This window comes from Hemiscyllium ocellatum, chromosome 37 (assembly GCF_020745735.1).
Source record: "Hemiscyllium ocellatum isolate sHemOce1 chromosome 37, sHemOce1.pat.X.cur, whole genome shotgun sequence".
Lineage (NCBI taxonomy): Eukaryota > Metazoa > Chordata > Chondrichthyes > Orectolobiformes > Hemiscylliidae > Hemiscyllium > Hemiscyllium ocellatum.
The window spans coordinates 21,862,548-22,006,726 of NC_083437.1; the positions used below are offsets into that span (position 1 = coordinate 21,862,548).

Consider the following 144,179-nt stretch of genomic DNA (forward strand, 5'->3'; position numbering starts at 1 on the left):
TTAAATAACAACATTGCAAGGGTAAACAATGCATGTCCTCAATGGTAGGTGAAGATGACATTGTCTGGGTGGTGGATTTCAAACATTTCCTTTCTCTCATTTCCTTCTGTAAAAGCTATTGACTCTCACAAAGAGATTTCCAAGGGCAGGCAGGTTGTGACTGTAAATGTTATGCATGCTAAGTGTGTGTGTGTCTGTGTTAGGGTGGGAGGGAGGGGTGGTGCAGGTGCCTTGATCCTGTTTAGACAAGGTTTGTAGCAAACTGCTGGTTCAGGTACACCTGGCGGCTGGGGACATTTAGCAAGGGACGGTGAGCTTGGGTGGCGAATGGCACCGGTTTCTGGTAGTGCCTTCTGTCTGCAATGAGTGAAATATGGAAACAAGAGAATGCTCCCACACTGGGAGCAGAAGAAAGGATCCTCCTGCAGCCAAAGCCACAGAGACCTTGGTCCAAAACCAGGAAGAACATGACAGGTTAGTAAGACTAGCCTGCAGACTAACTTCTTAGCTTTACAATTATTTCTGGCTTTGTCAGTCGGTATTAAAATTGATGAATGTGTGGCATAGTAGAATTTTAAATATTTACAGAACGTATAAATCTCCCTTACTCCATGGACTTATAATAATTTGTTACATGTGGTATGTCTTTAAACTTGGGGAATAAGCTCAGTTAGCAAGCATGGAGCATCACTGGCTCTTACTGCTGGTAAAATGATCTGGTCTACTTATGGAAGCAACACATGCAATTCCCAACAGTGTCTCATTGTGTTTATAATTCCTAAACCGGTTCTAAGTTTATGTTCTATTGTCATCCAGATATATACCGAGGCACTAATGTCACGAATGTTACTGTGTGACTGCTGGAACAGTGATTGTTCAACTCACTGGAAGAACCTGGAGTAGTAAAACAGGTGTACTTAAATTCATTGCATCAATATTTGTAGAAAGAGAAATAATCTTCTTTCTTGTTCTGGATATGGAGGGAGTGACAGAAAAATTTACCAGACTGATTGTGGGATGGCAGGACTGACGTACGAAGAGTAACTGGATTGATTTGGACTATACTCACTGGAGATTAAAAAATGAAGGGGAGTCTTGTCGGAACCGATATAATTCTAACAGGGCTAGACAGGGAGTAAAGATGTTTCCAATGACCAGAGAGTCCAGAACCAGGAACTAAGGATATGAAGTAGGTTATTTAGGACTGAGATGAGGGGAGATTTCTTCACTCAAAAGGTGGTGAGCCTATGGAATTTTTTTGTCAAAGAATATAGTTCAGAGCAAAACATTGAATGTTTTCAAGAAGGAAATATATATAACTTTTAGGACTAAAGGAAGCCAAAGGGTATGGGATGAAAATGGGAACAGGGTACTGAGGTGGATGATCAGCAATAATCATAACGAATGGCAGAGCAAGCTCGAAGGGCTTAATCCTGCTCCTGTTTCTATGTTTCACATAGTCTTTTTTTCACTTCATGGTGTTGTAAGAAGTGCACCTTGGGTTATTTAAATTGAGTAAGTATTTCATTAGTACCTTAATTTTCCCTAGAGGAACAGGAAATCTTAATGAAATATCCTTAATTGTTAAAGGATACTAACTACCTGTTGGTCATTATACCACAATAAGCATATTATATTTATGCTTGTTGTCTTTGTGTTGATTGGACAATTCTTGTTGTCTTTGTGTGATTGGCCAATTTAAAATTGAAAAGTTTTATTTTTGTATTAATGTATGATCACATCTCAAAATATTTCACATGCTCCGAATTACTCGAGATGCAGTTACTGTGCAACTGATTAGATTAGATTAGATTAGATTCCCTACAGAATGGAAAGAGGCCCTTCGGCCCAACAAGTCCACACCGACCCTTCGAAGAGTAACCCATTCTCCTACCCTATATTTATCCCTGACTAATGCACCTAACACGACGGGCCATGTGTCTAGCTTCAGCCTCACAGTCAATCTGTGTTTTGGGTGATGGCCTTTTGTGTGTAGAAATGTGTCAGTTATTTTGCTACTAACTTATGCTTGTTGTCTTTTTCTAATTTAAATATTGTGGCATCTTGGAAATGAATGGTTTCTTTGTGTGTGCTGTGGTTTGCAACTTAATGGAATGATGAGGATTATTTGGGATATTGATGAATTCTTCTAATTCTGCTTCTGTGTGAGTCCAACTATGTCATACGTCAACATTAATACAGAAGGTAATATATCTATGTGACATCAACATTTAGTAAAGTAGTAAGGATGGAAAAGGAGCACCTACAAACCAAAAATTAACACCCAAAACATTGCAAATTAGCCTAGAGAGCATTTTAAGAGGAACTCTTAAAAAAAAGAAATTATTTTGACCTTGTTGTAACACCAGGGAAATGAAGCATGAATTAATCCGATTTGAGTATAAATAATGCAGAATATGTAAAGAAATGTTCTGCAAAATAACTTGCTCCAGGGATCTCTTACAGTTTTGAAGTATCTAACATATTAACAAAGGAAACAAGGTGTTAAATGCTCAGATACTCCCATTGCCAGAGTCAGAATATGCAACAATAATCTGGTAGAGATTGTTCAGCACGGTGGCTCAGTGGTTAGCACTGCTGCCTCACAGCACTGGGAACTTGGGTTTGATTCCACCCTTGGGTGACTGCCTGCGTGGAGTTTGCACATTCTCCCCATATCTGTGCAGGTTACCTCTGGGTGCTTCGGTTTCTTCCCACAGTTCAAAGATGTGCAGGTTAGGTGGATTGGCCATGCTGAATTGTCTGCAGTGTTCAGGGATGTGCAGGTGGGTCAGCTATGGGAAATGCAGGGTTACAGAGATAGGCTGGGGGGGGGATGGGTCTATGTGCGGTGCTCTTTGGAAGGTGGGTGTGAACTGGTTGGACCAAATGGCCTGTTTCCATACTGTAGAGATTCCATGAAATCTTCTAACAGGCTCTGTGCATTTTGCATGAAAGTGTATTCTGCGCAAAGTACATAACTTCCCAGGGGAGGTTAATGACCAGATTGAAATTTCCAAACAAATAAAGTGAAACGGCCCTTGAGCTCAAACGTAATTGAGCCAGCTCTGTAGGATATAGATCTAACATTAGAACCTACGTTACTGAGCCATGACCAATTACATTCCTCAGATAACATTTCCATGATTGCAATGCTATGAGATACACTCGTTGTGCAATGTGTAATATTCCCTATGCCTAGAACTGTTAAGGAGCAGAAGATACAGCATTTATTGTGCCACTGTACTACTGGTCAACTCTTTAATTTGATGCAAATGTTGTATTCGTGTGCTATGTATGGAACTTCGTACGATGGAAAAATACAAAATTACTTTACCTCAAGCAAGATGTGAGATTGGAAGCAATTCTCATGTATGTTTAAAAAAAAATTCCAGTAATTTCAAGTTAATTAAGAAATTTTCATCGGACATTTCTTTATAGGATGCAAACTGGGAAATGAAAGTTAGGAATAACTCATACAATTTGCAGAGATGGTACATTTGTGAAGTTTGGTTGTATGAATAGCGTCACCTATCTGGCCAAGTTTTCTCCAGTTTTTCTCTTAATGGAATTGATTAACTTCAATGTATGATTCTGCAACCATTGATTGACCTGCTGTGACTCACACAAATAGAGATGCCCAAATATTTAATGTTGGTAGAAGCTTTGATCACATGAAATGATGGTTCTAGTTCTGGGATTCTTCTCACCCAAAGTTGACATGTTTAACATTTTTCTTGAAGACCACTCCTCATACATTGTGGTCATTGCTGGAGGTGGGACTGGGTAAGTCTTTAAAGCAGTCTGTTGCCACCAATCCTTCTCTGCTTTTGCTTTGTTTTGGGTCTATCTTGTGATTAGTGGTGGAGAATACACCATCATTGAATATCTATGGAAGTGACATTGTTCTGTAGTATCAAGAATATTTATTGCAAAACAGCAGCAATTAGAACTACATATAGAATCATAGAGATGTACAGCATGGAAATATACCCTTCGGTCCAACCCGTCCATGCCGCCCAACCCAATCTAGTCCCACCTGCCAGCGCCCGACCCATATCCCTCCAAACCCTTCCTATTCATATACCCATCCAAATGCCTCTTAAATGTTGCAATTGTAACAGCCTCCACCACTTCCTCTGGCAGCGGGTCATGTACAATTACTAGAATCTTTGGGAGCTGGTAATCTGATACATCTGCTCACTATGGAACCTCGAATATAACTCCTCATTTCCATCCACAGATGTGTGGAATACCACTGGTCATGGATCTCCAGTAAGAAAGGTACCCCTCCACAATTACATTTTGTCGTCTATAACCAAGCCAATTTTGTATCCAAATTCTCAATTCACCATGGATCCCATGTGTCTTAATCTTCTGGACCAGCCTAACATGAGGGACCTTGTCAAATTGCCTAGCAATGTCCAGGTAGACAACATCCACCATCTCACCCTCATCAATCATCTTTGGTACTTACTATGAAAATTCAATCACATTTGTGAGACAAGACCTCCCCCTATTAAATCCACTCTTCTCTAAATGTGATTAAATCCTGTTCCTAAGAATCCATCTCCAATAATTTCCCTACCACTGATGTAAGTCTCACCAGTCTATAATACCCTGGCATATCACTGTTGCCCTTCTTAAAGAAAGAAACAACATTGGATATTCTCCAGTCTTCTGGGACTTCATCTGTGGCTAAAGAAGATACAAAGGTCTCTGTCAAGGCTTCTGCAATTTGCTCCCTTTCCTCCCTCAGTATCCTGGGATAGATCCCATCATGCCCTGGGGACTTATCCATCCTAATGTTTCTCAAGACACCCAATACCTTCTTGTTTTTAATACTGACATGCCCTAGAATAGCAAAATACACCTTCCCCCCCTTATCTTACCATCATCCATGTTTATTCCTTAGAGAATATTGATGTGAAGTACTCATTAAGGATCTCCCCCACTTTTTCCGGCTCCATGCATGAATGGCACTTCACCTGACAAAGGGGCAATGCTCCAAAAGCTTGTAATTTCAAATAAAACACTTGGACTATGACCTGGTGTCATCTGACTTCTGACCTAGTCCACCCCAGTCCAACCTCCACATCATGTGTCTTCTTACAGTTGCAACATTCTTCAAGTAGTAAGTTAACTTGCTTGAAAAGTTTTTTTACTTCTGAGTTTTTGGGATTTCTCTTCCTCCTGATAGGGGACGAATCTGCATCACTGTTATACTGCTTGTATTTTCTCAGATAAGTGCTTCTGGTACCTTGTGGCATCTGTCACCTTGGTCAGTGTGTGGTACTGGCTAAGAGTTATTGCAGTGGATAACTACCACCACTTGTCCTTTGTCTCAGGCCTAATCAGTGATTTTTGGCATAGGCCACATCATGGCAAAATATCTACAAAAGAGGCAGTATTCCTGGATAATACGAATGTTTGTTGCATAATGGCAATAGGTAAAAAAGTAAGTTAACTGAGTCTAACTATATTTGATCAGTCCTAATTTTTCAGACCTTCAGGAGCTGGCAGAGATATATCTGCTCCCTCCATTAGCCACAATAGGACTCCTTGTCTCTACCTCAGACTATGGTAATACCAATAGAGTGGTTAGAGCCAATACAACATGAACATTAACCCCTTCAGAGCTATTACCTATACAGCAGCATGCATTTAGTTTTTCCATCAGGGATCACTGAAAAGATAAATTTGCAATAATGGGAAAATTGGTGGACTCTTCCATTCCCCAGCTCGGGTCAGCATCATGGATAAGGATCTTCAGATCTTTTAAGGCTCAGTTACTTAATGCTTCTACTCGATGAGCTGTCAGGCAGCTCTTAATCTGCTTAGCAATGAACAAATGTCATCCATTATTCATTAAACTTTCATTAAAATCACCAACAATGTTTTAAAAGTAAGAGTGACATTCCAGACTGGTTAGTGAACAGTTTTGGTCCCAGAGAGGCTGTCCAGAATTATTAAGTCACATTGTTAATTTCAATGGATATGCCTTCTAGAGTCATAGGGTCATAGAGATATGCAGCACAGAAGCAGACCCTGCGGTCCAACTCATCGTGCTGACCAGATATCCTAAATTGATCTAGTCCCATTTGCCAGTATTTGGCACATATTCCTCTAAACCCTTCCTATTCATGTGCCAATCCAGATGCCTTATTGTATTAGCTCCATCACTTCCTCTGGCAGCACATTCCATATACACACTAACCTCTGCATGAAAACATTGCCCCTTATGTCCCTTTTAAATCTTTCCCCGTCACCTTAAACCTATGCCTTCTAGTTTTGGACTCGCCTACCCTGGGGAAAAGACCTTGGCTATTCACCTTATCCATGCCCCTCATGATTTTATAAACGTTTATAAGGTCATCCCACAGCCTCCGACACTCCAGGGAAAACAGCTCCAGCCTATTCAGCCTCTCCCTATATTCTAAAAACTCCAATACTGGCAACATCCTTGTAAATGTTTTCTGAACCCTTTCAACTTTCACAGCATCTTTCATATAGGAGGGAGACCAGAATTTTATTGAATAGAATATATATCTAGCAGTTAACTATAGTGATTTCATTTGTTTTCATGCTGTATATGACAGCAACTTACCAGTGCAATTAAACATGCTAAGAAGCAAGGCAAAGTTGACAGTTACTTTCTATATTCCTTGTTAAGCTGCACACATATGGATTCCAGACATGGCTGTCTGATTTATGTTATAATAAGAGTGAGAATTGATACTGCCACTATTACTATTACCACAAAATCCAGGCTAATGATAAACCTACCAGTCTGTACATTGGCAGTCTCTTGTACAAAGTTACTAACAATCCTCATCATGTTTCATTTTTTGTGCAGGATGTTTGGGTTTCATCAAACGCCAGCTCTTCCGGATAGGAGACGACTGGTATTTTCTCTTCATTCTTGGTGTGTTGATGGCTCTCATTAGTTTTGCACTGGACTTCACAGTGGTCAAACTTCTCAAAGGTAAGCAGAGACAAGTATTTGGGTTCTTAGTTTTGCTGTGCCCTTATTTGCAATGCTATGTTGTTCCATCCACCATGTGGCGGCAAAGCAGTAAATTATCCTATTTGTTGGTCAACAACATGCTGTTATACAAGAGTGAGACAATCAGCCATCCTTTTTTAAAAGGTAATTCTCACCTGGCTGTGAGTTCACAGAATATGATAGATGTTCCTGGAGCATGTTCTGACCACTGAAAACTATGGATCCCACATAAGTGACCCATTACAAGATGGACAATTTCCTTTGGCTTTCTTATACTATACACAGATAAATATGACAACTACTAGTGGTTTACAATCAAGTTCTGGAGGAAGGTACTGGCCCCAGTTATCTTTTCATTATTGATAGCTACGTTTTGTGTTGCATTTTTAGTTTGTCCGATTTTCCCAGGACTGTTGTGAAGATAGTGTGCAGATATTCTGCAGAATTCACATTCCTCTCTAGTGATCTTGCCCAACAGAAATTTCTGGTTAACCACATGGTTAGCCGTAATGATTCACAGCACAGTTAGGAATGTAATTCCAGGATTTTGATCCAACCACTGTGAAGGAACAGCAGTATAATTCCAAGTCAGGATCAAGTATGACACACATACGATCATGTGTATTTGTGGTGATGTTCCTGTGCATCTGCAACAAATGCCTGAGTCACTTCAAGGCGGGAAACCTGCTAGAGGCTCATCAAAAATATGCAAAACAGAAAAAGACCAGGAGATTTGAAAAAATACATTCATCAGATACATAGCTACAGTGACATCACAATGTTATATCAAGTTATAGTCATAGAGTCATAGAGATGCACAGCACGGATACAGACCCTGCAGTCCAACTTGTCCATGCTGACCAGATATCCTAAACTAAGTAGTCCCACCTGCTAGCACCTGACCCATATCCCTTCAAACCCTTCCTATTCATATATCCATCCTTTAAATGTTGCAATTGTACTAGCCTCCACCACCACAAGCTTTTAGAACACTGCTCCTCCATCAAGTTTCACCAAATAAATCTGTTGGACTATAAAATGTTGTCGTGTGACTTCTGACTTTGTCCATACCGGTCCAACACCGGCACCTCCACATCACAATGTAAAAATGCCAGAGATCCACGCTTTTTGCAGCACTGGCACCCACTTCCAGTCAGAAATTTTCATGTTAACCAAGGTATTTGGTGTAAAAGGCATCACAGTTAAGTTCAATATTCTTTACCCATCATTAAATCATGTATGCTGGCCAGCAGCAGTCCCCAGTGATCAGGGCTGAATGGATGTATTTCTCTTTCTCTACACCAGGGAGAACATGAGCAACTGGGACGTCTCCTCCTTGAGATGAATTGGCAGCACAGATTGTGGTTTGAGCCTTCAGCTTTTCCCATGTGCATAGTTATGCCTTTAACCACCAAAGAGGATATTTCATAGAGTCAAGCAGCACAGAAACAGACTGTTCAGTCCAACCAATCCATGCCGACCATTATCCTAAACTAAACTAGTCCCACCTGCTTACGCTTGGCCCATGTCCCTCCAAACCTTTTGTAACTAAACATAAGAGCAAGGAACGCTTCTAATAAGTCCTTATTTAAAGAGTACAATTGATTTAGATCACCTGCCCGCTAAGTGAAGAGTCCAAGAGCCCGTGAGTTGACAATTTCTATTACATCCATTAAAGCTGAAAATTATTAAGAGGTAATGCCCTAGTGGCATTATTGCTCGACTATTAATCCAGACACTTAGGTAATGGTGTGAGGACCAGGGTTCGAATCCTGCCAATTATCCAGAGGGATGGGTTGATTGGTTTGTGATTTTAGCTCCCAGAGTGGTGCAACAGGAGTGTATGCTGAGCCAAAGATCAACGGATTGAAACCAACCTTTGCTATTTACAATTTCACTAACACCACATCTTAGTGTTCCCAGCTCTGATCCATCTGCTTTAGAGGTGTATCATAACATCTCTGAACAGAAAAGAATAATTGACAATAATTGTGTATCCCTTGTCGTATAGTGGTAGTGTCCCTGTCCGTGATCCAGGAGACCTGGGTTCAAATCCCAACTGCTCCAGAGGTGTATGATAACATCTCTGAACAGATTGATTGAAAAGTGTTTGAAGGTGGTACCGACAAGAGGAATATTATATTTTAAAATCCTCATATTGAGTCGTTTCTAATCGAGTAAAATCAAACAAGATTGTTGCATTGGTTATAATGGGTGTCAGTGTTCGTAAATAATTAAAACTATGTATTCCTTTCTTTCACTTTCTGCCCTTGTCTTGTCTTTGCAACTCTTAACATCAGTTACTGCTGGCTATTTCCTGAAGTAACTGAGTGCTGCAGCAGTTTATCAGTTTCAGACCAGATGAATTTCAACAGACTGAGTTTTAACAGATTCAGTTAGACTATAAGACTGATTGTGTAATGGCAAATAGTCATTTGTCCAAATTGTTTGTTGAAACCAGATATTGCTATGTCTTGACATGAGCAGTGGAAACAATTTTAGCATGTAAATTAACAAAGTAGTTTGAGCATGTGATCGAATTGAATGTGACCATGGTGCAGAACCAGCCTGTTTGTTCATTGTGAATTTGCTTGTTTGTCATGCTCTGTTTATCTCCACAGCTCATCGGTGGCTTTTTGAGCAGTTGGAAGGCAGCAGTCTTCTCCAGTACATCTCTTGGACTGTGTATCCTATTGTAATGACCACATTCTCCACCGGCTTCTCTCAATGTGTGTCACCACAGTCAGGAGGTATGTCTGTCACTGCCAGTGTATTTATAGAGTAAACAGTATTTGTATGCTTCCATTTCCCATCAGCAATGAGGACATATCTCAAAATACAACTGCTTAATCTCAGCTTCCCATGTCAAGGTGAACTAAAATGCAGAGTAGGACACTCAAAGTCCATCCATAAATTCAATTCGTAGAGTTGGAATTTTAAACTAGAGGAAATGGTAGTTAAGTGAAGAAGTCAATAGCAAAGGTCTTCAGAGAGATTAGGTCAATTCATTGCTCTTCTGTTTCCAGCTGGCCTTAGTGTTCAATTGGATTTGAGTTGATAGAGCTAAATAGTGTGGCGCTGATTCTCTGACCTTTGAGCACAGCACCCATTGGTAGCACTGATAGATGAGTTTGGCTCTCTATAGAGTCATAAAGATGTACAGCACAGAAACAGACCCTTCGGTCCAACTCGTCCAAGCTGACCAGATATCCTAAATTAGTCTAGTCCCACTTGTCAGCATTTGGCCCATATCTCTCTAAACCCCTCCTATTCATATACCCATCCAAATGCATTTTAAATGTTGTAATTTTACCAGCCTCCATCACCTCTTAGACTGAACTCCAAGGTCCAGAGATGCTTGTCAGCTGGAGAATGTTGAAGATATAAATGTCAGTCAGCTGTGAATTTCCAGCCTTTTCAATTCCCTATGTGGACTTTTGCTCTCTCTTTTCTCTCATTTCAAAGTATCGATGTTTTGATCTTTTTTTCAAAATTCCAAAACAAAGCAACAGCATATAAAACAGTAACTACTGCTCCAGGAAATAGAGAAAATCAGTTCCAGCACTGAAAAAGAAACCTCAACAAAAAAGGAGCAGCTCTTACAAGCATAATTTTCTCTCCTCCACCATTTTGGAATCTCCTTTTGTGGCCAATTTACTAAATCAGGAAGTAAGTTCCCTGGTCCAATTCTCAGTCTGATAATTGCGTGTCTTAGCTGGGCCAATGGTTGACTAATGACCATTGACAGTACAATGGTGTCAGGGGATACAGTGATGAGCCATATGAATACTAATCAGGCTTCAGATCCAAACTCTGCCACAGACATCACACTCTTGCCACTGACTCCATCCTCCTCTCTGACCACTCGCTCAGGCTGAACTGAAATATTTACTGTTGTATAAGATTATGGTTCTGAAAGAATTAATGTTGAAATTACATTGAGCTCCACCCAATCTGAAGATGCTGCAGAAGGTTTGGATGAAGAATTGGGCAGGATAGCACAAGGTCCAACTGGGGACAGGTACGCCACCTTTAGTTGCTGATAGTCTTCAGTAGTTATGCCAAACTAGTCAATGTAACTTGTACCTCTTACTATTGTGCAATAAACTACTTTTTGTAGCATAAGACCAATGCTTCTTCTTGCTAAGGCTCACTGATGGTCTATCTGCCATCACTGATAATCAGACAGGCCCTGAAACTCAGTGTAGAAAGGAGGATTGTTGACAACAAAGCCCCACCTAACCACAAGTTGCCAATGGTTAGTAACTTACACCTGAAATGATATTTATAACCTCAGTATTTTGCTCATTCCAGAACCCAGCTGTGAAACGTATATCCAATCCATTTCTAAAACTCCATATGTTGACCTCAGCAATACTATCTGCTGTACAATTTTATCACCTCCATGACCACTCACTTTAAAATCTACTTTGATGTCCGCTGATCCTTCATGAGTTCCAACTGGTTCAAAATTCATGAAGCCCCAATTATCTAAATCTTTGCTAATCTAATTTGCATCCAAGGCCATCAATTTATCAAATTTAAATTCTTTGGCTTCATCTTCAAGTCCTTTTGAGAACTTGCCCCACCTTTATATCTTAAACAGTCTCCAGCTCTAGTTTAATTCTCAATTTTCCAACTTGGGCTTTTCGCCACACTGATGTGAACCTAACCTCCCTCCCTAAACCCACTGCCTCTTCTCTTCTGTCTCTACTTTCCAAAAAGCATTGAAGAACCATCTTCTTGACTAAACTTTCAGTCACTTGCACTTGACTTGTTTGTTTTAATATTATTTGTTTTCCTCTCACCCTCCGTAAAGTAACATGGGTCATTTTCTACATTAAAAGCACTGCATAAATGCAAGTTGTTCTTACAGTGTAGGATTACAATTTGAAAATTAGGTGAAGTGATGATAAACTTAGCCATGACAATACATGATGTAGGTGAAGGAATTAAATGTAAAAATCTCCAAGCTTGCACAAAGCAGGGTGAGCCGTGAGGAGGATGCAGAGGTTTTGCAATGTAATTTGGACAAGTTGAGTGAGTGGGTAAATGCATGGCAGTTGAAATGTGAGTGGATAAATATAAGGTTATTCATGTTGATATCAGAAACAGGAAGGCAGAATATTATTGGAACTGGTGATAGATTGGGAAAGGTGAGGTGCAATGAGACTGGGGCGTCCTTATTCACCGGTCACTGGAAGTAAGTTAACAGGTACAGCAGGCAGTGAAGAAGGCAAATGGTATGTAGTGAGATGATTTGAATAAAGAGCAGGGATGTCTAGATGCAATTGAACAGCACTTGGTGAGATTACATCTGGTGTATTGTATGCAGTTTTGGTCTCCTTATCTGAAGAGGGATGTCAGGTTATGGAGGGAGTGCAACAAGGTTTACCAGACTGATTCCTGGAATGGCAGAAATGATAAAACAGAAATTGTTGGAGAAACTAAGCATCTGTGGAGAGAAAGCAGTGTTAATGTTTCAGGTCCAGTGACCCTTCTTCAGAACTGACAGTTTTCAAGAAAAGGTAGTTTTAATGTGATGATGGAGGGTGGGGGTGAAGGAGTGAGCAGATAGGCAGAACAAGAAGAAGGATTGGAACAGAAACCCTGTCAAAGAGAGGAGCAGTACTTCTTCAAGGTGGGCAGACCTAAAAGAGATGTTGCAGGACTGACATATGAAGAGAGACTGGATTGATTCAGGCAATATTCATAGGAGTGAATGAGGAGGGATCTAACAGAAACCTCTCAAATTTTTCCAGACCAGGCAGGGTAAATGCAGGAAAGATATTCCCGATGACTAGGCAAATTAGAACCAAAGGGATCTCAGTCTAAGGATATAGATAGGTCATTTAAGACTGTGGTCAGGAGAAATTTCTACGCCCAGAATATCATGAGCCTCGGGATTCTCTGCCACAGAAAGCAGTTGAAGCCAAAATGTTGAATATTTTCAAGGTGATTCTAATTCTTAGGCCTAAAGGGATCAAAAGGCCTGGGGCGAAAGCAGGGACAACAGACTGAGTTGGATGATCAGCCATGATCATATTGAATGGTGGAGCAGGATTGATGGGCTGAAAGTTCCTGTTTTCTATACCTACATTTCTATTCCCTCAACCGACTTCCTGACAATTATTTTTACTGAATATTTGAAAACCTGTTTTCTTAGCATGCTGGCAGTCAATGCGTTATATCACCAACATGCTGTAGGAGTTACAATACTGACTTACATAGTTCAATGCATTGCTTGCCCTGACTGATTTAATGTTTGGAATACTGCCAACCTTGTCAGGGTTACTTGGTTTATAAAGTGCTGTGGTATGTGAATAGAGTTCCCCCAACAGATTTTATACAGTACTGCAACAAATTTGTTGTGCAGTCAGGAACTACAAAACAAACTAACAGGCAGCATTGAATTTTTAAAACTAATATTTAAACAATATGTTTTACAATAAAAGAAAATAATAAAATAAATTGCAATAAATTTATATTGTGTCTTTCATGACTTCAGGTTATCTCAAAGCCAATGGGCATTGGTAAAGTGTTACTGCTGTTTCATCACAGGGAAATATTTCTAAGACAAAATGTGTTTTTCATTAACCTTGCCTTCTGCATTTCTTATACATAGAATCATAGATGTGTACAGCATGGAAACAGATCCTTTGGTCCAACTTGTCCATGCTAACCAGATATCCTAAATAAATCTTGTTCTATTTGCCACCTCTTGGCCTATATCCCTCTAAACCCTTCCTATTCATGTACCCATCCAGATGCCTATTAAACGTTATTGTTGTACCAGTCTCCACCGCTTCCTCTGGCAGCTCATTTCATACACACACCACCCTCTGCATGAAAAAATTGCCCCCATTTTAAATCTTTCCCCTCTCACCTCAAACCTATGCCCTCTCGTTTTGGAATCCCCTACCCAAGGGAGAAAGACCTTGTCTATTTATCCTGATCCATGCCCCCTCATGATTTTGTAAACCTCTTTAAACAATATGTTTTACAACCCCTCAACCTCCGCCGCTCCAGGGAAAACAGCCCCAGCCTATTCAGCCTCTCCCTATAGCACAAACCCTCCAACCCTGGCAATGACCGATGTTAAGCTGGTGCAAGGCTACTGGATTAAAAGAAATTCTAGCAACATTCATTAAATTCTATGATAAATGAGACCATCAGTATAATTTCACTAGTAATCTCAGCACTGAGTCTGTAGCTCCCTTACTTTGTTCACTGCTAGCTGATAAATTGGATGATCTCTGCTGGGATAGCAAGAGAAGCAGAACAAAGGGACTCAGTAACAAAGACAGAAATTACTGGAGAAACTCAGCAGGTCTGGCAGCATCTGTGGAGAGAAGCACAGAGTTAACGTTTTGAATCCAGTTCTGATGAAGGGTCACTGGACTCAAAATGTTGACTCTGTTTTCCTCTAGTAAAAAGTGAGGTCTGCAGATGCTGGAGATCAGAGCTGAAAATGTGTTGCTGGTTAAAGCACAGCAGGTTAGGCAGCATCCAAGGAACAGGAAATTCGACATTTCGGGCCAGAGCCCTTCATCAGGAATGGGCCCGAAACGTCGAATTTCCTGTTCCTTGGATGCTGCCTAACCTGCTGTGCTTTAACCAGCAACACATTTTCAGCTCTGTTTTCCTCTCCACAGATGCTGCCAGTTCTGCTGAGTTTCTCCAGCAATTTCTGCATTTGTTTCAGATTTCCAACATCCGGAGTCCTTTGCTTTATTTTAATGGGCCTCAGTAACTCTTTTGGAGGGAAAAAAAATGAAGGAGAATATCAGAAGAAGGGGGTTTGGTCAAAACTATAAATGTTTTGGAAAGGATGATGAAGTTTGGTTTATTATGTGTTAGTCCACATGCCATGTAACACAGAGTCAGGTTCTTTTTGAGTTAAATACCTGAAGGTTATTTGCAATACTAACTATTAATAAGACTATGCTATCCAAGATTTCTACATGTACTCTAGGTGCTCTGCTTGTTGATATCACTGTCCATGAACTGACTGGTTAACCACATTGACTCCCTTATGCAGAGAGAGTGGCTGAAGGTGAGGAGGCTATGTTTATATGAGATCTTTATATCTCAATGTCATGTAATTTTTACAAAGGTCTGGGCCTGTCCTGTCAGGAATGTATGCCGTAAACAACAGAAGTGTTGATGTATCACAGCCACAGTAGCAGAGGACAGACAATGTTTGTAACTTTGGTTGGGAACTGTAAGTGTTTCATTGCTGGTCAGAGAGACTCGGAATGAAACAAAAAGACTCATAGAGACAGAACACAGCAACAACTTAAATTTGTGGAACCCTTTTGTCAAAATAAAACATCCCAAGACAAGAGCATCATCAAACAAAAGATACCGCAGAGCCACACAAGGAGATATTAATCTCAGGAAAAGGAGTTTTTAAATGGACTGAGAGAGGATGTAGGGAGGAGGGGGAAGGAGTGAACAGATAGGTGGAACAAGAAGAAAGATTGGAACAACAATCCTATCAGAGGGAGGAACGGATGTTCTTCAAGGTAGGCAAAGCTGGAAGAAATAAGGCAGGACTGGGACATGAAGAGAAACTGGATTGGTTCAGATTGTACTCCCTGGAGCTTAGAAGAATGAGGAAGGTTATAACAATAACCTATGAAATTCTTACAGGACTAGGGAGGGTAAATGCAGGAAGGATGTTCCCAAACTAGGGGGTTACAGGATATAGGCTAGGCCATTTAGGACTGAAATGAGGAGAAATTTCTTCACCAGAGACTGGTGGAAAGTCAGGGAGACAGGCAGTGAGGTATGAGGGGGTGCAATTCCAGGGTTTGGGCTTAGGAGCTGAAGGTGAAGTCATCAATGATGGAGCAATTAATTGATATTAGAGTAAACGATGAAAGATTGTTTAGGTTTCCAAATAACTGATATTTCACAACCTCCGTTTGCCTTATCTGGGCCAGGACGTTCAGATCAAGTGTTTCTCTTTGTGCTGCTTCAAAAATGCATCCAAATGGACTTGTCCTTTGCATCTAGGTTCAGGCATTCCAGAACTGAAGACCATTCTGACTGGAGTACTTTTGGAGGAGTATCTGACGATGAAAAACTTTAGTGCAAAGGTGGTCGGTTTGACATGTTCACTGGCTGCAGGAAGTACAATATTCTTGGGGAAAGTGGTAAGTTAAGGCTCAGTTGTACAACATAAGAGAGATGGGAAGAGGGTAGCGTGCTAGGAACTAAAGAGATAGAACATAGAACATAGAAAAATACAGCGCAGTACAGGCCCTTCAGCCCTCGATGTTGCGCCGACCGAAGCCTACCTAACCTACATTAGCCCAATAACCTCCATATGCTTATCCAATGCCCGCTTAAATGACCATAAAGAGGGAGAGTCCACCACTGATACTGGCAGGGCATTCCATGAACTCACAACCCGCTGAGTAAAGAATCTACCCCTAACATCTGTCCTATACCAACCTCCCCTTAATTTAAAGCTGTGTCCCCTAGTGACAGCTGACTCCATTAGGGGAAAAAGGTTCTCACTGTCAACCCTATCTAAACCCCTAATCATCTTGTACACCTCTATCAAATCTCCCCTAAACCTTCTTTTCTCCAATGGGAACAGCCCCAAGTGCCTCAGCCTTTCCTCATACGATCTTCCTACCATGCCAGGCAACATCCTGGTAAACCTCCTCTGCACCCGTTCCAATGCCTCCACATCCTTCCTATAGTATGGCGACCAAAACTGCACACAATACTCCAGATGAGGCTGCACCAGAGTCTTATACAACTGCAACATGACCTCAGGACTCCAGAACTCAATTCCTCTACCAATAAAGCCCAGTACGCTATATGCCTTCTTCACAGCACTATTTACCTGGGTGGCAACTTTCAGAGATCTGTGTACATGGACACCAAGATCCCTCTGCTCATCCACACTACCAAGTAGCCTACCATTAGCCCAGTAATCCATCTTCTTGTTACTCCTACCAATGTGAATGACTTCACACTTAGCTACATTGAACTCCATTTGCCACCTTTCTGCCCAGCTCTGCAACTTATCTATATCCCGCTGTAACCTGCCACATCCTTCTTCGCTTTCCACAACTCCACCGACTTTCGTATCATCCGCAAACTTGCTCACCCAGCCTTCAAGCCCCTCCTCCAGGTCATTTATAAAAATGACAAACAGCAATGGACCCAAAACAGATCCTTGTGGAACACCACTAGTAACTGCACTCCAAGATGAACCTATACCATCAACTACTACCCTCTGTCTCCTTCCAGCCAGCCAATTCCTAATCCAAACCTCTAATGCACCCTCAATGCCATACCTCCGTAATTTTTGCAGTAGCCTCCCATGGGGTACCTTATCAAACGCCTTGCTAAAATCCAAATACACTACATCTACTGCTTTACCCTCGTCCACTTCCTTGGTCACCTTCTCAAAGATGGGAGGAGAAAGGAGAGCCAGTGGGATACAGAATGAAGAATGGAGAGAAATTATGAAAGGATGGATGGACCCAGGCCGGGTGATAAAGACATCTTGGAGGTGGCACTCATTAACACTTGAGGTTTGAGCGTATGGATATCTAAGAGCAAGTGAGCACTGCAGATGCTGGAGATCACAGTCAAAACATGTGGAACTGGAAAAGCACAGCCAGTCAGGCAGCATCTGAGGAGCAGGAAAGTCAACGTTTCACCCATAAGCTCTTCAGGAATGAGGGGATAGCCCAAGAGGGCTGAGGGAAAAATGGGAGTGGTGGGGCTTGGGGGAAGGTAGCTATGAATGTGATAAGTAGATAGTGTTGGGGGCGGGGGGGGTGATGGTGATAGGTCGGAGTGGAGGGTGGAGTGGATAAGTGGGAAGGAAGATGGACAGGTAGGACAGGTCAAGAGGGCGGTGCCGAGTTGAAAGGTTGGATCTGGGATAAGATGAGGGAAGGGGAGATGAGGAATCTGGAGAAATAAACATTGATCCTGTGTGGTTGAAGCCAACTTGCGGAATGTTTAGAGAACATATCTGGGACACACGCACTAAACAACCCAACGGTCTTGTGGCAGAACACTTTAACTCCCTACCCCATTCCTCCAAGGACATGCAGGTCCTAGGCCTCTTCCACCGCCAGATTCTAGCCACCTGACGTCTGGAGGAAGAATGTGTCATCTTCCACCTTGGACCCTCCAACCATACAGATCAATGTTAATTTCACCAGTTTCCTCACTTCCTCTCTCCCCCCACCCCCCACTCCCCCCCCCCCCCCCCCCCCCACCCATCCCAGATCCAATCTTCGGCACCACCCTCTTGAACTGTCTGACTTGTCCATTTTTCTCCCCACCTATCCGCTCCGCCCTCCTCTCCTTTCAGCATCACCCCCCCCCCCACCTCCATCTACCTATCACATTCCCAGCTATCTACACACCCAGCCCCACCCCCGCACCCCATTTATGTCTCAGCCTCCTTGGGCCACCCCCTCATTCCTGATGAACAGCTTATGCTCGAAATGTCGACTCTCCTGCTCCTTGGATGCTGCCTGACCAGCTGTCCTTTTCCAGCACCACATTTTTTGATGGATGGATATGTGTATGTTCTTGAGCAAAAAAGAATTAATGCCAAACATAGAAGATTGAATGAGGAAAATGAAAATTATTAAACAATTTTTTTCTTGCCTGAACCTCAGGGTCCCTTTGTTCACATCTCCAGCATGATTGCCACTTATTTGGGAAGAATTCGAACCACAGTTACTAGAGATTATGAGGTAAGCAAGGACATTGAAGTGAAATTCACAACTCATTAATCCCTAAATAACGTCATTGTTACTGTGGACACAGTGGAAGCCTGGCTTATTTTGTTCAGTAAATTGTAGTGCACAATCTCTCTCTCTCTCTCTGAGTATCAATGGGGATCCCTGTGAGCCATGCAAATCAAGAAGGATTGATCTTCTGTCTGTTAGCTGATCTCTCTGGAGTGCTGATGGAGTCAATATAATCAGTCTCAGCAACCCCTGACTAAAGTCAGCCAGGGTTCTTACTGCTCTTTTCAGACCAGTAATACTTATGGAAAGCATGTTCATATGTGTGCTAGATGAGAATAGAGTGGGACTTGGCTGTGATGATTCATTGCAGGAATGTACTTAATTTCATACAACTCTAATAAGCAAATTACACCACTATTCAAATTGGATAAAATGAACATCAAATCAGTTTCTTCCAATGCTGTATTGTGTTGTACATTGAGGTTCCTCACTACGCTTACAGTTAATACAGGTACACAACTCTTTATTGAAAATGTTCAGCACTAGCTAGTTTTCAAAATGTAGAATTTTTCAAATTTTAGAAGAAGTGATAGTTTTGATGGTGAAATTTTTAAATGTCTTATCGAAGGAGCAGACTCACTGAGTAAAACAGGCCTTGAGACAGAATTGAGGCCTGCCAGTGCTGGGCCACAACCCCCCCCACCTCCTCCCCACAACGTCGCATCTGAATGACACGCATCGAGTGGGTGTCAACTTGGGTTAACTGCACGCCAAACAACCTTGTTGATGAGAAAAAAACTTCACAAAAAAAACCTTCGGACTTTGGAGCTTTTTAGGGTTTCGGATAAAGGGTTGTCTACCTGTACCTAAAGTATTCATTTCATGTCAAACATACACTTCAAGGGCTAGTTTCCAGCCACTTGCTCTATTAGGTTGTCCGTTTGCTCACTGAGCTGGTGGTTTGGTCTCAGATGTTTCATCACCATGCTGGGTGACATCATCAGTGAGCCTCCAGTGAAGCATTGGTGCTCTGTCCCACTTGCTATTCATGTGTCTTGGTTTGTTGTGGAGGGTGATATAATTTCTGGTTCTAGTTCTGAGAGGTTAGTAAATGGAGTCCAAATCTATCTGTTTGTTAATGGAGTTCCAGTTTGAATGCCAATTCTCTAGAAATTCCCGTGCATGCCTTTGTTTAGCCTGTCCCAGGATGGATGCATTGTCCCAGTCGAACTGATGCCCCTCTTTGTCTGTGTGTGCATATACCAGTGATAGTTGGTCATGTCCTTTGGTGGTTAGTTGGTGCTCATGTATCCTGATGCCTAGTTTCCTGCCTGTCTATCCAATGTAATGTTTGTTGCATTCCTTGCAGGATATTTTGTATCCGACACTCATTCTGCTGGTTATCGGTACGGGGTCCTTTAAATTCAACAGGAGCTGTTTCAGTGTGGTGCTAGGCTTGTGGGCTACCGTGATGCCTAGGGGCCAGAGTAGTCTGGTCACCATCTCTAAGGCATCTTTGATGTATGGCTGGGTGGCTAGAGTCTCTGGGCATGTTGTGTATTCCTGTTTGGGTTTTTTGTGCAGGAATCGGCGGACTGGCTTATCGGGTACCCATCGTTCCTGAATACATTGTCTAGGTGTTTTTCCTTGGCTTCTCGTGGTTCCTGGGTACTGCAGTGTGTTGTAACCTGTTGTACAATGTATCGTACACTGAACAGATACTCAACTACAGCAGCAACCACTCCTACACCCACAAACGGAGCCACATCAGGACATTATCTAAACATACCACAACATACTGCAGCACCCAACAACTATGAGAAGCTGAGGAAAAACAACTATACAATATATTCAGGAACAATGGGTACCCGATAAGCGCAGTCTGCCGATTCCTGCACAACAGACCTAAACAAGAAGACGCAACATGCCCAGAGACTCTAGCTAACCTGATGACCAGACTACTCCAGCCCATAGGCATCACGGTAGCCCACAAACCAACCACCATACTGAAACAGCTCCTGATTAATTAAAAGGACCCTGGACCCGCAGCAAGCAGAAGAAGTGTCATATACAAAATATCCTGCAAGGAATGCAGCAAACATTATATTGGACAGACAGACAGGAAACTAGGCATCAGGAAACAAGAGCACCAACTGACCACCAAAGGACATGACCAACTATCACTGGTATCCAATGACAGAGGGACATCAGTTCGACTGGAACAATGCGTCCATCCTAGGACAGGCTAAACAAAGCACGTGTTGGAATTCTAGAGGCCTGGCATTCAAACCGGAACTCCATTAACAAACTAATAGACTAGACTCCATTTACCAAACCCTCAGAAACAGAACCGGAAATGATGTCACCCACCACATCAAACCAAGACACATAAATAGCAAGCAGAACAGAACACCAATGCTTCACCGGAGGCTTATTGATGATGTTACTCAGCATGGTGACGAAACATCTAAGAACAAACCCACCAGCTCAGTGAGCAAACTTATGACCTGATCCACAACCTGAGCGACAAATCTTCTCCAAAATCTTAGACTTGCTGTACTATTGTAGCAGGGCATTAGAAAATGATCTTTTCACAAATGACACTTTTGCAGCAACAACTCGTCATGTTATGTCTCACGGTCAGTGACATAATACTTTAAGTATTACCTTTAACAGACATGCTCATGGTATCAGTCTATCCAAGGATGTGACCCGATGGTGTAATGGTATAAGACTCTATCTTACCTCAGATCATGTGATGTCTTTGTGTGATTTCAAATCAACATGTGTCATCTCATAAATAACTGCATTTCCACAGAGTCAAGCTCATCCAGCCTGTGATATGTTCCTTTTCTACAGAATAAGAACAAACGGTATGAGATGCTTGTGGCGGCAGCAGCAGTAGGAGTTGCAAGTTGCTTTGGTGCGCCCATCAGTGGTAAGAATCTGGTCAGAAACTAGTCTCTGCATTGAGGCAGATTGAAAAAGGAACCCTCCTGGTGGAGGACATGCATGGTGTCATTCACGGTGTCATAATATCCACAAACTAGAAAGCAATAGGTATATTTATCAAAAGGTAGATGAAAGTGAGGACTGCAGATGCTGGAGATTAGAGTTGAGAGTGTGATGCTGGAAAAGCACAGCCGGTCAGGCAACATCCGAGGAGCAGGAGAATCGCCGTTTTGGGCAAAAGCCTTTCATCAGGAGTGAGGCTGGGAGCCTCGGGGGTGGAGAGATAAGTGGGAGTGGAGTGGGGCTGGGGGAAAGGTAGCTGAGAGTGCAATAGGTGGATGAAGGTGGGGGGTAATGGTGATAGGTCAGAAGGGAGGGTGGAGCGGATAGGTGTGAAGGAAGATGGACAGTTGGGACAGGTCATGAGGATGGTGCCAAGTTGGAAGGCTGGAACTCGGGTAAGATGGGGGGAGGGGAGATGAGGAAACTGGTAAAACCTACACTGATGCCATGGGTTAGAGGGCCCTGAGGTGGAAGATGAGGCATTCTTTCTCCAGGTGTCAGATGGTTAGGGGGGTGGCAATGAAGAAAGCCCAGGACTGCATGTTCTTGGTCGAATGGGAGGGGGAGTTGAAGTGTTCGGCCACAGGGTGGTGGGGTTGATTGGTGCGGGTGTACGGGAGTGTTCTCTGAAGTGCTCTGCGAGTAGGTGTCCTGTCTCCCCAATGTGGAGGAGACTGCATCGGGAGCGATGGATACAGTAAATGACGTGTGGAAGTGCAGGTGAAACTTTGATGGATGTGGAAGGCTCCATTGGGGGTTTGGACAGAGGTGAGGGGGAAGGTGTGGGCACAGGTTCTGCAATTCCTGCAGTGACAGGGGAAGGTGCCAGGAGGGGAGGGTGGGTTGGTGGGGCCATGGGCATGACGAGGGAGTCACAGAGGGAAGGGTCTTTACGGAAGGTGGATTGCAGTGGGGAGGAAAATATATCTCTGGTGGTGGGGTCCGTTTGTAGGTGGCAGAAATGGTGGAGGATGATGCAATGTATATGGAGGTTGGTAGGGTGGAAACTGAGTACCAGGGGGTTCTGCCCTTGTTGTGGTTGGAGGGGTGAGGTTTGAGGGCAGAGGTGCGGCAAATGGATGAGATACGCTGGAGGGCATCATTAACCACGTGGGAGAGGAACTTGCAGTCTCTCCTCTGACCTATCACCATTTCCCCCACCTCCATCCACCTATCGTACTGTTAACTACATTCCCTCCAGCCCATCCCCTCCCATTTATCTCTCCACCCCCTCAGCTCACAGCCTCATTCCTGATGAAAGGCTTTTGCCTGAAACGTCGATTCTCCTGCTCCTCAGATGCTGCCTGACCTTTTCCAGCACCACACTCTTTGTCAAAAGGCAGTGTGTTCTTTTGGTTATCTCCATGTTAATTATGTGCAGCTAACTCTGATGAGTTGGCTTGAGTTGATGTTTTCTTTTATCATGAAAGTTGCTGCCTTCCTCTTCTGTGGAGGAGGTCCGGGGTACGAATTCCATTCCTGGAGGAAGAATGTGTCTCTCATTGTCCCACAATAAAGCTGTGCAAACTGGAAAGCCAGCACACTGATTTTGGGTGTTTCTGCAAATTAATCTGCTGACATTACAGCACAAGTTTGGGGGAACTCCCGTGCACTACCACCCCCTGCACCCCACCCCCTGCACCCCCCCCCCAACCCCCACCCTGGCTTGTTCTTTGAAACCATTACACATCTCTGCTGACTCTTTCTGATCTCTCCTTGCCATCGGACCCTGTCATTCTTTACTGATCTGGAAATGATCAGACTGAACAGTGACCTCCAGCACAGGGAATGGAGTTGGGATAGAATTGCATCCCACTTTTAAAAACCTCCAGAATAAACTAAATTTGACCAGAACATTATCCGTGGAGTGTTTACGGCACAGGAGGAGGCTATTTAGCCCATCAACTCCATACAATCCAGTCAGTATCATTACCTCACTGTATCCCTGTAACTCTGCAAGTTTATCTCCCTCCTGTTCCCAACCACTTTTCCTTTTTAAATCATTGATTTCTCCTCCCCACACCTCCCCCCCACCAACATAGACTAAAATTTCAAGATTACTATCATTTGTTGACATGAAAAAAGTACTTCCTCATTTCCTCACTCGCTCTCTTGGCCAAAGCCTTACCTGTGTACCCCCCAAGTTCTCATTCCATCACCTTATATTTCTCTAATGTATCTAATTTTCAATTATCTTGAACATATTTATCGAATCCCACTCACCACTCGCCCCCTTCAATGCTTTTTGTTCCAAGGAAGAAAAACACAGTTTCTCCACCCGAACTGCAGTCTCTCATCTTCATAACCATTCTGGTTCAAAACACAGAGTATATCACCTGGTTTTTAACGTCAGATGTTATCTTAGGCCTGAGAGGAGCTACTATGACAGAGGAACAAGTGCTTCTATTACACCTACAAGAAAATCACAGCATCTCTTGCTCCATCCAGCTGCCATTTCTATCCATTTTGACCATGTCGCAGACTGCCAGTATGCAGATAAAACATTGGGCTTAAAATACCCTGGTCTCCACCTTAAGACTGCAAGTACGTTTCTGTTGTACTCATGCTATCTCTGCCCACCTGAGACCTTGTACGGTAACTTTTTCATGCAGAGGGTGGTGCATGTATGGAATGAGCTGCCAGAGGAAGTGGTGGAGGCTGATACAATACAGCATTTAAAAGGCATCTGGATGGGTATATGAATAGGAAGAGTTTAGAGGGATACGGGCCAAGTGCTGGCAAATCGAGCTAGATTAATTTAGGATATCTGGTTGGCCTGGATGGGTCGGACCAAAGGATCTGTTTCTATGCTGTATATGCCTATGATCTATGATTCAAAATAGGAGTTGTGGCACATCCGCTATTTGGTGTTAGAATGAAAAGACATATGTACTGATGGAAATTATGACTGCAGTTTTAACTTGCTCTGTATAGTCACTCATTGTAAAATAAAGCAGTTTAACAATTTTGAATCTGCAGTCTTTGTTTTTCTCAGTTTCCCTTTGTGAATTTTGGAAAATCTCATGTGTAGAGGTATGAAAACCCAGTTCAGTTCACAAGGGGAACCTTGTTGTTACGTCTTGAGTTCCAACATTGTGTGGTTAAGTATTGGTTAGTGTGGTACTCCCCGAGCACAAAATGTTGTATGTAAGAGTCACCACTCATTAGAGAGACACAAATGGTGGTGGTTTAACCTGAGGGTCACCACAACTCAAGCAAGGGGAGAGGTTGAGAAGGAGGTTCTTTCATTGTAACTTCAGCCAGTGCTGGAATCTATAGAATCCCTAGAAGACGACTCGGCCCATCAAGCCCACACTAACATTCCGAAGAGCATCCCATCCAGACCCAGTCTCTCAACCCTATAACCCTGTATTTCTTATAGCTAATCCACTTAGCCTGCAAATCCCTGGACAATTTAGTATGGCCAATCCATCTCACTCGCACATCTTCAGACAGTGGGAAGTAAACCAGAGCACCTGGAGGAAACCTGCAGGACATGGGGAGAATGTGCAAACTCTATACAGACAGTCACTCAAGAGTGGAATCGAACTTGGCTCCCTGATGCTGTGCTAATCGTTCAGCTACCATGCCACCCCAAATGAAACCTTTGGCATTACACTACATTGCAAGTGTGCTATCCAGCCAATTAAGCTAATGCACTCGCATTCATATGATCAGGAATAATCCACTCGATTGAGAGAATATTGAAGGTAATATCTGTTGTAGTTGACAGCTGCTCAGTTACTGTCTTGGGCTCATACACCAACTTCCACAGGGAGCCACATGTGGAAATTAGAGCCAATGGAAAGACAAACTCTTATTAACTGTTGGACTATACTATTTCTGTTAGCTGGTAATTGTAGCTGTACTAATCTAATTCCCAAGAAGAAAGAATCAGAAAAATGTCAGTATTTTAAACAACAAATGTGACATTCATTTAAACTGTTCTTGGAGTGCATTTTGGAGGGCATTGCTGGGGGGGGGTTAACTCATTCACTGGATTGAAAATCAGTCCCCGTAATGCTCAAGGTATAAATGTCAATGAGCAGCCTAGGCATTTGACAATGACCGTTTTACTGTCACTGATCCTTACTGAGTGGCAGCGTGGTTAAAAAAACACTTCTGTCCTGAGGTTGAAATGTGATCTGTGCTTGTTTTCCTTAGGTGTGCTGTTCAGTGTGGAGGTGATGTCCTCCCATTTTGCGGTGCGTAACTATTGGCGAGGCTTCTTTGCTGCTACCTGTGGGGCATTCATGTTTCGACTCCTTGCTGTGTTCAACAGTGAACAAGGTAAAAACAAACACCACACACTGGCACCTCTGGGACAGCTGAAACTCTTTACCATGCATCCACTTGGTTTCTTTAGTTTGCAATATTGGTGGTAGATTCTGAAAAACATGATGGTTCCAGAATTGGAAACACTCTTCAGTCTGCAAGTGAGACAATATTTATCCAAATGTAAAATAGTACAGGAGTAGCAATGTATTAGACTCATGCATCCATATCCCATGAACAAGTTAAGAAAAACATTCTACATGTAGCAGGGCTAATTTTGATTTTTACTGATGACAGTGGATCAATCATTCCTGTGATATTTCTCCCAAAGTACTGTCCATTGACAATATTAAATGCAATCAGTTCTTACTAACAGAGAGTCTCCTAAAGGTATACTGACAGACTGACCTAGAGGCAGAACACAGCAGGGCTGGGTTCCAGCTTTGGGTTTTTATTGCTGAGTGATGGCACGATTAGTTTGACTATGGTGTCATAGAGTCATAGAGATGTACAGCATGGAAACAGACCTTTCGGTCCAACCTGTCCATGCCGACCAGATATCCCAATCCAATCTAGTCCCACCTGCCAGCACCCTGCCCATATCCCTTCAAACCCTTCCTATTCATATACCCATCCAAATGCCTCTTAAATGTTGAAATTGATCCAGCCTCCACCACATCCTCTGGCAGCTCATTCCATTCACATACCACCCTCTGCATGAAAACATTGCCCCTTAGGTCTCTTTTATATCTTTCCCCTCTCACCCTAAACCTATGCCCTCTAGTTCTGGACTCCCTGACCCCAGGGAAAAGACTTTGTCTATTTATCCTATCCATGCCCCTCATAATTTTGTAAACCTCTCCCTGCCAGCACCCACTGCCAATGTTTACATTGTAAATAGCCTTGCAGATAATGTTAAAGATAATCCATAAATGTTCTACAAATATATTAAGGGCAAGACAGTAACTAGAGAGAGTAGGGCCCCTTAAAGCATAACAAGGTCATCTTTGTGTTGAACCTCAGGAGGTGGGAGAGATATTAAGTGAATATTTCAGACCAGTTTTTGCTTGGAGGAAGAAATAGAGGCTAGAGAACCCAGGGAAATAAATATTGATGTTTTGAAAACAGGTCACATTACAGAAGAGGAAGTGCTGGAGGTATTTGGAAACATAAAGGTAGATAAATCTCCAGGATCTAATTGGGTATATTCCAGGATGTTGTGGGAAGTTAGGGAGGAAATTGCAGAATCCATACCAAAAATATTTGTATAATCTATAAACACAGGTGAAGTACTGGAGGACTGGAGAGTGGCTAATGTTGTAGGTAAAAACAATGACTGCAGATGCTGGAAACCAGATTCTGGATCAGTGGTGCTGGAAGAGCACAGCAGTTCAGGCAGCATCCAATAAGCAAAGAAATCGACGTTTCGGGCAAAAGCCTTTCATAAGGAATACTCTAATGTTGTGCCATTGTTTAAGAAAGGCTGTAAGGAGAAGTCCGGGAACTATAGACCTGTGAGTCTGAAATCAGTGGTGGGTAAGTTGTTGGAGGTGATTTTGAAAGATAGGATTTACATGCATTTGGAAAGGCAAGGAATGCTTAGGGATGGTCAGCATGGTTTTGTGTGAGGAAAATCATGTCTCACAAACTTGATTGAGTTTTTTTTAAAGAAGTAAACAAAACAATTGATGAGGGCAGAGCGGTAGTCATTGATTACTTGAACTTTAGAAAAGCCTTTGACATGGTTCTGCATGGTAGACTAATTAGTAAAGTTAGATCATAAGGGATTCAGGGTAAGCTTGGATACAGAATTGACTTAACAGTAGGAGACAGAGAGTAGTGATGGAGGCAAAAACAGAAATTGTTGGAAAAGCTCAGCGGGTCTGGCAGCATCCGTGAAGAGAAATCAGAGTTAATGTTTCCAGTCTGATGAACCCTGCTCAGAATCATTCTGAGGAAGACTCACCGGACCCAAAATGTTAACTCTGAATTCACAGTTGCTGCCAGACCTGCTGAGCTTTTCCAGCAATTTCTGTTTTTGTTTCTGATTTACAGCATCTACAGTTCTTTCGGTTTTTATTTAGTAATGGTGGAGCAATTGGATAATTCTGTATCCAATCGGCAAGCTTACCCTGAATCCCTTATGATCTAACTTTACTAATTAGTCTACCATGCAGAGCCATGTCAAAGGCTTTACTAAAGTCCAAGTAATTAATGACTACCACTCTGCCCTCATCAATTGTTTTGGTTACTTCATTAAAAAAACTCAATCAAGTTTGTTTATTAGACTGTAGGCCTGTGACCAGCAATGTTCCACAGAGAGCGATATTGGGTCCACTTTTGTTTGTCATTTATATAAATGATTTGGACGAGAATATAGGAGACATGGTTAATACATTTAGACATGACACCAAAATTAATGATATAGTGGACAGTGTAGAAGGTTGTCTAAATGATATGGTGATTTTGATCTATTGGGTCAATGGGCTGAGGGATGTCAGATGGAGTTTAATTTGGACATGTGTGAGGTATTGCATTTTAATAATACAAGCAAGAACAGGACTTATACAATTAATGGTAGGGCCCTGGGAAGTGTTGTAGAACAGAGACACCTAGAAGTTCAGGTACATAATTCCTAGAAATTTGCATCACAGGCAGACAGGATGGTTAAGAAGGTTTTTAACATGCTTGCCTCCATTGCTCTGACCTTTGAATATAGGAATTGGGACGTCACATTGAGGTTGTGCAGGAAGTTGAGGGCCTCTTCTGGAGTACCGTTTGCAGTTCTGGTTGCCCTGTATAAGAAGGATATTATTAAAGTGGAGATGGCTCAGAAAGGATTTACCAGGATGTTTCCAGGAATGGAAGGTTTGAGATATAAAAATAGACTGGAAAGACAGGGATTTTTTCACTGGAGCCCCCATAGAAGGCTGAGGGGTGACCTTATTGAGATTTATAATGAGGGACATAGATACGGTAAATGACAAGGATCTTTTCCCTAGGGTAAGGGAGTACAAAATTAGGGGCATATTTTTAAGGTGAGAGGAGAAAGATTTAAAAAGAACATGAGGGGCAACTTTTTTTTACACAGAGGGTGATTTGTGTTTGGAATGAAGTGCCAGAGGAAGTGGTGGGTATGGATACAGTTACATCTAAAAGGCATTTGGATAAGTACATGAATAGGAAAGGTTTGGAGAGTTATGGGCCAAGCTCAGGCAGGTGGGACTAGTTTAGTTTAGGATCATGATTGACATGGACTGGTTGGACCAAAGGGTTTGTTTCATTGCTGTATGACTCTATGAATAATATCTACTTCAATGATGTGGAATTGTCTCCGTGAAAGTATCAGTCTCTGCAGGAAGGGGAGGAAATCAGGAAAATTGGAAATAAGGAAAATTGTAAATCCAAGAAAGTCTCCCGGTTGCATGGAAAGCAGATCGGATAATTGCCTACTCCAGTTTTTTGCTTTAAGCTGCATTCCTAATATTTTTTCTTATTTTCTTTTTCTTTCAGAAACTATCATTGCTCTTTTCAAGACAAAATTCAGCATTGACTTCCCATTTGATTTACCTGAAACATTAATCTTTATCATCTTGGGGTGAGGTGTATTTGCAGATTTATCTGTTGTCTAGCTATTTATAAAGATAGGATGACAATAGCACCAATGGCAGCTACAGCGTCTGTTGCAACAGTGTTTGAGTGGGACGCAAGCTATTGCATGCGTTACTCAGGATAGCCTTCACCAAGTAGTGTTATATAGGGAACTAGGAAATCTACCTGTTTCTACAGATAGACAATAGACAATAGGTGCAGGAGTAGGCCATTCAGGCCTTCGAGCCTGCACCGCCATTCAATATGATCATGGCTGATCATTCCTAATTAGTATCCTCTTCCTGCCTTATCTCCATAACCCTTGATTCCACTATCTTTGAGAGCTCTATCCAACTCTTTCTTAAATGAATCCAGAGACTGGGCCTCCACTGTTCTCTGGGGCAGAGCATTCCACACAGCCACCATTCTCTGGGTGAAGAAGTTTCTCCTCATCTCTGTCCTAAATGGTCTACCCAGTATTTTTAAGCTGTGTCCTCTGGTTCGGCACTCACCCATCAGCAGAAACATGTTTCCTGCTGCCAGAGTGTCCAATCCTTTCATAATCTTATATGTCTCAATTAGATCCCCTCAGAGTGGCACAGGAAAACATATTGCCAATGTTGTGCAATATTGAACATTGGGTAGGTGATAAATTAAAACTTAGCACTTTTAAAAGGCTGCACTAGACCCAGAGAAATTAAATCATTCACTATTTTCATACTTTTGTGAAGAGATCTGTGACAACTTTGTAAACACTGGATCATGCCGTTAAAATGTGTTGATAACATAATTTTATCACGTGTGCATAACATTACTGAGCATTATTCTTCCAGTGAAAACAAAACAAAATGACAAGTATGTCCAGAGTAATGCCAGCACAAACGTGGAACAACACTTCCGAGTCACTGATTTTGACATACCATATAAGAGGCCCTGACATCTCACAACTGCTCCTTTTTTCTTTTGTTGCTTCTTATTCCTATTTGTTGGGTCATTATCAGCTTTTCAAGGTGAATTACAATGGTGCTGGAAATAAAAACTTTGCTGTTTCTAACTCAGGTAATGACTGACAAAATTATACTTGGGCCAAGAATATTAATATCAGTTTCAGACAGGATCCCATACAGTTCAGGAATGAACAAAGTCAGGTACTGTCAAAATTATTGTCTGAATTAATGGCACAATCAGATAGCAACAGTTTCACACCGAGGATGGGTGTGACCTATTCAGATACTTGCTACCCCCATTCACAGCAGTGGGAGACGCTGACAATATCAAGTCCTTGAGTTATTGATCACATTGAGATTGACAGTGTTACTGATAGAGTATTAGGTCCCATTAAGAATGTAACCACTTTGGAAATATTGGTTCCTGCAACTGGCATGTTATCTGAATGAAAATATCTGACGATGTTTCTGGATCTGAAATATTATTTTCACTTTAAATAGAAAGCAAAAAACCGCAGATGTTAGACATCTGAATTAAGAGCAGAAAATGCTGGAGAAACTCAATAGGTCTTGCAGCATCCGTGGAGAGAGAAATAAAGTAATGTTTTGAGTCCAGCAGTGCACACTGATCCAAAGCAAAAGTCCAGAAGCAGTGTCTTTGGACTCAAAACATTAACTCTATTTCTCTCTCCACAGATGCTGCAAGACCTGTTGAGTTTATCCAGTGTTTTCTGTTCTTATTTTGTACTGCTTGATTGATCTGCTCTTTGTTATTATCTTTGCTCCCTCATCAGGATTATCTGTGGGATACTGAGCTGTGTCTATCTGTGCTGTCAGCGCTGGGTGGTAGGATACATCAGGAGAAATGCTTTCATCCTGAAGCTTGTGGCAGCAGAGTAAGATTGCAATATTATTTTTTTTACAAATTGCTGCTTGGTGCATCAGAAATTGAATCTGGTTGAAATTGGAGACATATTGCCAAATCTTTTTGTCTTTCATCCAAATACATGAACATCAAACTTCAAATTGTATCACAGACAAGCAACCGTTTGGTTGGACAGTCAATTCTGGCCAAGGCATTAACCCATTGCTTTCTCCACAGCAATGCTTCATTCTCCTTGTGTTCTTCCTTTTCAAGTAATCACCTAAGACTCTTTAAAAAACCATGAATGCTACTTGAGCACTGTATGTAACAGGGACTTATACATACAAATCACCTTCTGCATAAAAAAAGGGCTAACCTATCTCTATTGATTTCTGTGAATACCTCAGGCTTTTTCTTGTCAGATCATCAATCAGTGGAAAGAATCTATCACTATTTATCTTCCCATAACCATTAAAGAGTCTAATATTCATTTCTTGATGTTCTGAGCTCCAATAGAAATACACAAATTTCTTGAGTCTCGTGCTTAACTGTAAACCTTTATCCCTTGGTTACATCCTGTTGAATTAAACCAGCATAGTTTTCATTCTTTTCTATAGTGGGCTTTTCAAAACCATACCCTACAGTACTCCAGTTGCAACTTAAGCAAGGTTGTGCATAAGTTCAATGTTGCTCTGTTTTTGATCAGCAACTTTCAAACTGTGGTCCATGGATTAACAGTCCATGGTCCAAGATGCACGCCATTGATCCACTAGGCCACAGCCAAAGTCATGTGACAGGACAGGCCAGACCCTTCATGGCCACTACCCATTGAGTCACAGTCATACAGCACAGAAGAGGCCTCTACTGTGACATCACAGAGTTAGGCCCATTCCCTCCTGCACAGCATAGTGGTCATAAGTACAACAACAACAACAACAACAACATTGTTTTAGAAGTCATCTTCCTGTTGATTTTATTTGACTAGGATGTTTCAAACAAACATGTTCCCTTGTAATATTACTGCTTGTGACATGAAAGAATTTGTAGAATTATATCTGGCATGAATAATTTACTTATAATATTTAACTAAAACACATTTAGTACATTAGTTAATGAAAAAAAGCAGAAAAATGTTTATAGTTTCCATAAGATTATGTTAGTGTCCTAGGCTCAACCATCTTCAGCTGCTTCATCAATAACCTTCTCTCGATCATTAGGCCACAAGTGGGGATGTTCGCTGATAATTGCACAATGTTCAACATCATTCGTGACTTCTCAAATACTGAAGCAGTCCATGTTCAAATGCAACAAGATCTGGACAATATCAGGGTTTGGGCTGACAGGTGGCAAGTAACATTCGTGTCACACAAATGCCAGGTTGTGACCATCATCAAAAGAGACAATCTAACCATCGCCCCTTGACATTCAATTGTGTTACCACCACTGAATCCCCCACTATCAAAATTCTGGGTGTTATCATTGACCAGAAACTCAACTGAACTCACCACATAAGCACAGTGGCTACAAGAGCAAGTCAGAGGCTAGGAATATTGCAGCAAGTAACTCACTTCCTGACTTCCCAGAGCCTGTCCACTATCCACAACACAAAAATCAGGAATGTGTTGGAATACTTCCCACTTGCCTGGATGACACAGCCTGATTGATTGGCACCACGTCCACTCCCTCCACCACTGACGCTCAGTAATGGCAGTGTTTACTACCTAAAAGAAGCCCTGCAGAAATTCACCAAAGATCATCAGCTAGCTCCTTCCAAAACCATAACCACATTCACTTAGAAAGACAAGGGCAGCAGATATATGATAACACCACCACCTTCAAATATCCCTCCAATCCAGTCAACATCCTTACTTGGAAATCATCGCTGTTTCTTCACTGTCACTGAGTCAAAATTCTGGAATTCCCTCCCTAATAACATTGTGAGTTAATACACAGCAGGTGGACTGCAGTGGTTCAAGAAGGCAGCTCACCATCACCCTTCTCAAGGGCAACTAGGGATGGGCAATACATACAGGCCAGCCAGCGACAGCTACACTCCACAAATGAATAAATTTTAAAAATATAGTTTCAATCATTTTGGAAAGAAATTAACACATTTCAGCACAGAGTATGGGGAATGTGACAAACTCCCTATCTCTAAGAAGGAAGAGAATCCTTTGGATTTCTGAGCTAGCTCAGCTGGTACGCTATATTGACTTACTTGTATTACGCTGAAACTTGAAATGTTTCCAAACAAATCGATGGTGCGAATCAGACTGTTGTCTTTCAGTGTTCATTAATTGGCAGCTGCAGTGAGAGTAAAAGGTTCATTACATAACAATACAGTGATGTCAAAATGTTCATTAACATGCAACAATATACTGTGAAAAATAATTCACTGACAGATCATTAATTCCTTTCTGTTTACTTGCACCATTCTCAGGAAAGTGACTGAATTGGTGTTTGGTTGAGCTAAGTTATCATATAATTGTTCAAATCTTTTTGGATTAACGAATAAAGCATTAGCTAATATCTGAAAACTGTTCTATCAATAGAAAGGCAGTGTACTCTGGACTTGTCACCTTACTGTTGGCATCTATCACCTTCCCTGGCAGTCTGGGCCAGTTCATGGCATGCAGAGTAAGTATTTCTGAACACAAAGCATTTTCCAGAATTTTCCTTTTATTTATTTCAAAGTATACTACATTTGTAAAAATTATCTTCCCATATATACACACATGCACATAGTCACGCAGTAGCATATCAAGGAAACAAACACTGGAGTTTGACCCTGTCCAAACAAACCAAAGGCCTCTCTCATTTGAACCAGAATATATTTATATGCATTTGAGGCACTGGAAGGGTCTGATAACTGAACAGACCCCCATTTAACTTCAGCGGATAGGCCTCAGACAGTGGTCTTTCCCCACTGCACCTTGGCAGCAGCTGCCCCAACCTTTACTGCATCCCTCAGCATGTAGTCCTGGACCTTGGAATGTGCCAATCTGCAGCACTCAGTTGAGGTCAACGTCCTTGGTCTGAAAGGCCAACAGGTTTCAGGCAGATCAAAGAGCGTCTTTCAACCTTGTAATCAGGCTTCATGTCACATCCAAGTGACGTAACAGCACAGCTACTGACCTTTTTGTTTCTTCAGCCAACAAAGACTCTGAGGGTGACTTTACACGAACTAGATTAGGTAAAGACTTAGGGAAACACATATTGCTGGTCAGTTACAGAATACTGAAACTTACTTTCTACCTGACTCATTGTAGATTCTGCCCTTCTACCATATATAGACATTCCTCTGCCCATTGGACCAGATGCTATGTTATTGAAACCAAACTGCCTTTAATCTGTAACTCCAAACACACAAGATGCCTGCTTCCCACTCTCACCATCTTGTTAGCATAACAATACTGGAATAACAATGGTGTTGAACCTATGGACATAGAAAGGGGTCTGGTATTAATAGAAGCAGTTTAGTCATAAAGTTTGAATCATTGATTCACCAAAGCAGTAATGTTCTGCCTTGTTGGAGATTGTCCACTCTTCAACCACAGGTTTCCCTTCTTCTCAGTGTTACAGGTGCTGTCTTGGTGAGGATGTGAATGTGGTTGTTAACAGAATATGTATGGGTTACATGCAGAGTAGGGAGATTGCGATGCAAGTCAGCCCACTCCATGGATTTTGTTAAAGATATTCAGGGATATGGGCCAAAGGCAGGTATATGGAGTTAAGCCACAGATCAGCCATGGTCTCATTGAATGGTAGAACAGGTTTGAGGGGCTGAATGGCCTACTCCTGTTCCTGTGTTCCCATTTAGCTGGAGTGGCTCTACTTGTGACCTCAAGCTTCTGACCTTCTTTAACCTTGTGGAGCTGAATGTGCACAGAAGGCAGGAGAGGCACACAGCGTTATTCACAAAGGGATCATCAAATACTTTCAGATGAGCCTCTTTGTGAGGATGTAGGTGCTATGTAACATCAGCACGTCACGATTCTCTTGCACTCTGTGATCGATAGTGGAAGTGCATGCATGTGAACTGCAGGGATACAGTTGTTATATTCTCCATATAATTGGAGGTAGTTAATTAAGATCCTCATATGATTGATGTTTTGGGAGTGGTACATGAGAGGCAGTAGCACCTGGAACCAAACTTCAGTGAAGGTGTCAATGGGACAAAGTTCTCAGGGAAGGAAACTGAAGCAACAAGTAAACAACATATCAGATGGAATGACCTAACTTCCCCACAACAATTCTAACAAAGGGAAATGAATGAATGACTCTGGTATAGAAGAGGTGATCTCTGACTGTGTGTTGTTTCCCTTGATGTAGCTCACTATGAAGGAGCTTCTCTCTTCACTCTTCGATCACCGGTCCTGGGGTGTGCTGTCCCAGAATGCAACACTTGACATCCAGGCAAGAGTAGACCCAGACAATCTCTGGATTGAATGGTGCCACCCAACCTTCACTTTTTTTGGCACGCTTCTCTTCTTCCTCTTCATGAAGGTAAGGCCCAGCCTTAAAATAAGCCATTAATCGCTGACCACAATGAGTTGCAGTAATTTAATGTCCGGGGCCACCACATTGTGTGCAGTTATGAATAGTCTCACATAGCCATGTGTATAATACAGGAAACAGCACCATGTTCAAGGATTCATGCTAGATTGACTTTGCATTGTTTCCCCTTTACCTCTAGTTTTGGATGCTGATCCTTGCGACCACCATGCCAATGCCTGCTGGATACTTTATGCCTGTTCTTATATATGGTAAGCTCAGGAAATAAATTTTCATGTTCAGTACAAACAACAGAGCAGGGCTCTAAAATCAAATCTTTAAAATTTAAAAGCAGTTGAAAATTTAAAACCATTGAATCAGAACCTGAACTTATCTTTAATAAACAGCTAATGCATTTACAATTCAAACACACAGAAAATTCATGGCATGGGGGAGGGGATGGCCTAGGATGGACTATTAATCCAGAGACCTGATGATGTCCTGGGGACACGGGTTCAAAAACCACCATCGCAGATGGTGGAATTTCAATTAATTTGTTTTTTAAATTTGGAGTTAAGAGTCCAATGATGACCATGAATCCACAGTTGAAAAACTCATCTGGTTCACTAATGTCCTTTAGAGAAGGAACCTGCCATTCTTACCTGCATGTGACTCCAGGCCCACAGTAATGTCCTTTAAGTTATTAGGGATGGTCAGTATATGCCAGCCCAGCCAGTGAAGGCCACATTTCATGAACATAGGAAAAAAACTACAAGGAAGCAGTGGAGACCTTTGGTCCATTGTCTCCATGCCTGGCTAAGAGACAGCATTCCAGCCAAGCTCACCACTCTACCTCTCCTCCTGCAAGGGGCTGATGGAATATGCCCCACTTGCCTGGATTCGTACAGCTCCAAGAACATTCAAGAAGCTCAAGCTCTAGGACAGAGTAGCCTGCTTGATGGCTCCCCTATCCACATGCATTCACTTCCTCCAGCACTGGCCCTGAGTAGCAGAAATGTGTACCTGTCAGAATGCACTGTAGCAACTCACCAAGACTCCTTTGACAGTACCTTCCTAACCCGTGAGCACTACCATCTAGAAGGACAAGGGCACCTCCATCTACAACTTCACCTGCAGGCCTCTCACCATCCTGACTCAGAAATATGTTGCCATTCCATCAGTGTCATTATGGCAAATCCCAGGAACTCCTGCCTAATCTCATACTTACACCAAATGGACTGCAGCAGTTCAACAAGGCAATCCCACACCCTTCGGAAGGGCAATGAGGGATAGGCAATAAATGCTGAACCATTCAGCATTGCCCACATCCCATGAATAAAATATAACTTTTTTTAAAGCCTTGTATAAGCAAATAGTTTCTTTAAAAATATGTTTTGTGTGTTTCTGCCTCTGCTACCCTCTCAGGCAGTGAGTCCCAGTGAGAGAGAGCCCCAGGCCACACTGAGTGAACAATTCTCTCTGATTCCTCTTTAATCCTTTTGTCAATTATTTTAAAACTAGGCTTTCTGGTTATTAATTTCATTTCTGAGGGAACTAGGTCTTTCCTAACCATCCTGTCTAGGTCCCTCATCATTTTGTTCAATTCGATTAAATCTCCCCTCAGCCTCCTCTGTTCCAAAGAATACAATTTATGCAACCTTTTACTTACAGCCAAAATTCTCCAGGTCTGGTAGTATTCTTTAAATCTTCTCTGTTTGCTCATCAGTTTGATCACATCCTTCCTATAATGCAGTGACCAGCACTATGAGCAATACCCTAGCTATGGCTGAATCAGTGTTTTATACAATTCTAGCTTCACCTCCTGCAAGTGGAATGAATCAGTTCAGTTTATTTATTTGTACTCAAGACATTATCCTGCATTGTGATGGACATTGTTTCAACCCAGGGCTTCAGGATCCCAAATGGGATCTCGAGCTCTGAGGCTGTTATGGAGCTCTGATTAAGTTATTGCAGCTGTGTCCTGAGGGGGCAACGTTTTCACACAGAGCGTGGAGCATGTATGGAATGAGTTGCCAGAGGAAGGGGTAGAGGCCGGATAGAAGTACAATTTTTAAAAGACATTCTGACAGGTACATGAGATTTAGAGGGATATGGACCAAACGCAGGCAGATGGGACTAGTTCAGTTTAGGGTACCTGATCAGCATGGATGAGTTAGGCTGAAGGGTCTGTTTCTGTAGCTGTATGACTCTATGACAGTCCCCACTCTCACAGGCTCTCCCTTCCTTACACACCTGCAGCCCCAGCTCTTGCACACTTTCCCAGCACCTGATATCACAGACTCTCCCCATTATTGCCATCCCCTCAATGTCTCACCCCACATCTTCACGGTTCTCACTGAAGGTCAGGATAATTTTGAAGCCTCAAAATAGTGTCACAGTAGGAAAATAGATTTGGAAAGAACTCCTTTAACCCTTTCAAGTTTCTTCAACCCTTCAGGATTCGCAGAGGATTTAAAATTTGGAAACGTTGTAAATTGTGAGGTGGGCGGTGTAAAACTCAAAAAGGATATAGGCAAGTTGGTGGGAAAAGCAGATAAGTGACGGTTAAGTTTGATGCAGAGAAGTATAAGGTGGTACATTTTAGTAGGAAGCACATGAACAAACAAGGCAAAAGAGGGAATACAATACTCAGGGGGTAGAGGAGCAGAGGGACCTGGTGCTTATATGTGCACATCATTGAAGGTGGCAGGACATATAGAGAGAATTTCATAAAGTAACCAGTATCCTGAGTTTTATGAATGGGGCATAGAGTACAAAAGCCAATGGGATGGTGATGAACTTAAACAAGCTACTTGCTAGATCTCAGCTGGAACACAGTGTATGGTTCTGCGTGTCACATTATAGGAAAGATGTGAACACATTGGAGAGATTGCAGAAGGAATTTACAAGAATGGTTCAGGGATGAGAAACTTCAGTGATGAGGACAGACTGGAGAAGTTGGGACTGTTCACCTTGGAGAGAAGAAGACTAAGGAGGGATCTGATAGACCCTTTCAGAATCAAGAGGAGTCTGGGGTAGATGGGGACAAATAACTCGCTCTCATGAATGGATTGAGAATGAGGGAGCATGGATTTATTTGCAAATGGAGCACAAGATCAACTGAAGCATTCGAGAGGCCATTGGATGATCATTTGAACAGAAACATTGTGCATGGGGAAGAGGCAGGACAGTGGCAATATGTCATAACCTTCATTGAATAGTCAGTGTAGGATGTGTCATAGAATCCCTACAGTGTGAAAGCAGGCCATTCAGCCCATCAAATCCACACCAACTCTCCAAAGAGCACCCCACTCCCCTACCCATGCCTGTCACCCTGCATTTCTAATGGTTAATCCACTTAGCCTGCACATCCATGGACAATTTGGCAAGGCAGTCCACCTAACACACACATCTTTGGACTGTGGGGGTGAAACCAGAATGCCCAGAGGAAACCTACACAGACATTGGGAGAGTACACATACTCTATACATCCAGTCACCTGAGACTGGAATCAAACCTGGGTCCCTGGAGCTGTGAGGCAGCAATGCTGACGCTGAGGCACTGTGCCACCCACATGTGATATGGGACTTGTGAGACCTCAGCTGGAGTTCTGCACACCACATTATAGAGTAACGCAGTAACAGACCATAGGCTGCTCTCTCATGAGAGAAAGAGAGAGAGAGAGAGACATGCACACAGTTGGTGCGTGGTTTAACCTGAGGGTCACCAAGCCTCGCTATGAGGGGCAAGGTTGAGAAGGAGAGTCTATCCTTGTGACCTCAGCTGATGCAGGAATTGAACTGTGATGTTGGTATCATTCGCCATTGTAAGCCAGCTGTCCAGTTTACTGAGCTAACCAAACCCAATAGATCAGGTGGTCTCCATCTGCACTGTAATACTTTTGTAATTCTGTAATGTGGCATCAGCCTGGATTGAGTGTCTCCACCTCGCACGTAGTCTGGAGTGAAATCGTTATGTCATTTCAGGAATTACTTGCGCTGTGAAAAACATCAGTGATGAACAGATGGCTGTTTAGTTTATAGAAAGGGAGGGTTTGTAATCTGTCCCTAGTTGACTATAATCAAATGGATGGAGAGTCTGATCTTGAGGTTAATTGTAGATGGGGCGATGCGCAGCTTCCCTCCTGAGAGATTACAGATGGAGCACATGGGCCCTACTCCAGGATGGTTGCACATGGGGACCACATAAAAACTGGCTCGGGAGAACTTTAAATCTGTGATTTATTTTTTTCTATAAACAATGCGTTATAAAGCCCTGACATTTATCTTCTGCATTTTGTACTCTTTAGGGGCTGTTATTGGTCGCTTAGCTGGAGAAGTTATGGCTCTTATATTTCCTAATGGCATCAAATCTGAAGGAGTCCTGAACCCAATAATTCCTGGGGGGTATGCCCTTGCAGGCAAGTATGTGCTGGTCACACATTTCCTAAATATGCTTCTATATTGTCAGCTTGTCTTACATGTCTCACCAGGTATAATAGTACTGCGCCTATCTCTGGGCTAGAAGGTCCTGGTTCAAGACCCAACAACTCCTGGACTTTAGGTTAATTAAAAATACAAGTCTCATGATGTATTCTGGGCTGAAAATGTGTTGCTGGTTAAAGCGCTGCAGGTCAGGCAGCATCCAAGGAACAGGAAATTCGACGTTTCGAGCATAAGCCCTTTATCAGGAATGAGGAAAGTGTGTCCAGCATGCTAAGATAAAAGGTAGGGAGGAGGGACTTGGGGGAGGGGCGATGGAGATTGGACACACTTTCCTCATTCCTGCGCTTTAACCAGCAACACATTTTCAGCTCTGATCTCCAGCATCTGCAGACCTCACTTTTTACTCATGATGTATTCTGCAGGGCTCATGCAGTTATTTGTGTACAGCTACCTCCAGCCATGATTGAATGGTGGAGCAGATTGGATGGGCTGAATGGCCTAACTCCTATGTCCAGTGGTCTTATTGCAGTAAACTTTCCCAATGCATTGCTGTGTTGCAACTGCTCAGTCAGAGGACTCTGCTGCCCTACCAAACTGCTGAATAATAATTCCCTTGGATGAGTTAGAATTAGGTTTTATTGTCATGTGCACTCAAGTACAAAAGTACAGGAGTCCAGTGGAAAGTATAAAAGTCACCACACACTGTGCCAACTTAGGTACCAAGGTCGAGAGTGTGTTGCTGGAAAAGCAAGTCAGGTCAGGCAGCATCCAAGGAGCAGGAAAATCGATGTCCGGGCAAAAGACCTTCATCAGGAATTTTGCCCGAAACATCGATTTTCTTGCTCCTCGGATGCTGCCTGTCCTGACATGCTTTTCCAGCATAACACTCCCCCGACTCTAATCTCCAGCATCTGCAGTCCTCACTTTCACCTTAGGTACAAAGATACCTAGTTATAAATCTAGGATAGGTTAGGTACAAAAATAGCAAAGTAAAGAAAAAAGCTAAAAGGCTTGCATTATAGTTCTTCATCATATAAATTAGGAAAATAGAAAGATAAACATTGCAGTACTTCTACTCTGGACTGTAGCATCCCTCCCTCAATATGCTTCCTAACACATACCATCTTCCTGTTGCAATATCTTATAACAAAGAATATCATTATGGCACCCAAGTGATACTTTGCTCACATCTTAGGTATATCTTTTCAGACAATGAATGTTCTGTTTTGAGCTATTGTAACCTACGGGCTATTGAAACCTTCCTCCACTGTAAGCTCAAGGAATGTGAGGTCTTCCTTTTTGTCTTGGCAGGAGCAGCAGCGTTTTCTGGAGCTGTGACTCATACGCTGTCCACAGCGCTGTTGGTCTTTGAGCTGACTGGGCAGATGGAACATTTCTTACCCGTTCTATTGGCTGTACTTGTAGCGAACGCCATAGCGCAGAAATTCCAACCTTCCTTCTATGACGGGACCATCATTGTGAAGAAGCTGCCATATTTACCCAGAATCCGGAGCAGTGTGACTGGGTTGGTATCACCCCTAATGCCAGCAGGTTGGTGAAGGGGGCCATCTGACGGGGGTAGTGGTTTGTGGTGGCAACATGCTTGAAGGGTCTCGATATTTCAGAGTATCCCATTGCAACCCCAGTTTGTTGTCTAAAAGTCACTGGCTACACACCCAGACCTGTAAGCATGGCAGGAGAGAAGGGGGAGCCTGTGAGAGGGACAGATACAGTGGCAAGGAATATGGGACTGTGTGATGGAAGGTTGAAGGGGGTAGGGGAGGAGATGCGGGACTGGGGAGCCGTTTAACCCACTTTGTTTATGACCTATCCTTTCTCATAATTTTTCTTGGCCTTTCGGATCAGGCAATCAGGTGATGAAATGATAAAAAGAACCGTGAACTTTAAAGGTATTTAAATGTATTAAATGTCTTAAACTTAAAGGGACTGTGTAATCGTTAGCACTCAGAGAGTGGGACATCTACAGTAGCTATTGCTGCTTCTGAGTTTGTGACCCCACTCCCCAGTTGGGGAGGCCCTGCTGTATTTTCTGGGATGGCTTTTGTGAACCCAGTGGCCGGGGAGGGGTTGAGCTGGAAGTTTCAGAACCTGACGCACCATTCAGCTGTTTTTTCAAGCTCTGCATCTCTTCTTGAGCATGTTTCCTGATCAATCTGACTGACGTGTTTGACTCCCGGACAAATAGGGAATACTCTGGAATGGGCCACGGCTAGAATCAGGTCATGGGCCTGCAGTTTGGCGAGTGATAGTGGGACACTGGTGTATGGAATCTGGATCTTGACAGGATTGGAGATGGTTGCTGACTCCAGGCTGTGGATTGAGGGAGGGTTGGAACGGAGTCATTCGATCTCCAATTCCAAGTGTGTTCAAGGAAGAAGGTGGACTGAGAGGAATTTTTACTGCTCCTCCTAGCCCACAAGTAGTGCTGTCAAGACACTTACATTTTTCTCAAAGCCATTATTATATCCACGTTCTCAGTAGGTTTCCTGAGGCGAAACTAGATTAATTATCAGAATACAGACACATTATAGTACTTATATAGCCAGTTGTCACAAAGCTGTTTTTTATTTCCTAAAAGCTGTTCCTTTTCTCAAGGACACTATGTCCTTGGATTATTTTCAAAGGGATTGTAAGTGCTCCCATTTCTGATTAGACTGATTTGGTACAGAGATTAAAGGGTATTGAGAGGCCTGTTTGTTTATATGTAAATAGATGAGACTTCAGGCCAAAATTGTCATGTTTTAGAAGTGACCTGTATAATGAAAGGAGAGTGGTCAGCTCTCTAGCTGAGCAGTTCAGTCCAGAGCTAGTTAGAACTTCAGCAGTGGACTGTGTGAACAGGCTCTCTCTCTCTCCTTCTGCCCTTCTAAATTCAACCTGTAAGCATCTGTTCCATCTTATTTTACCGTGTTTTAAGAAGGTTTGCTTATTGAAACTGTTGTGTATATTCAGAACACCATAATTAAGTCTAGTTTGGATAGACTGAGTTCTGTAGAGGTTCTTTAATCTGTTCTTTATGTTTCCTTGTGTAATTTTGTGAATAAATTTGTGTCTGTTTTAAAACCTGGTAGTCAACCTAGCTACCTCACTCCGGGTAATTTTAACTGTACACTTACTGAAACAAATTGCAAAGCTATGGTCAGGATTGCCTGCTCAAGAATGTTTTGAGTGGTCTGGCCTGGTCCATAACACAATCCATTTCCTGGGCGCAGGTTGGTCGGTGATCCTCCCTCCCAGACTGGCTAAATATAGATGTGGGTGGATTTGAGAAGTGATGGGTTCCAGTTTAAGATGGTTTAAATTTTAACATCCCACCCAACACAAACCCACTTTTCTGGGGGGCGCTAAATTACCCTCAAATTTCAAACCCAACGCATTATTTTTCTGCCGTAGTCTTGTGGCTCGATAGGTAGTGCCCCTGCTTTCTTCAGCAGTTCAAGTCCCACTGTTGGCCACCCAAGGAACATTCATGATTTGCTTCAACAGTTTGAGAATGAGCCAACTTTTCCTGCCAACGCTTCTCCACTATTCCCCAAAGTGAAAGAAAAATATGTGATGATATAAAGCAAAAGATCTGATTGAAGATTTGTAGCTCGGGTATCCGTTGTTGTGGTTCTGTTCGCCGAGCTGGAAGTTTTTGCTGCAAACGTTTCGTTCCCTGGCTAGGGAACATCATCAGTGCTGTTGGAGCCTCCTGTGAAGCGCTGCTTTGATGTTTCTTCCGGTATTTATATTGGTTTGTTCTTGCCGCTTCCGGGTGTCAGTTTCAGCTGCAGTGATTTGTATGTGGGGTCCAGGTTGATGTGTCTGTTGATGGATGTTCTTGCCGTACTATCTCTAGTAGCCATACACTCAGACAACCAGCAACATGAATTTGACTGGGAAAACACCACTATCATAGGACAAGCCAGACAGAGAACAGCCAGAGAATTCCTAGAAGCATGGCATTCATCCCCAAACTCCATCAACAGACACATTGACCTGGACACCATATACAAATCACTACAGCTGAAACTGACACCCGGAAACGGCAAGAACATCCATCAACAGACACATCAACCTGGACCCCACATACAAATCACTGCAGCTGAAACTGACACCCGGAAGCAGCAAGAACAAACCAATATAAATACCGGAAGAAACATCAAAGCAGCGCTTCACAGGAGGCTCCAACAGCACTGATGATGTTCCCTAGCCAGGGAACGAAACGTTTGCAGCAAAAACTTCCAGCTCGGCGAGCAGAACCACAACAATAAAGCAAAAGAATTGAGTCTAAATCAAACATTTCTGAGATACTTGCCTTAACAATTTCTATAGACCTCTGAGCATACATTATTTTACAGCTTTACCTTGTTTCCTTTAACGGGGCACCCTCCGACTGAATCTTGCCGTTCTGTTTATTTGGTATTGAACTGTTTTTCAGAGCCTATGATGTGACAGTGGAAGAGTTCATGAACACCAATATCACATGTTTGAACAAAAGTTTCAGCTACACTGATATCCTGCGACTGGTGACCTCGCGTTCTGATGATGTATATCCTGTTGTAGAGAGTGCAGGTACTTACCTCAAGAATTATGCAAAATGTCCCTTATCATAAACATTCACCTAAACTGCCTTTGGCTAATTTTCATGGTGGATTTCATGGTGGTTTGAACTTGGCGCCAGTATCATTTGTATTAGACGACTCTGGTGCTGATTTCTGATAACTTCCATTTAAGATTGAACAAAGTAGTTAACTGTATCAATTGGCATGCCCTAGACCATATCCAACTGAGAGGTGACTAATGACATGTGTGCCACTCAAGTGCCAAGCAATGATCATTAATGGCATCACTGAATCCCCCACTATCAACATTCTTGGGTTCACATTGACTATAAACTGAATAGGATGAGCCATATACAGAGGAAGCTCAATTATCTGACATTCAATTAACTGAATTTCAGATTATCCGAACAAGATCGCAAGGTCCTGATGCTTGGCTGACTATGTTATCCGGCATCGATTATCTGGCATTCGATTAACTGAATGAAATATTCCCTGCCTATGTCATTCGGATAAATGAGGTTCCTCTGTACATACTTTAACTACAACAACACTGACTATGAGTTGTGAGGCAAGTGACTCACTTCCTGTTTCCCCAAAACCTGTCCATCCATCCACAGGGCTCAAGTGAAGAATGTGATGGAATACTCTCTACTTGCCTGCATGAGTGAAATTCCAGCAACACCCAATAGATTCAAGACCATCCAAGGAAAAACAGCCTACTTAATTGATACACCATCTAGCACCTTCAACAACCACACCCTTCCACAACTACAAAGTGGCACAGTGTGTACCTTTTACAAGATGCACTGCTGGAATTCACCAAAGCTAACCGCACCATCCAAACCTGTGACCTAGAAGGACAAGGTCAGCAGATGCATGGGTGGCACGGTGGCACAGTGGTTAGCACTGTTGCCTCACAGCGCCAGAGACCTGGGTTCAATTCCTGACTCGGGCGGCTGACTGTGTGGAGTTTGCACGTTATCAGGAATCAGCACCAGAGTCGTCTAATGGGTTTACTCCGGGTGCTCCGGTTTCCTCCCACAGTCCAAAGATGTGCAGGTCAGGTGAATTGGCCATGCTAAATTGTCCATAGTGTTAGGTAAAGGGATAAATGTAGGGGAATAGGTGGGTTGGTGTGGACTTGTTGGGCCGAAGGGCCTGTTTCCACACTGTAAGTAATCTAATCTAAAACAAAACTTCAAGTTTAATTGCTAATGAAATATGTCCCCCTTCCTTCACTGCCAGAGAGTCAAAATCCTTTAACTCCCTTCCCACAGAGCACTGTGGGTATGCCCACACTCCAAGGACTGCAATAATACAAGAAAGCAGCTCACCACCACCTTTGGGAGGGCATTTAGGAATGAGCAATAAATGGTGGCCTAGCAAGCAGTGTCTACAGCCCATGATTTTTTTTAAATCACCCTGCAATCTTGATGCAGTTGAAAGCTTCTAGCTGTACAACCTAAGAAGATATATTGATGCTGTATAAGGTGTTAGATGCCTAATACAACACTGTGTTCAGAGCTGTTTATCTAATCATAGAAATAACATTACTAAGTTTTAAGGACAACAGGAGTGATGAGAAAAAAGGTGGCTTCCAGGTTTCAGGAATTTAACTTGCGAGGAGTGTTTGATTTCTTTGGAAAAGAAGAGATTGTAGGAGATCTACTTGATTTTTATTCTGGTGAATAATTCAAATATCAGTGTTATTTACAGATGAGAAAATTCAAATGTAAGGCATCCATCCAGCACAAGCTTTCACTAGTTTGGCATTGACTGTTAAATAATTCCTATCATTGTATGATGATTCAATATCATTCTGCCAAGATATTCATTCCATTCATTGATCCCTCTGATTGAAGAAACATGATGGACAGATTTTTTTTGTCTCTTGAGGAATCAAAGAAGATGGAAAATGGGCAGGAAAGTGGCAGAAGATAATCTTATTGAATAAAGAGAGATTTGAGGGGCAAAATGGTCCATTTGTCCTCAAATTTCTTATTGTTTATGTCAGTCCATATCCCCTTGTCCTTCTCCTGCAATTTAAATTCAAGTGGAATTTGTTTTTCCATATCAAATAGCTATTTGATAGTACAGAGCTTGAATAATGCAGAAAAAAATACTTTTTTTTCAAATCTTCTTATTTTGCCCTCATCAGGACAATTTAAGGGAAATATCAATATAAAAGGAAAATAACATTTATACGATATGAACGGAGAGTGCTGATTGGTTTGCAGATTAGGAGAGCATTTAGATGATGGCTGATAATTAATTACCAAGCATTGTTTATATTTTATCCTGTCAAATTGATTCTTACTACTCAAGGCATATGATTCCTGATCAGTTTTATTACAACTCTCACACCATCAACTCTGACACTGCTGATTACCTGTCCCCCATATATATGTAAGCTCTGACACAATTACCCTCAATTCATATTTATCCATTGCCTGTTCCTATTCTGTTTGGGCTCAGGAATTCCAGCTAAATTAATTGTGAAAACTGGCCGGCATGGACAAGTCGGGCTGAAGAGCCTGTTGCCATGCTGTAACCCTCTATGAATCTATAAACCGTACTATATAATAACATATTAGGTTTTTGAGAAGATACTCTAGTTTATTCCAGATTCCTTTATTCCACATGAAATCAAAGAAGACTGAATTTTAGAACATAATTAAGAGGGCAAAGATTGAGTATTGTACAGGCTCAGTTTCATGGGTGTACTGAACTTTTTCTTGTCTGAACCTTTTGGTGCTGTTGAACTAAGAATCTAGAACTGACAGTCTCCCATCTTATTTAGAAAACAGAAGTTTTTACATTTTTAATAATTACTTTAATATTACTTTAACATTCCCATGTGGAAGCTTACAGAGAACATTTTTTTAACTGTCATGGTACATGAATGTATTTTGTCCTCACATACCATCAGAGGTTCTCTCTCTGTTAACAGAATCCATGGTGCTAGTGGGGTCAGTCCAAAGGAATGAAGTTGTCAAACTACTTCAGGCTCACAGGGAAGAGGAGGTCCAAAGGGAAAAAACACATCAGGTGAGCAAACTACTGATCGCAAGCACAACGGGCCAGAAGACCTCAAAGACCCTTTCAAACAAAAGAATTTGGAGCAGGCGAAAAACATTTGTTCCCCCCTTGTTTGTTCTGCCATTCCATCTGGTCATGGCTGACTTGATGCTGCGCCCAGCTCCACAATCCTACTTATCCCTCAAAACCTTTGATTCTTAATTTTTAGTGAAGAATTTGTCCAACTCTGCCTTAAGAACAATCATTGACTCCCCCCTGCCCCTGCTCTCTGGGGAAGAGAGTTCCAAAGACCCATGGCCCTCTTTGGTGATGCATTATTTATCATTCTGTAACAATGCACTCTATCGTAAAATAGTATATTTTGTGCCTAATCATGGTTCAGCAAGGGTCAGCAATATCTTTGAAAGACCTCAGCACTTGGGTAGATTAAAAGGAAGGTTTGAATGTGTTAGTATTTCAGACTTAAATTCTAAAAATAAACATTATTAAGCATACCGACTGCCCAGCAGGTCAATGATTTATTTGTTTGAAATGGAAAGCACTTGGGTCTAAAATGTAGTTTTTATAATGTTCACTATTCTTTATTCCAAAGATCTAAACTCTGTGCTGCAACTGATTCTGGCTGTGTTTTCACTCTGTTTGTATACTACACACTCTGAAATAAACCTGAATAGATAATATTATTGAGACCTGTTTGTACATTAACTGAAGGTTCCCTTACACATTTTTATGATGCACATTTATAATTAATTTAATCCTTAAATCTAGAAATGCCAAGCCAATTGGCATGTGCTAAAATAACCTAGAAAGAAAAATAAAGGCTCATATTTATGATGCACTCTATCATGTCACCCAGAAACATCTTGAAATACTTTACACACAATAAATTACTTCTGAATTGCAGTGAATGTGTACGTGAACAGGCTAAGAAACTAACCTGATTCCTATAGGAACAGAATGAGGCCTGGATCTGTGCACTGCTGATACTGAAGATTTAATGAAGCTAAAGAGAAGATAGCAATATTTGATTATTATCCCTTCAGTCATGCTCACAACACCAAAGATATACTTTGCTGGAAGCTCTTTTTGTAAAATCATGATTTTAAAACATTGAATGAACTGAACTAAGTTTTTAAAAACTCACGCTTAACATAAGCATAATATTTCAACAATTTGTTCAATTTTCCCTGCTTCGAAGTTCAAAGAACCAAAACCAAACCCATTTCAACCAATCATCGTCAAGAATTTAATTGGATTTTAGAGTGGGGGTTTATGGAAGAAGGATTTGAACAGAATGTTCTGAATGATTTATTGATTGATGTAGAATTAGTGAAATAGGAAAATCTCTGAGTGAAGAAAGGACCATTTAGCTAACATAGTCTGTTCAATCCATCTGCCATGTAAAATGGTTTGATCAGAGACTCCTCTCCCAAGCCACAATTAGTCATCCTTTTCTTCATTCTTCAGATATGGCCGTCATGGCAACAGCATCATTTATGACTCACCCTAATTGTCATTGAGTAGCTGACAATGGCCTGCTGGGCAGTTTCAGAATGCAGTTAGAGATTAACCATTGCTGAAGGTCAGGAGTCACATGTAGGCCAGTCTGGGTAAAGAGCAAATTTCCTCCCCTGAAGGATTTTATTCACAGCTTTATTAATTGAATGTAAATTCCTCCAGTTCCCAGGGTGAGATTTGAACTCCTGTCTCCACAGCATTTGCCTGTGCCTCATCCAACAACATTGTCATTATGATCCCATTCCCTTAAGAGATACATGAGGGCAGTTTTGTTTTTACATCTGGGTTTATTGAATTTCCTTTGTGCAATTCACACTGTACATTGAAAATTCATACTGCACACTGAAAATTCATACTGCACACTGAAAATTCATACTGCACACTGAAAATTAAGCTGTGCAATTGACCCTCTTTGATTTTCCATCCAGTTAAATTAACTCACTCAGGCTCCTTCATGGGGATGTGCTCCTCTTAATCTGATTTTTCTCCATGAACCACAGTCAGACAAGATTAGATACAGGGAAATAGAAATCTGTCCTATTCACATTCTTCACCCAAATTCCCAGTTCTCTATAGGATATCCTTGGTCTAAATTATAAATGTTTTTCTTTTATAGAAAGAAGTGGATATAAATATTTGGGAAAAGTGCCACATTGATCCAGTAACTTTCCAGTTGTCTCCCAGTACGTCGTTACACCAGGTAAATGCACATTGGAATATGGAATGCTCAGCTGATAATACTTACAATGCTCTGAATAGTTACAATCTGAACACGTTCACATTTTAATTATATTCACTTTGGTCGGGATTAGTTAGAAAAATGAAAGACAGATTCACTTAGTGCCTGATCAAATATCTCACCAATAGATCTTAAAGTCCTTTTTATGTAAACATGCCTGGCCACGGTGAATACAATAAGTAGCAATTCAACACACTAACATCTATTTTGGGTAGCATGAGACAATGGAGGAATATTGGCCTGGAGAGTTTTGTCCCTTCTCCACACAATACAATGGGGGTTTTATTATCCCACTTGAGCAGTTGGACAGGAATAGCCCACTTCAGAAGTTTACAGGAGTCATGTGTGGTGAGGAATATTACAAAATACAATTATAGAGGGTCAAATCCAGCCATACACCTGTGCTCTATGTGGTTCTTCACAATGCGAAAAGCAAGTCATTGTCACAGATTCATTGTCATAGAGATGTACAGCATGGAAACAGACCCTTCGGTCCAACCCGTCCATGCCGACCAGATATCCCAACCCAATCTAGTCCCACCTGCCAGCACCCGGCCCATATCCCTCCAAAACCTTCCTATTCATATACCCATCCAAATGCCTCTTAAATGTTGCAATTGTCCAGCCTCCACCACTTCCTCTGGCAGCTCATTCCATACACGTACCACCCTCTGCGTGGAAAAGTTGCCCCTTAGGTTTCTTTTATATCTTTCCCCTCTCACCCTAAACCTATGCCCTCTAGTTCTGGATTCCCCCATCACAGGGAAAAGACTTTGTCTATTTAACCTCATGATTTTGTAAACCTCTATAAGGTCACCCCTCAGCTTCCAACGCTCCAGGGAAAACAGCCCAAGCCTGTTCAGCCTCTCCCTATAGCTCAAATCCTCCAACCCTAGCAACATCCTTGTAAATCGTTTCTGAACCCTTTATAGATAAGATTAGATTAAATTACTTACAGGGTGGAAACAGGCCCTTCAGCCCAACAAATCCACACCGACCCGCCGAAGTGCAACCCACCCATACCCCTACATTTACCCCTTACCTAACACTACGGGTAATTTAGCATGGTCAATTCACCTGACCCGCACATCTTTGTGACTGTGGGAGGAAACCGGAGCACTCGGAGAAAACCCACGCAGACACGGGGAGAACGTGCAAACTCCACACAGTCAGTCGCCTGAGGTGGAAATTGAACCCGGGTTTCTGGCGCTGTGAGGCAGCAGTGCTAACCACTGTGCCATCGTGCCGCCCACACCCTCCCCACCCCTATCAGTGTTCTGGAGAGACGACTCCCTCCGTGACTCCCTCGTCAGGTCCATACCCCCCACCAATCCAACCTCCACTCCCGGCACTTTCTCCTGCAACCGCAAAAGATCCCTGAAAGTTGCCACCCAGTTTGACAGGGTTGTTAAGAAGGCATACAGTGTTTTGGCCTTTATTAATAGAGGGATTGAGTTCCGGAACCAGGAGCTTATGCTGCAGCTGTACAAATCTCTGGTACAGCTGAAAATGTGTTGCTGGTTAAAGCACAGCAGGTTAGGCAGCATCTCAGGAATAGGGAATTCGACGTTTCGAGCATAAGCCCTTCATCAGGAATGAGAGAGAGTAGCCAAGCAGGCTAAGATAAAAGGTAGGGAGGAGGGACTTGGGGGAGGGGCGATGGAGGTGGGATAGGTGGAAGGAGGTCAAGGTGAGGGTGATAGGCCGGAGTGGGGTGGGGGCGGAGAGGTCAGGAAGAGGATTGCAGGTTAGGAAGGCGGTGCTGAGTTGAGGGAACCGACTGAGACAAGGTGGGAGGAGGGGAAATGAGGAAACTGGAGAAATCTGAATTCATACCTTGTGGTTGGAGGGTTCCCAGGCAGAACTCAGCACCGCCCCCACCCCACTCCGGCCTATCACCCTCACCTTGACCTCCTTCCACCTATCCCACCTCCATCACCCCTCCCCCAAGTCCCTCCTCCCTACCTTTTATCTTAGCCTGCTTGGCTACTCTCTCTCATTCCTGATGAAGGGCTTATGCTTGAAACGTCGAATTCCCTATTCCTGAGATGCTGCCTAACCTGCTGTGCTTTAACCAGCAACACATTTGCAGCTGTGATCTCCAGCATCTGCAGACCTCATTTTTTACTCGAAAATCTCTGGTACAGCCACACTTGGAGTATTGTGTACAGTTCTGGTCACCGCATTATAAGAAGGATGTGGAAGCTTTGGAAAGGGTGCAGAGGAGATTTACTAGGATGTTGCCTGGTATGGAAAGAATGTCAAACGAGGAAAGGCTGAGGGCCTTGCGGCTGTTCTCGTTATAGAGAAGAAGGTTGAGAGATGACTTAATAGAGACATACAAGATAATCAGCGGGTTAAATTGGGTGGACAGGGAGAGCCTTTTTCCAAGTATGGGAATGGCAAACACGAGGGGACACAACTTTAAAGTGAGGGGAGATAGGTATAAGACAGATGTCAGAGGTAGTTTCTTTACTCAGAGAGTAGTAAGGGTATGGAATGTTTTGCCTGCAGCGGTAATAGATTCGCCAAGTTTAAGTGCATTTAAGTCGTCATTGGACAGGCATACGGACGTACATGGAATAGTGTAGGTGGGATGGGCTTCAGATTGGTATGATAGGGCGGCGCAACATCGAGAGCCGAAGGGCCTGTACTATGTCCTATGTTCTATATTCTAATGTTAGTTGAGTATATTATTAATCGATTCTTAGTGCCTGAATTTTCAGTTCTCACTAGGGGTCACCGGCAATGTGATCAGGTCAGCTATACAGGAAAAATCAACTTCCAATCTGGGTCAGTGTTACTCACTGCTTAAAAATAAGTTCTGGCTGATGGGTGGATCCTCAAAGGATCGGAATTTGAGTGCCAGCAGCTGACACTAAAATCCAGGGAAGTACAGACTGCTGCATGGAGTTGGAAGCACAAATTGCAATTGCTGTGACCTGGTCCACTGTTTAAACACAGCAGCTCTGAGCAAAGGGTTTGCATACCAGGGCACTCTCACACAATGAGTGTGTAGTCTCTTGAGAGATCAAACTGTCAAGCAGTACCAATAGGCAAGAACTGGAAGCCCGGAACTCCTAACGTGGGATGGTATGGTGGCTCAGTGGTTAGCACTGTTACCTCACAACACCAGGGTCCCAGGTTCAATTGCAGCCTTGGAGGACTCTCTGTGTGGAGTTTGTACATTCTCGCAGTATCTACATGGGTTTCCTTCCTGTGTAGGTCAGGTGAATTGGCCATGCTAAGTTGCCCATAGTGTTAGCTGCATTAGTCAGAGGGAAATGGGTCTGGGTGGGTTACTCTTCAGTGGGTTAGTGTGGACTTGCTGGGCTGAAGGGCCTGTTTCCCCACTGGAAGGCATCTAATCTAAGTTTCAATTCAGCAGACAATGAGTAATCTGGTCATTTTAAAACACTGCTGATACATATGCAAATCATCTTTATAAATGGGACTATGATGACTGGTAGGAAAGATTGGAGATTAAAAAGCAGATTTTGTAAAAATCTATTTATTTTGACGATTGAAGTCACGAGCCTTCAGAGTACAGAACGGTTATTTAGCGAGTAACCTGGTGGTGGAAAGGAATCAATGCTTGTTCTGCACTGATTTAAGTCATTTCATCCAGGGAAATGACAATGGTGTTAAAAGTATTTAGCATGGGCACATTGAGCCAAAAGGCCACTTCCTGTGCCTTAATTACTGTGTAACTCCAACCAGTCTCTGGACTCCCTAGAGTGAAAGATTCAGGCAGAGTTCATCATTGGGAGTTCAGTGGCTACTCCTCAGTGCACCTATAGGTGGGGACAGATCACAAGCTGAGATATAGCTCGAAAAGCCCATCCACATTCATTAAGTAAGCTCCCACGAAGATGGCCTCACCTGGGGAAAGAACTGGATGGATGCCAGCAATCTTGGAACTGTACTCCCGACGAACTGAAAGCTTACAGCTTTGATAGAGTCAATCCCATGCCCGGACTTATAGCCAGATATTGTCTGTGACCATACGATCGGTTTGGGAAATTGTGTGATGAATGTTTGCGGGCAATTCCTTTGCCATTTTTTGTGTTTATTAACGGAGTCTGGATTGTGGAATCACTCCTGATGAGTTGTGAATCTTGTTAGTTCTGTACTAGACTGGGCAGTTCCCTGTTCTTTGCTGGATATAAATGAGAGCTGTTTGTGGATTCTAAATTAGACTGTATGGACTGAGCTTTCAGACTCCACTGAGACCAGGGTTAGACACAATTCAGGATGAAAATTAACCTGACCAGCTGGTGCCCTTGTTTCCTGGCTGTGGGCTATTTTATTAGAGACAAGTGGTATTATCACTAAACCAGAAAGCCAGGCAATGTTCTGAATCCTGGGTTCAAATCCTGCCAGGGAAGATGATGGAAATTTGAATTCAATAAAAAAATCAGGGATAACCATTGTTGGGGAAAACCCATCAGGTTCACTAATGTCTTTTAGGAAAGGAAATCTGCCATCCTAACCTGGTCTGGCCTACATGTGAAGGACTTATGCCTGAAACATTGACTCTCCTGCACCTCAGACGTTGCCTGACCTGCTGTGCTTTTTCAGCACCACACTTTTCAACTCTGATCTGCAGTCCTCACTTTCTCCTGGGACTATGTGACTGCATACCCAGAGCGATGTGTTTGACTGACAATTGCCCTCTGTACAATTAGGGATGGGCAATAAATACCCAGAGATGTTCATGTCTACTGAGTGAATGAGGAAACGTTCCAAGCGGGCCTAGAATCTACCACTACATGGGTGCAGGAGCAGCCAGAACCTGTCGGAAAACATCGCCCCCACCAATACTACCACATCACTGTGATCCTTGAAGTGACCTAGCTACCAAACTTAATTTTAAAAGGTTGGAGTGAAGGTGCTGCAATCTATAAACATCCTCTTAATCGTTTACTGACAATGGCAACTTGCTGCTATTCTCAAACTGAAACTCGCTCTTGCTCATTAATTGACTGCCTCAGGGAAAAGTGAAGGAAGACTTTGCCCCCTCCCAGAGTAGTTTCAGGAACCAGAACAGTCCTGGCCTCTGTTCCAGGAATCTCCAGCTGAGTGTCTCAGAGCCAGTCGGTCTCACATAGTTTGTTTGGCCCAACACCGAGAGTCAGGCGATGGATTTCTATACAATTGGTCTGAGATTCTCAACTAAATAGTGCAGTGGTTTGCTGTTTCTTTCTGCAGCATGGCTGACTGGGAAACTCGTCTGCACTTAATGTCTGTCATCAGATCCTTTGGAAGGATCCACAGGTTAATGATCAAACAATTGGCCACGCTACTAATGCACCTTCCACAGTCAACAATTTCTTGAGTATCAAGGAGTGGTCTGATAGAGGTCTTCAATATATTTACAGGAAAAGACATGGTAGCTAAAGATAAACTATTTCTACTAGTTGGGGATTCTAGAACTGGGGATATAGTCTGAGAATTAGAGCCAGACCGTTCCTACAGCCATAAAATCCCTACAGTGTGGAAGCAGACCATTTGGCCCATCGAGTCCACAGCAACGCTCCAAAGGCCATCCCATCCAGACCCATCCTCAAACCCTATCCCACTAACCTTGCATTTCCCACAGCTAACCTACCTAGCCTGCACACCTTTGGACACTCTGGACAATTTAGCATGGCTAGTCCACCTAACCTTCACATCTTTAGACTGTGGGTGGAAACCGGAGCACCCAGAGGAAACCCACGCAGTCTCAGGGAGAATGTGCAAACTCCACACAGTTAGTCGCCCGAGGGTGGCATCAAACTGGGATCCCTGGCGCTGTGAAAGGACTGTAGATGTTTGGAACTCCCTTAGAGTCATAGAGTCATAGAGATGTACAGCATGGAAACAGACCTTTCGGTCCAACCTGTCCATGGCGACCAGATATCCCAACCCAATCTAGTCCCACCTGCCAGCACCCGGCCCATATCCCTCCAAACTCTTCCTATTCATATACCCATCCAAATGCCTCTTAAATGTTGTAATTGTACCAGCCTCCACCACTTCCTCTGGCAGCTCATTCCATACATGTACCGCCCTCTGTGTGAAAAAGTTGCCCCTTAGGTCTCTTTTATATCTTTCCCATCTCACCCTAAACCTATGCCCTCTCGTTCTGGACTCCCCCACCCCAGAGAAAAGACTTTGTCTATTTACCCTATCCATGCCCCTCAAAAAATTGTAAACCTCTATAAGGTCACCCCTCAGCCTCTGACACTCCAGGAAAAACAGCCTCAGCCTGTTCAGCCTCTCCCTGTAGCTCAAATCTTCCAACCCTGGCAACATCCTTGTAAATTGTTTCTGAACCCTTTCAAGTTTCACAACATATTTCCGATAGCAAGGAGACCAGAATTGCACACAATATTCCAACAGTGACCTAACCAATGTCCTGTATGCTGGATCAGTTGTTCATTTTTAATCTGAACTAAATAATTCTTTGTTAAGTAGAGCTATTAAGGAATATGGGCCAGTATTTAGATCAGCCATTGAATGGTGGAATAGGCTCAATGGGCTGAATGGCCTACTCCTGTTCCTGTGTTCTGATAATTTCTTGTCTGGGACTTAATCCTGGAGCTTCAGTCCCAGTGGTAGGGACCAAGGTTCCCTCTAAGCTGCGTGGCCACTGGGAAACTCTGCGTATGCCAATCAGCTATTTATTGCAAGCAGATTGTTTTTAACCAATGGAAGATGGCTTTTTCTTAATAATCAACAATGGTTTGGTCAATAGACTCTTCATATCAGATTTTTATTAAATTCAAATTCCACCAACTGCTGTGGCAAGATTGGAACCTGAGTCCCCAGAACATTACCTGGGTCTCTTGATTTATAATAAAACCATTACCTCCCCTACATGCAATGTATTCTTTAGCAATTTGGGTAAAAAGGTTCCCTTCTCAGTAGATCATTAACACAACCAGAAATTGTTGGAAAAGCTCGGCAAGTCTGGCAGCATCTGTGGAGAGAAATCTGAGTTAGCATTTTGGGTCCTGAGGAAGGGTCACTGGACTTGAAATATTAACTCTGATTTCTCTCCGCAGTTGCTGCCAGACCTGCTGAGCTTTTCCAGCAATTTCTGTTTTTGTTTCTGATTGACAGCATCCGCAGTTCTTCCGGTTTTTATTGAGCAGATAATTAAGCTGCTTGAGGATGGAGGTAGTGCTGAAGAGGTCTGCATTATTTGAGCTGCTCATCTTTTGATGCAATATCTATCTCTTCAAATGGAAAAAGAGCAATTCGTTTTCCTTCTGTAATGGCTAGTGAAAAGTGACTCTCTGCTTATTCACGGGATATTTCTGGTGCCGGATGGTATGATTATTTGTCTGCAAATGACTATCACTTCACTTCATCATTAATACATTGCACTTTGAGACACACTAGTGTGCTAATTACAATTATAGCTGTTAGCAACGCCACCGAATTGTGTATAACTTATGAAAAATATGGTTTGCAATCCTGTCAACATTTTCTATCTCTGCACCCAGCCAAGGTCGTACCTGCAGGAGTGATAACTTGGAATTACAATGAAGTTGCTTTGAGAAATAGCTATCAAAAATGTAATCTATTTGCAGGCACACAAGCTTTTTGATCTTCTCGTCCTCCAGCACATGTTCGTTAGCTCTGCGGGGAAGGTGGTTGGTTTTGTAACCAGGAATGAGGTAAGACAACGAGAAAACGTAATCCAGAGGGAAAATAATATTTGCATATAAATTCAATCTTTTCAGCAGCAGATTTGTTCTGGCGCAGACACTGTTCTGAGAGCACTGAAGATTAGAGCAACACTCCTAGTCTGCGCACAAAACAATTAATCGACTCTTCTGGAGATGATGGGGACGTTTTAACCCTGTCACAATGGGTGTGATGGGTTTAGGAGAGTGGTATTAAAAATCAAAATCTCACACAGTGATCACTGCCAACATGCTTCATCAGGCCCCGTGATGTTACAATGATGAAGCAATCAGTTCAAAAGAAAGATTCACCTACTGCTCCATCTTCAAATTATGTTCCTCTTTGGAGCAAATTCTCCCTCAGAGTACCATCAGATCATTAGAATATTTACAGCAAGAGGAAAGTCGTTTGACCTGTCACGTCCGTGCTAGCTCTTTGCAACTGCACTTCAATGATTTGCCCATCCTCTCCCCATGGCTCAGAACCATTTTATTCTCCATGTTTTTTTTAATTGCTATCCAACTTATTTTCAAAAGTCACACTTCAGTGTACTTTCTCCAACCTCTCAGGTGGTGCATTCCAAATCCTGAGCAGTCCCTGCAGAAAGAGATTGCTCCTCAATTTGTTATTGCTTCTTTTGGCAATTGGCCTTAAATCTAAGCTCGCTGTCACAGTACAGACAACTTCTGGAGGTTTTGAACACCTTCATCATATCTCCTCTCAGATAAATAACCCCAGCTTCTCCAGCCTATCCCCATAACAGCAAATAAAAGCTAAAAGGATTGTGGATACTGTAAATCAACACAAGAACAGAAATTGCTGGAAAAGCTCAGCAGGTCTGGCAGCATCAGTGGAGAGAAATCAGAGTTAACATTTAGGGTCAAGTGACCCTTCCTCAGAAGTGTTCTGAAGGGTCACTTGACCCAGAACATTAGCTCTGATTTCTCTCCACAGGTGTTGCCAGACCTGCTGAGCTTTTCCAGCAATTCCTGTTTTTCTGCCCATAACAGGAAACCTTTTCTACACCCTCTCTAAAGCCTTCACATGTTTCCGACAGTGTGGTGCTCAGAGGTGTGGTGCTGTACGTGAATTCCCTATTCGGTTAAACCTCCACGATCTGGAGCAGTCTGATTACTTTCTTCAGCAGCTAAAAGTTGATTTGCATCCAGTGCCAGATTTTGCGATACCTCCAACAATATTCCTATTCAATCATGATTTGGAGATGCCGGTGTTGGACTGGGGTGTACAAAGTTAAAAATCACACAACACCAGGTTATAGTCCAACAGGTTTAATTGGAAGCACACTAGCTTTTGGAGCGACGTTCCTTCATCAACCACCTGATGAAGGAGCGTCGCTCTGAAAGCTAGTGTGCTTCCAATTAAACCTGTTGGACTATAGCCTGGTATTGTGTGATTTTTAACGCTATTCAATCATTCCAGCTTCCAAATGTTCTGTTAGCCAAACTTGCCAGGATCTAATATGTAATAAAATAAATGGCACCAAATGCCACCATTGTCAAACTATAAGAGTCCTTTTCTGTGCATAATCAATGTTTTGTTTTATAGTGTTTTCTTGAGAAGGTTGTATTGCTTATAAATTGAAATCAATGACTTTGTTCTTGTGATGACACTGATCATTCAGCCTCAATAACTAATAGCTCTGTATTCTCTATCAGCTGAAAAAAGTGATTGAAGATCTGGCCAATGACCGTATTCCAATCAAGCAGTAAATATTATAGAAGAGGAGACTTGTTTGCCATTTTACATATCACCATGGAGTCTTAATCAGAGTTGCCTTTAGCCTGATATGTCCCATCACAGAAACACGTGCAGTAACACCAACAAACACATTAAAGTTTGCTTATCCTCACAATACAGTCAGATTGCACTTCCTACATTCCAAAATGTTTCACAACAGCTGAAGTCCACACATCATGTTGTTTTGATTTCCTGTGTACCATGAGATTATATAACTACAATATCATAAAAACCTTAAATAAATAAACAGATGGGTTAATCAGATCTCTGCTTGTAGAGGGTATTATAATCGCATTATTAAGACTAGACTTCAGAAATATCTGCTGAGTACTGGAAGAAGCACTCTGACGTGACTCTTCTGAAATTTTCATTGAGGTATTCAAGAACGTATGTCTAACATGGGCCCATTCCAACAAGGATGTTCCTGACTGTTTTGCTCAGTGTTACCTATGTTACATCATCCTTCAACATAGCAGCAAGAATGCCAAAGATATTTATAAGTGTGTAGAAAGATTATCAGTTGGGCTCTTAGTGTGTTTGAATCTGCTTAACACACAGGGCTCTGTGTCCTATAGGCAATAGGAATTCATGCATACATTACACCACCCTTTTGTGGTGGTATTTGTAGGAAAGTGGTTGTGGAGATGACCAGTCTTTGCTGCATTCCCCACGTCAACACCCTGACCCATCAGAGTCAACCTGCCTGGTCAGAGAACTAAGATTGACAGTTAACTGTTCCTGCTGTCCTGCCAGGTCAATGATGCTCTCGCCAATCAGCACCCTCACCTCATGCTGTATAAGTTGGTGCTCCCTTTCTAACTCTGCTGTCTGCATGCAGACCTTCCAAATGTCAAAAAAAAGAGTTTGTACTCTGACAAATAGCAATTGTTGCTGCAGTACACAGCGCTAGCCTCTGATCTTACTCCACTACAAGAGTATACATCATGTGTTTGGCTGTGAATATTTCAATTTTGCAGTCTCACCTTTTGAAACATTTTCAACTGCTTTTTCAAAATAAATATTTTGTAACCCAAACTCTCCTCTTTCTACGGTATTCACTTTTGAGATTGTTCATTGAATTTTAGCAGACATTCTACAATAAACTTAGAATTAAATAACAGATTTAAATGGTGTTTAATTGTTTTTTTCTCAAGTGCAGTTGAATTCTAAATACAATTCACAACAAAGACATAAGAGTAAATCACAGCCACTCATCAGATATTTACCACATATCCTTGTGAACTCCTGTGTGATGTTGTGCTCATTGGAGTAAGGGGTGACTGATAACTGAAGCATCAAACTGATTCTCAGGAAAAGATCTTCTCAAGTTCCCTGTCCAAAAGCAGGTCTAATCCACTGTGCCCTCCACCACACATAAGGCAAGGTTGCAGGTCCCAAATCCACCCCAGCTAGAACAGGGATCAAACCATGTGCTTTTGGTACCAATTGGATCCACTACCCACTCCCCAAGAGTCAAAGTAGCTGCAGCTATGGGTAACAGTGGTAGAGGCTCCCGTTAGAGGGCTAACTAGAAATCTATCCTGCTCTCACCCCTTCCTATTCATGTATACATTGGGAGGATTTACAAATGGAGACTCCACCTGATTGGCAGTATCATGAATGCAACATCTTTGACCATTGTAATCTGGAGTGGGACTTGAACCCAGAGCTTTGACTTTACAGGCAGGGATGCCACAGCATCACCTTAAAATCATCTAAATAAATTAAAGAATCAATAACGATGTAACATTTATCTTTCATGCTCAATGACAGGATTGTGCCAAAGTTAGACGCAGTTACATTATTCAGAATATAGCAGAAGGCCATTTTAATGTTGATCCTTGTCATTCTAAATGGAGTAGCGTATTCCAGTATGACTTAGTTAGATTAAGCCAATGTATATATGAGCTGTACTAGCCAAGACATATCTGACCCTGTTTCCTTCTAATCTTCTTTTCCATGTTCCCAGAGATGTTGGCTCTTGCTACGAATACCTTGCCAAACTGATCATTCCCTATGGTCAAGCCTAGACATGAACAATACAGCCCTGCCAGCCTGACCAATTGCCATTGTGGGAGCTATGATGAGAGACCAGTTGAACTCTCCCCATTGACTTTCAAGGCTTGTGTGTCACTGGCCTGTTTAACAGTGAAGCTCAATACCCCAACATCCACTGACAGTCATTGGATTGTGAGGGAAAGGGAGGAACACAGCTAATTTCAGCCCCAGACCTATCCTGCTGATCTCTGGGACAACTAGGGGTTCCCATTTTTTCAGGCATCCCAAACCTCAATGAGCGTGCACCCACAAAGACACACAGAATGGAACAAATCAATAACAATTCAGTTTTTGTTTCAGCTTTTAACAAAGGAAGCAGTAAATCCCCTTGTCCAAGTGTGTACAGTTTCCCATCCTAATTTTCTGTCTAATTATAAAACACATCATCTTCCATGAGCGAGCTGCTGTTGCTGGAGTGTGATTGATGTAAGGGACTTTGCAGTGTTCTTTGTAATTCTGCTCCACAGGAAGTGGTTGCTGGGAGAGACGAGCAGTTCGGAAGGTTGTGAGTCGGTAAGGTTTCCGTCAACGTTCCGCTGTGGGAAGAAGGGGTGGGAGCCATGTCTGTTTGCAATGGTTCACCAGCCAAACTGGCTACATATGAAGACACAGGAGTTATGACAGTGCAGGACCCTTCAACATTCAAAGAGTAATAAAAGCCTTGAGATCCACTTGAAAGCTGATCTTCAAGATACACTTCGTCTGTATCTGAGAAGAGAAAAAAAGTAATATTAAACAAGTGTTGCTTTTCCATACAAATGAGAACCTTATGGACTACTGGCCTGTCTCTGAAACATTCATACATGTTTCATTTTCAGAAAAGCATTTTTCTTTTTAATTCTTTTATGGGATACGATAAGGCCAGTATTTGTTGTCCATCTTTAATTGCTTTTGAACTAAATGACTTGTTGCTGTATTTCAGTGTCAACCACACTGCTGTGGGTCTGGACTCACATGAAGCTGGGTAAGGATAGCAAATTTCCTTCCTTAAATTATGCAAGTTAAACTTTTTTTTTAACTACAATCAATGAGGTTATAGACACAATTTCTGAGACGAGCTTTATATTCTAGATTTATTAATCGATAGAATTTAAATTCTGCTAGCCAGAACAAAAGGTGTGAAAGGTTATTGGGGGAATGTGAAATAATCTTGAGCCCATGCCTCAGACTGTCACTCTTGGTCTCTGGAGCACTTTAATCCAGTGACATTATCACTACCTCATGATAATGTTTTTTTATAGTTCCGATTTGGAGATGCTAGTGTTGGACTGGGCTGTACAAATTTAAAAATCACACAACACCAGGTTATAGTCCAACAGTTCAATTAAACCTGTTGGACTTTAACCTGGTGTCGTGTGATTTTTAACTTTTTATAATCCCCAGTACTTACAGCTGGTGTTCAGAGATTTGTCCACATTAGTTAAGCAACCAACATTATTTTTGAAAACAGCAGAAAATTAGCAGGTGCTAATTGTTGGCAGTTGTCATTAAGAGAATCATACTTTAACCTGGGTGAACTGCTTAAACACCCACCTTTGCCTGAAATCAGCAAAGCATTGTAAGTCAGTAAGTATTTAAAATTACCCAGAATAGAGAGTGTACTTCATGAGTAACAAGATGTGCCAGTGTAATTGATTTCTATGCTAACAAAAAATGACTAGCCAAAACAAGTGGCTGCCTGCATTAAAAGTGACGGGAACCGTGTTTGTAAAGAGGATTATTATGTGTAATATGTCCAGACCTTTCAACACAATTTAATGCAAATTGCCTTGTGCTGACAGCACTCAGGGAGACACAGGGCTCAAGAAAAAAATCCTCAGTAAAGCATTAGGTCCATCATACAACATCTGTTCAGTGCCTGTACTGAAACATTTATAAATATGTCACATGCGATCATCATGTTACGTGCTGTTTTAACAATTGTCATTCGGTTGTTCGGTCCTTGAGTGTTGCTGAGAAAAGACACATTTTTGTTGAAACTTTTCATCTTGCACTCATCAGGAGCAATTTGCAAGAATACCGACTTAAGGAGGGAAAAACCAACATTAGTGCTTCATAAGAGGAGAGTGCTGATAAGTTTGTAAGTGAATTCTGATTGGTCGAGGCATTGCCATGGTGAATGCACCTATTCATGCTGATTAACATTGAACTGCAAAGATTTGTTTAAATTTTAAAGCAGGCAGGTTGTCTCTGACTGGGCAGGGCACTGCCCTGAGAAATGAATTGGAAATGACTGTTCCTATTTGACAAGTTGGAGTATTTGGAAAGGATTAAAATACAGAAATAGAGTCGTACAGAAGTATAGCACGGAAACACACTCTTTGGTTCTACTCACCCATGCTGACCAGATATCCTAAATTAAACTAGTTCCATTTGTCAGACATGGGCCATATCCCCTATTCATATACCCATCCAGATGCCTTTTAAATGCTGTAATTGTACCAGCCTCCACCACTTTCTCTGGCAGCTCATTCCATACATGCACCACCCTCCGCATGAAAAAGTTGGCCTTAGGTCCCTTTTGTATCTTTTCCTTCTCATCCTAAAGCTATGCCCTCTAGTTCTGGACTCCCCCATCCCAGGGCAAAGACCTTGTCTATTCCCCTTATCCATCTCTCTCATGATTTTATAAACCTACATAAGGTCACCCCTCAGCCTCCAATGCTCCAGGGAAAACAGCCCCAGCCTGTTCAGCCTCTCCCAGTAACTCAAACCCTCCAATCCTGGCAATACTCTTGTAAATCTTTTCTGAACCCTTTCAAGTTTCACAACATCCTCCCTATAGGAGGAAGACCCAGAACTGCATGCAATATTCCAAAAGGGGCCTAACCAATGTCCTGTACAGCCGCAGCATGACCTCCCAACTCCTATACTTGATGCTCTGGCCAATAAAGGAAAGCATACCAAACGCCTTCTTCACAATCCTATCTACCTGCGATTCCACTTTCAAGGAACTATGAACCTGCACTCCAAGGTCTGTTTGTTCAGCAACACCCCTAGGACCTTACCATTAAGAAGAGAAACAATTTGAAGAGTTTAAGAATTTTAAGAATGAATGTGGTTGGCTTCTTTCTGTGAGCCTATCACATGATTACAGTCAGCGCCAGAGTAAATGACCCAGAAGACTATTTGTTGCATTATCATTCCCTGTGTTAGACGGTAAGACTGAGCAACAAGAAGGTAGAGTGGTTCAATTTTGAAAAGAAAGATCACAGAGGGGATCTTAAAGATGTGAATAAGGCATGGTGGAGCATCCATCACCCACAGATTTCCCTCCAAGATACAAACTATCCTGACTTAGAAATATATCGCTGTTCCTTCAGTGTCGCTGGATCCAAATCCTGGAACTCCCTCCCTAAGGGCATTGTGGGTCCACCTACAGCCCAAGGACAGCAGTGGTTCAAAAAGGCATCTCATTACCACCTTCTCGAGGGCAACTAGGGATGTGCAATAATGCAGATTCAGCCACGAAAGAATAAGAAGACAACTAATGGGATAGAGAAAGTTAACCCAGAGATATATTATGAGATACACGGAGATAATAGGATAAAATGATTTAGTTCAAATTTGGGAAAAGGATGTTTAGGATTAGGATAGATGTTCAGAATTACTTCTTAAAAAAATGATTAACAATTACAACAAAAGATCTTTGCAAGTATCATTGAAGGAACTGAAGAAGCAGCAAGATTTCATCCTGGTGGGATTAAATCTAGGTAAAGAAGAGCCTTTCTGTGCAAAGTGACCCCATACTTATATTACAGGTGGACAATAAATAGATACAATAAAATGTCTTTAACCTACTGAGGTAGTCAACCGTGTTGCTTGGACTACTGCCACAAATCACCTCTTCCGCATCCAGTGAGGACCAGGCACTCAGTGTTGCCTCAGTAATGGCAAACTGCTCAGCAACACCTATTTTTAAAGAAATAGACTGTATGAGCCAATGAACGATGAAGGAGAAGAGTATCAACATCAAGACTAATAACTGACAATAACAAAACCAATCATAACTGGCCCAGCACCCACAGAAAATTAATACCAATCAATTGGATCTCATTATACAATAGTCTGAATCTAATCTAAAGGGGAAATAGTAAAAGTGAAAGAAACAAACCTCTAATGTGAAACTGGTGCAGGATCTCACTGTAGTTGAATATATAATTAATTTCCTGGGGTTTCTACAGGTTGCGAAAGGCAGGAACCTGGTATGGACTTTGTAGAGTTTTAACACTGACATTTGTTGTGGTTACTATTTGCAAGATGCAAATCTGTGCCTGATAAAACTATTAATGGTTCCATTGGTAAATGCACTAGATTTGCTCTGTCTGTCTCTAGTCTAAAAGATCCCTCAAAATCTCTCCTTGTTGTCTTCTGTGACTCTTCCAATCTCTGCTTGCTGTCCAAATCTTCTCCTCATTCCAAGGTCACAGAATTGTTACAGTACTGAAGGTGGCCATTTGGCCCAATGTTCCTGCACCTCCAAATGAGTATCATTATTAAGTGGAGTCTTCCCAGCCTTTCCCTGTAACCCTGCACATTGTTTCTGTTTAAATAATCATCAAATCATAAGGGACATGGATTGGATGAACAGCCAAGGTCTTTTCCCTGGGGTAGTGGAGTCCAAAGCTAGAGGGCATAGGTTTAAGGTGAGAGGGGAAAGATTTAAAAGGGACCTATGGGGCAACTTTTTCATGCAAAGGGTAGTGCGTGTATGGAGAGAGGTGCCAGAGAAAATGGTGGAGGCTGGTACAGTTACAACATTTAAAAGGCATCTGGATGGGTTTAGGGCGGCACGGTGGCACAGTGGTTAGCACTGCTGCCTCACAGCGCCAGGGACCTGGGTTCAATTCCCGCCTCAGGTGACTGACTGTGTGGAGTTTGCACATTCTCCCCATGTCTGCGTGGGTTTCCTCCGGGTGCTCCGGTTTCCTCCCACAGTCCAAAGATGTGCGGGTCAGGTGAATTGGCCGTGCTAAATTGCCTGTAGTGTTAGGTAAGGGGTATATGTAGGGGTATGGGTGGGTTGCACTTTGGCGGGTCGGTGTGGACTTGTTGGGCCGAAGGGCCTGTTTCCACACTGTAAGTAACCTAATGATTAGGAAGGGTTTAGAGGGATATAGATCAAATGCTGGCAAATGGAACTAGATTAATTGAGGATATCTGATCAGCATGGATGAGTTGGACCAAAGGGTCTTTTTCCATGCTGTTCAGCTCTGCGACTCTATAACGTAGTCCTGAACAGTTCAATTGAACGCATTTCCAGGCAGAGGTCCAAGTCTGAACTACTGGCTTTGAGACAAATTCTTTCTCTGACATCAAATTTACTTCTTTGACAAGCCACTTTAAGTCTGTAACCTCTTGTCCTTGTTCCTTTTATGAGCAGGAAGTGCTTTGGAACATTTTGTAATATTACAGCAGAAATTTTCAAAGACCTTTAGCAGCTTTAACGTAGTAAGTGATCCTAGGTCAATGATGAAGCAACATGTGACATTCAGCCACATGAGGAGATATAAGATCAGCTTACTAGAAGATTTGTCAAAGGAATAGCTTAAAGGAAGGAAAATGAGGTAGAGAATATTCTAGAGATTCAGTATCAAGAGGCTGAAGACATGGCCACCAAAGGTGGGAGTGATTAAAACTGGGGCTATGCAGCAAAAGGCTGGAACTTGAGTATTGGAAATACCTCAAAAGATTGTAAGATTGGAGATTACAGATATAGGGAGGACAAGGTCATGGAGGGATTTAAAATAAAGTGCAAATTTTAACATGAGTGCCTGGACAGAAACCAGAAATAAGCACAAGGAGGGTGAAGAGGGCTGAGTTAAGAACAGGTCCCAGAGCTCCTAAGTTCTAGAAGGTGGAATGTGAGAGAGCAGGCTTTGGAATGACTGATCCCAGCGGTTCCATAGGCTGAATAAGGGTTCCAGTAGCAGATGGAGATAGGCCCAGAGCTAGCTAATGTTCTGGAATCAAAGTTGGGTCCCTTGTGTGATATATATACACCCTCACTTTTCCTCCATACTTGTGAAGTATGTACTATTGTACAGGTCTCAGTAATAGTGGTGAGAATGATTTTAAAATCATTGGAAAACAATTAAAGCTCTAACAATCTACAAAACATCTGAAATCAAACTCATAATCTGGGTCAAAAAACCCAATGGAAAGACTGCATTCTTTAAAGGATCTGTGAGGTTTGTAAACAAACAAGAAACTGTTTGTTACTGGCTTCAATAGCTTTGGGAAACAGGCAGCCTTAGTAATGGCACCAATATGAGATCAACTTGGAATCAAATGTGCAATTGTGGGTGGCACGGTGGCACAGTGGTTAGCACTGCTGCCTCACAGCGCCTGAGACCCGGGTTCAATTCCCGACTCAGGCGACTGACTGTGTGGAGTTTGCACGTTCTCCCCGTGTCTGCGTGGGTTTCCTCCCACAGTCCAAAGATGTGTGGGTCAGGTGAATTGGCCATGCTAAATTGCCTGTAGTGTTAGGTAAGGGGTAAATGTAGGGTTATGGGTGGGTTGCGCTTCGGCGGGTCGGTGTGGACTTGTTGGGCCGAAGGGCCTGTTTCCACACTGTAAGTAATCTAATCTAATCTAATAGTTGCAAAGAGACTGGTTAGTTTCAGCCTGTCACTAGACAGATAGATGGAGACAGTGGTCGGGGAATGGAGTTTGTGGCAGAGACTTGGTCTGGGCTTGGGTCTCCCCAGTATTTATTTTCTGGTTTAATTCATCGGGTGTATTCATGGAATAAGTCTAATGCATGAATTTCCAACCATGGGCTGGTGAGGCACAATTTCTTAGTGTCTGTGCCCCCTGAGCAGCAAGAGAACAGATGTCCCCCCTTTTGGAAGTCCAAGTTGTTATTGTCGCTGCTTATTCATAAGGAGTCACTAGGGGGAACCAATGAACCATCCACTGCCCTCAACATTTCTAAATTCAACTTATATACAGCCTTCAGCAATGCCACAAAGACACAGCAACTTTTGTGGTAAATCACAATGTAAATTATCCTCAAATATTTTCTGACCTTTTTTTGCTTTTCAGTGCTGGGAGACCACTCTTCATTCCTTGTTCTGCTGGGGCTTTGTTCATTGACCAGCATTGCTAATGGAACTGCTGGGCCTCTCTGACTGAGGTAGGATTTCCAGAATCCATCCGATCCAGGAGATCTTCTCAGTTATCAAAACATTATTGGTGATCTCTCTAAAATCCTTCAGGAAATTAAGCCAATTGTTGTCATATGACAACAGCTTCAGAGCCTCTGCCATTTTGGAGATAATTTATTTTTTCAGTGGTTAGCACTGTTGTCTTATAGCACCAGGGATTGGGTTCGATTCTAGTCTCGGGCGACTGTTTGTGTGGATTTTGCGTGTTCTCCTGTGTCTGTGTAGGTTTCCTATGGGTGGTCTGGTTTCCTCCCTCAATCCAAGTTAGGTGGATTGGCCATGCTAAATTGCCCATGATGTCCAGGGATGTGCAGGCGAGATGGGTTAGCCATGCAGGGTGGGGAGTTGATTCTGGGTGGGATGCTCTTGAGAAGGTTGGTGTGGACTTGTTGGGCCGAATGGCCTGCCTTCACACTATAGGGACCCAATGATTCAAAATGCAGTTGATCTATCGTTGCACATTTTTTGGCTTTCAGGATTTTAATTCATTGGATGTCAATCTTTAATTATTTCAATGTCCCTACCAACACAAGAGCTGCACTATGGAATATTAGGAACAGAATTTTCACTCCATTTTTCTGCACAAATAGCCACAGTCCAATTTATTTTTGGAGGCTATTCAATTTTGCTCCATGCCCTTTTGCCCTTGTCAGTTTGTGGGCTGGGAATGCTGAGTCTGCGAAATACTCAGACTTCCCCATTGAGACTGAGATTCCCAGTTTAAATGGAGGACAGAAATCAGATTTCTTTCCCTGTACCATTTTCATTTATTGATCCAAGAGCTATTGAAGCGAGTAACTGAACATATCTTTGTTGCAGTTTCTTGTTTGTTTACAAATCTCACAGATCCTTTAAAGAATGCAGTCTTTCCATTGGGTTTTTTGACCCAGATTATGAGTTTGATTTCAGATGTTTTGTAGATTGTTAGAGCTTTAATTGTTTTCCAATGATTTTAAAATCATTCTCATCACTATTACTGAGACTTGTACAATAGTACATACTTCACAAGTATGGAGGAAAAGTGAGGGTGTATATATATCACACAAGGGACCCAACTTCGATTCCAATCTCAGGCGACTGTCTATGTGGAGTTTGCACATTCTCCCCGTGTCTGTGTGGGTTTCCTCTGGTTTATCCAGTTTCCTCCCAAGGTGCAAAGATGCAACCATTGACTGTGATAAATTGCCCCAGCGTGTCCAGGGATGTGCAAGACTGGGGGATTAGCCATGGGGAAGGCATGGTTACAGGGATGGGGTAGGGATGTGAGTGTGGATGGGATGCTTTATGGAGGGTCATTGTGGACTTGATGGGCCAAGTGGCCTGGTTCCATACTGTAGGGATTCTATGAATCTATGACTCTGTGATATAGTCACTGTATAGAGAATGTGAAGATGGCCTCCAGAATGTACATGGGTACAGGTGGGACTGTGTGGACATCTAAGCCATCTTTCCTCAATGTTGGGAACTGGACTGCAGAGCTGGAGGACAGAGGCGAGCCTTTTGACCAGTTTACCTCACGCACTTCAATCAGAACTCGCAAAATACACAGGTGACCCACACAGACTAAAATCCCACGTAAGCTCACAATGGATGGGCAATGCATTCTACCAACCATGAACGTGCGCCTTGCGGCCTTTCCTGAGTCCAGGTGAAAACGTGGCCTCACCTGTAAATTCCTGCCGGAAATCGAGTGGGTGAGGAAATTGGTGGAGATGCGATGGAAACCTTCAGCTCAAATTTGACCCTGAAATATCTGGAGTGTGGCTGAAAACCAGCATTATCTTTTATATAGAACATGGAACCGTACAGCATAGTACAGACCCTTTGGCCCACAATGTTGTGCCAAACGTTTATCTTAATCTAAGATGAATCAAACCTACACATGTCTCAATTTACTGCTGTCCACGTGCTTGTCCAGCAGTTGTTTAAATGTCCCTAATGTCTCTGACTCTACTCCCACCGCTGGCAGTGCATTCCACGCACCCACCACTCTCTGCTTAAAGAACCTACCACTGACGTCTCATGACAGCCATTTCTGCCCTGGGGAAAAGTCTGTTGCTATCTCCTCTATCTATGCCTTTCATTACCTTGTACACCTCTATCAAGTCACCTCTCTCTTCTTTTTTCTCTCCTGTGTGAAAAGTCTTAGCTCACTCAACCTCTCTTCATAAGAGGAGCCCTTCCAATCCAGGCAGCGTCCGGGTAAATCTGCCCTGCACCCTCTCTAAAGCATCTGCACCTTTCTGATTATGAGGTGACCAGAACCAGACACAATATTCCAAGTATGGTCTAACCAAGGCTTCACAGAGCTGCAGCAAAACCTCATGGTTCTTAAACTCAATCCCCCTGTTAAGAAAAGCCAAAATACCATACACCTTCTTAACAATCCAATTAACTTGGATGGCAACCGTGAGGGATCTATGTACATGGACCCCAAGATCCCACTGTTCCTCCACACTGCCAAGAATCCTGTCTTTAACCCTGTATTCAGCATTCAAAATCAACCTTCCAAAATGTATCGCTTCACATTTATCCAGGTTGAACTCCTGGTGGGTTTCCAAAAAAATGGAGCTTCTGCATGGTTGTGTATGAGCACTTTCTTTTTCCATTTTGAAGTAATAATTGTGAGCTGGAAAGCACAGAAGTAAACCCCTCGAACTTTCTCACTTCTATCTGGTATAGACAGAGTTTGAATATCAACATTTTAGCACAGAACATCACAGAACATATGATTAGATTACTTACAGTGTGGAAACAGGCCCTTCGGCCCAACAAGTCCACACCGACCCACCGAAGCGCAACCCACCCAGACCCATTCCCCTACATTTACCCCTTCACCTAACACTACAGGCAACTTAGCATGGCCAATTCACCTAACCTGCACACTTTTTTGGACTGTGGGAGGAAACCACCTGGAGGAAACCTACATAGACACGGGGAGAACGTGCAAACTCCACACAGTCAGTTGCCTGAGGTGGGAATTGAACCCGGGTCTCTGGCGCTGTGAGGCAGCAGTGCTAGCCACTGTGCTGCCCACATGCTAAAATTCAGATCACTGGATTAAGTGTGAATCAAAATTGAAACTGTATAGCAACATGATGATTTGATTTGATTTGATTTATTATTGTCACATGTACAGAGATACAGTGAAAAGTATTTTTTGCATGCTATCCAGATAACAGATATATACACACTGGGGAACCTCGATTATCCGAACGAGATGGGTAGGTATTATTTTGTTCGGATAATCAATTATTTGGCTAATCGATTAAATACCTTTCCTCCGGGGCTTGGAGTCTTTAAAGTCTGCTCCCTGTTCAGGAGACTAGCAGCAGCACTCAGCGCGCGAGACACGTCCCCAACACTGCCCACCACCCCCAACCCCAGGTTCCACAGCTGCCCTGTACAGGACAATGTTGGAGAGATTATCTGGGGAAGCGGTGTGGGGGGGGGGGTGTGTGGCTGCGTACCCCTGGAGAACTCCAGGGAAAGTGTGGGGAGAGAGAGAGGGTGGGAGGTCAGTCATGTGGAGACAGTGCCTGTTTAATCACTGTAAGCAGAAAAGACTCAATCCCTGCTCGAAAAACTCAATCCCTGCTCAAAACACACCTTTGATGTAATGTTTCTATCGGGACCTCAAGATCTCATTCGAATAATCTGATTTTCGGATAATTAGTATTCTGATAATTGAAGTTCCTCTGTATTTTATATATATATAAAAATATGTGTGTGTGTGTGTGTGTGTGTGTGTGTGTATCAGATTTACATCAGTTTTAAATTCTTTGACCATCTCATGAATTGCTACTTGAAAACACAGCGAAACAATGGACGATCCCATCCCCATTGAGGAGATATTTGGCTTGGAACTCCCGTGTTTCTGATTGCTTTGCCCCTTGTGTAGGAGATCATATTGAATACAGTTTCATTCCTGTCCATCTTACCTGCTGCAAAACGAGCTTCCTTCAGCTCATCAGTGAGATTGGAATAGTGGACGTCATCCATCGAACATGTGTTAGAGCCTCTGCCATGGGCTCCCCAACCCTTCCACTCTATTAGGTGAGCCACCCGGCCACGTGCCATTGCTGTTGGCTTTGTGATGTGATCTTTGACTGTCTGAACCAGACCTGCAATGGAAAATCAGTATCACATTTTGCTACTATGGTGAATTTAATCTATTGGTTTCACTACATGCGCAAGAAGGTAATTATCTTAATTGTTAAAAAGCTGAAGATTACAAATGAGATTTAAAGGATGAATTCCTCAATCACAATCCATCAATTACAACCCCTTCATTACATTTCCATTTAACTTCCTTCTTTTGTCATTCCCACACTTTTTAATAAAAATATCTGAAATTCGGAACAATCAACCTCTTTGTGACCAATATTCATGTTGCAGTAATGTTGACTACCAACGGATTAATTTTCTTTGTGGAGAACTTAGAAGAGAATAGGAATCAGTACAGCACATTCCAAAGGAATAGCAATGGGGTCAAAATTACAACAGTAAAGTAAAATGGCTTATAATTATAGAGCAATAAATCGCGCTATCATTCTCCCAACAGCCAAACTATGTTCAGACAATGACCTACTTTCTCAGTGTGGCACTGCAATGTCTGTGTGGAATATGTCCTTAAGTCAGGAGTGAGGTTTGAGACAGAGCCATTAGAAATAATAGCTTGTCTGATATTTACTGCTATCGAGTACAGTTTGTTGCCATTCTGCAGAGTCAGAGACTTACCCTTGAAGTGTAATTTTTTTTTACTCATCCATGGGATGAGGGTGACGCTGGCTGTGCTAACGTTTATTGCCTATCCTGAATTGCCCAGAGGGCAGTTAAGAGTCAACTACATTGCTAAAAGTCTGGAGTCACATGTAAACCTGGTGAGGATAGTAGTTTCCTTCCTTAAGGGACATTAGTGAAACACAGTTGGGCTTTTCCAACAATTTACAGTGGACTTGCAGTCATCATTAGACTCTTAATTCCAGACTTTGTTTTAATTGAATTCAAATTCCACCTTCTGCCTTGGCAAAATTTGAACCCAGGTCCCCAGAACATTACCTGAGTCTCTGGATTAACAGTCCAGTAATTACACCACTAGGCCATCATCTCCCCTAAACAGTCAAGTGTTAATGGAGCTATTTTGCTCAACCCAGAGATGACACTAAATGCAAATTGTTTAGATGATATGTATCACTTTAAAAATTAATCCTAGAAAGGATCCATTTCTTATAGTTGGGTGAATGTAAGTAACTTAGTAACATGCAGGCTGGTGAATTGTTTCCCGTGGGCTGTTTTGAGTGAGCGCTGCATGGATGTGGGGTCCATTGTCATGGAGATGTCAGATGAGCAGAATGAATGCGGTGAGATTTATACATAGGGCTGAAGCTCTGAAATCAGCCAGTGATTCAAAATTTAGAGAAGAGGGCAGCATTTTTTGTTATAAATCTACATTTTGAATTCATGTTGGATTTCGGAAAAGTTAGGGCTGTGAAGGACATCTTTCTCCCTTTTGATCTGTGATAGAATTATACACACCATTCCTCTGCAGAATGGTTGCATATAGTACAAAACTAAAACGACATGGGTAAAATGTGTGGAATTTGTGCTAGGGCTCAAGGCTTTCCTACTGCAGCTGGTATTGACACTGTTTCCTGAATGTCACAGCACTTCCAACTGCAGCTGCTCAATATGGAGATGGCACTTGACTGCTAATTGTTGGTTAACTTCCTTCTCTGTATATTTGCAATGGAGATTTAAATGGTTTCCGTCAATTGATTGCCAATTCATTTTACATGAGTCCCAGTTAATTCTTCTTCAGCTATGAAAAACCACTGCTACACCTTCTAAACTACTTTGCTGTTTTGAGAATGTAACTTTTAAATGTTCTGCAATTTACATAGGAAAGAACTGAAACCAACATGTTAATTCTAAAAGATTTGGAGATGCCAGTGTTGGACTGGGGTGTACAAAGTTAAAAATCACTCAGCACCAGGTTATAGTCCAACAGGTTTAATTGGAAGCACTAGCTTTCAAAGTGCTGCTCCTTCATCATTTTAAGCCTTACAATTGTGTACTCCGCAACCACCTGATGAAGGAGCGTCGCTCCGAAAGCTAGTGCTTCCAAGTAAACCTGTTGGACTATAACCTGGTGTTGTGTGTTTTTTAACTTTGTACACATCCAGTCCAAACTGGCATCTCCAAAGCATTGCTGTATTGAATATTCAGCAGAAGTGTATTAGACTGAAAGCCAGAGCTGGGATGGTATGTACAAACTGTGCAAACTAATTAAGGTAGAGAGATCATAAAGATTTATCAAGCTGATGGTGTCAAAACAGGACAGTTAGGAAGATTTTACAGATACAGAACACTGTGGCATGTAGCACAACATGTACCTTAATTAGTTTGTACAGTTTTGGATTACTTGTTACTTTGGTTAGATCCTCGGCATGCGAGTCTTCTACCTGTCATGTTATTCTGGTCATTTAGATCGTCTCCAACACCATCTTATTTTTAATTTTTTATAATGATCTCTCTGCTTCATTTAATCGGATTATAAGTCATCCCATCAGCTGTTGACACTTTACTCACAGTGTCTAACATCCTCAGTCACCTGCAGAGACTTATTATTCCACACTCCGCTCACACCAATTGTATGATCTTTTGATCTCGCTGCCCTTGATCTCTCTGCTTATAAATACTGTGTCTGTGTGCTCTTCTCTCTCACTTCACCTGTCGAAGGGGCTATACTCTAAAAGCCTATGATTTCAAATGAACCTGTTGGACAATAGCCTAGTGTCATGTGTATTCTGACTTTGTCCAACTATTCAGAGGGAGCTTAAGTTGTCATAGACAGTATACAAAGACATTTAATCCATTAATTAATAGACAGAAAACAGAGCAGGGATAAATGGATCATTTTTGAATTTGTAGACAACAACTAGTAACGTAGAGTTGTAGAGATCTATAGTGCATCAAAGGCCTTTCAGCCCATCAAGTCTTCTCCAGTCAAAAACAAGCACCTAGCTATTCTAATCCAATTTTACAACACAAGCCTGTATGCCTTGGTATCATAAGTGCACACATCTAAATTCTTCTTAAATGTTATGAGAGTTTTTGCCTTGTCTACCCTTACAAGCTGAAAATGTGTTGCTGGAAAAGCGCAACAGGTCAGGCAGCATCAAAGGAACAGGAGATTCGACATTTTGGGCATAAGCCCTTCTTCAGGAATGGAAGGGCTTGATTTCTGAAGAAGGGCTTATGCCCGAAAAGTCGAATCTCCTGTTCCTTGGATGCTGCCTGACCTGCTGCGCTTTTCCAGCAACACATTTTCAGCTCTGATCTCCAACATCTGCAGACCTCACTTTCTCCTACCCTTACAAGCAGTGAGTTCCAGATTTCCACCACCCTCTGAGGATTAAAGAAAACCCCTCTTACTCTTCTGTCCCTTCCCTTAAATGTATGCACCTGGATCACTGAACCCTCCAACAAGGGAAAATATCTCTTCCCTATCTACCCCGTCATTCGTGTCCCCCTCAGTCTCCTCTGATTCAAGGAAAACTCAGTTTATTCAATCTCTCTTCATAACTAAAACTCCCCAGCCCAAGCAGCATTCTGGGAAATCATCTTGGAATTATCTCCAGTGCAATCACATCCCCTCCTATAATGTGGATTCCAGAACTGCACACAATACACACCCACTGTGGCCTAACCAGCTTTTCAGACATTCCAGAATCATTTCCCCACTCATAAAGGGAGATGTAAAGATTAGTTCTCAGCCTCAGCTATTTATAATTAATCACATCGATCAGTAGGCAACGAGTAATGTACCCTAGTTTGCTAATGGTGGAAAGGTAGCTCTAAGGAGGACACAAAGGGCTGAAATTTCGCTTTGTGACAGGAAACAGGAACTGAGGATCGTTTTCCAGTTCCCAAATTTAATCCCCAAGGGAAACATTTTTTGTAATGTTATCAGAGGCTGCTTATTCGTTGGCATATAAACAGGTTCCCTGGCCAATGATGAGTGGCTGGGGGAGGGGGTGGTGTGCTCTCTCGAACATGGAGGGCCAATCAGTGACCTTCCAGCTTGATAACAGCAGCTGGTTGAAGGAAGGAATAAATATGAGCCGGGGCCTTGGGTTCAAGTCCCACCTGCCCCAGATGTGAGTCATAATGTGTCTGAGTAGGTTGCTTTAAAGATAAAATTGTCAGTTATGCCTCAACAAGGACTTTGCTTCTCCTGTTAAAATTGTAAATTAAACAGAGAAAAAAAATGAGGAAGAAGTGGTATCCCTGAATCTTTGTCTACACCCCACCCAGGTAGGCCAAGAGGTCCTGCAGGCTTGTCCAGAGCATTCGGCCATTCCCTCCCTGCCCCCCGCCAATTGCTCAGTGCCTCCTGCCTCCACACATTTAAACAGCCCTCCAAACTCATTGGGAACTGTTTGGAAAGCTGGCAAGTCGCAGTTGGCTGTCCTCTCAGTGCCTTCAACAAGATTCAACATGATCTAATGCCAAGGTGGGAGTTCTGGAGACCCACCTACTCTAAAATGTTGGTGTGAAGAATGGTGTTGAGACCAGGCAATGCTGGTGCCTGTTGAAATAACTCCAAGAGGCTGGTATCCCGTCACCAAGTCACCCTTTATTGACATGTGGAGAGTCCTTGACACTGGTCCAGCTTCCTCAGAGCCAGGTCTTAGAGTGCCCTCTCCTGGATACCGGCCAATGAGCTCTCTTACGCACTTTAGGCCTAGTGGGCTTCGTTTGCTGTATCAAATCCACATACCAGCAGCAACTACAAGGCTTGCCAGTGCCGATCCTAAAGAAAATTTTAACAGTTTGGCTGAGGCTTGGCTTTATTTTGGTGTTTTGCTGTGGGCTGACCGAGATTCCCACTGTTCAGGATATGCCCTGAGTGAGGTCATGCAATTGCCTTCACTTAAGTGGTGTTCTGTGAGCTCAGTCAGACTGGTCAGGGTGTCCCCTTCCATTGGAATAGTCTGCAGCTTATATGCTCCACTTGTTGTATTTTCCATTGATAAAGCCAGTTGTAGTGCCTGTTTGAGGTCCAGTTGGGCTTCTGCTAGTCGGCGCTTTCGCACGGTTACATCATTAATCCCACAAACCAAACGGTCTCTCAGCATCTCATTAAGGGTTAAACCAAAGTCACATGGTTCTGCCAGTCATCTTAAACTCAATAAAAATCCCAACATGGATTCCCCTGGTTCTCGAATTGCCAAGTAAAACCAATAGCATCTCAGAATTAGAGGATGCTTGGGGTTGTAATATTCCTTAACTACATCCATCAACTCTTGAAAGGTTTTAGTGTCTGGTGCCACAGGCCAAGTTAGGCTCCTAATAACCGAAAAAGCTGTGGGTCCACAAGATGTCAGGAGAATTACTCATTGCTCTTCATGTACTCCAATGTCATTTGCCTGGAAAACAAAAACATATTCTTCCCACTTACTGGGCCCAGTCTTTGACAGCAAGATTGAATGGGTCAAGCTTCGCAAAGAACGGCTTGATCCCAGAAATGCTTACCCCAACTCAAAGACGACTGTTGTGGGTGAGTTTCTTCACCTGTCCTTCTCCATTGCCTACCTTTGCAGCATCCAAACATTCTGCCCAAAGGAAATGGGCACGTTGTGACAGGTGGAAGAGAATGGGGTGGGAAGGGTGGGAAGTATGAATTTGACAAGGTAAAAAAGCCAATATTGTTCTTTCAATGGTGCAATACAGAGAGACGTTGTCATTCAGAGTGACCTGGGTATCTGTTACATGAATCACAGGAAGTTAACATGCAGGGACTACAAGTAATTAAGAAAAGCAAGTGCTAGGTCAGCCTTCAATACAAGGGGTTTGAGTCTAACAGTAAACTGTAATTATAGGTCCTTAGTGAGACCACACCTGGAGTACTATGAGGAAGTCTAGAGTAGGCTAAGCCTGAACATCCTCCTGATTCCACTATTATCTTGCAGTTTGCAACAGCAGTGCTAGGCAACACTGTCAATCCCCAATGAGTCACAACTTCAGAAAATTAAGTCATTGAAACTGCCACTCCAAGGGAACAGAATTGATTAGCCCATAATCCTTTCAACTCGATGCTTTGCATTATATGAAAACACCTCAAAGCAACTGAATGACTGATGCTCCCTGGCACTCCTGTGAATGTTCAATAATGCAAGTCATTCGAGGTAGCATCATGGTTAAATGGAAATGTCAGTGTCGCGTGTATGCTCCCATTCCATCTCCTTTCTCCTGAGACACTGACTCAGTTGTAGGCCAGGTATGCCTGTATGTATAACTCCATCGGAAGAAAGTATACTTACAAATGTACTTGCAGCCAACTGTGTGACTATCTGAATATATTTGTGATTACACACTGCACAGACGCCTCCTGTAAGTTGCATTAAAGATTACCTTGCTCACCTCGTTCCTGTGTCTGCAGACAGAATAATCCAGCACAGAAACAAGCCATTTGGCCCATCATGCTGCTGCTGGTTTCTTTGAAAGAGCTATTCAATTACCTGCACTCCCTTTTCCAAAGCCCTGGACCATTTTCCCTTTCAAGAAAATATCCAATTTCCTTTGATAGTTTCTACTGAATCTGCTTAAGTCTCCCTTTCAGGCAATGCATTCCAGATCACAACCACTCAATGAACAACTCTGGATTTGCATTTGACATTCAATCCCACTCATCACAGATAATTAACACCACTTCATCATCCCATTTCTCGAATGATGTTCTGCGCTGTTTACATGCTTTCATGCCTGTATTTTCACATTCTATTTTTTTGTCGTTTTAACTTAGAAACACAAATGACAGACTCAGTGTTACTTCATATTGCGCTTCTGACTTTCAGTGAGCCACTCAGATTTGCAACAGGACCAGAAGGCCTAGGTTTGCTTCCTGGCCTGCCCATAGTTGGGCGAAGTACCTGGGTTTATTACTCTGCCCCTGGGCTAGGCAGGGTATATAAAGGCAGACTGAGGTAAAAACAATGACTGCAGATACTGGAAACCAGAGTCTAGATTACAGTGGTGCTGGAAAAGCACAGGAGTTCAGGCAGCACATGAGGAACAGTAAAATCATCAGGAATACAGCTGGGCTTTTGCCTGAAACATCAATTTTACTGCTCCTCGGACGCTGCCTGAACTCCTGTGCTTTTCCAGCACCACTCTAATCTAGATCTTCCACTGAGGCCTGTTAGAAAGGGCCTGAGTATGAGCATTGGCGGAGAGCAAGATCATGCTCAGCTGCAGTAATACCCGTGGTTAACTTCTAAATTGGTTCTCATCTGAACAATGCCCACTTTCAGGAGATATTCAAAGACAATTGAACCCAATGCAGTTATACCTCAGTGAGAATCACCATCTTCACACACTGAAAGGGGAGAGGTATTTACACCAGGTGGAAACAATGGGGTGAATATCAGCTCCTAAAAACTGTGAGGGTTGTAGTTGGGTCAGATGTTCAAAATTAAGAGAATCTCATACTTGCCCGTCGTGGTAGGTCAGGAGTTGAATTATTTTAATAGGGTTGCATCATCTCTTCAGCAATGACTGACTGGGTTTCCCAGACCTCAGATAACAGGAGGACAGACTCAGGGAGAAATTGGGTTCCTTTCAGCGCTGCCTGTGGGCTGGGGAGGGATAAGGGTTTTGTCTGTGAACCCGAACTCACTTATAAACATGGAAACTAGGAGAGGGAGGAGGCCATTCAGCACTTCGAACCTCTATCTCAATGCTATATTCCTGTTTTCTTCCCTTATCCCTTAATGCATCTAAAACTTTATGTATCATTCCTTGCATATTCTCAATGGCCCAGTCTCCAGAGCCTTTTGTGGTAGTGAACTCCACAGGGTGACCACCCTCTGAGTGAGCAAATTCAGTACTAAATGGCCTACTCCATATCCTGAAACTGTGAGCCCTGTTTCTAGATTCCCCCACCAGGGGATACTTCCTTCCTGCCTCTCATCTATCTATCCCTGTTCGAACTTTAAGGGTTTTAAGTAGATCTCAGGCCGAATCACTGAGTTAGATGGATTTTTGATAGACAAAAGAGACAAGGGTCATGGAAGTGGAGTTCACAGAATCCCTACAGTGTGGAAGTAGGCCATTTGGCCCATCAAGTGCACACTGATCCTCCGAAGAGCATCCTACCCAGACCTAACCCCCTTACCATATCCCTGTAACTCTGCATTCCCCTTGGCTAACCCACCTAGCCTGCACATCCCTGGACACTATGGACGATTGAGCATGGCCAATCCACCTAAACTGCACATCTTAGGACTGTGGGAAGAAACCGGAGCACCCGGAGGAAATTCATGCAGACCCAGGGAGAATGTGTAAACTCCACATGAAGGGTCACCCTAGGCTGGGATTGAACCTGGGCCCCTGGCACTGTGAGGCAGCAGATCAGTCATGATCTTATTGAATGGACGTGTAGGAGCGAATGGCCTACTCCTGCTTTTTTTTAGATTACTTACTTACAGTGTGGAAACAGGCCCTTCGGCCCAACAAGTCCACACTGACCCACTGAAGCGCAACCCACCTAGACCCATTCCCCTACATTTGCCCCTTCACTTAACGTTACGGGCAATTTAGCTTCTGAGCTCTGTGTTCCTATCCATATGTGAACTTTGCTGAAAATGTGTTGCTGGAAAAGCGCAGAAGGTGAGGCAGCATCCAAGGAACAGGAGATTCGACGTTTCGGGCATAAGCCCTTCTTCAGGAATGAGGAAAGTGTGTCCAGCAGGCTAAGATAAAAGGTAGGGAGGAGGGACTTGGGGGAGGGGAGATGGAGATGCGATATGTGGAAGGAGGTCAAGGTGAGGGTGATAGGCCAGAGTGGGGTGGGGGCGGAGAGGTCAGGAAGAAGATTGCAGGTTAGGAAGGCGGTGCTGAGTTCGAGGGATTTGACTGAGACAAGGTGGGGGGAGGGGAAATGAGGAAACTGGAGAAATCTGAGTTCATCCCTTGTGGTTGGAGGGTTCCCAGGCGGAAGATGAGGCGCTCTTCCTCCAACCGTCAAGTTGCTATGGTCTGGCGATGGACGAGTCCAAGGACCTGCATGTCCTTGGTGGAGTGGGAGGGAGAGTTAAAGTGTTGAGCCACGGGATGGTTGGGTTGGTTGGTCTGGGTGTCCCAGAGGTGTTCTCTGAAACGTTCCGCAAGTAGGCAGTCTGTCTCCCCAATGTAGAGGAGGCCACATCGGGTGCAGCGGATGCAATAGATGATGTGTGTGGAGGTGCAGGTGAATTTGTGGTGGATATGGAAGGATCCCTTGGGGCCTCGGAGAGAAGTAAGGGGGGAGGTGTGGGTGCAAGTTTTGCATTTCTTGCGGTTGCAGAGGAAGGTGCCGGGAGTGGAGATTGGGTTGGTGGGGGGTGTGGACCTGACGAGGGAGTCACGGAGGGAGTGGTCTTTTCGAAACACTGATAACACCTTCCATCCCGACCTGAAATTCACCTGGACTGTCTCAGACTCCTCCCTCCCCTTCCTAGACCTTTCCATTTCTATCTCGGGCGACCGACTCAACACAGACATCTATTATAAACCGACTGACTCCCACAGCTACCTGGACTACACCTCCTCCCACCCTGCCCCCTGTAAAAACGCCATCCCATATTCCCAATTCCTTCGTCTCCGCCGCATCTGCTCCCAGGAGGACCAATTCCAACACCGCACAGCCCAGATGGCCTCCTTCTTCAAGGACCGCAGATTCCCCCCAGACGTGATCGACGATGCCCTCCACCGCATCTCCTCCACTTCCCGCTCCTCCGCCCTTGAGCCCCGCTCCTCCAACCGCCACCAAGACAGAACCCCACTGGTTCTCACCTACCACCTCACCAACCTCCGCATACAACGTATCATCCGCCGCCATTTCCGCCACCTCCAAACGGACCCCACCACCAAGGATATATTTCCCTCCCCTCCCCTATCAGCGTTCCGCAAGGACCACTCCCTTCGTGACTCCTTCGTCAGATCCACACCCCCCACCAACCCAACCTCCACCCCCGGCACCTTCCCCTGCAACCGCAGGAAATGTAAAACTTGCGCCCACACCTCCACACTCACTTCCCTCCAAGGCCCCAAGGGATCCTTCCATATCCGCCACAAGTTCACCTGTACCTCCACACACATCATCTATTGCATCCGCTGCACCCGATGTGGCCTCCTCTATATTGGTGAGACAGGCCGCTTACTTGCGGAACACTTCAGAGAACACCTCCGGGCCGCCCGAACCAACCAACCCAATCACCCCGTGGCTCAACACTTTAACTCTCCCTCCCACTCCACCGAGGACATGCAGGTCCTTGGACTCCTCCACCGGCAGAACACAACTACACGACGGCTGGAGGAGGAGCGCCTCATCTTCCGCCTGGGAACCCTCCAACCACAAGGTATGAATTCAGATTTCTCCAGTTTCCTCATTTCCCCTCCCCCCACCTTGTCTCAGTCGGTTCCCTCAACTCAGCACCGCCCTCCTAACCTGCAATCCTCTTCCTGACCTCTCCGCCCCCACCCCACTCCGGCCTATCACCCTCACCTTGACCTCCTTCCACCTATCCCACCTCCATCGCCCCTCCCCCTAGTCCCTCCTCCCTACCTTTTATCTTAGCCTGCTTGGCTCTCTCTCTCTTATTCCTGATGAAGGGCTTATGCTCGAAACGTCGAATTCTCTATTCCTGAGATGCTGCCTGGCCTGCTGTGCTTTGACCAGCAACACATTTGCAGCAAGGAGAGAAATATATCCCTGGTGGTGGGGTCCGTTTGGAGGTGGCGGAAATGACAGCGGATGATACGCTGTATATGGAGGTTGGTGGGGTGGTAGGTGAGAACCAGTGGGGTTCAATCCTGGTGGCGGTTGGAGGGGCGGGGCTCAAGGGCAGAGGAACGGGAAGTGGTGGCAATCGTCGATCACGTCTTGGGGGGAATCTGCGGTCCTTGAAGAAGGAGGCCATCTGGGCTGTACGGTATTGGAACTGGTCCTACTGGGAGCTGATGCGGCGGAGACGAAGGAATTGGGAATATGGGATGGCATTTTTACAGGGGGCAGGGTGGGAGGAGGTTAGTCTAGGTAGCTGTGGGAGTCAGTTGGTTTATAGTAGATGTCTGTGTTGATTCGGTCGCCCGAGATAGAAATGGAAAGTTCTAGGAAGGGGAGGGAGGAGTCTGAGACGGTCCAGGTGAATTTGAGGTCGGGGTGGAAGGTGTTGGTAAAGTGGATGAACTGTTCAACCTCCTCCTGGGAGCACGAGGCAGCGCCAATACAGTCATTGATGTAGCGGAGGAAAAGGTGGGGGGTGGTGCCAGTGTAGTTGCAGAAGATGGACTGTTCCACATATCCTATGAAGAGGCAGGCATAGCTGGGGCCCATGCGGGTGCCCATGGCAACTCCTTTGGTTTGGAGGAAGTGGAAGGATTGGAAAGAGAAGTTGTTCAGGGTGAGGACCAGTTCAGTCACTCGAAGGAGGGTGTCAGTGGAAGGGTACTGGTTGGTACGCGAGGAAAGAAAGGAAGGCTTTGAGTCCTTCGTGATGGGGGATGGAGGTGTACAGGGACTGGATGCCAATGGTGAAGATAAGGCGTTGGGGACCGGGGAAGCGAAAATCATGGAGGAGGTGGAGGGTGTGGGTGGTGTTCCAAATGTAGGTGGGGAGTTCTTGGACTAAGGGGGACAGGACTGTGTCGAGGTATTTCTTGGACTAAGGGGGACAGGACCGTGTCGAGGTATTTCTTGGACTAAGGGGGCCAAGAACTGGTCCTCACCCTGAACAACTTCTCTTTCAACTGGTCCTCACCCTGAACAACTTCTCTTTCCAATCCTCCCACTTCATCCAAACCAAAGGAGTTGCCATGGGCACCCGCATGGGCCCCAGCTATGCCTGCCTCTTCGTAGGATATGTGGAACAGTCCATCTTCCGCAACTACACTGGCACCACCCCCACCTTTTCCTCCGCTACATCGATGCTCCCACGAGGAGGTTGAACAGTTCATCCACTTTACCAACACCTTCCACTCAGACCTCAAATTCACCTGGACCGTCTCAGACTCCTCCCTCCCCTCCCTAGACCTTTCCATTTCTATCTCGGGCGACCGAATCAACACAGACATCTACTATAAACCAACTGATTCCCACAGCTACCTAGACTACACCTCCTCCCATCTTACCCCCTGTAAAAATGCCATCCCATATTCCCAATTCCTTCGTCTCCGCCGCATCTGCTCCCAGTAGGACCAGTTCCAATACCGTACAGCCCAGATGGCCTCCTTCTTCAAGGACCGCAGATTCCCCCCAGACGTGATCGACGATGCCCTCCACAGCATCTCCTCCACTTCCTGCTCCTCCGCCCTTGAGCCCCGCCCTTCCAACCGCCACCAGGATTGAACCCCACTGGTTATCACCTACCACCCCACCAACCTCCACATACAGCGTATCATCCGCCGTCATTTCCGCCACCTCCAAACGGACCCCACCACCAGGGATATATTTCCCTCCCCTCCCCTATCAGCGTTCCGAAAAGACCACTCCCTCCATGACTCCCTCGTCAGGTCCACACCCCCCCACCAATTCAACCTCCACTCCCGGCACCTTCCCCTGCAACCGCAAGAAATGCAAAACTTGCGCCATCACCTCCTCCCTTACTTCTCCCCAAAGCCCCAAGGGATCCTTCCATATCCACCACAAATTCACCTGCACCTCCACACACATCATCTATTGCATCCGCTGCACCCGATGTGGCCTCCTCTACATTGGGGAGACAGGCCGCCTACTTGCGGAACTTTTCAGAGAACACCTCTGGGACACCCGAACCAACCAACCCAACCACCCCGGCTCAACACTTTAACTCCCCCTCCCACTCCACCAAGGACATGCAGGTCCTTGGACTCCTCCATCGCCAGACCATAACAACACGACGGTTGGAGGAAGAGCGCCTCATCTTCTGCCTGGGAACCCTCCAACCACAAGGGATGAACTCAGATTTCTCCAGTTTCCTCATTTCCCCTCGCCCCCACCTTGTCTCAGTCAAATCCCTCGAACTCAGCACCACCTTCCTAACCTGCAATCTTCTTCCTGACCTCTCCGCCCCCACCCCACTCCGGCCTATCACCCTCACCTTGACCTCCTTCCACATATCGCATCTCCATCTCCCCTCTCCCAAGTCCCTCCTCCCTACCTTTTATCTTAGCCTGCTGGACACACTTTCCTCATTCCTGAAGAAGGGCTTATGCCCGAAACGTCGAATCTCCTGTTCCTTGGATGCTGCCTGACCTTCTGCACTTTTCCAGCAACACATTTTCAGCTCTGATCTCCAGCATCTGCAGACCTCACTTTCTCCTCCCATATGTTAACTTTACCCCATTCGAAAGCCCCCAGCGTTGCTGGGTAGGTAGGATGTTGGTTAGATCCTGGTGTCAGAGGTAGCGAAGGTATAAAAGATCATTAGTGTCCTGTCTGAAATAGATCACAACTTGTCAAACAAAGTGGCCTGTTGTAAAAAGCTGGCACATCCTTGTAGATCATCTCTTTCATTTTGGGTGGGGGCAGAGTAGGGGCAGCCTATTCCCAGCAGTGGCCAATCCCTATCTAGTTCCCCTAGGTGAGAAACCAAGGGCACCAATTCAGACACAGACATCTCCACCAGGCACAGTGCTCAATCCATTAGGGCTTCATTCTCGGGAGATCTGGGGTCTCTCGATCGTCAGAAAGATCATGCAAAGAATAAACCTTTTGCAGGCAAAAGGATGTTCGACATGCTAACGGCTGGGTTGAAGAGGTTCAGCTCAATTTTGCAGTTTATAAACATTTCAAATCAACCTACCAACTAGTGATGACCTTGCAAGTGCAGTGATGTCATAGCCATTCAGAGTCTGCTTCGAGCCAGTAAAGATTACATTGGTGCTTCCAAAACAATTCTAAATTCCAAAAAAAACAACGTTACAAAAAATGAAGCACATTGGATTAGATTTCAATCAAAATGTGAGATTAAACAGCGTACAATCATGCCACCAGTAACAGATTACCATTGGCTATTTGTTCTCTAAACACACGCACTTCAATATATACCACCTGGACACAGTATCATTTATTTACCTTAAGACGTATTGATGATGGACAAACTTAATATAACCTCCTTTAGAATGCAGGCAAATAGTCTTTACATTAATGTGGCGGTGTCAGAGTCAGGAACCAAAAGAGCTCAGATCAGTTTATTTCTCTCTGGGTTCTCCCCTTTACCTCCTTTTGCTCATTGGGCTAATCTTCCAAGAGATCTGGCATCTTTCATGGATTCTGCAAGTCTGAGCTTAAATGGTTTCTTTGACCACACAGGAGAGGCAATCACTACATTTGTTTCCATTACATTCCCACATGAACATTTGAGGAGGTCACTGGTTAGCACTGAAAATAAAAAATGCTGGAAACCACAGCGGGTCAGACAGCATCCATGGAGAGAGAGCAAGCTAACATTTGAAGTCTAGACTCGAAGATGATTTCCAGCATTTTTTGTTTTCAGTACAGGTTCCAGCATCTGCAGATACTTAATTCCCAGTCCTGATCCTGCTGATACCCACAAAATCATACCCACCAATTTCAATCTATGCTACAGGCTCATTTACCTTGTTTCATATACTACATGCATTCAAGTCCAATACTCTCAGTCCTGCCTTGACTGTCACTCCCTTCTCATAGTTGTCCCTTATCTGCTGTGCCTGAAGTTAGACTCCCGACTCTTTCCATACTCTCTATCCTGTTATTTGTTCTGGAAACTTTAATAACCTCTAATGAGCCCTCCTCTCCCTTTAACTTTTTCATAATTTTCAATGCAACTGACCCCACCCCCCACTATTTAGCTTAAAGCCCTTATTACATGATTTGCCAGGACTCTGGTCCCAGTGTGACTCAGGTGGAGCCCATCCTGTGGGAACAGCTCCCTCTTTCCTCAGTCCTGGTGCCAATGTCTCATGAATTCTAATTCGTTTCTTTCACCGCCATCTTTGAACTATACTTTCACCTCCTTAATCTTGTTGACACTGTGCCAATTTGCTTGTGGCTCAGGTAGTAATCCAAAGATAACAACCTGTTTGGTTCTGCTTTTTAATTTAGTCCCTAGCTGCTCCTATTCCTTTAGCAGAGCCTCTTTCCTCTTCCTACTGCTGGTAACTATGTGGACCACGACAACTGGATCTTTCCCTCCCACTCTAAGTTCCTCTGCAGCCCAGATGAGATATCCTAAACATGAGCACCACAGGCTTTAGGACTCTTGATCCTGGCCACAGAGAATAGGATCTAGTTCCCTGACTATAGTATCCCAGGTCTCAGCTACATTTCTCTTTTCTCCCCACTCTTGAATGGCTCCCTGTACAAAGGTGCTATGGTCAGTTTGCGCATTCTCACTACACAGCAGAAATGGGTACTGCAGATGCTGGAGATTAGAATGGTGCTGGAAAAGCACAGCAGGTCTGGCAGCACCCAAGGAGCAGGAAAATCACCGTTTCGGGCAAAAGCTCTTCATCAAGAATTTCCTGTAGGGCTTTTGCCCAAAATGTCGATTTTCCTGCTCCTCGGATGCTGCCCGACCTGCTGTGCTTTTCCAGCACCACTCTAATCTTGACTCATTCTCACTATAGATCCCTGCTCTCATCCCCATAGGGAACAAGCATCTCAAACCTGTTAGACAAGCTCAAGGCTGAAGCTCCTTCAGCACTACCTCCTGGATTCCTCTACTTGCCTCACTCATAGGTACACTCCACTGTCCCTGACCACTGACCGCATTTGAGGCAGTTAATATAAGGGGCGTGACTGCCTTCTGAAACATAGCGTCCAGGTAACTCTCCATGGTCGAAGCTCAGACTCCAGCTCGCCATCTCTGAACCAGACTCCCAGAATAATTCAAAGCATAGGCTGGATTGAACCCAGGATTTTGCAGTCATATCTAGCTTTGCCCCCTACCACATTTCAGATGAGGGAGGTCCTAATTATTCCTTTTATATTGCAATCCTGAAGTTAGCCCCATTTAGGACTGTGTCATCCAATGAGAGAAGTATATACTGACCTGTACAATGGGGTCCCAGCAGAAATCTGTCCTGTCTTGCTGAAATGTAATCAAAAGCAAACATTAATTCACGTTAGTATAGAATAGATTCCCTGCAGTGTGGAAATAGGCCATTTGGCCCAACAAATCCACACTGACCCTCCAAAAAGTAACCCACCCAGACCCATTCCCCCTAACTAATTCACCTAACACTATGGGCAATTTAGCACGGCCAATTCACCTGACCTGTACATCTTTGGATTGTGGGAGGAAACCGGAACACCCCATGCAGACACAGGGAGAATGTGCCAACTCCACACAGTTACCCAAAGCTGGAATTAAACCCGGGTCCCTGGTGCTATGAGGCAGCAGTGCTAACCACTGAGCCACCATGCCAGCCACTCATTCCCTTTTTGCAATCTTTTCTCCTCTTCACAAGCTCAGGTGCAATTCCTCTATGACCAGGCTCTCTCTACATCTGCCATGCAGCCCTTGTTAATGTGGATCCAGAGATTGTGGCTGGGGGAATGGGACAATGTTTCTAACCCAAAGCCCCACACTCTCTCAATGTCCACCAGGGGTTACTGGAGAGTAATTCAGATCAAGAACCCTAGGTGCCAATAGTCTAAGGTAGTGCAGGGGCCTTTAGATCCCCCAATACTGGGATCAAATGAGAGCTGAGAGCCCACTTTGTGTGGGTAACAGTCACCTGGCTGTGATTTCCACTGAACTGGATAATTAATAGCCCAAAAAATGACCTGTCTATTCACATAAATAGTGTTCCCATTATTGAACATAGAACATAGAACAATACAGCACAGAACAGGCCCTTCGGCCCACGATGTGCCGAACATTTGTCCTAGCTTAAGCACCTATCCATGTACCTATCCAATTGCCACTTAAAGGTCACCAATGATTCTGATCTTCCCCTCCCACAGGCAGCACATTCCATGCCCTGATTATATTTCAGGGAATTGTAAAATGGAGGGATGGGGTGAATGGAATTTTGTATGGGATAGATGCTGACAAAGTTCTTGGGTTCAGTGAGGTTTATGGAGGGTGTACCTTGGGTTGTCAGTGTGAAGGTTAGAGTCACATATAGGACAGAAAAAGGCCCTTTGGCCCATCGAGTCTGTATCAATTAAAAACAACAAGCTAACAATTCTAATCCCATTTTCCAGCACTTGGCCCATAATCTTGTATGCCTTGGCCTTTGTAAAATCCAGTCTAGTAATGACAGTGACATTAGTAAAGGATTCTAAAGCATCATTAGGTGTTTTGGTGCCAATGGGATGAGGTAAAGATGCTATTGTGCGTATTTTGGGTGGAAATTGGTAGCTTTGGTGGTAGATTGAATGCAGGATTTGAAGGTCAATTTAGAGTTTAACAGGACAACCAGGTTGAGAATGAACAGGCATCCAGGAAAGTGGATAGGATTGGGGCCAAACAATACTGCTTTGGTGAACGGCAATAGTTCTGGGTCAGCTTCAACTTGATGTTGTACAGGTAAAATAATAAAATCTATAAAATCAGGAGAGGCGACAGAGGGGTGAAGCTGAGTCTAGTCAGCACACCCACAAAAGCCAAGCACTAATCATGTTGGGCTGTTATACTGTCGGAAATGTATGATGATTTTAGGGTTGGAACCAGAAGAGAGGGCGATGCAATGAAGTGGGGGGGGGGGGGTCTCAGAAGAGGTGGTACTGGCGAACAATTGATTGTGTTGAAAGCTGTGGAGACAAGAGGAGGAAGACAAGAATAAGCTGTAGCTGTGAACATTGTTGATGATTTTGTTCGGGAAGGTTTTAGTTTTGTGATTAGGACAGAGGTACTGACATGAGATTTCAAGCAGAAACCTTAAAAGGATAGCCATTTTGTAAAGAGTAAAACAAATAGAATCCATTGTTTTTAATTGATTATCATGTGTATAGGGGATCTTTACCTTGCAGCCTCCTTGGTCTTCAACAGGTGGTGTAAACTCTCTCTTCTCCTGAGCAACTCCATTGTTTGGAACCTGGGATACACCATTGGCTTTTGAAGGATATTCGCAAGTACTTGTAAGAATTTCTGAAGAGATGAAGCATTTTTTTTTTAAAAAGGATAGAAATGCAAGCAATGTATTCACCAATGATTAATAATGAATTGTACAACAGAAGGATTAATGCCTGACACACACTCTAGTCTCCAATTGTTCCCTGATTCAATCCCATTCCAATTATAATCCACTGAATTATCTCTCTTGTTCAAATACACCACCATACCTACTTTCCAACCTTACCATGTGGAAATTGAGACTCATTATATTGCTTCCAACTCTAATGTATTCCTTCCCGAGATATTGAAACCATGGAAGTTCTCATTGTGTTCCAGTTTCCAAGCTGTCAAAATCACCAGGCTCATTAAAAGCAGTGTGTAGAGTCACCTAATTGCTGCTTGCTGCTTTATTAAATCTCTCCCACTCCATCCAACATTAAGAGCCATCCATCACAGAAAACTGTGAGATCTTATAATTATATCTTTGACACTGGTGTCTCAAATTATGAAACAATCACTGGAATTTGTCAGGGATGTGAACATGAACATGTTGCAGCAGTCACACTGTCTCTCCAGCATTATCTCACACTGTTAAAGTGAGTCAGTCACAGCCTGTGTATGGGTTAATCTCCAACCACAGCTTTTTCTTGTTTCATCAAAAAAAAAGTTGATCTCAAAGACAGGGAGCGAAAAGATGGATGAAGAATAAAAACTTTCTGTTTGTTTTGTAACATTAATGAATAATTTTTAATGATTCCCTCACTTCCCCAAATGAAATGTGGTTAGACAAATGTTTTATCAACAAGGGGGTGTAGTGGGGAGAGACAGAAGGAAGTGAGCAAGTGGACTTGCTCACAATAGGAACAGCCATGATCTTAACAAATGAGAGAGCAGGTTTGATAGGCTGAATGGCCTGCTTCTGCTCTTGTCTTTTAATGATCTTATGATCCACATGTGACAACCTTCTTATATTCCCACCAACGGGCAAATCAACATGTGTTGGCACCAAGCATTATTTCCCCAAAGTTTTAACACTTTCCCTGTCACATAGACCAGTTCACAAGCATTTAGACACTGCCGTTCAAATTTTTTAAAAAGTTTATTCATTCGTGCTATATGGGTGTCACTGACTAGGCGAGCATTGCTCTGAGTCTGAAATCATATGGGGTGGCATAGTGGCTCAGTGGTGAGCACTGTGCCTCACAGCGCCAGGGACCCAGGTTCGATTCCAGCCTTGGACGGCTGTCTGTGTGGAGTTTGCACATTCTCCCCGTGTCTGTGTGGGTTTCTTCCTGGGGCTCAGGTTTCCTCCCACAATCCAAAGATGTGCAGGTTAGATGAATTGGCAATGCTAAATTGCCAATAGTGCTAGGTGCATTAGTCAGGGGTAAATACAGGGTAGGGGAATGAGTCTGGGTGGGTTACTCTTCAGATGGGAGGTGTGGACGTGTTGGGCTGAAGCGTCTGTTTCCACACTGTAGGGAATCTAATATATTCAGTCCAGACCAGATAAGAATGGCAGTTTCCTTCCCTAAAGGGCATTAGTGAACCAGATGGGTTTTTCCAACAATTGTTTCATGGTTGAATTCAAATTCTACCATGACAGGATTTGAACCCAAGTCTCTGGATTAACAAGCCAGCGATAATGCCACTAGGCCGTCGATCCAATTCTAGAAGTAGAAGACCATTCTTTGGTACTTGGTTAATGCAGAGCATGGCAGCATGTTCACACTTTCCCTTTCCTCCATGAATCCATTCCCAGTTTATTTTTCCAAAATCCGTTTCAGCTGCTGAACTTTGAGGGAAGGCGATGGAGGGGGCGGGGTAATGTGGCTGCAGCAGTATTCCAGAACCCCAGGACGGGACATTGGTGCAAGGCAAATGGTGCAAGTTGAGTTCAAAAATAACCTGGAATAAATGCCAGCTCAATGGCTACCATGTAACCACTGTCAATTTTGTAAAGACCCATCTGGTTCACAGATGTCCTTTAGGGAAGGAAATCTGCCATCCTTACCCAGTCCGGCTGACATGTGACTCCAGAAACGCTGCCTTAATTCTTAACTGCCATCTGGGCAATAAATACTGGTCTTGCCAACAACATCATCCGAGGAATTAATTAAAAAATATAATTATTATGCTGGCAACACATTCCAAGAAGAAAACAAAGCCCAGACACAGCATCGTACAATTTCCCTGATCCCACGCACAGATTACTCCCTGATTTATGTTTCTTCTGTCACATGTCTGAAAATCTCCAAGGAACAAAGAGATTTGGCACGACAAATACCTGTCAAACACAGGCTGGGCTGCCTTCCAACTTTTCTGTGTGGTTTAAGACTTGGGGCATGACACTCCCTGTGATAATAATAGATTAAGTACACTGTTCTCAGATTTAGACCATAAAATATAGGGGCAGATTTAGACCATTTAGCCCATTGAGGTCTGCTCCACCATATTATCACAGCTACTATAATTCTCAACTCTGTTCTCCTGCCATCTTCCTGTAACCCGTGATTCCTTAACTAATCAAGAACTTATCTATCTCTGTCTTAAAGCCCCCACAGCCCTCTGCAGCAACGAGTTCCACAGATTCATCACCCTGTGGCTGAAGAAATTCCCCCTCATCTCAATTCTAAAGGGTCATCCCTTCAATCTGAGGCTATATGCGCTCAAGTGTTAGTCTCTCCCACCAGTGGAAATGTCTCCACATCTACTCTATCCAGGTCTCTCAATATTCTAGGAGAAAGTGAGGACTGCAGATGCTGGAGGTCAGAGTCAAAAAGCACAGCAGGTCAGGCAGCATCCAAGGAGCAGGAGAGTTGACGTTTCAGTCAAAAGCCCTTCAATAACAATGTGGGGAAGGGGAAAGGGGACTGAAAGATAAGTAGGAGGATAGGGGAAGATAGCTGGGAAGGCAGTAAGATGCTTGTAGGGGGTGATACTGATAGGTCGGTGGGGTGGGTGGAGTGGATAGGTGGGAAGGAAAATGGACGGATGGGACAGACCAGAGGGCAGTGTTGAGTTGGAGGGTTGGATCTGGGATGAAGTGGGGGAGGGGAGATTAGGAAACCAGTGAAGTTGATGTTGATGCCATGTGGTTGAAGGGTCCCAAGACAGAAGGTGAGGAGTTCTTCCTCCAGGCATCAAGTGGCTTGGATTTGGCAGTGGAGGAGGCCAAGGATTTGCATGTCCTTGGTTGAGTGGGAGGAGGAGTTGAAGTGGTCAGCCACATGGCAGTTGGGTTGTTTGGTGCATAGTTCCACAGTAGTTCCTTTCAATATTTTGTTTCAATGAGATCCCCCCTCATCTTTCTAAACTCCATTAAGTCCAGACCCAGAGTCCTCAACCACTCCTCATATAACAAGCCCTTCATCCCTGGGATGATTCTTGTAAACCTCCTCTGGACCCTCTATGACACCAGCACATCCTTCCTTAGATACAGTGCACAAAACTGCTCACAATGGTCCAAATGCGATCTGACCAGAGCCTCATACAGCCTCAGCAGTATACCTCTGCTCTAGTATTCTAGTTCCCATGAAGTGAATGCTAACATTGCATTTGCCTCCCTAACTGCCAACAAAACTTGCATGTTGTTAAGAGAATCTTGAACTAAGACTGTTTAGTCCCTTTGAGCTTCAGATTTCCGAAGCCTTTCCCCTCTATTCTTCTTCCTCAAGTGCAAACCTCATATTTTCCCACATTGTATTCCATTTGCCACTCTTTGTCACTCTCCTAGCCTGTCCAATACCTTCTGCAGCTTCCCTGCTTTCTTAAAGCTACATGTCCCTTCCACCTATCTTTGTGTCATCTGTAAACCTAGCAACAATGCCCTCAGTTCCTTCATCCAGATCATTAATGTGTAACGTGAATAATTGGGGTCCCAACACAGAATATTGTGGAACTCTACTAGTCACTGGCTGCCATCCCCACTCTCTGCCTTCTGCCAGTCAGCCAATCCTCTATCCATGCCAGTACCTTGCCCCTAACACCATGGGCTCTTATCTTATTTAGAAGCCTCCTGTGCTGCACTTGGTCAAAGGCCTTCCGGAAATCCAAGTAGATCACATCCATTGGCTCTGCTTTGTTTAACTTGCTCATTACCTCCTCAAAGAATTCTACCACATTTCTCAGGTAAGATTTCCTCTTGATGAAGCCATCAAGATCTTGATCAGTCTTATTTTACTAGGCACTTCCAAGTACTCCACAATCTTATCCTTAATAATGGACACTAAAATCTTACCAATGATGGAAGTCAGGCCAACTAGTCCAGTTTCCCATCTTCTGCCTCCCTCCATTCTTAAACAAGGGTATCACGTAAGCCATTTACCAGTCTTCAGTACCCTCTCTGATTCCAGTGATTTCTGAAAAATCACCAACAATGCGGTCTCCTCAACTTACCCTGAGATCTCGGAGGAGTAATCCATCTGGTCTGGGTGATTTATTCCCCCCTCAGACCTTTCAGATTCCTCAGCACCTTCTCCTTAGTAATGGTCATTACACTCACTTCTGTCCCCGACTCTCTTGCAGTTCTGGTATGCTACTGATGTCTTCCACTGTGAAAATTGATGCAAATACCTATTCAGTTCTTTGTTCCCCATTACTATTTACCAGCTTTATTATCTAGCAGTCACTCTTGCCTCTCTTTTATCTTTTAGATAGCTTGAAAAACACTTGCAATCTTCTTTTATATTACTAGCTAATTTACCCTCATATTTTATCTTCACGCCCCCCCCTTTTTTTTTAATATTCCTCTGCTGGTTTTTAAAGACTTCCCAATCCTCTGGCTCCCCACTAATCCTCCCCACATTGTCACTTTTTATTTTGCTTTTATGATGATACTTGACTTCCCTTCTCAGTCATGGTTGCCTCGTCTTCCCCTTAGTATATTCTTTGGAATGAATTTCTGTTGTTCCTCCCAAATTACTCCCTGAAACTCCTGCCCATTGTTGCTCCACTGTCTACCCTACCATGTTCCCTTTCCAATCAACTCTGGCCCGTTCCTCCCTCATGTCAATTGTAGTACCACTACATTTGATTCCAGATTCTCCCTCTCAGATTGCACGGTGAATTCTATCATATTATGGTCACTGTCCCCTAGGGCTTCCTTCACCTAAGCTCCCTATTCAAGTCTGCCTCATTACACATCACCAAATTCAAAATCGCTTGTTCCCTAGTGCGCTCTACCACACGCAGTTCCAAAAAACAATTGTAGACATTGCATAAAGTCCTTCCCATGAGATCTTCTACCAACCAATCCAACTGCGTATTGAAGATCCCCATGATAGTACCAAAAAGTACTAATAGTACCTTTTCTCAAACACGAGTGAGAGATAACTGTTTTTGTCCTGCTCATAACTGGGGATTTCCTGATGAGACTTCAGTATCAGTTCTTTTCAATTGTCGAGTTGGATGTTCATTAATCAGCTTTCCCCTTGTGTTCCCAATCTTTATAATTGGAGCCTGTGATTGTGGGTAAGCCATTAGATCAAAGAAGATCATTGTCAAATCTTTTCCTGGAATCATCAGAAATGCTTTCCAACAGGCCAACTCTAGATGAATATGAAGCCCATTCAATTAGGAACATAGGAACAGGAGAAGGCCATTCAGCCCCTCAAGCCTGTTCCACCATTCAATGAGATTACAGCTAACCCGTGGCTTAACTCCATACCCTGACTTTGCCTAATTATCTATCTCAGATTTAAAATCAACAACTTATCAGGCCATTTGTGGAATGAGATGATACTATGGCTTTAAGAAATCATTTTGTCCTGGATTGTTTTAGGATTTAAGACACAAGTGCCCAGAAGGGGTAACTTTTTCACACAGAGGGTGGTGAGTGTGTGGAATGAGCTGCCAGAGGAAGTGGGGGAGGTGAGTATAATTACATCATTTAAAAGACATCTGGATGGGTATATGAAAAGGAAAGGTTGAGAGGGATATGGGCCAAATGCTAGTAAATGGGATTAGATTAGGTTAGGATGTCTGGTCAGCATGGACGAGTTGGACTGAAGGGTCTGTTTCTATGTTGTACATCACTATGACTCCATGTCTATGGAAAACCCATAAAGAAAACAGCTTGTGAGGCCCTGGGTTTTTTTTAAGTTGGAACAATAAGAACAGCATGAATGGGTGTGGTCAAGTTCTCACAGAACCAAGACTATTTGTTTCTTAGTTTGTCGGTAGCAGCTGAGGCTGGGTCTGTTGCTGACATACATCTCTCCCTGCTACCCTCCCTCAGAGTTCTCCTGATGTTATTTTTTTCCTGGGTTGCTGGAGTTGCGCATGAGACAATCTGATTTTCTGAAGTTGTCTTTTGCCAAGGGTGTGTTTATAGGATGCTTCTGTCTTGGAACAGTTACTGTTTAGTACTAACTAAACTATTATTCTGTTAAGTTTTCCAATTGCGTTACAGCTAAACCAATTTTTCTTTATTCTTTCTTCTGTTGTGTTTTAATTAGAGTGTATGAATATTCAGTGTTTTGCTTCAAATCTGGTAGTTTGACCAATTGAATTGCATCTGGCACACAACGCCTTACACTTACCTTTAAAATAAGAAAATTAACATTAGAGTCGAGGCTACCTTTTTAATATATTTTGAGGGGGTTTGGTCTGGTCGAGAACCGGAAGATGCATTTACTCACAAGGTAATAGTCAACATGTGCGGAATTCTGAGACTGTCAATCATAAAATAGAGGGTATTAATGGCAGAACAAGATGTGTTTAGGTCAAATGAAAATGTCAGATTAGCAAAAGGACGAAGAATTATTTGCAGAAAAGCCAAAAGAAAGATCAAAGCCAGAGGATGTCACACAAATTTTAAGGATGTGGTGAGCACCCAGTGGTAGTTATTGTTAGAGTGTGAAATGGCCCATTGATGTGCAGGAGTGTATTGTAAATGGATCAGAGATGGTTCCCCTTTGTCTATATCCCAATAACATCCTTAAAAAATCCAAGTTTGTCACATAGGATTTTGCCATCATTAGTTCATATTGATTTAGCCCAATTTTGACATTAATTTATAAATGTTTAGTTATTACATTCTTTATAATCAATTCTGATATTTTCCCTACTTACTGGTACCATGTTAATAGGTCTGTCGTTCTCCTCTCTCCCACTTCCTCTCTTAAAGAGTTGTGTCATGAGGGCTCCTACAGGGTGGCATATATCAGATGTGGCCAGTGCCCATGGAGTGTGTCCTGAGATGCAGATGCTCAGTGCCCAACATGGAGGTCCTTTGAAGCACACAGTGAATTATAGTCACCAGATACTTGCACTGACCTCCATGTCAAGAATTCTCAAAATCTTGCTTGCTTTGTGATTTTGGTTAGATGGGAAGGTGACAATTAATGAGGTGGATTGTAGCATTAAAAGGCATTTAACAAGTTATAATCCCCCTTCATAGGCAACTTGCCACTGCCTAGCGAGAAACATGAGTTGACACCGATCAGATGAAAAGAGGATGCAGTGAGGTATGTTTGACATCCAGGCAGACCTCACTGGGACTTCTCATACAATTCTGTCACAAACCTCACCGCAGCCCACATTGCTCAGGCCTCTGTAAGATTCTGTCCAATTTTCCACCAATGATATTGTCATCTTACATTCCCTCAAGATAATCTATGGTCTACCATTTTGTGTTAAGCCTTGGCTGTCTCCTGTCTCTCTCTCACTGGACTCACCTCTTACATTGCCCTCTGAAACCTCTGCTCACTCCATCTCTTATCTACATCCTTTCCACTCCTTTACTCTTACCTCCTCTCTTTCCATACTTCCTGCCCTCCCCATCTCTCACTCTCCACATATTTCTATTTCTCTATTCTCAGTCACTCACTCTTCCTGCCTTTCCCTATCTCTACCTCCTCCCTCTTCAATTCGTTACAACCACAGGATTAATTGCCTTTCATTTTACTGACGCCTGCAGTGTCAGAATTTCTCCCTTCCTGTTCCCAGGCCTTGCTGAAAAGAAGACACATTTTGTTAAAGATTTTCATCTTGTACTCATCAGGACATTTTGCAAGAATATCAATTCAAGGGTAAAACCAACATTTATGCTGCATGAGAGGAGAGTCTGGTCAAGGCATTGTCTTGGAAATGCACCCATGAATGCAGATTGACAGTTAACAGCCACACTTTGTTTAAAATGTAAATGAGACCAGCTCATGCAGACAGAAAGAACACGTACACACACTACACGTGTTTCAACTCAACAAAATAAGTCATAGTCATTCTCAGAGCAATGCTCTAACCAGTCAGAGTCAGCCAACCCAGGTTCATAGAATCACTATGGTGTGGAAGCAGACCATTCAGCCCATTGAGACCGATCCTCCCAAGAACATCTCACCCAGACCCTCCTCCCTACCCTATCCCGTATTTCCCATGGCTAATCCACCTAGCCTGTACTTTCCTGGACACTATGGGCAATTTAGCAGGGCCATTCCACCTACCTTGCACATCTTTGGACTGTAGGAGGAAACCCACACAGACATGAGGAAAACATGCAAACCTTACACAGTTGCCTGAGGGTGGAATCAAACTCAAGTCCCTGGCATTGTAAGGGAGCAGTGCTAACCACTGAGCTAAAATGTAATCAAAGCCTGGCTGTTAACTGTCAATCATCATTAATGGTTGTATTCTACACGACAAGTCTTTACCAATCAAAGTCCACTTACCAACCAATTAGCACTCTCCTGTTATACTATGTAAATGTTGGCTTTACCCTTGAATTGGTATTCTTGTGAAATGTCCTGATGACAAAATATGTCTTTTCTTCAACAATACACAAGCTCTGTACTGTCAAACGACTATCATCTTTGACTCTGATCTTTATGTCACCATTGTTTGAGACTCACAGTTCGTATGTTGCCTCCCAGGTCCCAGAGTTCATGTTGTCTTTGGTTGTGTTTACAGGACTCTTGAGGGAGAGGGGCAGTAGCCCCAAGTCCTGATCCACATAGATACAAACGACATAGGTAGGAAGGGATTTAAAGCAGAAATTCAGAGAGCTAGGGTGGAAGCTTAGAGCTAGAACAAACAGAGTTGTTATCTCTGGTTTGTTGCCCATGCCATGTACCAGTGAAGCGAGGAATAGGGAGAAAGAGAGGAGTTGAACACGTGACTACAGGGATGCTGCAGGAGGGAGGGTTTTCGATTCCTGGATAATTGGGACTCTTTCTGAGTTAGGTGGGACCTCTACAAACAAGATGGTCTTCACCTGAAGTAGAGGGGTACCAATATCCTGAGAGGGAAATTTGCTAATGCTCTTCGGGTGGATTTAAACTAATTCAGCAGGAGGGTGGGAACCAAAATTGTAGTTCAAGTATACAGGAAATTGAGAGTAGTGAAGTCAGAATGATGGTTTCAAGATTGCAAGAAGGCACCGGCAGGCAAAAAGTTGGTTTGAAGTGTATCTACTTCAATGCCAGGAGCATCCAGAATAATTTGCAGCATGGGTTGGTACGTGAGATTTCGATGTTGTGGCCGTTTCAGAGACATGGATAGAGCAGGGACAGGAATGGGTGTTGCAGGTTTGGGATTTAGATGTTTCAGCAAGAACAGAGTAAATGATAAAAGAGGGGGTGGTGTGGCATTGTCAGTCCAGGACAGTATTACAGTTGCAGAAAGGACGTTTGAGGACCCTTCTACTGAGGTAGCATGGGCTGAGATTAGAAACAAGGAATGGAGCGGTTATCCTGTTGGGAATTTTCTATAGGCCTCCAAATAGTTCCAGAGATGTAGGATATAGGATATCAAAGACGATCCTTGATAGGAGCGAGAGTAACAGGGTAGTTGTTATGGGTGACTTTAACTTTCCAAATATTGGCTTGGAATACTATAGTTCAAGTACTTTAGATAGGTCAGTTTTTGTCCAATGTGTGCCGGAGGGTTTCCTAACACAGTGTGTATTCAGGTCAACAAGAGGTGAGGCCACGTTAGACTGGGTAGTAAAGCAGGCCAGGTGTTAGATTTGGAGGAAGATGAGCACCTTGGTGATAGTGACCACAATTCAGTAATGTTTACTTTAGTGATGGAAAGGAATAGGTATATATCGCAGGGCAAGAATTGTGGCTGAGGGAAAGGTAATTACAATGCGATTAGGCAAGATTTAAGATGCATAGGATGGGGAAGGAAACTGTAGGGATGGGCACAATTGAAATGTGGAACTTATTCAAGGGCCAGCTACTGCGGGTCCTTGATAAGTATATACTGGTCAGGCAGGGAGGAAGTTTTCGAGCGCGGGAGTTATGGTTTACTAAGGAGGTTGACTCCCTCTTCAAGAGGAAAAAGAAGCTTATGTTACAATGAGATGTGATGGCTCAGTTAGGGGCTTGAGAGTTACAAGTTAGCCAGGAAAGACCTAAAGACAGAGCTAAGGAAAGCCAGGAGGGGACATGAGAAGTCGTTAGCTGATAGGATCAAGGAAAACTCTAAGGATTTCTATCGGTATATCAGGAATAAAAAAATGTTCAGAGAAAGATTAGCGCCAATCAGACATATTAGTGGGAAGTTGTGCGGGGAGTCAGAGGAGATAGGGGAAGCGTTAAATGAATATTTTTAATCAGTATTCACAAGGAAAAGACAGTGTGGTTGAGGAGAATACTGAGACACAGGCTACTAGACTAGATGGGATTGAGGTACATAAGGAGGAGGTGTTAGCAATTCTAGAAAATGTAAAAATAGTTAAGTCCCCTGGGCTGCTTGGGATTTATCCTCAGATTCTCTGGGAAGCCAGGGAAGAGATTGCCAAGCCTTCGGCTTTGATCTTTATGTCGTCATTGTCCACAGGAATAGTACCAAAAGACTGGAGGATAGCAAATGTTCAAGAAGGGGAGTAGAGATAGCCCTGGAAATTATAGACCTGGGAGCCTTACTTCAATTGTGGGTAAAGTGTTGGAAATAGTTATAAGAGATAGGATTTATAATCATCAGAGAGGAATAAGATTAGATTAGATTACTTACAGTGTGCAAACAGACTCTTTGGCCCAACAGGTCCACATGGACCTGCAACCCACCCAGACCCATTCCCCTACATTTACCCCTTCACCTAACACTACGGGCAATTTAGCATGGCCAATTCACCTAACCTGGAGAAAGTGAGGACAGCAGATGCTGGAGTACCAGAGTTGAAAAATATGATACTGAAGAAGGGCTTATGCCCGAAACGTTGATTCTCCTGCTCCTCGGATGCTGCCTGGCTTGCTGTGTTTTTCCAGCATCACATTTCTCAATTCACCTAGCCTGCACATTTTTGGACTGTAAGAGGAAACCGGAGCAAACACACGCAGACACAGGGAGAATGTGCAAACTCCACACAGTCAGTTGCCTGAGCTAGGAATTGAACCCAGGTCTCTGGCACCATGAGGCAACAGTGCTAACCACCGTGCCACCCAAGTTGCGATAGACAACACAGTTTTGTGAAGGGTAGGTTGTGCTTCACGAACCTTATTGAGTTCTTTGAGAAGGTAACCAGACAGGTGGATGAGGGTAAAGCAGTTGATGTGGTGTGTATGGATTTCAGTAAGGTGTTTGATAAAGTTCCTCACGGTAGGCTACCGCACAAAATATGGAGTCATGGGATTGAGAGCTAGCTGAAAGAAGACAGAGGGCAGTGGTTGATGGGAAATATTCATCCTGGTGTTCAGTTACTAGTGGGGTACTGCAAGGATGTGTTTTGGGTCCACTGTTGTTTGCCATTTATATAAATGACCTGAATGAGGGCATAGAGGGATGGGTTAGTAAATTTACAGATGACACTAAATTCAGTGGAGTTATGGATAGTGATGAAGAATGTTGTAGGTTACACAGAGACACAGATAAGCTGCAGAGCTAGGCTGAGAGATGGCAAATGGAGTATAATGTGGAAAAGTGTGAGGTGATTCACTTCGTAAGGAGTAACAGGAATGCAGAGTATTGGGATAGATTAGATTACTTACAGTGTGGAAACAGGCCCTTCGGCCCAACAAATCCACACCGACCCGCCGAAGTGCAACCCACCCATAGCCCCTGCATTTACCCCTTACCTAACACTACGGGCAATTTAACATGGCCAATTCACCAGACCCGCACATCTTTGGACTGTGGGAGGAAACCGGAGCACCCGGAGGAAACCCACACAGACACGGGGAGAATGTGCAAACTCCACACAGTCTGTCGCCTGAGGCAGGAATTGAACCCAGGTCTCAGGTGCTGTGAGGCAGCAGTGCTAACCACTGTGCCACTGTGCCGCCCACATAATGGTATAATGGTAAGATTCTTGGTAGTGTAGATGAACAGAGAGATCTCAGTGTCCAGGTATATAGATCCTTGAAAGTTGCCAACCAAGTTGATAAGGTTATTAAAAAGACATATGGTATGTTAGCTTTTATTGGTAGAGCGATTGAGTTTCGGAACCATGAGATCATGCTGCAGCTGTACAAAACTCTGTTATCGCCACATTTGGAGTATTGCATACAGTTCTGGACACCGTATTATAGGAAGGTTGTGAAGCTTTGGAAAGGTTTCAGAGGAGATTTACTAGGATGTTGCCTGTTATGGAGGGAAGATCTTATGAGGAAAGGCTGAGGGACTTGAGGCTGTTTTCATTAGAGAGAAGGTTGAGAGGCGATTTAATTGAGACATATAAAATAATCAGATGGTTAGATAGGGTGGACAGTGGGAGCCTTTCTCCTCGGATGGCGATGGCTAGCACGAGGAGACATAGCTTTAAATTTAGGGGTGATAGATATAGGACAGATGTCAGAGGTAGTTTCTTTACTCAGAGAGTATTAGGGGTGTGGAATGCACTGCCTGCAACAGTAGTGGACTCACTAACTTTGAGGACATTTAAATTGTCATTGGATAGGCATATGGATGAGAATGGAATAGTGTAGGTTAGATGGGCTTCAGATTGGTTCCACAGGTCGGCGCAACATTGAGGACTGAGGGGCCTATACTGCGCTGTAATGTTCTATGTTCCAATTTCCAATAGTTGCCATATGAACGATTAATAATGAGAAGGCATGAGTTCAGCTCTTAGGAACTTTGAACAGGATTAGGCCATTCAGCCCATTAAACTAAGTCCACTAATCAATGAGATAATGGTTGATCTGTGAGCTAATTCCATATTCCTGCTTTTGAGCCATATCCCTTTGCCTAACAAATACTTATCTATCTAAGATTTAACACTAACAACTGATCCAGCATCCAATTCCATTTTTGGAAGAGGCTGCCAAACATTTCTGATCCTTTGTGTGTCAAAGTGCTTCCTCACATCTCTTCTGAATGGTCGGTCCTAATTCTTAGTCTATGCTGCCTAGTTCTAGAATCCCCAATCAGTGGGAATAGTTATCTTTATCTATAGTGTCTTTTCCTGATAATATCTTGAAGACTTCAATCAGAACACCATAGCCTTCTGAATAATAGAGAAAATAGGCCTAATTTCTATAATTTCTCCTCACAACTTAAACCCCTGAAATCCTGGCACCATAGATCTACATTATATTCCTTCCAAGGCCAATATACCTTTTCAAACTGTAGTGCTCAGATCTGCTCAGAATAGTCCAAGAGGGGAGAGAGCATGGTGTTGGAAAAACACAGTCGGTCAGGTAGCATCTGAGGAGCAGGAGAATCGACATTTCAGGCATAAGTCCTTGATCAGGATTTTCCTGCAGCCCTCTCTTTTTCCTATCCAAGAGACGTCTAACAAGGGTTTTGTATAACTGCAGTGTAACTTCTGTTTCCTTGTACCCCAGTCCTCTACATATAAAGGCCAGTATGCCATTAGCTTCCTTGATTATTTTTTCTACCTGCACGTGACACCTTTAAAGATCGATGCATCTGAACCCCCCAAGTCTCTTTGGACGCCCACTGCACTGCAGTTTGAGTTTAGTTTTTAAAATCTGGCCTTAAATATTTTGTATCTGTAAAAGCAACAACAAATCTGTCAGGCAGTTGTAAAAATCAAACTTGTTCACTCATGTCCCACAGCGGAACAGGCCGGTTGTCTATGTGACTCCAGTCCTGCACACGTTGGCTCTTGCTATGGGCTTGCAAGTGACTGAACCACACCAAATTGCTTTCCCTTCAGAAATCGGGGATGGGTCAGGAATACCAAGCATGCCAGCTGCTGTTGGTGATTGCTGGTCCACTCCCGTGGCATCCAGTTTGATTCCGTTATCAAGGACGGCCATAGGATTCATAGCTTTGACCACAATTACGGAAGATTAAAATACCACGCTTTTAAAAAGCCCAGCACAGAAAATGTGACTGTGCTTTTTTCTAGAATATTCTGATAAACCTGTACTGTGGGTAACATTAGGCATCCTTGCCTTATTTCTCTCTCTAAAACAAAACCCTGACACTGACAGTGAAGTCCTGGTCCATTGATACATGTAACCATAGCAACAACAGATTGATTTAATCTGCCAATATAGCACAGTGTCGCCTTGCAATTTCAAGACAGCTATTTAACCCCCCAGCTAGAGGGGCGATGGCAAGCAGACAATGAGAGGGGCAGGCTGATTCGAGAGTGAGTGGTTATTTTTCACACAATGTGGACTCACCTCTGGAAATGCAGCAACCCATGATGAGCAGCAAAGACGGGAGCACGAGTTATCCTCTGCTACCTTTTAAAAAATGCAACATATCGGGGTTTTTTTTTGTTGTTGCTGGGTTGTACGGTCTTCCCTAGAGTACCTTGAACACAATGCTTGCTGAGGCAGCTGGCTTTGACGTCGGTGGAATCAATCTCGGAGGCCCATTTCTGCACTTCTGAGCTGAACTGAAACACAGCCACAAACACACAGGGACAGGACACCAGGCTGTCACTCTCGCTGCATCTCGGCATTAACTCCTTCACCACCAGGCTCTTGGTTGGATGCAGCTCTTGCTTCTGTTGACTATCCTCCTCATTGATCCATTATCCAACCTGTTGCAACACCTTCTTCCTTGGGTCGGATTGGTCTGGTCAGCAATGGCGCAAGCTGCAGTTGAAGGAGCCATTGCCACCAACTCAATAATCGCTTCTGTAAAGTGGCCCCGTGTTCCTCAAAAAAGATTTGAGGTAAAACAACTGAGGTAGAAGCTGAAGGAAAATCTTTCATCACTTCCAGGGATGGAATGCCTCAGAAAAGAAAAGGCTGCCCATTTAATCTTACTATTCAACAGCATTACCACCACGAATCCTTAACCATCAATACCAGAGGGTTACCACTGATCAACCGTGCAAAAGTGGATCAGGAACTGGGATTCTGAGCTGAATAGCTCACCTTGTAAATCCTCGGGATCTCTCTGCCATTGACAAACCAGGGCCAGCAGGGATGCTTGTGATTGCCCCTTAGGTCTCTTCTCCTCTCAAGCTAAGCCTATGCTCTCTAGGTCTGGACTCCCAACAAATTGTGATTGATCCCCACAACTTGGGAATGTTTTAAGAAAAAGGTTTGCATTTTGATAGCACCTGTCACGAGTTCAGGATGTCCCATTATATTTTTCAGCCAATGAAACACTTTGGAAATGTAGGTTGTAGATGTAATGCAGGCAATGTGGCAGCCAATTTGAACATAGCAGGCCCCCTAAGCCAGCAATGTGATCATGACTTAATGATTGTGTTTTGTTAAAGGGTTTGCGCTCTGATCACAGCAGCACTGGTGGATTGGAGCAGAAGCCCACCTTGGCTATGAAAATGAGCCAAGACCCTGAACTTCAGGGAAGGATAGAAATTCCATTTTTATGGTGCCTGTCATAACCTCAAACCTTAATTATAATTACAGCCAATCGAATATTTGAATTCAGTTGACTGTGTGACTGTGGGGAAATGTGACATTTTACCTTCAACATGATCCCTCAAATAAAGATTTGATAATTCATCGTACAATCTGCTGATTTCTGTTTAGCAATGTTGGTTGAGGGATTGGTTTGGACCAGGACACTGGGGGAACTCTGTTGGCATTCATGGAATAATGGCATGGGATCTTTGATTGAACCGCCAAAGAATTAAAAATTTTTTGTTTGTCTGGGAGCACTGGAACCTATATAGGCACAAGAGTTCAGAAAATAATTAGAAGGATGTTGCCAGGGTTGGAGGATTTGAGCTATAGGGAGAGGTTCAATAAGCTAGGGCATTTCCCTGGAGCATCGGAGGCTGAGGGGTGATCTTATAGAGGTTCATAAAATCATGAAGGGCATGGATAGGATAAGTAGTCTTTTCCCTGGGATCAGGGAGTCCAGAACTAGAGAGCATAGGTTTAGCTTGAGAGGAGAAGAGACCTAAGGGGCAACATTTTCATGCAGGGGGTAGTACGTGTATGGAATGAGCTGCCAGAGGAAGTGGTGGAGGCTGGTACAATTGCAACATTTAAAAGACATCTGGATGGGTATATGAAAAGGAAGGGTTTAGAGGAATATGGGCCAGGTGCTGGCAGGTGGGATTAGATTGGGTTGGGATATATGGTCGGCATGGATGGGTTGGCCCGAAGGGCCTGTTTCTGTGCTGTACATCTCTTCGATTCTATGACCTGCAGCCCTGTGGCTGATGTTACATTCCTGTATTGCTAACCTGAGCCACATTCAAATTGGTGTCTGGTAAATAAGATCGAGGAATGAATGCTTGGTTCAATTTGTGATGTGGTAGAAGTAGGTTCCAGTTTGTGTGGCATTGGCACCAGTAATGGGGAAAGGTGGATTGTACTGATGGTATGCTCCAGACCCAAACTCTCAAACCCGAAACTGGAGAACCTCATAATATGGGAAGTAAGAGAGTGGGCGCAAGACGAGTAATAGTATCTTAAATAAGACCAGTTATAAGGAGGCAAAAACAGAGCTAGCTAAAGTGAAATTAGGTTAAAGGATCAGTTAATAAAGATGCCATGGCAGACATTTAAAGGGATATTACCGAATAGGTGCATTCCAGAGTGTAAGAACAATCTCGAAGGGAGGAGAAAATATCTGTGGTTAACTTGAAAAGTTAAAGAAAGTATTAAATTGAAAAGAAAGCATGTAATTTCACAAAGTTGGCTGGCAGTTCTGAAGATTAGACAGAATTTTAAAAAGAGCAATAATGACAAAAAAGAACAAGGCTTGGAATATTAGAGCAAAGAATAAGACAACTAGAAATTTTAAAAACAGTAAGACTTGCTATAAATGTTCAAGAATGAGAAGAGTTAACAAAATGGGCATTGGTAGCATGGAAAGTGAGTCTGGGAATTAATATTGAAAAATAAGGAGATGGCAGGTGAATTGAGTGGATATTTTTCATCAGTCTTCACTATTAAGGATATAAGTATCATCCCAGATACAACAGTAAACCGGAAAGTGGAAGGAAGGGAGTAACTTGAGGGAGTTACAATCAAGTTTTAAAATATGGAAGTGCTGCAGAGCAAATTATTGAAGCTGTGAACTGGCAAATCCCCAGGTCGTAGCGGACTCCATCCTCAGAGGTTAAAAGAAGTTGGTAGTGAGATAGTTTTTATTTTGCAAAATTCTTACGATTCACAGAATTCTCCATTAGATTAGAAAATACCAAATGTAGCTTCTTTATTCAAAAAGGTGAGAGAGGAGGTTGGAGACTACATGCCAGTTAGTCTGTCAGAGGGAAGAAGTTAGAATCTGTGATTAAAGACATTTTTAACAGGGTAGTTTAAAGAGTCAACAAAATCAAGCTGATTCGACATGATTTTATGCACGAGAAATCAGACAGGATTTTCCGCTGACTAGTCAGCCAGTGAGATCAAAGGTTTATGTGAAGGAATTGTCTGGGAAACTGCATTTTCCTCTGGGCAAATCCCCTTAACCCTGAGATTCCCTGAAAACTCAAAGTTTGTGAGAAGATTTGTAGCTCGGGTGCTCGTTGTTGTGGTTCTGTTCGCCGAGCTGGGAGTTTTTGTTGCAAACGTTTCGTCCCCTTTCTAGGTGACATCTTCAGTGCTTGGGAGCCTCCTGTGAAGCGCTTCTGTGCTGATTCCTCCGGCATTTAAGGTGGTTTGAATCTGCCGCTTTCCGGTTGTCAGTTGCTGTCTGCTGCAGTGGCCGGTATATAAGGTCTAGGTCGATGTGTTTGTTGATAGAATTTGGCCAAAAATTCTATCAACAGACACATCGACCTAGACCCTATATACTGGCCACTGCAACGGACAGCAACTGACAACTGGAAGCGGCAGATTCAAACCACTATAAATGCCGGAGGAATCAGCACAGAAGCGCTTCACAGGAGGCTCCCAAGAACTGAGGATGTCACCTAGAAAGTGGACGAAACGTTTGCAACAAAAACTCCCAGCTCGGTGAACAGAACCACAACATTCCCTGAAAATTTTCTTTTAATTGGAGATTTTGATGGTTCTGATGAAATTAAGTAAAATAGTGACTCAGGATATGTTAGACTATTAAATACCTAGTCTAACTTCTGAGCAGCTGTTCAACTGACCCCATCCTTATCTCATCCCGGCCTCAACCACACCTCCCCCAGATCTCATATACCTTCCAGACCCTGACCTGAGACCTCCTTTGAGAACTGACACCCCACCCAGGGGCCTCTCGCTCCAGCAAATCCCTGGATCTGCTGCACCCTTCACCCTCACCTTGGGGACTAAATACACTCACCATGACCTGTGTTCAACACCACCCCCCACCCCCCACCCACATACCACCAAACACTCTTCCTGCCAACCTGAGACCAGGCTGCGATCAGGCTAGACCTGATCCGAGAAATCCCTCTCCCTCCACTGGACCCAGCCTGACTCCACAACACCACACCCTCCAACTTTCCCCACTCCCCAATCCAACCCACTCCCTTTCTGCCACAGAAATGCAAATCTGGCCCAAACCCCAGATTGCATTCAATCGCTCCTGCTCCCTGCTGTTTGATCCAAGCGGACCATCCATTTCTGTCCCATTATCCAATCAGACATAATCCAGCACCCTCAACCATCTCCACTCACCATCAGAGATGCCCTGACTCCCTCATTGCCAGATCCAAACCCCAATCCCTCAAACACCCAACACCCACCCACCCCACCATCTGCTGGACCCAATTTCTCACCATCTTCCCCTCACCCCCACCTCCACAATCGCCTGACCTTCCCTGGACACAATATCTCTTAACTGGTTTCTTGCCACCTGACACCCCCTACCCACTTCCCATGGCGTCCATCCATATGAGAGCTTGTCCAGCTGGTACCTGACACTCTACCTCCTACCCACATGGCACCCTCCCTTCCTAACACCCTAGCATCACACTTAATGAATCCACGTGTCTTTTGAGAGCAACAGTCAGGATCTTTAAAGTTTCTGAATATGAGCAGCTGACTGCTGTGGAAAGACAATGTGGTTTGGAAGAGCTCTGTGCTCTCCGAATGTTCGGAATGGAAGTTTAGCTCCGCATTTCTGAGGGAAATCTGAGCAGAATGTACTCTCAGAAATGTGGAGCACCCTTCCTTCAGAAAAAAGACAGGCTGTAGGGTAACCCTAGGTGAGATTGCCACTCCCCAGAAAATCTGACTCATCGTGTTTACCCAACCGATTGGAGCTCTTTGAGGAAGTAACTTGTGCTATGGATAAAAGAAGAATAACTGATCTCACAGAATCATAAAGTCATACAACATGGAAACAGACCCTTCGGTCTAATCAATCAATGCTGACCATAATCCCAAACTCAACTAGTCCCCCTGCCTGCTCCTGGTCCATATCCATCCAAACTTTCCTATTCATGTCCTTATCCAAATGTACTTTAAACGTTGTAACTTTGGTTTGCAGAAGACATGTTATAAGGGGCCACTTCAAAGGTTTTTGTGATAAATAAAAGCTTCTGGTGCAGGGTGTAGGAGATTGATCTGGATAAAAGATTGACTAGCTAACAGGGAAAAGAAGAGCATTGCTTGTCAATGTTCAACACTAAGCCTCATCTGAGTGGCATGGTGGCTCAGTGGTTAGCTCTGCTGCCTCAAAGTGCCAGGGACCTGGGTTCAGTTCCAGTCTTGGGTGACTGTCTGTGTGGAGTTTGCAAGTTCTCCCTGTGTCAGCATTGATTTCCTCCCACAATCCAAAGATGTGCAGGTCAGGTGAATTGGTCATGCTAAATTGTCCATAGTGATAGGTGCATTAGGCAGAAGGAAATGGGTCTGGGTGGGTTACTATTCAGAGGGTTGGTGTGGACTTGTTGGGCCGAAGGGCCTGTTTCAGTACTGTAGGAATCTTACAAACCAGCTTTGTCCTGCAAGTAAATTATCTCTTAAAAGCTTTGCTTGTCTACTTTCCAAAATTGCTTGATATTTCATTAATTAGCCAGTGAGTCATCACCCACATTACTGCTGAACAATTCCAAGAAATTACTTGTCCTTGCAAACTCTTGGTAAATCCTTTCAGTCCAGAATGTCCAAACAATTAAGTACAACTATGTATTTCCAACAATAAGCAAGGAGTGAAAGGTTATTAGGGCTAATTAGATCAGCCATGATTTTATTGAATGTCAGAGTGGATGCAAAAGCCTGAATGGCCTTCTTCTGCTTCAAATCTTATTTATATAAAAACAATCATGTCACCAACTGCAACAACAAATGTATGTTAGTACGGAAGTTTTGTTTGAAAAATAAATTGTCATACACTTCTATATTCAAAGTGCCATCATCCTAATAGGTTTTCACAAACCCATGAGGTCACAGCTAAATGGTTGCATGTTTGACTCAAACGCATCGTCACCCCTCAAGTAATTCACAGCATGTGACATTTGTTGAGCTCTGATAACATATAAATGCAAATCTTTTACGAGATACAACTGTTTAGTATCAAACTGACACGGTGCTCATTAAAGTAGCATCTACAGTTGCTTTGCGGAAAGGTTTAGAACTGTTCTCTTTCCCCTTGTAGCTCGTCATATCCTTTACAGACTCTCACTCCCCCTCGCTTTCCTTCTCTCCAATTTGCAGCCTCTCTCACTCCTTGCCAGTTTCCCTCTCCTTTCATTCATGGTATTACACTGGCCTTTTTAAACTGTTTGACTCACATGGACCTGCCATAATATTGAGGATATCCCCAACACTTTTGCCCTTGTCCTATATCACAGTCAGTACTATTCTCTTATGGTGATGTTGTTATGGACCCAAACGAGACCAGACCCTCTCAAAATGTTTTAAGAAGGTTACCTAGACCCTAACTTTTTCTTATTTTAAAGGCAAATGTAATGTGCTGTGTTCCAGATGCGATGTGACTGGTCAAACTACTCAACATTAAGCAAAACAAAATTTATTCAAACACTATAGTTAAAATACAACCAAAGAAAGAAGAACTTAGAAAAATACAGTAACTATTACTAATTAACTGTTCCAATATAGTAAAATCCCATAAACACACCCCTTGGCAAAAATGGCAAATATAGAAAACAGATTTTGTCTCACCTGCAATCCTACAGCCTAGGAAGAGAACCCCCAGGTTTGACTATAATAGAGAAAGGGAAAAACAGCTTCCACTTCTTCAAGCCCACAACAGCAACTTCTGAAAGCTAAAAAACTAAAAACTAGAAATCCTGGTCTGTGACAGATGGCCACACCCATCCAGGCTGCTTCTATTGTTCCAACTTTTAAAAAATCCCACAGCCTCACAAGTTGTTTATCTTGTCAGAGACCACTCAGCACTTGTCCCAAAACACTCTCTAAAAGAAACCAGAACAAAACATACATCTTAAAACCACAGCATCACAATCCGCACTGGCTCTCAGTCCATCAACACCTCGATTTTAATACTCTCAGATTCTGTTTCAAATGCTTCCAAAGCCACACCCCTCCCTTTTGCTTGTAATATTCTCCATAATCCTCTAAAATCTCTGCAGTCATATTCCTGCCTCTTGAGTGACCTCTATTTTAATTGCTCCGTTGATGGTGACATTCTTGTAACATCACTGGATTAGTAGCTCAGAGGCTCTAGATACATGGATTAAATTCAATTCATTTTAAAAGTCTGGAATAGAAAGCTAATCTCAATGATGATGAACACAAAATGATGACCAAATGTTATAAAACCTCATCTGGTTCCCTAATACACCCTGCTATTCTCACTAATTGGGTCTCATGGCAATGTGGCTAACTCTTAACTGAGCTGTGAAATAGCCAAGCAAACCACTCAGTTCAAGGGCAATTAGGAATAGTAAATAAATAGTCAGAGAGTTATATACAGCACGGAAACAGACCCTTTGGTCCAACTCATCCATGCCAACCAGATATCCTAAATTCATCTAGCCCCATTTGCCAGCATTTGGTCTAGACCCCTTTGAATCCTTCCTATCCATATACCCATCCAGACCCTGAATATAAGTTGCAATTGTACCAGCTTTCACCCATTATTGGAAAATAGGCTTCTTTTTATAATTTTGACATAGGCAGAGGAGGAGCAAGAAGGCAGATGGTACAGAGGCTCAGTGCAAAAGACAGAAAGAGATTGCGAATAATGGAGAAAGAGAAAATGAGATGTAAAAAGGGTGTGAAAGGAAGAGACAAAAACAGAAATTGCTGGGAAAACTCAGCAGGTCTGGCAGCATCTGTGGAAAGAAAGCAGAGAGGAAACAAATGCTGCCCAGCCCTATTGAGTTTTCCCAGCAATTTCTGCTTTTGTTTCTGATTTCTAGCATCCTCAATCAACAAAGTAAGCAACACGAAAACACAATATTGAGCCGCAGGAGATGGGAGGTACTAAACTAGTATTTTGCATCAGTGTTTACTGTGGAGAAGGATATGAAAGATATGGAATGTGGGGAAATAGATGGTGACATCTTGAAAAATGTCCATATTACAGAGGAGGAGGTGCTGGATGACTTGAAACAGATAAAGGTGGATAAATCCCTAGGACCTGATCATGTTTACCCTGGATCTCTGTGAGAAGTGATTGCTGACCCCCTTGCTGAGATATTTGTATCATCGATAGTCACTGGTGAGGTGTGGGAAGACTGAAGGTTGGCGAACGTGGTGCCACTATTTAAGAAAAGTGGTAAGGAAAAGTCAGGGAACTATAGACAGGTGAGCCTGATGTCAGTGGTGGGAAAGTTGTTGGAGGGAATCCTGAGGGACAGGATTTACATGTATTAGAAAAGGTAAGGACTGGTTAGGGATAGTCAGCATGGCTTTGTGTGTGGGAAATCATGTCTCACAAACTTGATTGAATTTTTGAAGAAATAACAAAGAAGATTGATGAGGACAGAGCGGTGGATGTGATCTATATGGACTTCAGTAAGGTGTTCAACAAGGTTCCCGTGGGAGACTGATTAGCAAGGTTAGATCTCATGGAATACAGGGAGAACTAGCCATTTGGATACAGAACTGGCTCAAAGGTAGAAGACAGAGGGTGGTGGTGGCGGGTTGCTTTTCAGACTGGAGGCCTGTGATCAGTAGAGCACCACAAGGATCAGTGGTGGGTCCACTACTTTTCATCAATTACATAAACAATCTGGATGTGAATATAGGAGGTATGGTTAGTACATTTGCAGATGACACCAAAACTGGAGGTGTAGTGGACAGTGAAGAAGGTTACTTCAGAGTACAATGGGATCTTGATGAGATGAGCCAATGGGCTGAGAAGTGGCAGATGGAGTTTAATTTAGATAAATGTGAGGTGATGCATTTTGGAAAAGCAAATCTTAGCAGGACCTATACACTTAATGGTAAGGTCCTGGGGGGTGTTGCTGAACAAATATACCTTGGAGTGCAGGTTCATAGCTCCTTAAAAGTAGAATCCCAGGTAGATAGGATAGTGAAGAATGCATTTGGTATGCTTGTCTTTATTGGTCAGAGTATTGAATATAAGAGTTGGGAGGTCATGTTGCAGTTGTACAGGACATTGTTTAAGCCACTTTTGAAATATTGTATGCAATTCTGGTCTCTTTCTTTTTGGAAGGATGTTGTGAAACTTGAAAGGGTTCAGAAAAGATTTACAAGGATGTTGCTAGGGTTGGAGGATTTGAGCTATAGGGAGAGGCTAAATAGGCTGGGGCTGTTTTCCCTGGAGAGTTGGAGGCTGAGGGGTGACCTTCTTGAAGTCCAGGTGGATAACATCCAATGGCTGTCCTTGGTCTAACCTGCTCATTACTTCCTCAAACAGTTCTAGCAGATTTGTCAGGCATGAACTTCCCTTTGATGAAACCATGCTGATTTGGCTCTATTTTACCATACACTTCCAAGTATTCCAAAACCTCACCCTTCACAATGGATTCCAGGATCTTACCCACAACTGAGGTTAGGCTGATTGGTCTGTAAATTTCCATCTTTTGTTTTACTCCCTTTTTAAATAGGTGTGTCACGTCAGGGACTTTCCAGTCCTCTGGGACCCTCCCTGATTCTAACAACTCCTGAAAGATCTCTACTAACACCTCCATTGTCTCTTCAGCTATCTCCTTTAGAACTCTGGGGTGTAGTCCATCAGGTCCAGTGATTTATCCACTTTTAGTTTTTCTAGCACTTTCTCCTTGGTGATGGCCACCATACTCAGCTCCGCCCCCTCACTTTCTTGAATTTTTGGGATATTATTCCTGTCTTCCACCTGGAAGGCTGACGCAAAGTAATTATTCATTTCCTCAGCCATTTCCTTGTTCCCTACTACTATCTCTCTCTTGCATCATTTTCCAGCAGCCTGGTGTCCACTTGTGCCTCTCTTTTGCCCTTTATATGTCTAAAGAAACTCTTAAAGCCTTCCTCTGTATTATTGGCTAACTTACCCTCATATCTAATCTTCTCCCTCCTTATTTTTTTTTTGTTGCCCCCTGTTGGTCTTTGTAAGCTTCCAAATTCTCTGTTTTCCCAATGCCCTTTGCCACACTAAATGCTTTCTCTTTTGCTTTTATGTTATCTCTGACTTCCTTAGTCAGCCATGGTTGCCTCATCCTCCCTGTGTCATGCACCTTTTTCCTCAGGATGAATCTCTGCTGACCCTCCTGAATTATTCCCAGAAACTCCTGCCATTGCTGTTCTACTGTCTTTCCTGCTGGGCTTTTCTCCCAGACAATTCTACCCAGCTCCTCCCTCATGCCTCTGTAGTTGCCTTTATTCAGCTGTAATACTGTTACCACTGATTCTATCTTCTCCCACTCAAATTGCAAAGTAAGTTCAATGATTACTGCCTCCAAAGGGTTCCTTAAGCTCCATTATCAAGCCTGCCTCATTGCACATCCTAAATCCAGTATTGCCTGTTCCCTCATGGACGACACCACAAGCTGCTCAAAAAGCTACCTAGACATTCCACAAATTCCTTTTCTTGCAATTAACTCTCAACCTGATTTTCCCAGTCCACCTGCATATTGTAATTCCCCCATGATTGCTGTAACTTTGCCTTTCCTGCACATCTTTTCTATCTCCTGGTTTATCTTGCGCCCCAGCTCCTGCCTACTGTTTGGAGGCCTGTACGTAACTCCAACTGGGGTCTTTTCATCTTTGCAGTTCCTCAATTCTGCCCACACAGATTCTACACCATCTGACCCTACTTGTTTCTTACGATTGATTTAATTTCATTCCTTACTAATAAGACAACCCAAAAAGGATTGTAAAGTTGAAAACTTCTTCTTTATTTCTTTATTCTTCTGCCTTTATATTTTATGGTATCATTTTCCGTCTTTTGAAATGATGCCGGAGAGTGGCGATACTATACAATACTTTTCACTGTATTTTTTAACAAAATACATGTGGCAATCAATAAATAAATCAGTAAGTGATATCCCTGGGCATCTACTGCAGGAGGATGTACAGCTGCATCGACATGTTGGTATCTCTTATATGAGAGCTGCATTTCCTTTTTGCAAATTTTTCTACCAGTCCTCAAAACCAGACAATGCTGATTCTGGTGAAAGCTCACAGACCTGAAATGTTAACCCTGGATCTTTTTTTCACAGATGCTGAGTTTCTCCAGCATTTTCTGAATTTATTTCATTTTCTGGTCATATTTTGCTTTTGCATCGTAAAGCTGTTTAAGTATCTTTTGCTTTGTCCTGGTAATAGAGCAAGAATCCCAAATTACTCACAGTTGTGTTGAACCTTTGGACAAAACATATATGTTTCTTATTTAAAACAAGGACTGCAAACAAAACTTGGCTTATAATGTAACCCCTGAGAATGGAATTTACTGATTGTTGAAAGATTCCTTTGTTAAGCTCTGGAACGTCTCGCGCTGTCGATTGCCAACAAAGCATCAGAGAGAGACTTCAAAAGGCAGAGGTGCAAGTATCCTCTCATCAGCAAAACATCTCCTGTGGATTATATTTCAGACCATGGATACAAGATATGGTTGTACTTTACGTTTCCAGGAATAGACAATAAAAAGGGTTATGAGCCACATTCGTGTGCCAATGGACTCATCTGCGAGTGTGGACGAGGGAGGTCATAGTGATTAGACACCCCGGTGCTACAGGTAAAAAGAAACCATCCTCTCCCACTTTGAGTACTGCAAGCCAGTCAGCAAGTCCCAAACCATTGAAGAGGAAACAGGACAAAAGAACTTCAGCTAACTAACAAAGCTAAGAATCATAAAATTGCCTGCTCATTTTCAACATTAACACTATGAGTATCATCCGAAGTAAGTGGACGGCATGGTGGCTCAGTGGTTAGCACTGCTGTCTCACAGCACTGGGGACCTGGGTTTGATTCCACCCTGGCTGACTGTGTAGAGTTTGCACATTTTCTCCGTGTCTACGAAGGTTTACTCTAGGTGCTCTAGTTTCTTCCCACAGTCTGAGGATTCTGCACATTACGAAGATTAGCCATACTAAATTGCGCATAGTGTCTAAGAATGTGCAGGCTAGGTGGACAATCAATGGAAACCACAATGTTACAAGGGTAGGGTAGGGGATATGGGTCCTTCTGAGATAGTTTTCGGAGAGTCAGTGTGAACTTGATGGACTGGACGGCCTGCTTCCACACTATAGAGGTTCTAGGGTTCAGAAAAGATTTACAAGGAAATTGCCAGGGTTGGAAGATTTGAGCTGTAGGGAGAGGTTGAATAGACTGGGACTGTTTTCCCTAGAGCATAGGAGATTGAGGGGTGACCTTAGAGTCATAGAGATGTACAGCACGGAAGCAGACCCTTCGGTCCAACCCGTCCATGCCGACCAGATATCCCAACCCAATCTAGTCCCACCTGCCAGCACCTGGCCCATATCCCTCCAAACCCTTCCTATTCATATACCCATCCAAATGCCTCTTAAATGTTGCAATTGTACCAGCCTCCACCACATCCTCTGGCAGCTCATTCCATACACGTACCACCCTCTGCATGAAAAGGTTGCTCCTTAGGTCTCTTTCATATTTTTCCCCTCTCACCCTAAACCTATGCCCTCTAGTTCTGGAATCCCTGACCCCAGAAAAAAGATTTTGTCTATTTATCCTATCCATGCATTGGTTTGCCAATTGTGCTGCAAAGTAGCAAGAGTGGTAGACATTGACCACCTCCAACACAAGGAAGTCTAAATGCTTCCCCTTGACTTTCAATGGCAATCCTCCTGGATTAATGTCCTACTGGGATATTGCAACTGACCAGAAATTCAAGCTGACCAGCCACATAGATGCAGAATCCATAAGTGTGTGACAGAGGCTGGGCATTCTGTAGTGAGTGGTTCACCTTCTTATTCCCTAGCGCCTCTCCACTGACTACATGACACCCACCAAGAGTCTGGTGGAAGCTTGACATCATCCAGAACATCTAGGTCTGCTGGACTTGTACCCCTATTCGTAAAAAGGCACACCCTCCCCCATTGGTACACCACATTGACTGTGTGTACCATTCAAAGAAAACAATGCAGCAAGATGCCAAGATTCTTTCTTCAGCAACCCCCGAATCCAGCATTTCTACACCGCAAAGGTCAAAATTAGCAGATGCAAGGAAACACCATCACTCCCAAGTTCGCTTCCAAGCCACACCATCCTGAAATTTTCCCAGTACTCCATCACTGTCACTGGGTCAGAACCCTGGAACTCTGTCCCTGACTGTACTGTAGCAGTACCTGCACCATATGGATGGCTGTGGTTAAAGAAAGTAGCTCAGCTTCACATGGGTAACTAGGGATGGACAATAAATGTTGCCCTTGACAATGGCCATAACCTTCACCTACTACATGTGCACTAGAAAAAAACATGTGAGTTTTTGAATGCTATAATTACACATTTAAATCCAAACCACCATGGATCACAAAATATCGAGAATGGCTGAGAGAATGGTCTTGATAGTGAGTTGATTGTGAAGGTGAGCTGTGCTCTGATTGACCCTGCTGTTCTGAAAGTAACTTTATTATGTGCACTGTGCCTGTTGGGGTATGTGTGACACCAGCTGTGCTGTAGAGTCAGTGTAGACAAGAGTGAACTGTACCAGCATCGCGCATCCTCACCATTGAACTAAGTTTCCAAAACTCTGGTGCCAGCCATGTTCAGACTTTTTTTTTATCAGGTATTCATGGTTAGGGATTGTTTCTGTCACTCATTTAAGGTAACTCCCTACCTGGAAAATCGTGATAACCATTTATACATCATCGAGGCCAAGAAGTCGGAATATGATGATAATGAATAGGTTAGCTTCAGTTGCTACACCCTCACTTCAGGCAATGATCAGAGAAGATTTTCCCATTGGTATTGAGTTACCTCACACTGTGTTGTGTAACACTATTATCTCATTGTGCGCTGATGTGTGACATTGCTTTGTGTTGGTACATGTTTGTGCGTCCCATAGGCTGATGGGATAGTCCTAGTGTGTGGACGAGAGGGTTAGCATGCTTCTCAACTTTTGAGTGCTAGTGTCCTTCTCATTATTGGTCTCTATAACTGAGTTGCAACAATATAAAAAAGCCTTACCCAGCCGGTACACAGCCTCCTCTTCAGATATACCTCCTTATGGTGAGACACAGAAACTAGGTCCCTTACAACCCCAAGCTGAAACCTCAGAGGGACCCAGAACAGGTTTACCTCGGAGGAGTGCAGACCCTCTGGCATCCCTGAACCAGGCCGCTAGCAACAAGTGAACAGGTCTATTGCCTTGAGGGTAGATAAAGAAGGGCAGGTGAAAACAGAGGCAGTAAATCCTGACAAACTAGAGTGTAGTTCAAAGGTGAATGATACCTAACTCTGCCCACTGGCCAGAAACTCTTACAGGAGAAAGTGAGGACTGCAGATGCTGGAGATCAGAGCTGAAAATGTGTTGCTGGAAAAGTGCAGCAGGTCAGGCAGCATCCAAGGAGCAGGAGAATCGATGTTTCGGACATGAGCCCTTCTTCAGGTATGAGGAAAGTGTGTCCAGCAGGCTAAGATAAAAGGTAGGGAGGAGGGACTTGGGGGAGGGGCATTGGAAATGCGATAGGTGGAAGGAGGTCAAGGTGAGGGTGATAGGCCGGAGTGGGGGTGGGGGCGGAGAGGTCAGGAAGAAGATTGCAGATTAGGAAGGCGGTGCTGAGTTCGAGGGTTGTGACTGAGACAAGGTGGGGGGAGGGGAAATGAGGAAACTGGAGAAATCTGAGTTCATCCCTTGTGATTGGAGGGTTCCCAGGCGGAAGATGAGGTGCTCGTCCTCCAGCTGTCGTGTTGCTGTGGTCTGGCGATGGAGGAGTCCAAGGACCTGACTGTCCTTGGTGGAGTGGGGAAGGGGGGGGGAGTTGAAGTGTTGAGCCACGGGGTGGTTGGGTTGGTTGGTCCGGGTGTCCCAGAGGTGTTCTCTGAAAAGTTCCGCAAGTAGGCGGCCTGTCTCCCCAATATAGAAGAGGCCACATCAGGTGCAGCGGATGCAGTAAATGATGTGTGTGGAGGTGCAGGTGAATTTGTGGCAGATATGGAAGGATCCCTTGGGGCCTTGGGGGGAAGTAAGGGGGGAGGTGTGGGTGCAAGTTTTGCATTTCTTGTGGTTGCAGGGGAAGGTGCCGGGAGTTGAGGTTGGGTTGGTGGGGGGTGTGGACTTGACAAGGCAGTCACGGAGGGAGTGGTTTTTTCGGAATGCTGACAGGGGAGGGGAGGGAAATATATCCTGGGTGGTGGGGTCCGTTTGGAGGTGGCGGAAATGGCGGCGGATGATATGATGTATATGGAGGTTGGTGGGGTGGTAGGTGAGGACCAGTGGGGTTCTGTCATGGTGGTGATTGGAGGGGCGGGGTTCAAGGGCGGAGGAGCAGGAAGTGTAGGAGATGCGGTGGAGAGCATCGCCGATCACGTCTGGGGGGAAATTGCAGTCTTTCCTTTGGTTTGGCTCCTTTGGTTTGGAGGAAGTGGGAGATTGGAAAGAGAAGTTGTTCAGAGTGAGGACCAGTTCAGTCAGTCAAAGGAGGATGTCAGTGAAGGGTACTGGTTGGTACGGCGAGAAAGGAAGAAGTGGAGGGCTTTGAGTCCTTTGTGATGTGGTATTGGAGGTGAACAGAGCCATGGGCACCCGCATGGGCCCCAGCTATGCCTGCCTCTTTGTAGGATATGTGGAACAGTCCATCTTCCGCAGCTACACTGGCACCACCCCCCACCTTTTCCTCTGCTAAATCGATGACTGTATTGGCGCTGCCTCATGCTCCCACGAAGAGGTTGAACAGTTCATCCACTTTACTAACAAGTTCCACCCCGACCTCAAATTTACCTGGACCGTCTCAGACTCCTCCCTCCCCTTCCTAGACCTCTCCATTTCTATCTTGAGTGACCAAATCAACACGGACATTTACTATAAACCGACCAACTCCCACAGCTACCTAGACTACATCTCCTCCCACCCTGCCCCCTGTAAAAATGCCACCCCATATTCCCAATTCCTTCGTCTCCGCCGCATCTGCTCCCAGGAGGACCAGTTCCAATACCAAACAACTCAAATGGCCTCCTTCTTCAAAGACCGCAATTTCCCCCCAGACGTGATCGACGATGCTCTCCACCGCATCTCCTACACTTCCTGCTCCTCCACCCTTGAACCCCGCCCCTCCAATCACCACCATGACAGAACCCCACTGATCCTCACCTACCACCCTACCAACCTCCATATACATCACATCATCTGTCGTCATTTCCTCCACCTCCAAACGGACCCCACCACCGGGGATATATTTCCTTCCCCTCCCCTATCAGCATTCCGAAAAGACCACTCCCTCCATGAATTCCTCGTCGGGTCCACACCCCCCCACCAACCCAACCTCCACTCCCGGCACCTTCCCCTGCAACCGCAAGAAATGCAAAACTTGCGCCCACACCTCCCCCCTTATTTCCCTTCAAGGCCCCAAGGGATCCTTCCATATCTGCCACAAATTCATCTGCACCTCCACACACATCATTTACTGCATCCGCTGCACCTGATGTGGCCTCCTCTATATTGGGGAGACAGGCCGCCTACTTGCGGAACGTTTCAGAGAACACCTCTGGGACACCTGGACCAACCAACCCAACCACCCTGTGGCTCAACACTTCAACTCCTCCTCCCACTCCACCAAGGACATTCAGGTACTTGGACTCTTCCTTTGCCAGACCACAGCAACACGACAGCTGGAGGAAGAGCGCCTCATCTTCCGCCTGGGAACCCTCCAACCACAAGGGATAATCTCAGATTTCTCCAGTTTCCTCATTTCCCCTCCCCCCCACCTTGTCTCAGTCCCAACCCTCGAGCTCAGCACCGCCTTCCTAACCTGCAATCTTCTTCCTGACCTCTCCGCCCCCACCCCCACCCCCACTCTGGCCTATCACCCTCATCTTGACCTCCTTCCACCTATCGCATTTCCAACACCCCTCCCCCAAGTCCCTCCTCCCTACCTTTTATCTTAGCCTGCTTGGCACACTCTCCTCATTTCTGAAGAAGGGCTCATGCCCGAAATATCGATTCCTCTGCTCCTTTGATGCTGCCTGACCTGCTGCACTTTTCCAGCAACACATTTTCAGCTCAGAAGTGCTTACAACCAAGCTGGTAGCAAATGTAGGATGGCGCATTTGCTTTAATCCAGACTGCTGGGTGAAGAGGGGTCCCTGATGCTCAGGCAGTCCAGGGTCTCAATAGAATTTGCTAAGTTTTACCCACTGGAGAAGATAGTCAAGTGTCACTGAGCACCAAGGAGCATATTGTTGTTTCAAAAGATGGAAAGCTGCCAGAGACTCTTTTGAAGGACATTGTGTAATGATATTAATGTGTGACGTTGTTTTAATTGTTACTATGAGACATTGTTTTAACTGTTACTGTGTGATATTATGCTAATTCTGATATAGAGACTGAGAGTCAGACAGCACGGAAACAAACCCTTTGGTCCAACCAGTCTGTGCCGACCAAAATCCCAAACTAAACTGGTCCCACCTGCCTGTTCCTGTCCCATATCCCTCCAAAACTTTCTTTTCATGTACCTATCCAAATGTCTTTTAAACGTTGTGATTGTACCCTCTTCCCCAGGAAGTTCACTCCACTCGAACCACCCCCTGTGTAAAAATGTGCCTCTTATATCACTTTTAAATCTCTTTCCTCTCACCTTAAAAAATGCCCGCTCATATTGAAATGCTCCATTTTAGCGAAAAGACAATTACTGTTTAGTCTATCTGTATCTCTCATTTCTTTATAAACTTCTATCGGGTCACCTCTCAACCTCTTACACTCAAAAGTGACAAAATCCAAGCTTATATGGCCTTTCTTTAGGTCTCAAACCTTCCATACCCGGCAACATCCTGGTAAATCCCTTCCGAACCCTCTCCAGCTTGATAACTGGGACACCAGAACTGGACACAGTATTCCAGAAGAGGTCTCACCAATGTCCTGTACAACACAGCATTTTAACCCTTATACTCAAAGGACTGTGTGTGATTGTGCTAACTGTTACTGCACTGGCTGTAGAACGGGGTACGTTCTTTCAGCTCCCCATATGTATTTGTAGGAGCAGGAAAAGGCCTAACTAGGTTTGACAAGGCTATCCACTTGTCAAAGATTAATCCGACATCATTATACTTCCCAATCTCCTCTCTCCAAAAACACATTGAAATTAGTCCATTGATACCATCTGTTTCAAAGGCTTTTCTTGACACACTGTCAGACTACCTGACATGCAACATTTGTGATTCCTGCACATTATAAAAACAGGCTGGATTACGGAAAATATTTTTAAAAAGAAGCTTCATTTGTCACAGCAATGCCAATCAAGCAAGCTGCAACGGATTGAGATGAGATCAGCCTCTGGCACTTTGACAGCTTTGGAAGAAGAAAGATATCAGTAAAACGTTGGAATGAACAAATGGGATTAACCATTCGTGCACTACAGGAGCACGGAGCTGCCAGCGGGATTGGGATATCTGAGTCACTTAAGAGTTAAGCAGCCTGCTTATTCCTGTGGCTCTGCTGGTGTGATTCATGACATTGTAACATTCCGTCCCTCATAGGTAAGTGAAATAGATTGATTTACATTGTCATCGCTCATCAAGGCAGGGACACAGTCAGCAAATACTTCTGTCAAGCAAATAATAAGGGGGAACTCCAAGCCATCATTTATTTTCATATCCTTTCCACTCCTTCCCTGTACTCTTCAAGATTACTGACTCTAGGATGAGGCCTCAGTCCCAACAGCCCTCAAGCACCTCACCTGAGAGGCAACACCTCCTTTTTCTCAGTCTGTTTGGGGAGGGTCAGCGTGATATTTGAGTGTCAGGACTCATCCTGTCCCTACCTAACATCGACTTTTGTCTGAGACTCAGAGAGTAATGAGGGCTTTGCCTGATTTTCTTCCAGATTTAATCAGCGACATTTTTTACAGCAAACTGTATTGCTCCTGCCAGTGATCTAGATGGGATCAGCTGCCAAACAAGCATCCATGTTGGGTCCTCATGGTTTGGGCCATTCAGCTGCCTTGAGGAGGGGGCAAGATAAACAAGAACATCCACATTTACACAGGCACAAAACCAGAAATTGCTGGTGAATCAGCAGGCCTGGCAGCATCTGTGGAGAGAAAGCAGGGTTAACATCTCTGGTCCAGTGACTCTTCTTCAGAACTGGTTGAAGCTAGGAAAAGGTTGGTATGACTGCTGAAGGTGGGTTGGGATGGGGGAAAGGGGGAGGAGTAAACATTAGGTGGAGATGGAGCTCAGAGAGAGAGAGAGAGAGAAAACACAGTTGGACAGGCGAAGGACTGAGTAAGGGTCAACCTGGGGGAATGAAATGTGCTAATGGAGACCATTGGTGGTTCACAATGGGGTGGTTGTGGTAGCAGCCCATGTGATGACAAGGCCTGGTGTGTGGGCAGTGGGATAAGCGAGAACCTGCTCAGGGCCGAAGATGATTGAACTCGATATTGAGTCCTGTAGGCTGCAGTGATCCCAGATGGAAAATGAGGCATTGTTCTCCCAGCTCTACTGCAGCACTGCAGCAAGCCTGAGTCAGAGGGGTTGGACCAGGGAACATGATGGTGTGTTGACGATTATGCTCCTGCTTTCTCTCCACAGATGCTGCCAGACCTGCCGAGTTTCTCTATCAATTTCTGATTCCCAGCATCCATGGTTCTTTGATTTATTTTGTGGTTCATACTCAAATAGCGTCTTTGTTGTCCCAAGGCATTTTGTGGAGCATTGCCCAATAAAATATGTCACCGTGACGCATAAGGTGATATTAGGTGAGCAAACCAAAAGCTTGTACAAAGGGGGAAGGTTACAAGGACTGCCTTAAAGGAGGAGATCAAGGGAAAGGGGTTTAGGGAGGAATACCACAGCTTAGGGCTTAGTGAAGGCAAAGCCATCAGGAGCAGAACAAAGTAAACTAGAGGCCAGAATGAGAGGAGATGGTTGTGGGGCTACAGGAGATTACAGAGAGTATCAGTGTGGAAACAGGCCCTTCAGCCCAACAAGTCCATATCAACCCTCTGAAGAGTAACCCACCCAGACCCATTCCCCCTACCCTATTATCCCACATTTTGCCTTGACTAATGCACCTAACCTTCACATCCCTTAATCCTCACTATGGGGCAATTTAGCATGGCCAATTCACCTGACCCACACATCTTTGGACTGTGGGAGGAAACTGGAGCATCCAGAGGAAACCCAGGCAGACTCTGGGAGAATGTGCAAACTCCACACAGACAGTTGCCTGAGGCAGGAATTTGACCTTGGTTCCTGATGCCATGAGCAACAATGCTAACCACTGAGCCACTGTGCCATCCCAAGGAGGAGTGGGGGGTGGGGGGGGGGGGGAGAGAGAGAGAGAGAGAGAGAGAGAGAGAGAGAGAGACAGAGAGAGACAGAGAGAGAAAGAAAGAAAGAAAAAAGAAAGAAAGAAAGAAAGAAAGAAATCCAGTTTCACTCTGAGTAAAAATAAATTAATTTTAAAGAGATTTACTTCTGGCTGGGATCTTTGTTTTGCACTTGGTGTCAAAGCAGTGAGCTGCTGAAAGCAAATTTAACAAACGCATCAAACAGAGGTGGCACAGTGAACCAATGGTTAGCACTGCTGCCTCACAGCGTCAGGGACCCGGGTTCGATTCCATCCTCAAGGTGACTGTGTGGAGTTTGCCCATTCTCCCCGTGTCTGTGCGGGTTTCCTCCGGATGTTCCAGATTCTTCCTGTAGTCCAAAGGTGTGCGGGTCAGGTGGATTGGCCAGGAGAAATGCTGGGTTACAGGGATAAAGTAGAGGTGTAGGTTTGGGTGGGATGCTGTTTGGAGGGTTGGTGTGGACTCAGTGGGTTGAATGGCCTGCTTCCACACTATAGGGTCTCTATGAGTGATTGGGCTGCAGCAGTCAGTAAACTGAAGATATTGCACGTGTAAGGTCAGCAATCCCATCAAGAGGTCCTAAGGTTGTTCTCCTGAAATAGACCTGGAAACCTTGGGTCTGCAATAACTCCTGTGCTGCTGCAGTCATATTCTCATATCCCTGGATGCTACTGCGGATAAGAGTGGCCAAACACCAAGTACATCCACCTTAAGTTAGAACATAAGGAACAGGTAGGCCATTCAGCCCCTTTAATTTGTTTCATCATTTGGTAGGATCATGGCTGATCTTCTACCTCAACTACACTTTCCTAGCTCTACATCCTTTGTTCCTTAGGATTGAAAACTCAAACTCTTGATTTGAATATACTCAATGACTCAGATCCCTCAGTGCAGAGAATTCCACAGCCTTCTGAACTGGTCTCGGTTCTACATGTCTGCACCCTTACTCTGAGACAATGGCCCCTAGTTCTAGACTCCTCAACCATAGAATCAACCTCACAGTCTCTACACAAGACTTTTAAGGATTTGATATGCTTCAAAGAGATCCACCTTCATTCTTCCAAATGCTAGTGAGCATATAGCTTTGTCTATGTTACCTCCCATACATCAATCCTCTCATCCCAGGGATTTGTCCAATGAGCCTTCACAGCATTCCTCATTGAAGGTTCCTTTGTCTGTGATTTTGATGCATTCATGGGGCTGCTGGTATATCTGCTAGACTGTTAATCCAGAGTTAAGAGAGTGGTATCGGAAAAGCACAACAGGTCAGGCAGCATCCGAGGAGCAGGAGAATCAACGTTTCGAGCAAAAGCCCTTCATCAGGAATGAGGCTTGTGGGCCAAGGGAGCTGAGAGATCAATAGGTGGGTCTGGGGGTAAGGTAGCTGAGAGTGCAATAGGTAGATGGATGTGGGGGTAATGGTGATAGGTCAGAGGGGAAGGTGGAGCAGATAGGTGGGAAGGAAGGACAGGTAGTTAGGTGGACAGGCAGGATGATATGAAGTAAGGTGGACAGGCAGGTAGTACTGAGGAAGTGGGGAGTCTGCAGAAGGATCTAGACAATTTGGGAGAGTGGTCCAGGAAATGGCTGATGGAATTCCATGTGAGCAAATGCGAGGTTGTGCACTTTGGAAAAAACAATACAAGCATGGACTACTTTCTAAACGGTGAGAAAATTCATAAAGCCAAAGTACAAAGGGATCTGGGAGTGCTAGTCCAGGATTCTTTAAAGGTAAACATGCAGGTTGAGTCTGTGATTAAGAAAACGAATGCAATGTTGTCACTTATCTCAAGAGGGTTGGAATATAAAAGCACCGTTGTGCTACTGAGACTTTATAAAGCTCTGTTTAGGCCCCATTTGGAGTATTGTGTCCAGTTTTGGTCCCCACACCTCAGGAAGGACATACTGGCACTGGAGCGTGTCTAGCGGAGATTCACATGGATGATCCCTGGAATGGTAGGTCTAACATATGAGGAACGGCTGAGGATCTTGGGATTGTATTCATTGGAGTTTAGAAGATTAAGGGGAGACCTAAGAGAAACTTACAAGGTAATACATAGCTTGGAAAGGGTGGATGCTAGGAAATTGTTTCTGTTAGGCGGGGAGACTAGGACCCATGGACACAGCCTTAGAATTAGAGGGGGTAAATTCAGAACAGAAATGCGGAGACATTTCTTCAGCCAGAGAGTGGTGGGCCTGTGGAATTCATTGCCGCAGAGTGCTGTGGAGGCCGGGACGCTAAATGTCTTCAAGGCAGAGATTGATAAATTCTTGATGTCACAAGGAATTAAGGGCTACAGGGAGAATGCGGGTAAGCGGAGTTGAAATGCCCATCAGCCATGATCGAATGGCGGAGTGGACTCGAGGGCCGAATGGCCTTACTTCCACTCCTACGTCTTATGGTCTTAGGTGGAACAGATCATGAAGGTGGTGCCAAATTAGAAGATTGGATCTGAGATAAGGTGGGGGGGAGGACAAATGAGGAAACTAGTGAAATCCACATTGATGGGTCCCAAGGCAGAAGATGAGGCATTCTTCCTCCAGACATCGGGTGATTAGAGTGTGGTGATAGAGGAGGCCTAGGACCTGCATGTCACCCCTTCATCCCTTACACCCTCAACCTTAGCACAACTTGGTTCTAAAGGAGCCAAGCTAGCAAAGAAGTTTGCTTGGAGGAAGAAGATGTCTACCCTACTTGGTATATGCCAAATAATCCCATATTTTGCTAAACAGGATTGCAGCCATGAACAGAGTTCCAGTAGGCTGGGGTGTTAGTATTTACTCTGATGAATACAGAACAGGTTTCAGGACACCAAGCGAGGGGTAACCAAGCTGTCTGAGGGGTTCTGAAAACAACACCTTATCCCAGCAGCAGGAAACAGATTTTTTTTCTCTATGTACATCAGAGAACTAGGGAATGTTCTGTGGGACCAGGTTCAAATCCCAACCAGGCAGCTGATGGAATCTGAATAAAATAAATGTCTATAATGAGGACCCTAATGATGACGGTGAAACCAATTGTCAGGAAACTTGCCAATCGTTGGAAGGGAAACCATTTGGTTTCCTAACATCCTTCCTTTAGGGAAGGAAACTGCCATCCTTACCTCGATTGGCCTACACGTGACTCCAGACCCACAGCAATGTGGTTGACACTCAATTACCCTCTCAGCAATTAAGGACGGGGATTAAATGGTGGCCTGGTCAATGATGCCCACACCCCATGAATGAATATAAAATATTAATCCAGTTACTGCCAAGGATTTCTTGCCAGACGTCCTGGAAGTGTGTTGAACCCCCGTTTCCCGACGGAGCACCAAGTCTTCACTGCACTTCTGGTGGATCTGGAGAATCTGACAAGTTTAGGGTCAAGATTTGCAATTAATAACAGCATTGAGCTCTCATGTCAGTATCAGCAACATGGGTTTCTAGGCTACTCAGAGCCAGTTTACCTCAGCACAGTGGCTTAGTGGTTAGCACTGCTGCCTCACAGCGCCAAGGACCCAGGTTCAATTCCAACCTCAGGTGACTATCTGTGTGGAGTTTGCACATTCTCTCCGTGTCTCCGTGGGTTTCCTCTGAGTGCTCCAGTTCCGTCCTGCAGTCCGACGATGTGCAGGTCAGGTGAATTGGCCATTCTAAGTTGCCCATAGTGTTAGGTGCATTAGTCAGAGGGAAATGGTTCTGGGTGGGTTACTCTTCGGAGGGTCGGTGTGGACTGGTTGGGCCAAAGGGCCTGTTTCCACACTGTAGGGAATCTAATCTAATCTCCACATGTGACGAGGCCTTACTTTGTTCCAAAATCTTGAAGGAATGACCTGAAGGTGCTTTTAACGGGTTGAGATACAGCAAATGGTGATAGACGTTTCTGTAGCTCAAAGAGACAGTATTAAGAGACAAAGATTTAAGAGAACCACAGAAGAAAAGAATTGAAGGAGAGATTATAAAGATCTCTTTATGCAGAGAATGACTGGAATGTGGAATTCTCCTCCAAAAACTCCCATTGAAATACGATCCATAAATTCTTTTAATGAGATGGCAACTCGATAAAGGGAATGGAATTGCAGAAAACCAAGACTTGTGGGTGGAATTTTCTGGGTTCGCCCCAAGTGTTAAGAAGGGTGGGTGGGGGAGCGTCATTGGTCGAGAGGCAAAGAAAAATCTGTTTCCTGCTGGCAGGTTAAGGTGTTGAGTTTTCAGAACCCTTCAGACAGCTTGGTTTTCCCCAGCTTGATGTCCTAGAACCTGTTCCGTATTCATCAGAGTGAAGACTCACTAACACTCCAGTCTGCTGGAGCTCTGCTCATGGATGCAACCTGTTTGGCCAAACATGAGAAACATGTGTGTTCACAAATCTGATTATTTGGCAGATACCAGGTGGGATAGACATCTTACTCTAAGTACGAGTGAGCGCAGACTTCTTCGCTAGCTTAGCTCCTTTAGAACCAAGCTGTGCTAACGTTGAGGGTGTAAGGGGTGAGCCCTAACCAGATCAACCAGCTCCTGAGAAGTCACACTCATATACAGTCTTGTTCTCTAATGCTCACGAGAGTAAAGGATGAAATCTCACTGGGTGGACAGACGTATGGGCTAAACCCTGACTGGGAAAGGCGAGTAGATGGATCCCAAGTTCAATGTTTCATAGATCTCAGCTGAGTGTTAACAGTGTAGTATGAACTTGGATTCATCCAGTTCCTTATCGCATTTCAATGCTCTTCACGGTCAATGAGTTCCATTCAAAATGCGGTCACTGTTTGATGGACAGCTGCCAGATGAGGTGAATGAGGTTTGGAGGTATTTGTTGACAGAGGAATAATGGTGAGGGCTGGGAAAAATCCCTGTGTTGAAATCGGGTTCAGACACAGGAGACTCAGCTGCGAAGCCCTGATGGACAGTGCCCATTGACACTCAATCCTCAATGTGAACCCACCCTGATTGGCAGGCCCACTAAGAAGGTCTGACCAGCTGACTGCCACAATTCCAATGTGGTCTGATAGTTAATGGCTGCCAGCCTTCTGACCTGCACATCAGTGAGGAATTATCTTCCACTCCTACAAATTCCCATGGTGCAGGGATTTAAAAATTGGCTTTCTCCTGGTACTATACAGAATAGCCACTGAGACTTGATATTAAAGAATTGATACATATAAAGATATGGAGGGTTTGATACACATGTGGATACTGGTGTTGATACACATGCAGTGATGGAGGGTTCTTAATTATGTGGATACAGGAGGGTTGATACACATGTGGATACTGAAGGGGTGATATGTATACTCAAGGGTTATATGGTCTCCTACCCCAGCAACAGTCAATGCCTATAGTGGAGGACAGTTTACTGACTTGGTGAAATAATGCTGGTATCTACCTGAGATTTTATCCTCATTAAGCTGTACTTATGAAGAACTCTCGACAGTAAAGCCTCTCATGATCTGCCTGTTGCCATGTTTTGCTATTTCAAGCAGCTGGTCCTCTTGGGCTGGATTAACTTCTCAAAAGGACTTCACTTCGATTGGCTCTGAACCAGTTTCCTAAAGTACTAACAGTGCCTGAAGGCTCATTCAGACAGGCAACTCCCTGATTGAAGTTTACGGCTTGAATAATCTTGTTATTTTTTATTAACCGAGCATTTTCATACCCAATAGAAACAGTAAATACTGTACAACATGTGTGGTCTCTTCAAAAAAAAAATCCTCTTTCTTTTTCTGCTAATCTGCCTCATGATAGTGTTGATACCTGTCGGGGCACAGGGCCAGGGTGATATGCCGTTGTCAGAGTCTCAATCAATTAGACATTCTCCCTCTTTGTAACCGCGACAACCTGCATTGGTGCAGTATTAACCCATCCCTCAACATAGCCACACCCAACCCTGTACTAATGTCCAGATATTTGACTATTCTCAAGGCAATTGTGGAGAGTGGGTTTTGGAGAGTAGTGTGGCTGTGATCAGGAGCTGACTACGCCTTCCCAACCCTCTTAGCACGAAGGCCAACAACAACACGTCAACTCTAATCCCCTCCATTCAGTCGTTTTCCCTGCTAAAAGACTGGGTTAGTAATCTAGAAATAAATTAATTTTATAGAGCACCGTTTTGACTTGGCTTTTGTGAATTTGGCAGCAAAGAAACAGTGAGCAGCCAATAGTGATTATAACTAAAGATAGATACTGTTTAGATTCAATGCTGCTGTTTGCTGGAAAACTGACAGTAATGGATAGGTTCGACTTCATAGAAACTTCTACCAGAGAACGAGGTTATCGCTGTGCTATCTCATTGGTGGCAAAAGCAAATTTGTGATGAATAAACTGGTCGAGGAACTCGAGAGCATTTAGGGGTGGCACGGTGGCTTCGTGGTTAGCTCTGCTGCCTCATAGTGCCAGAGACCTGGGTTCAATTCCATCTTTGGGTGACCATCTGCTTAGAGTTTGCATGTTCTCCCTATGCCTGTGTGTGTTTGCTCTGGTTTCCTCCCACAGTCCAAAGGTATGCAGCTTAGGTGGATTGGCCTTGCTAAATTGTCCCATAGTGTTTAGGCTAGGTGGGTTACCCTGCGCTGGCCTGTTACCTGCCCTCAACCTCTTCATTTCCAACTGCCGCCAGGACATTAACTGCCTCAACCTGTCTATCCCCCCTCCCCCACTCCAACCTCTCACCCTCACAACACGCAGCCCTCCAATTCCTCTGCTCCAACCCCAACCTCACCATCAAGCCAGCAAATAAAGGGGGCGCAGTGGTAGTCTGGTGCACTGACCTCTACACCGCTGAAGCCAAACGCCAACTCAAGGACACCTCTTCCTACCGCCTCCTCAACCATGACCCCACCCTCTATCACCAAACCATCATCTCCCAGACCATACAGAACCTCATCACCTCAGGAGATCTCCCACCCACAGCTTCAAATTTCATAGTCCGGGAACCCCACACTGCCCGGTTCTACCTCCTTCCCAAGACCCACAAGCCTGACCACCCTGGCCGACCCATTGTCTCAGCATGCTCCTGCCCCACTGAACTCATCTCTCGACACTGTCCTATCCCCCCTAGTCCAGGAACTCCCCACATACGTTCGAGACACCACCCACGCCCTCCACCTCCTCCAAGACTTCCGTTTCCCGGCCCCCAATGCCTCATCTTCACCATGGATATCCAATCCCTCTACACCTCCATCCGCCATGACCAGGGCCTCCAAGCCCTCCATTTTTTCCTCTCCTGACATCCCCAACAGTACCCTTCTACCGACACTCTCATTCGTTTGGCCAAACTAGTCCTCACCCTTAACAATTTCTCCTACGAATCCTCCCACTTCCTCCAGACCAAAGGGGTAGCCATAGGCACACGTATGGTCCCCAGCTATGCCTGTCTCTTTGTTGGCTACATAGAACAGTCGATCTTCCGTAGTTACACCGGCACCATTCCCCACCTCTTCCTCCGCTACATTGATGACTGCATTGGTGCCACCTCGTGCTCCCGCGAGGAGGTTGAGCAATTCATCAACTTCACCAACACATTCCACCCTGACCTTAAATTTACCTGGACCATCTCTGACACCTCTCTCTCCTTTCTGGACCTCTCCATCTCCATTAATGACGACCGACTTGACACTGACATTTTTTACAAACCCACCGACTCTCACAGCTACCTTGATTACACCTCTTCCCACCCTACCTCTTGCAAAAATGCCATCCCATATTCCCAATTCCTCCGCCTCTGCCGTATCTGCTCCCAGGAGGACCAGTTCCACCATAGAACACACCAGATGGCCTCCTTCTTTAGAGACCGCAATTTCCCTTCCCACGTGGTTAAAGTTGCCCTCCACCGCATCTCATCCACATCCCTCACCTCCGCCCTCAGACCCCACCCCTCAAACCATAACAAGGACAGAATGCCCCTGGTGCTCACCTTCCACCCTACCAATCTTCGCATAAACCAAATCATCCGCCGACATTTCCGCCCCCTCCAAAAAAGACCCCACCATCAGGGATATATTTCCCTCCCCACCCCTTTCCAACTTCCGCAAAGACCGTTCCCTCCGTGACTACCTGGTCAGGTCCACGCCCCCCTACAACCCACCCTCCCATCCTGGCACCTTGCCCTGCCACCGCAGGAACTGTAAAACCTGCGCCCACACCTCCTCCCTCACCTCCATCCAAGGCCCTAAAGGAGCCTTCCACATCCATCAAAGTTTTACCTGCACATCCACCAATATCATTTATTGTATCCGTTGCTCCCGATGTGGTCTCCTCTACATTGGGGAGACTGGACGCCTCCTAGCAGAGCACTTTAGGGAACATTTCTGGGACACCCGCATCAATCAACCTCACCGCCCCATGGCCCAACATTTCAACTCCCCCCTCCCACTCTGCCGAGGACATGGAGGTCCTGGGCCTCCTTCACCGCTGCTCTCTCACCACCAGACGCCTGGAGGAAGAACGCCTCATCTTCCTCCTCTGAACATTTCAACCCCAGTGCACCAATGTGGACTTCAACAGTTTCCCCATTTCCCCTTTCCCCCACCTCACCCTAGTTCCAAACTTCCAGCTCAGCACCGACCCCATGACTTGTCCTACCTGCCTATCTTCATTTCTACCTATTCACTCCACCCTCCTCCCTGACCTATCACCTTCATCCCCTCCCCCACTCACCTATTGTACTCTATGCGACTTTCTCCCCACCCCCACTCTCCTCTAGCTTATCTCTCCACACTTCAGGCCTTTATTCCTGATGAAGGGCTTTTGCCTGAAACGTCGATTTTACTGCTCCTCAGATGCTGCCTGAACTGCTGTGCTCTTCCAGCACCAATAATCCAGAAATAGCCACAAAAAGTGCAAGGTTACAGGGATAAGGTGGGTCTACGTGGGATGCTCGTCAGAGGGTCGGTATGGACCGAATGGCCTGCTTCCACACTGATGCGATTAATGAATCTGACAGAAAGGCGAAGGGATTTGTCAAGCTTTGCTACACCTTATATCAGGAGAAAGTGAGGTTTGCAGATGCTGGAGATCAGAGCTGAAAATGTGTTGCTGGAAAAGCGCAGCAGGTCAGGCAGCATCCAAGGAACAGGAGACTCGACGTTTCAGGCATAAGCCCTTCTTTTATATCATGTAGTTACCTTGATCTCCACACACACAGTGCTTCTAGATTAAACAGGGTTATTATGGTCAAGCCTGTGAAGTGGGGCTCAAAGCTGATGGTGAAAAATCGAACAATTAAAGGACATTGATGGCAGGGGTAGGCCATTCCATGCAGGAATAGGGGAATCCAGGCAACAATGCTTGGTTGTATCACTCTGAAGCATAGACTGGCTGTTCCACCCAGGCACGTCTGGTTTTGCTGGTTATTCCACACAAAGCAATGCTTGCAGCAACCAGACCTCTGTATAAAAGCCGTTTTGTTATCTTCTCCGTTCCTCCCTGCAATCTGTACAAGTGAGGAATCTGTGCAAATAAATCATTCCTGTGACAGCTGTACCAGGTTCACCGTGAGCCCTTCACCTTTTGAAGCTACACAGAATTTTGGGTGGGGATTAAGTAATCAAAGCATTTACAGAATACGCTCGAATTAACTCAGAAAGTAAGAATTTCTAGATTATTGTCATATGTACTCAAGTACAGAGTACAGGAGTATATTGAAAAGTATACAGTGTGGCCACACACTGTACTATCTGAGGTGAAAAATGCTTAGATACAAAATCTTAGTTACAGCAGTAGAGAAATAAAGAAATAAGTTAAAAGGTTCGGCACTGCGGTCTTCCTAGGATAAAATGTAGAAAAGTAAATACAGAGGAGCCTCGATTATCCGAACAAGATGGGCAGGCACTATTTCGTTCGGATAATTGATTATTCGGTTAATTGATTCAATGCCTCTCCTCTGGGGCTCGGAGTTTTCTAAAGTTTCCTTTCTTCCTCGCTCTGCCTGTCTCGCTCCCTCTCTCTGTCTCAAGGTTTGTTTCTGAGCAGAAACACTCACTTGTGTGTAAGGGACCTGCAGCATTGCTGAAGCATCCTGCACCCCCCCACCCCACCCCACCCCACCCCACCACCAAATCAGTTCAATGGGATTGACACAGGGAGCACTTACTAAGTCCGTTCCCTATTCAGGAGAGTAGGCAGCAGCACACCTGCATGAGCCCCCACCGCACCCCCATTCCCCGCCCACAACTCCATCCAACCTCACCCACCATCCACTCCTGCCTCAACCCCCCATCCGCTCCCTCAACCTCATCAAAACCTGCCCCCGTTTGCTCCTCCCACCTTTGGCACCACCGTCTGCTCTCCCTCCCCATCCCCCCTCCCCACACTGGGGCAGCCGGACTGGACACCAACAGTAAGACTGCTGCTGCCTTTGGGAGGGGGTTAGTCTCAAAATAGTGCATATACACACACAGAGACACAGACACACACACACACACACACACACAGACTCACACACACACACACACATACACACACAGACATAGGCACTCAGACACAGACACACAGGCACAGACATACAGACACAAAAAATACATTCACAGACACAGACAAACAGACACACACAGACAAACACACACACAGACACAGATACACACACACAGACACAGACACACACACAGACACAGTCACACACACAGACGCACACAGACACACACAGACACACACACACACAGACAAACACACAGACACACACACATACAGACACACACACAGACGCACACACACACAGACACACAGACGCACACACAGACACATACAGACAAACAGACACACACATAGACACACACACAGACACTCACACATACACACAGACACAGACGCACACAGACAGACACACACAGATACACACAAGCACACACACACAGATGCACTCTCACACACAGACACACAGATGTAAACGCACAGACACACACAGACGCACACATATAGACAGACACACAGACAGACAGACACACACACACAGACAGACAGACAGAGACACACACACACACAGACACACACATAGACCCACACACACAGACGCACACTCACACACAGACACACAGACGCACACACAGACACATACAAACAGACACACACACAGACACGCACACAGACACACACACACAGACACACACACACACAGACACATACACACACAGACACAGCTGCAAATGTGTTGCTGGTCAAAGCACAGCAGGCCAGGCAGCATCTCAGGAATAGTGAATTCTCTATTCCTGAGATGCTGCCTGGCCTGCTGTGCTTTGACCAGCAACACATTTGCAGCTGTGACCTCCAGCATCTGCAGACCTCATTTTTTACACACAGACACACACAGACACAGACTTGCAGACACACACAAGCACACACACAGACACACACACAGACGCGCACACACAGACACACACACACACACACACACAGACACACAGATGCACACGCACAGACACACACAAACAGACCCACAGACAGACAGACACACACAGACACGCACACAGACACACACACGTACACACACAGTCACACACATATAGACAGACACACACACACAGACACACACACAGACAGACAGACACAGAGACACACACACACAGACACACACAGATGCACACTCACACACACAGACACACAGACAGACACACACAGACACAGACACATACACAGATGCACACACATGCACGCACACACAAAGACACACACACACATGCATACACTCAGGCTCACACACACACCCACACACACAGATATACACACACATGCACACACAGGTACACACACAAACACACACAGACATGCGCGCACACACATACACAGACACACACACATACACAGACACACACTTTCACACACATACACAGACACACACAAACACAGACACGCACACACACAGACGCACACACAATCTCACACACAGACGCACACACATAGACGCACACACAGACACATGCACAAACACACAGACACACACACACGCACACCCACATACACAGACACACACACACCCACGTACACAGACACACACGCATTCACACACACGCAGACACACGCACACATACACAAACGTAAACACAACTTTTTACTGCAACTTTTTGACAAGTTCCACCTTTCCCTTGTACAGGACAATGTTGGAGAGATTAGGTGGGGAAGGAGGGGTTTAGGTTACATCCCTGTGTAGAACCCCAGGGAAAGTGTAGGGAGAGAGAGGAAGGGCGGGCATCAGTCATTTGGCGATGGTGCCTGCGCTCCCCTGAAAGACCAGGAATGTTCTCGACAGCATTTCAGTAAGCCGAGTTCATTTTTAATCATTGTAAGCGACAGGTGCAATTAGTGTTGGAAACACCTCATTGATGTAACGTTTTTATCGGGAACTTGAGATCTTCTTCGGATAATCCGAAATTCGGATAATTGATACTCGGATAATTGAGGTTCCTCTGTACAGGTATCCCCCACTTTTCGAACATTCGCTTTACACCACTTCACTTTTACGAAAGACCTACATTGGTTCCGGTTTTTGCGAATCTGAAGACGATTTTCACTTTTTGAGAAACGGCGATATTTTTCCCATATAAATCATGCATCTTCGCTTCACGTCATTTTCGACTTATGAAAGGTTTCCTGGGAACGCTCTACTTTCGGATAGCGGGGTTTACCTGCAAATACAGTTAAAATGTCAAACATTACAGTCCTTTCTTGAGCCATGGGTCTGCAGATGCTCTGGGCTGTCCCCTGGAGGGCTTGCTTTCTCCGGCGCTGGACATGGATGGTGCTGAACGGCCAAATCACAAGGACACTTCTTATAAGACCAAAAGAAATAGGAACAGGAGTAGGCCATTCGGCCCCTTAATAGGATCATGGCTGACCTTACATTCCTCATAATCACTTTCCCACCTTTTTCTTGTTACCCTTGATTTTGCTATTGATTGCTCCTGAATGATCGATTTTCTTTTAAATAATATCCCTTTTCGTCATGAGCTATAGTTAAACTCATTAACACTCTGCAGCCTTTGCAGTGTCACCTCTTCATCCATACTTTCTGGAGTGTAATCACACTGTGCAATCCCAAGAGTGAGGATGATCAGTTCCTCGGAATATTGCAGCAAACAATGGGATTTCCCAATGGACAAGTTGGTGAATTGGAAAGAATATTTTGAACAGTTAAATGTTTCGCACTTGCTTTAACTATCGGCATGTATGGAAGCGTAAATAATGGTTGCCAATGTTGATCAGAGTCGAAAGGTGTGATGCTGGAAAAACACAGTAGGTCAGGCAGCATCCAAGGAGCAGGGGGAAATCAACATTTCAGGCATAAGCTCTTCATCAGGAATGAAGGGGTGGGGTGTGGGGGAAGGGGGCTGAGAAATAAATAGGAAGGTGGAGTGGGGGGTAGGTAGCTGGGAAGACAATAGGCAGTTGCAGTTGGGGGGTGATGGTGGTAGGTCGGAAGGGAGGATGGAGTGGTTGGGTGGGAAGGAAGATGGACAGGTAGGACAGTTCAAAGGGTGGTGCCAAGTTGGAGGGTTGGGTCTGGGATAAGATGAGGGATGGGGAAATGACATTGATGCAGTGTGGTTGGAAGGTCCCAAGTTTCCTCATCACCAGTTTCCTCATCTCCCCTCCCCCCGCCTCATCCCACATCCAACCCTCCAACTCAACACCACCCTCTTGAATTGTCCTACTTGTCCATCTCCCTTCCCACCCATCCACTCCAACCTCCCCTCTGACCTATCACCATCACCCCCACCTGCAACTGCCTATGGTCTCCCCAGCTACCTTCCTCCCAGCCCCACCTCCACCCTCCTACTTATTTCTCGGCCCCCTTCCCCCATACCACACCCCCACATTCCTGATGAAGGGCTAATGCCCGAAATGTTGACTCCCCTGCTGGTGAATGCTGCCTGACCTGCTGCACTTTTCCAGCACCACACTTTTCATCTCTGACTCTCCAGCAGTTGCAGTCCTCCCTTTCTCCTCACCAATATTGATCAGCCCACTAACACTTCAATCAGCGTGCCTGCTCATGGTAAATTAGATCTCAAGAAGAATCTGACTGAACTGAAGGGGAAACAAGTGCAGGAACTAATCAGCAGGTCAGGCAGTATCTGTGAACCCTTCATCAAAAGTGCTGCTGTTAGACAGTAGGCCACAGAGACACATGAAAGGAAAGTACCGTGGGTGCTGGAGATCTGAAACAAAAAACAATCAGAAAGTGCTGGAGAAACCTGGCATCTGCATCAAGAGATTAGAGATCAAGTTTCAAATTCAGAAATTAATTATTTGGGAGGGTGTTGCTTTTGGCATCCACCTACCTTACAGAATCACAGAACTATGAAGATACAGGAGGTAGCTATTTGGCTCATCATGCCTGCACTGGTTCTTTTACCAACTGCCAATTTCCTGCCTATTACCCATATCCTTGCTCACAATTATTATCCAAAAAAATCATTAAATGCCACCCTGAAAGCCTCAATTGACCCTGCCGTTGCCGAATTTCCAGGCAATGCATTCCAGACGCTATCTACTGGCTGTTTGAAAACCTAATTTATCTCACCTAACCTTTTGCACATCACTTTATTTTTACACCCGCTTGTTCTTGTTTCATCGACAAGTGGAAAAAGTTTCGCCCTAGCTGGTAGTACTCAGTGTGAGCTTGTGGGGAATTGCTGGGCTGGGCCTCCTAGATAGTTTATGTGGCACCCTCTCTCACCCACCATCCAGTGGGAGCAAGTAATATCCAGCCCTATGGCTCTCTCCCACACGGATGCTGCCTGATCTCCTCAGTATTCCCAGTACGGATTGTTCTGATTCCAAAAGGCTTGCACATGCAAACAGTAAAAGACAACTTTAAGGAGAAAAAATCAACAAGGTAAAAACAATGACTGCAGATGCTGGAAACCAGATTCTGGATCAGTGGTGCTGGAAGAGCACAGCAGTTCAGGCAGCATCCTGATGAAGGGCTTTTGCCTGAAACGTCGATTTCGCTGCACTTTGGTCTCTGCTCTTCCAGCACCACTAATCCAGAACTTTAAGGAGAATCCCATCCTGACAATTGCACTCATAAAACAATGATTTACCTCAGCTTCCTGGCTTCCAATAGCAATTACTTCAGTCGGTTTATACCTCAGTGTCTGGTGCTCACTGACTGGGTGGAATTACCATGCTCAGTAGTGATCCAGTTGATTTAGCATTTACTTAGATTTATTCAACTTTGTTACTCAACTAGTCAGGGCATTGTTCTTTTGAATTTGGATTTGAAACCAGGCCAGAAGATTAACATTTATCAACTAATGGGAATTTAATGACTGATTCGAGAACTAAGTTGCTCCATTTGAATCAGAAGGTGATGATAAATGGGAACAATTGCCTGAAGGAGTAGTGAATACTAATAGCCTGTTTAGGTCTCCTGCTGTTAGTACTATTTATACACCTGGAAGAAGCCATTTGCAATTGTGTTGTACCATTGAATAATGATGCTGCTACCTCCAGAATGCTTGAGGCCTTCTCTTGTTATGCTATCTGATTGAATTACGGAGTTAATTGTTATTCAAAAGTATCTGGGTGAGTCACATTGATAGCCAAATAGGTAAAGGGTTTTTAATGTACAAAATGTAAATCCAACAGGCAACCTTAGAAGATTACTCAATGAAGTAACATTCATCAGCAACATGCAAAATGTTAAAGAGCATGGGGTGCATATTAATATCAGTGAGATCAGAGTCACTCTGTTTAGCTACCCACGCCTGGCACTAAAGCCCTTGAGTTTCTTACTTTCCCTGTTATAAGGAGAGGTTGGAGCTGAAAATGTGTTAGGTTGAACAGACTGGGCCTGTTTTTACTGGAGTGTCGGAGGCTGAGGGGTGACATTATAGACATTTACAGAATTATGAGGGGCATGGATACGATAAATAGACAAAGTCTTTTCCCTGTGGTGGGGGAGTCCAAAACTAGAGGGCATAGGTTTAGGGTGAGAGGGGAAAGATATAAAAGGGGCCAAAGAGGCAACTTTTTCACACAGAGGATAGCGCTTGTATGGAATGATTTGCCAGAGAAGTGGTGGAGGCTGGTACAATTACAATATTTAACAGGTATTTGTATGGGTATATGAATAGGAAGGGTTTAGAAGGATATGGACCAAGTGTTGGAAAATGGGACTAGATTTGTTTAGGATATCTGGACAGCATGGATGAGTCAGATCAAAGGGTCTGTTTCCATGCTGGATATCTCTATGACTCCATGTCCCACTTTCACTGCAGCTAGAACCTCATCCTTTGTCAACATGTCCATGTTGTAATAAGTCATAGAGTCATAGAGATGTATAGCATGGAAGCAGATCCTTCGGTCCAACTCATCCATGCCAACCAGATATCCTAAACTAATCTAGTCCCATATGCCAGTACTTGGCCCATATCCCACTAAACTCCTCCTTTTCATATACCCATCCAACTGCCTTTTAAATGTTGTAATCGTACCAGCCTCCACCACTTCCTCTGGCAACTCATTCCATAAAAGCACCACCCTCTGTGTGAAAAGGTTGTCCCTTGTGTCCCTTTTATATCTTTACCCTCTCACCCTAAACCTATGCCCTCTTGTTCTGGAATCCCCTACCCTGAGGAAAAGACCTTGTCTACTTATCCTATCCATGCTCCTCATTATTTTATAACCTCTATAAACTCGGCCTCTGATGCTCCAGGGAAAACCCCCACAGCTTATTCAGCCTTTTCCTCTAGCTCAAAGCCTCCAACCCGATCAACATCCTTGTACATCTTTTCTGAAACTTTTCCAGTTTCACAGGATCCTTCCAATAGAAGGGAAACCAGAATTGCACACAATGTTCCAAAAGTGACCTAACCAATATCCTGTACAGCTGCAACATGACCTCCAATTCCTATACTCAATGCTCTGACCAATAAAGGAAAGCATACCAAATACCTTCTTCACAATAGGATGCTATGTGACTTGAAGGTGATTGAATTTGCTGCACTTATCTTTAGATGTAACAAGTTGCAGGTTTGGAATGAATGTTGCAAATGAATGAATCAGCATTTTCTTTACCTATTTTTTCCTAAACAACCTAGTCAGAGAGGTTATTACACAGGAGAAAGCGAGGACTGCGGATGCTGGAGATCAGGGCTGAAAAAGTGTTGCTGGAAAAGCGCAGCAGGTCAGGCAGCATCAAAGCAGCAGGAGAATCGATGTTTCAGGCATAAGCTCTTCTTCAGGAATTTCAGACCACAATTTCCTCTCACCTACCACCCCACCGACCTCCAGATACATCGTATCATCCTCCGTCATTTCGCTACCTCCAAACAAACCCCACCACCAGGGATATATTTCCCTCCCCTCCCCTATCAGCATTCCAGAAAGACCACTCCCTCCGCGACTCCATCATCAGGTCCACACCCCCCACCAACCCAACCTCCACTCCCAGCACCTTCCCCTGCAACCACAAGAAATGCAGAACTTGCACCCACACCTCCCCCCTCACTTCCCTCCAAGGCCCAAAGGATTCCTGCCATATCCGTCACAATTTCACCTGCACCTCCACACACATCATTTACTGCATCCGCTGCACCCGATGTGGCCTCCTCTACATTGGGGAGACAGTCGCCTACGTGCGGAACGTTTCAGAGAACACCTCTGGGACACCTGCACCAACCAACCCAACCGCCCCGTGGCTAAACACTTTAACTCCCCCTCTCACTCAGCCAATGACATACAGGTCCTTGGCCGCCTTCATCGTCAGACCATGGCAACATGACGCCTGGAGGAAGAGTGCCTCATCTTCCACCTAGGAACCCTCCAAACACAAGTGATGAACTCAGATTTCTCCAGCTTCCTCATTTCCCCTCCCCCCACCTTATCTCAGTCTCAACCCTCGGACTCAGCACCGCCTTCCTAACCTGCAATCTTCTTCCTGACCTCTCCGCCCCCACACCCTCTCCATCCTATCACCCTCACCTTAACCTCCTTCCACCTATCGCATTCCCAATGCCCCTCCCCAAAGTCCCTCCTCCCTACCTTTTACCTTAGCCTGCTTGGCACACTCTCCTCATTCCTAAAGAAGGCTTATGCCCGAGATGTCGATTCTCCTGCTCCTTGGATGCTGCCTGACCTGCTGCGCTTTTCCAGCAACACATTTTTCAGAGGTTATTACACACTCTGGAAGAGC

The 144,179-nt window shown here is 44.1% G+C and overlaps 1 protein-coding gene across 1 annotated transcript; it reads left to right on the forward strand.

Moving 5' to 3' along the window:
* Positions 1 to 238: 238 nt before the first annotated feature.
* On the forward strand, positions 239 to 60,776 carry clcnk (chloride channel K). Its single transcript, XM_060851868.1, has 19 exons — positions 239 to 474; positions 6,857 to 6,985; positions 9,628 to 9,756; positions 16,028 to 16,167; positions 18,673 to 18,750; positions 21,607 to 21,685; positions 25,927 to 26,052; positions 29,551 to 29,635; positions 31,370 to 31,471; positions 33,993 to 34,077; positions 35,773 to 35,946; positions 36,137 to 36,206; positions 40,244 to 40,354; positions 41,691 to 41,904; positions 44,824 to 44,957; positions 47,898 to 47,995; positions 50,121 to 50,204; positions 57,824 to 57,910; positions 59,597 to 60,776. The coding sequence occupies exons 1-19, from the start codon at positions 363 to 365 to the stop codon at positions 59,648 to 59,650; spliced, it is 2,091 nt and encodes a 696-aa protein (XP_060707851.1). The 5' UTR covers positions 239 to 362; the 3' UTR covers positions 59,651 to 60,776.
* The last annotated feature ends 83,403 nt before the right edge of the window (positions 60,777 to 144,179 follow it).

Bases quoted from the DNA above. Each gene is read 5' to 3' on its own strand.
- clcnk (XM_060851868.1), top strand. From the start codon at position 363: ATGAGTGAAATATGGAAACAAGAGAATGCTCCCACACTGGGAGCAGAA. The intron at 16,168-18,672 runs GTAAGTTAAGGC...CCTGAACCTCAG, and splicing joins CAATATTCTTGGGGAAAGTG to GGTCCCTTTGTTCACATCTC. The intron at 21,686-25,926 runs GTAAGAATCTGG...TGTTTTCCTTAG, and splicing joins CTTTGGTGCGCCCATCAGTG to GTGTGCTGTTCAGTGTGGAG.